The following is a 137,747-nucleotide window of genomic DNA, read 5'->3' as shown; positions in this document are numbered from 1 at the left end:
CTAAGTTGTTTGTCTGAAATAAACCGACTATTATTATTATTTTTATTATTATTATTATTACATCAGTGGTGATGAAGAGTTTTGAATGTCTGATAGTTTTGCAACTACAAGAGACAGTCCAGAACCGGCAGATTAACTCCAGTTTGCCTACATGAAGAGTAGAAGTCTAGATGATGCTGCCCTTACATTGCTGCATCATGTACACTCCCATCTGGAAAAACTGAAAGCACATGCTAGGCTTGTGTTTGTGGAATATCTAGTGCCTTTAACAGAATGTAACCACATCTGTTGGGAATACAACTACTAAACATAAGTAAATCCTTGATTCATACAGCAGATAATTGTATTACACACACACAGGGTTCTGTCTTCTCCAGTCAAAATACTTATTTATACGTATATGTACAATGTACATATTCTGTGATTCATTTCATTATTTGATTATATGCTCTATTATACATAAAGTTATCTGAGGAAATATAAGTTAAACTGTAATCTGTTATACTTAATTTTATTTCATGTCATCGCAAACGTTTTCTTTGTGTGATGTGGGATGGATGGGGCTGCGGAGGATCCACCAATTCCTTCTCTTCTGCTGCTGGTGGTGAACCTCTATGGTGGATAGATGGGCTGCATGAGGATGCTTCCTTTGGTTTGGACGGTTTTGTATTTGACATGAATTAAAACATTGACCAACATTGACATCTGATCCACTGACCATGTCATCTTTCATATACCTGTAAATACTGCACATGCCTGTGTGCATACTACATTTTGTATGTGTCTGACACCACAAAGTCCTGGAAAAGTTAAGTTATATTCTATTCTATTTGCTATGGCTTTTGCAGTCACTCAACCACAAATGTGTAATGTTAGAGAGGCAAGACACAAGGACGACTCTCAGGGCAGATTCAAGATATACATTGTTTATTTTATAATACCCCCTCAATATCGACCTCCATCACCCCTTCATATCCTCCATACAATTTCATCCTTCAATGAGAGACAGAAGCAAGAAAAACTCATATAAAAAAACTTAATGGATATTTGACTTGTCCTGATCCTTCAAACCCCAGATTGTGAAGTTGGTAACATTAAATACATACATTAAAGAGAGACAATAAATGAGCCGCATAGTGAAATGATACATCTGTTGATGTTCCTTTGATGAGAAAAAAAGAAGTGACCATTGTCAAAGTACCACCAAATGCTGCTCAGCTCCCTTGGACTGTATGATGAAGTCCACTAGTCTCTTTTCCTCTGCAGTGCGGTCAGTGACAGCTTGCATGTGTAGTGGACGATCCTCAGTGATGCCACTCGGTCTCGCCACCCTGTACACTGGGTCAAGTTGTTCAAGCTCAACACTAAAACACTAACACTAAAACTTCCTAAATTACAGATAACAATAACGCACAATTGGTGTGCGTTGCCGCACAGTCGTGGGTGAACATGGAGAACAGGAAAGGGCTGAGCACACAGCCCTGGGGGGTGCCTGTGTTGGTAATCAGTACAGATGAGGTGCGGTCACCGATTCTCACCACCTGTGGCCTCCCCGTCAGGAAGTGGAAGATCCACTTGCAGAGGGAGGTGCTTAGTCCAAGGTCCACAAGCTTGGAGACCAGCCTGGAGGGGATGATGGTGTTGAATGCAGAGCTGAAGTCAATGAACAGCATCCTCACATATGTATTCCCCTTGTCCAGGTGGGAGAGAGCGGTATGCATAGTCAGAGCGATGGCATCGTCAGTAGACCTGTTGGACCGGTATGCAAACTGCATAGGGTCCAGTGTGGGGGTGTTGTCCCTGGAGCAAACGTCTGGCCTCATCAGTCCAGAAGGCAAACCTCTGGCCATACCTTTCAAAAATTAATATGATTAATAGAAATTATTGCAACGGAAAAAGCTAAGGCACTGTTGCACAATTGACATCAGTGAATCTGCCATGTAGAGTACTTTTAGTGATAGTCTACTGGTTGTTTATCTGTAGATGGTTGACATTATGTAGTCAACAGATGTTCTGACATGCTGCTGATATTTGACTGAGATTTTAGATAATCTAAAAGTGACCTTCAAAGTGTTATTGGAATTAATAAACACAATGTTTAAGGCTGTCATGCCCATTTCAAAACGCTCCATTAGTAAAAGACACCACCACTTCCGAATCGAAGGCATGTCAATCTGAAATAAATTTGACAATGACTATGAGAATTTACATTTACATTTATGCATTTAACAGACGCTTTTATCCAAAGCGACTTCCAAGAGAGAGCTTTACAAAAGAGCATAGGTCACTGATCATAACAACGAGGTAGTCCCAAACATTGCAAGCAGCCAAACATGAAGCATACATTGTGAAAAAACTAAACAAGTGCCAAAAGGGAAGACCCATAAGAGCATGCAGTTATACAAGTTACAAATTAAAACAACATGAACCACAAAAAGTGCAGGACTGTACCTGTAGAAGAACAATCAACAGCAAAATATTTCACAGCGAGTACAAGACTTAACTTCGTTATAACTAACCTACAAGAGCAACAAGTCACTCAAAAAGAGCCATTGTGATCCTGGAGAAAACTAACGTCAGATCCAGCCAAGCATTCCTAAGTGCCGTTGTACTCCCGGAACAAGTGCGTCTTGAGCCTTTTCTTGAAGGTGGGGAGACAAGTCAGTGTCCCTGATGGAGGTGGGGAGCTGGTTCCACCATTGGGGGGCCAGGCAGGAGAAGATCTTGTGTTGGGACCGGGCAGTCTTGAGCGGTGGGACCACCAGGCGGTTGTCTGAAGAAGACCATAGGTGACGGGTGGGGGTGTAAGGTTGCAGGAGAGACTTGATGTAGTCGGGTGCAGTCCCGTTCACTGCTCGGAAGGTCAGTACCAGGGTCTTGAATATGATACGGGCGTTGATGGGTAGCCAGTGGAGAGAGATGAGGAGCGGGGTAACATGGGAGCGTCTGGGTAGATTGTAGACCAGGCGGGCCGCTGCGTTCTGAATCCTCTGAAAGAGGGCGGGTTACACATGCTGGAAGACCAGCGAGCAGCGAGTTGCAGTACTCCAACTTGGAGAGGACCAGTGCTTGGACTAGCAGCTGGGTGGAGTGCTCAGACATGTATCTCCTGATCTTCCAGATGTTGTAGAGGGTGAATCTACAAGACCGGGAGACTGCGGCAATGTGGGCCGTGAGGGAGAGCTCGTCATCCATGGTAACCCCAAGGTTCCTGGCAGAGGATGAAGGGGTCACCGTTTCTGTTTTGGCGAGGTTCAGCTGGAGGTGGTGCTCGGTCATCCAGGCGGAGATGTCTGTGAGGCAGGCCTCGATCCTAGCTGAGATCCCCGGATCAGTCGGGGGGAACGACAGGTACAGCTGTGTGTCGTCAGCGTAGCAGTGGTAGGAGAAGCCATGGGAGGTGATGATTGGTCCAAGTGAGGTGGTGTACAGAGAGAAGAGGAGGGGGCCAAGGACGAAGCCCTGTGGGACACCAGTGGAGAGCTGGCCTGACAGTTTGCCTCCCCAGGAGACCTGGTAGGATCTTCCCGACAGGTAGGATGAGATCCACTGGAGTGCAGTGCCAGTGATGCCCATCTCAGAAAGTCTGGAGAGCAGGATCTGGTGGTTAACCGTTTCAAACGCTGCAGAAAGGTCCAGCAGAATGATGACGGATGACCTGGAAGCCGCTCTGGCAGACTGGAGGGCAGTGGTGACTAAAAGAAGGGCAGTCTCTGTGGAGTGGCCAGTCTCGAAGCCTGATTGGTTGGGGTCAAGCAGGTTGTTCTGAGAGAGAAAGTAAGACAGTTGGTTAGATACAGCACATTCAATTGTTTTTGAGAAGAAGGGTAGTGATACCGGTCTGTAGTTCTGGAGGATGGCAGGGTTAAGGGAGGGTTTTTTGAGTAGAGGGGTAACTCTGGCCTGTTTGAAGGCAGAGGGAAAGGTGCCGGAGGTAAGAGAGGAGTTTAGGACATTGAGAAGAAAAGTTATGATGGAGGGGGAGATGGTTTGAAAGAGAGGGGAAGGGGATAGGATCAAGGGGACAGGAGGTGGGGCGATGAGAGAGAATGAGGTCAGAGATCTCTGCCTCGGACAGGGGAGAGAAAGAGTTTAGACATTTAGTTGGGTCAGTCGTGGAGGGTGAGAGGGTAGGAAAGGTGGGTTTAGTGACATTGTAGCTGGAGTTGCAGTGTTCTCTAGGCGGATCCATGTCTCAGTCAGCGCAAGGGCATGAAGAGAAGCATGAGATGGAAGAGAAGCATGAGATGAATTCAGTTATTAATGTATCCTTTTTCTTCAAGAGTAATTTGATAGTATCGTATGTTGCAATATGTATGCTTTTATATTTTTATTTTTTTTAATTTTGTGGGGGGGGGTTATTTTTTTAAATAAATTAACCTCCAGGAATTTAAACCCATCGTTTGTCACAATGGAAAGGGTATACTGGAACAACGAAGATGGAAAACAAAGCATTTTATTCACAATGTTAACAGAAGCCTGCATATACTTTCCAAGACAACTGTAAACTTACCATAAGCATGAATATCCTGCAGTCATTTCCACAGTCTGGTGTGGCAAGCCCTAAAATAATTAAAAAATTTGAAACATGACAGATAAGTCTAACAGCTGCTGTGTTCTCCGTCACATGATGACTTCTATATGAAGTCAAGAGTACGGGCAATAGTTATGTTTTTGTAGTTTTTGCCCAGTCTTCTCAGTCCATCTCCCAGGATCTATTTGTTGAGCAATATTCCTGTACAAAAAGAACAAATATATATAATTATAAAAGTATATTTTGGCATAAATACTCTAATTTACAGTTCATCAGTGATGGTGCACACAAGTCTGCAGTGGCTGCTACATGTACAGTAGGTGTCACGTGTACATTTAAAAGTTTGATTGTAAGACTTGAGAAGAAATAAAAAATCACTGATCAGAGCCAAGTAATAAAACAATAAACAGGTAGATGTTTACAACCACTGAGACATAAGGAAATAGGAACATAGCCAAAACATGCTTGTGTAGGCTATAGAAACATACTATTACAGGCTGTAGGAACATAGCCAAAACATGCAAGTACAGGCTATTTGAACGTTGCCTAAACAAACCAGTACAGGCTCTAGGAAAATTGCCAGTTATAGTGGTCAAGTTATGGAACAGCAGTCCTAGAAATATATATCTGTGTAAGTGTATAGATGTAAATGATAGAAAAATTACAAACATTTGAAATATGTTAATGTTTACAACTGACCAGGAAAACATAATATAAAGCATTTATAAATACCACAATTATTAAAATACACTATAACACACCTAGATAAATACCAGGACTCTAGAGTGCGACCAAAATTTGAACCAGTGCGACTAAACATTTTCCTAGGTCGCACCGGTGCACCTAACCTCCTCACATCCGCTGCCTCTCCAGGACGAAGCGTAGCCTATGTTTCTTCTTTGACGGAACTCACACTCATGGTTGGATCATATAGCCTTTGATTGGCTGTGGTCCTGATATTCCTAGGCCTACACTGCTCCATGCTGTGTGATTGAAATGACGACCTGAGCCCCAGAGAATCAGTTATGGCAGACCTGAGCACTGTCCAGCCCACACGCTGTCCCAATCCGGCCCGCGTGAGGTAAATCAAAAATGTAAAATAAATAAATGTGTTGAGCGCTAGTAAATACAGTACTGTGCAAAAGTCTTAGGCACAATAAAAATTAAAAAAAAGTAAAAAAAAAAATGCTTTAAGAAATAATGAAAAAAAAAAATTAACAAAAGGTTTAGCAAAATTGCACTTTTATACTGCTGCACAAATAAAAAAAAGTATATATTACATATATTTCTTTGATTAAATGTTGCATTCAAATCTGATACACTTAAACGAACAAATTTAGCAACATTAAATTTAGATTTAGTTTAATTCTAATGGATTTTTACTACAAATAGGTACGGTACAAAACTTTCTGCATCACTATAAGTATCCTCATCTGCCTCCTCACCGACGAGACACCAGAGATGTCGCCTACTAATTAATATACTGCTTTGCGCAATTCCTGTGTTGTTATTAATGACGAATGAAATATTAAAATAAAAGCTGCCTTCGTGTACACACCGCTCTCATCAAAACATGTAATTCAAGAAAAGCTGTAGCATTTTATTGAAGAAATACAGTATAAGACATTATTTGTGTAAAAAATCTTGGGTGCACAAGATTTATGCACAGTATTGTATGTAGTCCTGAGAGACAGTGATCAGGCGATTTACATGTGCCCTTGCGCAACCTCACCGACAGGAGAGTTAGCTGTTGGTTAGTATGGAACGCCAAGTTAGTCCAAAATAATTAAATAAATAGGTAAATAAATAGATAAATACATACATAAATAAATATGGCTCTGAAATAAACTCAGTTTTTGTAAAGACAACATTTATTTATTTAATGGGACCTTTATTTCCTGATGCCACATTAATACATTTTTTGAGACTTTTACACAACACATTTATTTCCACATACATTTGCACACCACATTTATTTCCACACCACATTTATTTCTGTGCTGTATTTATTTCCGATCTCACATGCAAACGAGAGGGAAGTGGTTATCTTCACACCAACGCAGCTGCACACAAGATCGAAGCAGATAGGGACACATAGATTCGGTAGATAATGGAAGACATTAGCCGTGTCAGAGACCGCATGCTGGCCTTATAGATCAAATTGATCAGCATGGCTTGTCAGGGTATATTGTTTGGCACACATAGTAGATTTTGTAGAGGTACTTGGGCGGACAAGTGCTCTACAGAACATAAATATTGAAGTCTTAAATAGTTTGAGACTTATCGAGCACTCTTCGTTTGCAAGATGTACAGGTAGTGGGGGGTGATTAGTGCCAGGTAATGTTAGCTAACACAGCTAGCAACCGTTGCTACGCCTAACAAAGAAGACAATCACTGCCACCGCTACGTCGTCGTCGTCGTCATCTGCCGCTTGTCCGGGGATCGGGTCGCGGGGGCAGCGACCTAAGCAGGGAGGCCCAGACTTCCCTCCCCCCGGCCACTTCCGCCAGCTCTTCCTGGGGGACCCCAAGGCGTTCCCAGGCCAGCTGAGAGACATAGTCCCTCCAGCGTGTCCTGGGTCTTCCCCGGGGCCTCTTCCCAGTGGGACGTGCCCGGAACACCTCACCAGGGAGGCGTCCAGGAGGCATCCTAATCAGATGCCCGAGCCACCTCAGCTGGCTCCTCTCGACGCGGAGGAGCAGCGGTTCTACTCTGAGCCCCTCCCGGATGACCGAGCTTCTCACCCTATCTCTAAGGGAGAGCCCGGACACCCTACGGAGAAAGTTCATTTCGGCCGCTTGTATTCGCGATCTCGTTCTTTCGGTCACTACCCATAGTTCGTGACCATAGGTGAGGGTAGGAACGTAGATCGACTGGTAAATAGAGAGCTTCGCCTTTCGACTCAGCTCCTTCTTCACCACGACGGACCGATGCAGAGCCCGCATCACTGCGGACGCCGCACCGATCCGCCTGTCGACCTCGCGCTCCATTCTTCCCTCACTCGTGAACAAGACCCCGAGATACTTGAACTCCTCCGCTTGGTTCAGGATCTCCTCCCCGACCCGGAGATGGCACTCCACCCTTTTCCGGTCGATTACCATGGCCTCAGATTTGGAGGTGCTGATTCGCATCCCAGCCGCTTCACATTCGGTTGCGAACCGCTCCAGTGAGAGCTGAAGGTCACGGCCCGATGAAGCCAACAGGACCACATCATCCGCAAAAAGCAGCGACCCGATCCTGAGGTCACCAAACCGGACCCCCTCAACACCCTGGCTGCGCCTAGAAATTCTGTCCATATAGGTAATGAACAGAATCGGTGACATAGGGCAGCCCTGGCGGAGTCCAACCCTCACCGGAAACAAGTTCGACTTACTACCGGCAATGCGGACCAAACTCTGGCACCGGTCGTACAGGGACCGGACAGCCCCGATCAGGAAATCCGGTACCCCGTACTCTCGGAGCACCCCCCACATGAGCCCCCGAGGGACACGGTCGAACGCCTTTTCCAAATCCACAAAACATGTGTAGACTGGTTGGGCGAACTCCCATGTACCCTCCAGGACTCCGCGGAGGGTATAAAGCTGGTCCACTGTTCCACGGCCAGGACGAAAACCACATTGCTCCTCCTGAATCCGAGGTTCGACAATCCGACGGACCCTCCTCTCCAGGACCCCTGAATAGACTTTCCCAGGGAGGCTGAGGAGTGTGATCCCCCTAAAGTTGGAGCACACCCTCCGGTCCCCCTTTTTAAAAAGGGGAACCACCACCCCGGTCTGCCAGTCCAGAGGCACTGTCCCCGATGTCCACGCGATGTTGCAGAGTCGTGTCAACCAAGACAGCCCTACAACATCCAGAGCCTTAAGGAACTCCGGGCGGACCTCATCCACCCCAGGGGCCCTGCCACCGCGGAGCTTTTCAACCACCTCGGCGACCTCAGCCCCAGAGATAGAAGGGCCCCCCCCGATGTCCCCAGACTCTGCCTCCACGTCGGAAAGCGTGTTGGTGGAATTAAGGAGGTCTTCGAAGTATTCCTTCCACCGATCCAGGACGTCCCCCGTCGAGGTCAGCAGCGCACCATCCCCACCGTATACAGTGTTGACAGAGCACTGCTTCCCCCTCCTGAGCCGCCGGATGGCGGTCCAGAACCTTTTTGAAGCCGTTCGGAAGTCATTCTCCATGGCCTCGCCGAACTCCTCCCATGCCCGGGTTTTTGCCTCCGCGACCGCCAAAGCCGCGTTCCGCTTGGCCTGCCGGTACACATCAGCTGCCTCTGGAGTCCTACCAGCCAATAAAGTCCGATAGGCCTCCTTCTTCAGCTTGACGGCATCCCTCACCTCCGGAGTCCACCACCGGGTCCGAGGGTTACCGCCGCGACATGCACCGACCGCCCTGCGGCCGCAGCTCCGGTCAGCCGCTTCAACAATGGAGGCCCGGAACATGGCCCATTCGGACTCAATGTCCCCGGCCCCCCCCGAGACATGATCGAAGCTCTCCCGGAGGTGGGAGTTGAAGCTCCTTCTGACAGAGGGTTCCGCCAGACGTTCCCAGCAGACCCTCACATTACGTTTGGGCCTGCCAGGCCTGACCGGCGTCCTCCCCCACCATCGAAGCCAACTCACCACGAGGTGGTGATCAGTTGACAGCTCCGCCCCTCTCCTCACCCGAGTGTCCAAGACATGCGGCCCCAAGTCCGATGACACGACTACAAAGTCGATCATCGAACTGAGACCTCGGGTGTCCTGGTGCCAGGTGCACATATGGACACCCTTATGCTTGAACATGGTGTTCGTTATGGACAAACCGTGTCTAGCACAGAAGTCCAACAACAAAACACCACTCGGGTTCAGATCGGGGGGGCCGTTCCTCCCAATCACGCCCCTCCAGGTCTCACTGTCATTGCCCACATGAGCATTGAAGTCCCCCAGGAGGACGAGGGAATCCCCAGGAGGAGCGCTTTCCAGCACCCCCCCCAGAGACTCCAAAAAGGGTGGGTACTCTGAGCTGCCGTTTGGTGCATAAGCACAAACGACAGTGAGGACCCGTCCCCCCACCCGAAGGCGGAGGGAGGCTACCCTCTCGTCCACCGGGGTGAACCCCAATGTACAGGCGCCGAACCGAGGGGAAACCAGTATTCCCACCCCAGCTCGACGCCTCTCACCAAGGGCAACTCCAGAGTGGAAGAGAGTCCAGCCCCTCTCAAGGAGACTGGTTCCGGAGCCCACGCTGTGCGTCGAGGCGAGGCCGACTATATCTAGCCGGAAACTCTCTACCTCGCGCACCAGCTCAGGCTCCTTTCCCGCCAGCGAGGCGACGTTCCACGTCCCTAAAGCTAGCTTTTGCAGCCGAGGATCGGACCGCCAAGGCCCCCGCCTTCGGCCGCCGCCCGTCTCACACTGCACCCGACCCCCATGACCCCTCCTGTGGATGGTAAGCCCACTGGAAGAGGGTCCCACGTTGTCTCTTCGGGCTGTGCCCGACCGGGCCCCATGGGAAAAGGCCCGGCCACCAGGCGCTCGCCATCGAGCCCCACCCCCGGGCCTGGCTCCAGGGGGGGGCCCCGGTGACCCGCTTCCGGGCAGGGGCAACTGAGAACCATTGTTGTATTTCTTCATGGTTGGTTTTTTGAGCCACGCTTTGTCTGGTCTTTCACCTGGAACCTGTTTGCCTTGGGTGACCCTACCAGGGGCATGAAGCCCCCGACAACATAGCTTCCAGGATCACTAGGACACGCAAACCCCTCCACCGCGGTAAGGTGGTGACTCAAGGAGGGGTCTCCGCTCCGCTCTGCTATTATGTGTATAGCTAGGTCGATAAGGCACCTAGCAGGGCTACCAACTTTTTCAAAAACCTTGGCGTGAGATTTGGTGCGAGGGGCGAGCTTGCAAGCTTCACCAGCCCCCCCCCCCCCCCCCCCATGGAGTGGAGGGAGAGACAAGGCAACTACACGTCTGTTTGCGCGTCAATGTTGCTTCACACCGTTCACCTGTGCTTCTTCTGTTAATGTTTACAACTTTACGTTGGCTACTTGTTTGGCGTTGCCTTTTCAGCGTGAGATAGGCTATACAAGGTGTGGCGTGAGAGCGTGAGAAATGGTTGAAATGCGTGTGTCACACGGCAAAACCGTGAGAGTTCGCAGCTCTGATCTAGCCTCACCATTATGCTATGCTGGTATTACTAGGGTGACCCGATTTGAGTTTGTGAAAAAGAGGACACTTCGCGTCGCGTCGGCGGGGGGGGTGGGGTGCTGGTCGTGTATTGCATGCCGCACTATCTGATCAAAATGACAGTTTTCTTTACAGTCAGAGTTCGCGCAAGAAGGTGGAACGTAAGGGAGATACCCTTTCCTGAACTTGTAAGGGCGTATTAGTTGGTGAAAGACCCACAGAATCACGAATATCCAACGAGGCAAAATCTCTGACAATTTTGGAATCCCTGCCGGACGCATTTTTAATACCTAGGGTAATATGGAGAGAGATATGCCTCAAAAGTATTCGTAAATGCAAGTACCATGATCCACAAATGTTTCACGATTTACAAATGTGTTTTGCGATCCACAATTTTTTTTTTTCACGATTTACAAATGTGTTTTGCGATCCACAAAAAAACAAAATTCTTACTCGTGATTTGTAAGTTGGCATTTACATAAATGTGCTATGATTTGTACATATAGATTTTCATTCGTAAATATATCGTTTGTAATTTCTTAAAATACTTCATACATACATGTGTGTGTGCATTTCTCATAGTTTGTCATTTGTAAATCTGCAATTCGCGTGTGAAGTGTTGAATTTGTGGATCGCCCAATACACGCGTGCAATCCTTCTTCCAATGACGTATTTTTGAGACATTCTTTTCGGTCTTTTGCGATCCACACACAAATAGCTTTTTGATCCCCCCCCCCTTTCGACAATGCCATCCATTAGGTGGCAGTGTTGTCCTCTGCCTTGATGGTTGTACGTTTACAGTTCGTTTTAAAAGATAACCCGTTATTGTGTGTAGCTAGCTAGTGCTAGTTTGTTTGACGTTGAAAACCACTCCGAAATTATTTAGACAGCAAAGTTGAAGTTAACTAATTAACGCTAGCTACTACCTTTATAGTCCAATTTAAGACACCAGAATTGTTTTATACATAACGCTAACCATATGCGATTCACAATAGCTACTTACACTCTGATTCTCGTCCATCTTGTTCTACGCCGTAACCCTACAATATTTACTACTGCAGGAAAATATAAATGATCTTGTTCCGGTCCATGTTTATCCAATTAGCTAGGTGGCACTAGTGTGAGATAAAATGAGGGTCCTAGAACTGCGGTCCTGAAACTGCGGTCCTGAAAATGTGGTCCTTAAACTGCGGTCCTGAAACTGCATCTCTCCGGGTGTCCGGCTCTGGTTCATGCTACTCGGATTTTAGCCAACACCACCATTTTGGGGCCTTACCGTGCGTGTCCACTACAGTGGAACGGAGCGGCGCGGAGCGTCAGCTTCCAATCCATTTTCAATTAAACCGGGCTTTGACGCTCGCGTACGCTCCCACAATGCCCTACACGAGCGTCAACACCTGGTTTCATTGAAAATGAATTGGAATCCGCCGCCCCCTCCGCTGTAGTGGACACGCACGGTTTGTACTTCTGCGTTTTTATGCACATGGGGAACGCCGTCTCCGTCAAGAAACGCCCTCTCTGTGGGCGTTTCTTGACGGGAGCTCTCTTCTCTGTGGGAGCTCTCCGAGCCCCTCGGAGAGCTCTGCGTGCACCTCCTGATTTTCCTGACTATCCGTCTGTCATTTTACGGATACCCCTTGACTGTGATTGGTCCGTATTTAGAACCGCTTGCGTCAGGGGTGGGGGCAGGGTTGCCGTGACCAACAAGAGAACAGAATCATTTGACCGCCATTGTTGTAAGTTTTTACAATTCATATTTCAGCTAAACAGTACATGAAATCAGCATCTGAATTAAAATGTAACGACAAATGAGAAGTGTAGTTGCTGAAAATGTGCTTATTTTATTGATGAAACGGTTCATTTGTAAATTTGCTCCGACTTTTCGATAACCTAGCTAGCATCGCAGTGCAGCGCCATCTACTGTTCTGGCGGTGAATTGCTTTCAGCACGCAGAGATGTCGGAGTAGTATAAATTCAACCAATCCGTCCGACTCCTTGCGTCTGTCCGTTAACGGAGACGCAGAAGTATAAATCAACCTTTAGCCTACATGGTGCACAAGCTTATCTGGTGGGCTACTCGGGCCCCCTTCATTTAAAATTAAAATGTATATTTGTAATGTAATTTTTGGGGCGTGGTGTGTCTATCATGTAATCTGAGGCCTTACTGCAGGGTTTAAATCCATGTCCATCTTCACTGATCTGTCCTAAATAAATCTGAAATGATCAGCTACATTTTTTTTTTCACACTTTAAAGATGTCTATAACTTCATGATTTGACAGTGTGGTCAGGGTTTTCTTATCAAGCTCGCCGGCTATGTATATATCACGTTGGTTATATAATTCTTGAAGAAAAAAAGGGATCAAAACAAGCATCTTTACAACCATTTTGAGCCATGTAGGTAGCAAAATGATCGTTAAATAAGAATCCTCAAATGTATATTGCATGCTCAGTTGACAAGTTTTTGAACATTATGGACATTTGTATGTATACATGTATGTTTTGTACGTTCCGTTTATGTAATATGTGGTAGTATGTATTTATGTTTACGTGTACCCCTCTTGTAATATATATATATATAAATTACTATATATATATATAGTAATTTTTACAGTAGATAACTTTTTTGCTTTATATATTTGCTATATATATATTTGGCTTTATATCTATATATCTATATTTAGCAAAAAAAACATAATATATATATATATAATTTTATATGAATTGAAATAGGTTTGGAGGTGATGTAGTTGAATAAACGTCCCTAGTAGAAGCAGCCACAAGCATTTACTTTTCCCAGAAATTGAACCATCTAAATTTGGAGACAAAATAACACACTTCCGGTATTGTTGGAGATTGTTTTAATCTTGTATTGAAAAATAAATTAACGAAAATAACTTTAAAATGCAACAAAAGACAAAATAAGATAAACATTCTTTGCCAGCAGGGGTGGAATTGCAGTGCTCAATGTAGATTACAAATATATATAAAAATGATTTTATTGGACATGTACACAAATCACAAAAGCATTCCTTTACATACAGTAAACTGCACAGTGGCCTACCATGAAACCATTGTTCTTCCAGCTACAAAAAAGGTATAGAAAAATTTATTTATATATGTATATTTAATACACTTGCCCCATGATGAGTTTTAGAAAACTAAACTGTACAAAACAGCACACATTGGTGGTAATGATCTGGATGGAATAATTAAAGAAAAAAAACGAACATGATAATTCTCAAATTTAACGGCAATATACACAATGATTGACCTTAAAAGCAGCTGGTTGAGTGACGAATGCCAAATTCTGAAATGGACCCCCGAGAATCGACATTACCCAATCAGACCCACGTCTGTTTGAGGTTAAGAACGGCAAGTTGCTAAACTATCCTAACCAATAAGAGGGCGAGATTGATGCCATTGCTAAAGCCAGTTCAGAGGTCTCTGATCTAGACGGTAAAGGGTCGATTTCGAATTCAGCAACATTGTGGATGGGGATGCGGTTTAAGAGTAGTGTTTACTTCTGTGGGTAGGTCTATGTAGTGGTGGAAAATATCAACAGAACAAAGCGTATAATGTGGCGCCAACTGATTCTAACATTGATTTTCATTTACTCAAGAGAAATAGAAGCAAAGAAAAAAAAAAAAAAGCTGGTCAGAGAAAAACATTCAACAGCAAAAATATTTAAATAGTTATATTAGAAAAAGTGGCCTAACCCAGACAAAACACTAAAACGACAGCAAAACCATTGAGGACACCTTTCCATAGTCTAACGGGACACACGCACACGTATCCAATCAGCAGTCCAATCAGAGAGGAAGTAGTTGGGGTCTGCTCACAATGCCTTCCCATCATTGGGCACCACTGTTTAAGAGTGGGCCAGGGGATAAGACCAATTACACAACATGGGGTAAAGCTGTAAACTTTGGTACTACGGGCGCCACACCATGGCCGCTCAGTTAAGTCTTTAACTGTGTGCTGCGGCACCTGCTCGCCCAGGCAAGCTTTCAAGGAGTTGAACACAGTCAGTCTAATGTGATCCTCCATGTACTGATAGTTTAGAGGCTTCACCTGGAGAGAAACAGCCGCGTGAGGAACACAGAGGAAGGAAAGAGAAAGGAAGGCGTCAGACAAGGAGGGGAAAGGGGAAAAAACACTTGAGTAGACAGCGGGCAACAACAAAACAAGTACAGAAAGGAGTTAAATGGGAACATTCATTCACAATCAAGTTTACTCAGCCAACAGAAATGGATGTCAAGACCACTCATTTGACGACAGACGCACCACCTGTGATAGAACAGTTTAAAGTACAACAATATTGACATCCCCTCCCCGCTCTATTCTACAACCCTAAATCCCACCCAAACCATCCCCAGAAAATGGAATTTAAACAATTTAAAAATAAAAAACAAGTGCCAACCTGTATTCTACATTTGCTGTGAACAAGTATACAATTATATATATATATATATATATATATATTTTTTTTTTTTAATCTAGACCAGCATGGCATGGGAACCATGATCTACGGGGGGGATTTGGGGAGAGAAATATTTATAATATATTATTATAGTCCTAAAAATTTGAATCTGAAATTGAGCGGGACAGTAGGCGCAGCTAGTTTTTCTTCTTGACATTGTTGTTGGAGGCCAGCCTCGTTCTCTGGGCTGGTATCAAGGCGCCCAGTGTGACTCGACTTCTTGCCACCTCAAAGAGTTTGGAAAACACCTGGAAGAAGGGAGGGGAGGGATGGGGGGGGGTGGCGTTATGTTAGGAGGGAGATTTAAACACCGTTTTGTTTACACAAATACACACACACAAATGAATAGCCAAGCTACAAGTCATCCTGTGTTTTCCCAGATGGCTGGCTCACCTTTCGGGGAGTCCTCTGCGCAAGCAGAAAGGGGAGAGAGCGTGTGGTATACATTAGAGGAGGAAAAATCACACAGAAGTTGAAAGGGGTTTGGAGTCAATGGGTAAACCTCTATGGTATGGAATGTGATCTGAAGAGCAGGTTGGTGAATCACTTATGGTCACAGAGAGGAGGAAACAAATCAAGTGAACTGAAACAAGGTGTGAATGCGAGCAAGTGCTCTAAACAGAACAGTGTACGTAGACTGGGAGAGATGCAGGAGCAGATAATCACCAGTAAAAATAAATAAAGAAAAGGGCACGGAACATCCCCATTGTGAGGAAAGGAAGATAAACCTATCATCTTATTTGGTGACATCAAATGAAAAGCAGATTCTCAAATAGACATGGAAGTGGAGATTATTATTATTTTTTTTTAAGTGACACATGTAGATGTCCTTCTCCGAACACACGCTGCATTCCAAACCGACTAGACCCACCTGCTCCCACAAGGTCTCGGCCACCTGGTCGATTATGCTGCCCACCTCGCGGAACTCCCCAGAGTACTTGGCGTAGGCCCAGACACACAGCGCCGCCAGAGCCATGCCCATCACCAGGTTGCACAGGGTCGCCACCGAGCTGACGCCCACAAAGCCGGTGACGAACGATGCCACGTACATGGCAAACATGACGGCGAACAGCGTGGCGGGCGTGCGTGCCGCATAGAAGATGTTCTTGCCGTCGTTGTGCTTGGTGAAGTTGGCATAGGCCTCATCGAGCGTGCCCTCCAGCTGCTCCTGGTAGCGTCGGCAGAACTCCTCGCCACCCATCTTCTTCACCGAACAGAAGTGCCGCACAGACCTCTGCCATAGGTCGTCGTGGCGACGCTCCAGCTCAGTTGGAGACATGTAAGGCTTGTCTCCGCCGCACACCTGCCGGAGGGTGGAGGTAGGGTTAGTTTTGAGTTAGTGTGGGGATACTAGTATACGCTCAAACACTTGATTACAAAGGCTTCCTCTAAAAAATCAAGTGAACTCTAAGCACTTGGACCCTACGCCTTATACATTTGTAAAGGTTACAAAGGGACTGATGGTTTTATGGTCTCCCACAGCAGTGAAATAACATTGTTAATCCAAAAACACTGGGCTGCATCTCTTTAGGGAGTTTTGGATGCAGCTGCATTGTCACCTTGATGCTTACCAGAGAACAGTCCAAATTGAGATATTCCAGCAACACAGTAGGTACGAAAAACATCTCTTTAACATTTTCTTTGGTCTAAAGACTATTCTTGATAAAGCAATGAACAAGTAAATTCAAACTCTTGCTGTTTATTGTGACAATATGTTTTTACAGAAATCAAATCCACTTCAATCTCAATCCCATACATAGATTTATGGTACAATGTTACAGCACTAGGGGGAGCCATTTCTGTATCCCTCCTATTAGACGAGACGGGTATGGCCGTCTCATGCCCTCCCGTCTCATGCCCTCCCGTCTCATGCCCTCCCGTCTCATGCCCTCCCGTCTCATGCCCTCCCGTCTCATGCCCTGCCGTCTCATGCCCTGCCGTCTCATGCCCAAGCTGTCCAATGGTAAATGCACAGGGTCAAAAATACCAAATCGCAAATTATTGTACGGATGGAGTTAAAAGTAAATTCGTGAGCACATTTGTTGCAATTGAAAAACTTAGAATTTTACTTTTTTTATCCATATAGTTTGCTGATTTCTGGATGTTTTCCCTGATGTTAACGTATATTTAATGAAACCTGCAATGACTGCATCAGCGTTTTATGCTGACATTTGTTAGCGAATATTAGCTAACGTTACCTAGAGCAATTTATGGTTGCAGACTTTGATGGTTTCTTTTTGTGATTTTCCTTAAGGTACACATCAGTGTCTTTAAAAAAAAGAACACACCGCAGATGCCAAAATGCACGGTGTGCTGTACCGACCATCATTGTCCCCCAACCGTCGTGGTTGTGCCTAACCTTAACCTCTGCTACGACTCCTGGCCTTAAACTAATCCTAACCTCAACCGTCGTTGTGAATGGATTTTTAGTTTGTAGTCTAGCTAAAAAAAAACACGTACACCAAAGTAGAAAGGAGAAATAGCGGACCAGACAAGCTTTTATTTTGAAAAGTTGAAGCATGAGACGGGAGGGCATGAGACGGGAGGGCATGAGGCGGGAGGCTGCAGCCATACACTCTTGTATTAGACTGTCAGTGTACAAGTTCAAGGTTTGAGGGGTTACACAAGGCTGTCACACTGCCACTTTCACATTCCCCTTGACAGTTTCACCACCGAATGACCATGAACACAATGATTAATTACTTTCTAAATGAACACTGACGATTGAATCTCTCTAATCGTGGTGAAAACATTTGAGGCCAAAAAGTGTTAAATACTTCTTTGCCTGCTTACAAATCCTAAGGTTAAAAAAAAAATATATATATATATGGTTTTAAAAAAACTGCTGAAGTAAATTGTACAATTACCTGTTCCATTCCTTTGTTGTAGATGTCCTTTGCTCCAGCTACAGCTGCTAGGTTGTTGGCTTCGGCTGTTGCCTAGTTACGGCAAGAAAATAGATGCATCATGATGGCTGTGGCCTTTTCGCCAGGTAGAATGAGTCACATTCTTTAACAATCACACTGCCAAAGGGTTCTCAGAACAGGATTTGAGTTAACGTGATAATACGCCAAATCCTGTCCGTTTTAACACCGAAATGTTAATGGTTGTTTGATTATATATTTCTTGTTCATTACCTGCAACATTGATCTGGGATGAGGCAGCTCCTCACCTTGGTATATTTTCATGTATGCCTAATCCAGAGAAACAATCCAATAGTTAATCGTAAGTTAAAAAAAAAAGTTGTACAAAAACATTTAAATGAATAAGCAACCGTCTAAAATCTTTTACAGAAAAAAAATAATGAATGGAAAATGACTACTTAATCTGTGGTTGGATCATAGCTGCAAAAAATTTTTTAGGGAAAGATTATTAAAGGGGCGATTGATTGCAGAACCGAATTTACCTGTAACAGTTGAATAACGACAGTTCAGTGAATAAAATGGACATACAGTGAATCTGAAAGTCGATTGACACCTCTTTCCTATGTAAATCTCACAATAAAAAAACGTAGCTGTGAAACAGTAGTTCTTGAAAAATGCACCCGCTGTGACGTCCCAACGGGGCTCCACCTTTTTTGGCTCTGGTCTGTACCTTTGTCACGCCGAAAATTTGCTGCGCGCTGCTCTATGTACTTCCACAGAATTACAAAGAAGAACGTTTTTCTAGCATATTGAAAATGGACTACGGGAAAAAATGCAGTGTTCCAGACTGTACAGGGAATGCTGACACTTTTCAGAGTCTTCCTAAGGAACCAAACACTCAATGGGCTTTGTCATGTTTGTTTATATGAGAAGATCTGTGCAGTTCCACCCTCAATTACACATTTGCTCAAACCATTTCAGAGGACAGTCAGCTAAGCTAACAGCTAAGCCGCTGTTGCTGAAAAGTCTGCGTGGCGTTTGCAATAGTCCATCTTGTCTAGATGATCTATTTGAAAGAACTGGAGAAAGGCAGGTGCTAGATACAGGATACGTTACCATTGCTAATAACTGTACCGACAAAATCCTCCTACAGCTTGTGATGAACATAACTAAGGTTGGAACGCCCCTCTTCTCAGCAACAGCTTCAAAGGAAATCCTGCTTTACATTGTCCCAGGTTTTCAAAACCATCCTTGGTGAAATGGTTCGAGCAAATGTGTAATTGAGGGTCGAACTGCACAGGGATCTTCTATGCTAGAGCTACGGTATGGACAAAAATCAGCCATGCCCGTCGAGTCAATGTTAGCTACACTGTAGCTCATCTGATTTTTATTAACGCTGATTTTCAAGGAATGCAAGACCAGCTAGATAGTGAAAACACCTAGGCCGCGTTTCCCAGATTCGTTAAGCGGAGCGTTGTAAGAGCGTTCTAGAGCAATCTTAGAACGCTCCTAAGAAGCGCTTAGCGTTAAGAGCTTCTTAACGAATCTGGGAAACGCGGCCCTAGACTGTAGGCATGTAAAGCTTTCTAACGAGCATGGGTGAATGTGTGATGATTTAGTTTATTGGCAATGGGGCTAACGCGTTATTTCATGTTCCTGACTTTTATTCAAATAAATAACACGTGTTACATGTAAATCTACAATTCACAATGCATGTTTGTCCACATCTTTGTCAGGTTATTTTCCAGCAAGATATCTAGAGCTGAGAGAGCTGATGGAGAACTGAAGCAGAGTTGAATCACGATAGTTTCGTTGCTAAGCTGTAACGTTCTACCCACCTAAGTCAATCCAGTTTGCTTCAACAACGTTCTGTTATCATTTCAAATGATATCTAGACAATCTGTTGAAACCAGTGTTGTGTAGACACAATAGATTTATTTGAACGTTTTTATTTTAAGTCTCCACCTTCGATGCATCAGTGAGTGCTGTTGGCCGTGTTGCGTTTTTGCTCCGCAGCTTCACTCATTGAAAACCAACCAATCAGCGCGCAGCTCATCTAAATATGAATGAGCATACCATAGAAGGAGAAAAGCTGGTGTTCTTTTCCGGGAACATTTCAGAGGATCTATCAGGGGGCATAGAACAGCACCCGGGCCATTTTCAACCCAACCAATATTGCATACCCTATTCGGAGACCTTAAGGAACAGTGTGAAATACCCCAAAACCCAGTCAACCACCCCCTTTAAAAGGGCAGAGTAATCATGTTGCAAAATCCAATATTAGAAATCCAACATGACTTACCTTAAAATACTGTACAAGGTCTCGGCAAGTGACTTTCGATCCTCCAATTTCTTTCTCCACCAAGTTATCCGGCGACAACAGAGTTGGCACAAGGTTCACAAGTTCCGTCTTGAATTCACCGTCGATATCTATGAAAGGTTTAAAAAACATGTAACAAAATGAAATCACCCGTTGATGTTCAACTTGCAATGGACCTGATCCTACCCCTTAGTCTGCCATCAAAGTGGGGGTTGGTGGCCACCTTCAGACCAGGGTGGGGCAAAAGGAAGCAGCTGATGTTGGAGAAGCAGGAGTGGATGTGCTTCCTCACGTTCTGCAGCTCCTCATGCTGGTTCTGTTTGACCTAGACACACGAGACGACAAAAAGTACCCCCCCCACACACACACACGCCATAAAAGTTATGTACATGTTAAGTAAAATAAAAAAGTGGCGACTTGTATGCAGGATAACATCAATTGATAATTAAATGAATCATCACAACAAAAAGTATTATCAACTGGCATCAGGGGCTAGTTAGGTTGCCAATTGGCTCAATGAGTCAAGATTTCCTTTTTTAAGTAGTGCTTCCTCCCCATCTCCTTTTCTGGGGTGTGAACTCTTGACTAGGGATGCACCGATCCGACTTTTTCAGTCCTGATACCGATGCCTGGGCTTTGTGTATCTGTCGATACCGATCCAATACCGTTGTTGAATTAATAATAAACTGTATACCTCCCACCTTATACCTTCCTTCCACCATTTGGAAAAGACTAAAGGCACCAGACTTTCCTAACTCATACAAAATAACAGGTGTAATCTACTGCATTCTTATTTATTTGTTATTTAAAAAACTATCGTGCATCAAAATGCGAAAATAGAATGTAATCAAACATAGGGCCTATTAAAATAAATAAAATGTAGCAGTAGAAACAAAAGTGTATTGGTCAAACATACAATAGTAATCAAACAGCAACCAAACATTGTAAACATGTACAAATATTTGAATTCTTATTTATTTGTTGTCGCTGGTGTGTAAACCATGGAAGTTTTTAGCTTGAAGCATTGCACTGTGCGGTGTACAGCTCGTGTCCAACCAGTGGACAGAAACTTAAAAGCAACATGGAGCGAGCCAAAGAGTTGGCTGCGTGGAGATATTTCACGCTTGCAACGCCAACTAGTTCGTCGGCTGTTTGCAATGTCTGTAAAGTAAATGTTTTGAGGGGTGGTGGTAGTACTGCAAAGTACAATAGTACCAATTTAATCAAGCACATCCAAAAGCACAATGCTAGGAGCACGCAGAATTCCTGCAGCTCAACGACTACTATACTGTAGAATCTACAGTGTAGAACATATCGTCGCACATATGTGATCTTCGAATGCGGGTCTCACAGCGTAACGTTGCATATGCGATTTCGAAAATTCCAACTGAATATTTTCCGATAGACAAAAACTATGCGACAAACGCTGTATGGCTTCAGTATGTACTAATGAGAAGGCTAACAGGTAACACTAGCATGCTAGTAGCATTGCTTCGAGTATTATGTTGCTGTGGGCACCGTCGGAAATATTTAGAACTCAAGCATCTAAAGGTTGCCTGGATCGGCCAGTGGATCGGCTAAATTTTCAGATCCCCGATCCTGCTATTTTGTCAATATCGGGGCCGATATCCGATCTTAGTATCGGATCGGTGCACCCCTACTCGACTCACAAATGCAACGACCAGCTCCCATAAACACTGGTTTAACCAGCTATGCCAACGAAAAGCTAGCTTGGGTGGGAGGTATTTATACTGAGAAGTGAGTTTAACCAACACTAAAATGTTACATGAGCAAAAAAAAAAAAAAAAAAAAAAAAATGGTGGAAAATGCATACTTGCAACCTCTTCTCCAAGAACGTCTTTCCTCCTTCTAAGCCATAAGGATGCTCGTAGGGGTAGCTCCAGTCTCTTATAAGAAACATGAGAGTCTGATGGGAGGAAGGACAACATTGTGATTAATGACATTTGCTTCACAGATAAAAATCTGTAAATCACAGTAATGATTTATAAAGATCCCATGACATGCTGTTTTTGGATGGTTTTATATAGGTCTTACTGGTCCCATAATACTGTATCTGAAGTCTCTTTCCGAAATTCAGCCTTGGTGCAGAATTACAGGCACTACGAGCAGTCCCACAATGAGCTTTCCTCAGGACACCCTGTTTCTGTGTCTGTAGCTTTAAATACTGTGAGGAAGAAAGCGGCGGGGCTAACTGCCATGCTTAGGTCGTTTCCAAGCCATGATGTCTCGAGGAAAAACCCATGTCGTGCTTGCACGGTCGTAGCTCGTTTTTTCCATTGGTGGGCCAAATTCTGTCATCCTTTATGTCACAATAAGTGACGTCACAATAGGGGATTTTCAAAACCAAGCGTTTGAGCTCTCATTTTCTAAAAGGCGGCGAAGAATACCCAGGGCTTGGTTTACACCTATTGACATTTCTAGCCACTGGGGGCAAAGGCAGGCAAGGGGAACTTATTAATGTTAAATGACCTTCAAAAGTGACGTTTTCATGTCATGGGACCTTTAACTGACTGCATATGACCAAGGATACTCATTCTTACTGAAGGATTAGGAAGTGCGAAAAAATACCTGAAATGGCTTCTCATAAATTTCTTCCATGGCCAGTCTTCCATACTCGGTGAAGAGCTGGGGAGAGAGAGTCACCTTGTCAGCATGGGTTGAAGACATTATCCATGGAATTAAGGCAAACTACTACTTTGCGGTATGACCAAGGTCTTGGCTTAATCATTTTGTATTCATTTTGGCTTCAAAGTTGCTGATACTTCTGAAGGTCAGGCAGTGCATTATGCATATAACTATGCCCTGGAGGGATCAAAACAACAAACAAAAGTTTAGTTCAATTGAACTGCCAGTTAATTGAATACTTTTGTATTTTTCATCTAATGCCTTTTTAATTGGTTTTGCAGCAACAGAAAATTATTAATAACACCTAATTTTAAGATTAGATGGATCCCTGAGTAGAAAAGGCATTGTTACCTAATTTTTTTTTTTTTTTTTTTTAACACCACCACCATTGAGGCTTTTCACATCTTGCCGCATGAATAGTACCTTTCCAGTGAGGTCACTGGTTCAGTGTCGTTAGTCCAAAGCTCATAGACAATGCAATTCTGAAGATAAATCTGACACTAACCTGAAGATGTTGGAGATCATCTTCTTGAACGTTCTGAGACAAGTTGTAAACCTGCAACACAACATCATGAATTAAACCAAATTACAACACAATACAAGATTAAGGCACATCCGTGTTTTTGTTTGTACCTGCACAGAGCTGGTCATGGTGCTCAGAGCAAACAGCGTAGCACAATCTTTGATGGTTGACTGGCTATCAAAAGCCCCTTGTGTATCTATTAGGAGAACAGCGACCTGTGGAAAGCAAGCACATTAACCAGGGTTCATACAGATACTGTATGATGAAATTCCAGTACTTTCAAGGACTTTTTAAGCACTATTTTGGGGGACTACAATCAGATCTCATTTATCAGACATATACTTGAAATTAATCCTTATTAAAGCTACATGTGTAATTCAATCAAGAGCAGCAAGTGATTTTCCCTTTTTCTTTTGTTCTTTGATTAACATTAATGAGACGGACAGCAGTGGGTTTTTTAGACGGCTGTCTTTTTTTTTGTCTCTCTCTAAGAAGTGTTACGCACATGTGACACAAATCCAGTTTCTTCCAGCTCTTCACCTTCATTTAAGACTTAGAAAACGTATTAAAGACCGCTTACAAGGATACTCGCCAAGATGGTCATTTTGACAATGTTCTGTTTCGTCCTCAAGTAGGCCTAATCAAAACGGTACTGGCGCGCACTGGCTGAGAAGAAGCGGCTTTCTGTTTGAGTCTGGTGTTTGTACAAAGAATCAGACAGCGCTTCTTCAGCACCGAATTGATTTCTATTTTGGCTGTTATCATGCTTGAAAAACACTTAAATTGATTGAGAACATGATCATATGCTATAACGCAAACCAAAGAATGCCAGAAAAAAATCAGATGGTGCTTTAATTAAATTAGCAGGAGGGGGATGGGCTGAGGCGTTAATTTTAAGCGAAAAGGTTTGTTTCTTATGAACACTTCAAAATGACTTTGTAAATTCATATATATTGTCTTTAAATAATTCAAGCACTTTTCAAGTACCTCGTCATTAATATGACGAGGTACTTGATGGGTTTTCCAGGACTAAAGTTTCAAAAAGTCAAATTCAAGTACTTCAAGCATTTTAAGCACCTTGTCCTGATTAAAACTCTGCAACCACATCACCTGTCAGGGCACACCATCAATGATACATCACTGACCGTATGCATCATCTGCTATATCATCAAGGATATAGCGCTCCTTCATGTGCGAAGAGATTCCTTGGTACAAGGTCTTGGTAGAAGCACCCAGAGGAACCCAGCCCAGGTCTTACCTCACTCCCATCAGGCTTCTCCACCACAAACACCTTGCTCCAGGCCAGGATGCCCGTGGTCTCCCTCTCACAGCCCCCCCTCCACGTGAAGCCCGTTAGAGGGTCCTCATGGCCTCCGATCCAAGAGTGGCTCGACTGAAACAGGGAGGAAAATGACACTGTTGTTAAGGGTGGGTCATAACCAAGGTACGTGTGCGTATCGGATGCTCTGTTTTTGGTACTGCAGGATGCGTTTTTGCTTGAAGATCCTGCAAAGCTAATTCCATGATTTGCTTCTCAGTAGTATACGTGTGAAATGAGTTCCTGAAAGCATGTGCAAAGCGCAAAAACTGTCGGACTGAAACGTCACAGCGACCCATCTACATCAGATCACAGATGGCTGCGTTCTGTTACACAACAGGTACGATGATGAGACTGCAGGTAGGTCTGTTTTGATATCTGCAATTGATTTAGCTAGTGTTGCTGTTGTTGCTAAGTTCAATAAATTCGAGGGGGCATATTCAGCTCCTTCAGCCGACACACACACCACCCCCCCCCCCCCCCCCCCCCCCCCCCCCCACACACACACCACCACCCCCCCCCCCCCCTTTTTTAGTTAATAAATTAAATATAATTTTGACAGTTTTTCAACCCTAATAGGGTTCAAGACGACATCAATCTCTAGTACCATAAACAATTTCACCTTGGTATGTCAATATATGATTGAATTCAATTGAATTGCTCCACAGTGCGCGCGCTCCAAATTCTCACAGACTCATCCTGCCCCTTGGCACTAGGGTGACCACCTGTCCCGCTTTGTGTCGCACAGCATTTTCACCCCTTGTGCCGCACATTGAAAATGCTGTGCTATACAGCGCAAAGAGGAACAGGTAGTCAACCTACTGACATGCGCGAGCTTGGCGAGACGCACACACATCCTTTCTGGAAATGGTGTGCTGACCAAGCCCCACCCTCACCCTCATTTCGCTTCCAATCGCAGCTCGTCGTGACGAATATAAATTATTTGTTGTTTTCAACTGGAATCACCTGAAAGGCGTGTTGGAGGCAGCCACGTTCGGTAAGTCCTATTTTTACACATTTTAAGCTGATTGGGTTTCTGAAAGTACACTACTCTTGAATTATGGTGAAGGTTTGAGCACCTTGAGACCTTTAGATTGTGAGTTTGACGGAAAACCGAACTTGAAAAGTAGCTAGCTTTTTCCCTCTGTGTAATTACTGAATCATGTAGCATCTCGGCGAATTCATCAAAAAGGTAGAAGAGGGCAGCTTTTAGGAGAACAAGCAATTCCCCACGGACCTGTCGGCTCAGAATTTTAATTTGGGTCGAGAAAGTCTTTGTAATAAGCCTATGCGCCAGGGAGACCGCATAGGCTTAGGCGGCAGCCATGTTTTGGACGCGTCATGTTCATAAGTTCACCATTGTACAGTTCGGTCGACACCAAAAATGTGTTTGTTACCAAACCTCGAGGAGGGAAGCCTTTAGGAGATGTAGGAATTGTGCTTGTAGCCAGATAATCCGATTATTTTTGTGATTTGTGGAAAATTTGCAAGTGGAGTGAGACTGCGTCCCGAGGGTACATTGTTTTGACTTAGCCTCAATGACAGACTCGGCTCGCTCACTCACTGGCAGTGTGTAAACGATATCGTAATTCACTAAATTTTAGTCCTAAAACGTCAGGGAGGGCTGCTTTTTGTAGACAAGAGTCTACTGAAGATAGCCAGTATATAGGATCTTTCAAAACGAGCCTATTTCATTTGTCATTTTCCTGAGAAGGCGACCTACGTTAGCCAGGCTAGTTTCACTCGGTCAGCCTATTTAAAAGGTCTCTGACAGACAGAATCAATGTTTACAGGCAAAGTTCGAGCTGGTCTTTGGTCAGATGTGTATATTGACCAGTTTAGAGCTAAATATTCTTGCCAGAGCCTGGAATCAAGCCAAATGTTTTGAGTGACTTTGCATGGCCGGGTCTCCATCAGTTCAACACATTTCAGAGCTCAAAATTAACATTTTTTGGCACTGGCCCCACCGGGCCAGTGGGTTTGAAACTTACTGGCCCCGAGACCATTTTTACTGGCCCCCCCTCCAAAAGTTGTAATTTATCATTGTTACAACAAAACCATTTATTAAACAAATCCTGGATATAAAAATAACAGCAATGAAATCACATTTCTAGAGTTAAAAAATAAAAAGGTAATAGTCATCAAAACAATTGACTTTTAACCTCAAACATGAAGTGCTCTCTCCCTGCTGACAGCCATCTCTGCACAACTCTGTCCAACAGAAACTGAAACCTCCTCTGGTCCGTCAATGCTGATATTAAAAACTTCCACAGCATTTCATCAGTATGATACTAGTAACTACCCAAGTCGACACCATTCTTCTGCTGCTGTTCAATAGCCTTAGGGAACGAGGCGAACGGCTGACCCGTCTTGATTACGTGATATGCCGTTGTTATAAGTCGTGCAATAACACAATGGGCATCTACATTTAAATTCCTGACCAGCATGGTCAACGGCCTGGAAGATGGATTGTCAACCATCCGTTTAGCTGTCACGCAAACCAGGTGCTGTCTGCTAGCTTGGCTGGTCAGGGATTGTTTTCGAAATATGGTCGGTGCCTTGGTAAAAATATCTACTTTTGTCCGCTTTAGACGGGAACATACGACACAGTGCATCTTCGTTCCATAAAAAAGGTTGCTTCTGTTTGAGCTCGTACCTCTACTTTGCTGCCATCTTCACTTTATTGTCTCGTGCCAGTTGTTAAAAAATGTATAGAGATTAGAGAATTACAATATGACCACTTGTCACTCACTTCTCAACTCTTGATTTGCCAACTGTGCGCCCCACGAGCTACAAAGTTATTTATGCATTTAGCAGATAGCAAAACATATGAAGGATGTTAACTTTTACAATGCGAAAAAAAAAATTATATCAATAATTTGCAGTGGCCCGATCGGGCCAGTGAGTTGCTAGTATAACTGTCCCGACGTTACTTTTTACTGGCCCTGGGCCATCGTTATTGTCGAGCCCTGCATTTGGATTCAAGCTCAAGTAATGCCACTGCATTTCACAGTCAAAACTGTAGTTTATGACAAGTGTAGATGTAAAAAGCTTCATTTTTCACAACTGACATGGATCCTTTCTTCACTTTTACAGGTCTGGAAGGTCATGCAGAGGCCTGCTCAACAGAGTTCAACAGAGGATGCTGAGAGAAAAACTGATCCCTTGCTAGACTACCCCCCTCTAGCTGGACAGCTTCTCTTCAGCCCGTCATCCAGCTGGCTTGCCCCTGCCTGCAGGCCCTGCTTGCCCCTGCCTGCAGGCCCTGCTTGCCCCTGCCTGCAGGCCCTGCTTGCAGGCCCTGCTTGCCCCTCCAGAGACAGACAGTCACCCCACAGACACAGTAGCTCTGCAGACTGCTTTTTTGAGGATATTGATGAAAAAGGACAAACCAGCATTTTTTACTTTGATGAAAGTCTAAATTTTTTATCCTTTCCATGTCCCAGCATGCCAAGCTGCTGACTTTTAGTGTCTTAAGTAATGAAACCAGTTCAAGTTATAGACTTTTCACCTGAATCCAATGATGAGTCATCTGAATAAAAATCACTCAAGAGAAGTACTGCTTCTTGGATGATTTGTGCTCCACATCAGTACATCTCACACATTTGCCTTTGTTTCCATGGGATTCATGGAATTGCTAGTTTCTGCTCCACCATTGTGTAATAAATATAATTTAGGACAGAAATTCAATTTTTGTGTTATCCTTTCGCATTACACACAGTCAATGTACTTAAACTCAACCGATTGTTGTACCATACTGTTAATATTGAACAGACATCAGTGTTTGGAAAGATTACTGTATATTTCCACTTTTGATCTGTATTTCCATCGTAAATTTGGTCTTTAGTTTCAATTGGAAGGGTTATTAAAAGGTCTTAAAGTCTTATATTTTACTTGTTTACACCTGTAGAAACCCTGTGAAGCCCCCACCCCCCACTCCAGAGACAGTTAGTGACAGAGAGGGGCAGACATTAAGTTAAACAGTTATGCCTTAAGAGTAGAGTAAAAAATAGAGACTAAATGTGTAAATGGATGTTGAAACTCAGTTCTCTGAGTTGGTGCATGTCAGTTTAGGCAAAGGTTGTCTTTTAAACCTCTAGGTTTAAAAATAATTCAGATTTGATTGGAACTCTCTTTTATAAATGTATAGTTGGATTTGACATTTAACAGCGATTAAATTCATTAAGCAAGTTGTTTAACTCAAACAACCATAACACAGTAGGCTACATATGGTATACAAAGCTGCAGTCAGATTTGGCAAAATTGTTAGCTTGGATGTTATCTTGACATATACATGGGGTCTTGATGATGATGCGCACGCAGCTTCAAGGCAGAAAGACGCGTTACATTTCAGGAGACGCCGGGACCTTTGCACGTCACTAGCTCGTAATATCAAGCAGTCGGAGCACAGCTAGATCATCAGCGTCAGCGCTCTTGGGTACCCAGCATGCAGTGCTGCATGTCAAAAAACGCCAAGACTTGTGGTAAATAGTTTGGTTACAACAGCTATGCAAGGGATTTCAGTTGTTGCGTTCGTTCAGTTAGATGTTTGTAATATTGTTGTTTGTTAGTTAAAATAATCTTGTTGGTCACCCTGAGAGTGTGTGTTGTGTGGTTTAATGGGAAGTGAGAGTCGGCCTTCGTACATTTATGTTGGCGAGGAGATCATCATGGACTGGGCCATAGACCTTTTGCCAATGGGGCTATTCTTCATTGTAAGATGACTGTGGTTCTGGAAAGTGGTGAAAGCCATCTTTGAGAAATTCTGGAAACAGTGTTGCGAGCAATGTGTTTTGATTGTGGGAGGCAAATTTTGGTTGACATCTAAATTCATGCGTCCGCTACAGCATTTCTGCTTTGGCTTGACTTGTGCTGGGAGGGAGGTTAACGGCATGGATTGGGGGATAGTGTGTGGGCAGGTGTGTTTTTATATAGGGTGAAATGGAATGAGAAATGTAATACAAAATGTCTGAAAGGGGTGTATTTATGTAAATGTCCACATTGCCTCAATATCTTTGTGTCAATAAATCAAATATCATTTTGACTGATGGTTTTCAAACCTTATTGGGTTCAAGATGACATCACTCTGAAGTAGCATGAACAATTAAAAATATGATTGAATTTGAGTAGTTTAAACTTGGCTGAATCTAACAACTCTTACCACAGAAGAAACAGCTTACTTTTTTATACAGTAACTGAACATGACAATATTCAACACTGAGAATAGCTCAATGTCCTGGGACAGTGACCTGCAAAGTATAAGGTTGTAGGTTTGAATCCAGCCGCAGTCTTTAAGCCCGTCTTAAATTTTAATATCTGTTTAGTTAAACAGGATGACATCATTATGAAATACCATGCGCAATTTCATGCAATTCCACTTTGAAATGTCAACCGTTTCTTAACCTTTGTCCCAAAGCTGAACAAAGCTAATACTATGCCGTTTCTACTCATCCATTCTCAACAGTTGGTGTGTAGCAGAGAGGATAGAGGCTGCCTTGTAACCTTATGCTCATGAGTTCAAATCCCCATTCAGCGACTTTTAGTTGGCCCAACATAAAGTCGTTTTGCTCTCCTGTTGTCAAATTCTTGACCTTCTACAACGTAAATTTGGATAATATTTTGCCATTTTGAAGAGGAACCCGCATCGCTGCTTGCAGCTATATTTCTTCTTTTCAATTTGGATGGGTAGTTAACACATTTTTCTGTGGTGTGTTGAAAATAAAACTCATTTTCAATTCCACTTTACAGGATCTATAGGGTGACCTAGTTTTTTTTTTTTTTTTTCTCAAGTTCTCATGTAGTATGGGTGCCATCTTGCTCTTGCATGCTAAAGTGCTGTGTTGCCCACAAGGCAGTTTTTACACTATGCTAAACAAGTTCTAAGTAGCCAAGAAAAAAAGCCAAGTGTATTCCCACACACATTTGCGAGAGAGAGCGAGAGACAGAGACAGAGAGACACAGAGAGACAGAGAGACAGAGAGACTGAGAGACCGAGAGACAGAGAGAGAGACAGAGAGAGACAGAGAGAGACAGAGAGAGACAGAGACAGACAGACAGACAGACAGACAGAGAGAGACAGAGACAGACAGACAGACAGAGAGACAGACAGAGAGAGAGAGAGAGACAGAGAGAGAGAGAGAGAGAGAGACAGAGACAGAGACAGAGAGAGAGAGAGAGAGAGAGAGAGAGAGACAGAGAGAGACACAGAGAGAGAGACAGAGAGAGACACAGAGAGAGAGAGAGAGAGAGAGACAGAGAGAGAGAGAGAGAGAGACAGAGACAAAGAGTAATTCAGTTACGTTATGTTTTCAGAGATGGCGAAATGGATGCCAAAAAAATTCTGAATGGAAGATTTACTTTAAAAATGTTGCCAAATGGTTCCATGGACAAGACCAAAGTGAACGGTGTGTTTTGTTGTTGTGAACTGAGCTTATCATCGCAGCATATCTGAAATACCACCAAGCACACAGCTGATGAGAATTATCCGCCCCCTCGTCAAAGCCAAGCAATGGCAATGTTTAAAAAAACAAAATAAAAACATTTGCACTAAGGAACAGATCCACTTTTCCTTGTTGATAAGAGCATCAAAATGAGAAAAAAAAATTATGGGACAAAAAGAAATCAACGGACATTTTGAATAGATAAAGTGCGATTAATTGCGAGTTAACTATGACATTAATGCGATTGAATATTTTAATCTTTTGACAGCACTACTTAATAGGCATTGTTCCCGTGTCCTGCATAGTCCGCACTGCTTCAAGGGTTCGAATCCCGCTCGGACCAAGGAAGTCAAGTTCCATCCTGCAATGCTGCCATGATCTATGTTTCGAGTCCCGACTCAATCCCCCCAACCCAGGCCCTCGTGTTGGCTAGCATACTTCAGGGGCATTTTGAATGGTTATTCCAAGATAACGCCGCTGAGACCTCTTTAGGGGAAACACAAAAGCGCCCTTTATGATGGGGAATAAAAGGCAGTGTGTTCTTGCGAAGGATGGTCACAGCCAAACCATGGTGACCAAAACAAAATCCGCATTTAAAGCAAAGCTCTAATGGATTACAGTCATAGCACAGAAAAGTAATAAAGCAGTTGGCAGTAGAGACGTTTAGAGGACAGTTTTGTAAAAACAGGTTGGCAGAGGGAAACTCATTAGTTCCTGGTAAAGAAAAAGGTATCCGTTAACTTTAAGTGATGCAGGTCTATTAGTTTCACTTTAGGTGAATGGGGAACACAATGAAAACCTTCACAGATAATATATTTGGAGAAGAATTCCATAAAACCTGTAAGTACATGCACACGGCCAATTTGGCTTTGAAGATCCTTTCGAACACGACAGTCATTGGGAGGGTTTGTTGCATGTCAGACGGGGGGGTGGGGTTGGGGTTGTTTCATGTCAGACGGGGGGGGGGGGGGGGGGGGGGGGGTTCAAAATAATTCCTTCGTTAATAATTAGTTACACAGAACTTTATTATATTAAATATTGATCCAAAATTATTCACACCTTCACAAAATCAACAACAACAAATACATAATTTCTGCATATGCAGGTAACAATGCTAGATGTCACCAAAAGAACGAAGGGGAACCTTCGATTAAGATATGCTCGTAGGTACCTAGCGAAAAGTAGCCTCAACCTTCCTAGACCTTTAACAACGGCACTAATGCTGAGGGTAGTGCTGAATGATGATATAGCTGTCTGTCTTACTAGAACGGCATATGTATGCATTGTTGCTAAAGTGTGCTGACTTCAAGACTGTATGTGAGATAGACGAGTGAGAGCAGGTAAAAAAGGAAATGCAGCAGAACAAATACGCTACGTGTTTTAACCTAAATAGTGTAAAAGAATTAAAATGAAACGCAATATGTGGTGGCCGGTGTTGATTCTGTGGCACACCGCCACAAATTTGTCTGTGTGGGAAACACTGCATTGACTGTGAACATGTTTTTAACAAGTAGATTTAAATAAATGTATCTGGCTTTCTTGTATAGACATGAACCCACATTTGCCCCTGGTTTTCTGGGGGAGTCATCTGGTGGTGCATGAAGGCTCCCACCCTACTCCCCTCCCCAAGAATGGCTTCAGTGTGAAGGGCAAGGGAGTAAGCAGGTGTAGTTGCTCACCTTGCTCTGGCTGTACATATAGCGCAGCATGAAGTCCAACAGGAAAGACTTGCCCTTGCGGAAGGCTCCGGCCACCGACACCACAACCACGTTGAGGTCTCGGACGTGCTCCTGCAGCAGGATGCGCTCCAGCGCCACCTCGTCCAGCTCAAAATCATGGTCATCCTCGTGAGCCACGACAATCTGGACCGGCCTGGCCACACCCGTGTCCTCTTCTTCCAGAAGCAACCCTTTCTCCTCCGCATCCTCTTCCTCCCTCCGAGGTATCATCTTGGGGCCAACATTTTCAATCCTGGGCCCGCCTAGCAGATGGAAGGAGAGAAAGGTGTTGGAATGGACACAGAGCCCCCAGAGACGATGTGAAAAGACCACCATGCCTGTTGGCCAATCACCTAACCAGAAGACGTTTACCAAAATTAGCGGATTATTAAATTATTATGTTATGTTCAGAGAAAGTCAAATCTAATTGCATTTTGTTTGTGTGGCCCTTTTTATAAGCAATGTTAGAGGGCTTCACAAGAAAGTGTATACCACATGGGCTGAGGCCTAAAGGCAACAGCCTGGGTTTGAATCCAACCCAGGCTGTCCAGGGTTGTTTTTTTTTGGCCTTTCTTGTGTACATTGAACTGAACTATCTAATAAAGCACACACAAACAACACATTTGAAACACTATAGATAACACATTTGAAATATGAAATGTATATTTGAAGAAACCTACTGGTAGGAACAATTCAGTGAGCAGTTCCCTCCTCAAGAGACGGTTAGGGACACAGAGGTGCAGACCACAGTCTTGGACCATTAAAGTCACAATATGAGTTGTCAAAAGGTCCCCATGGCCCATATAACAGAACAACCACCAACTGGGAATGATCGTCATCTTATGATGCTCACCTTGCACACATACACACAGCCTATTCACTACAGTGAATAGGCTGATCTATAGGCCAAGACTACGATATGAGAGAAACTACTTGCCTGGTGCAATAAAATGTCTGTTTCCTGTTAAAATGTGGTCAGAACAAAGCTGACAAGTTTGCTGCTTCTGAGTCGGCAAAAGCAACGCTAATGTTGGTTTGAGTGGGTAGAGAAGATGAAAAAATTAATAAAAAATAGTCTAGGCCTAATCTCTCACACACAGACACAAGTCACACAGCGTTGCATGGCACAACATCTAAATCCCTCCCTATCCAAATTCCTTCATAATAGTCTGCAGGCTTCAGTTAAATGTCCTGCCAAAGACAGCTTGCTGGGATGACCATAATGAGGGGTGTGTAGCCACCCTCATCACATTACAGCTGGTGATGACACTGCAGTTACCATCAGACGGCAGGAACCCAAATAGGCATCCCTTCGTTTCCTGAGGGACTAATACTACTATGAGACTTGGACCCGTTTGATCAAATCAAAACTTGACAGACATTGAGCAACTGTTCACCTGGCCCACCACTCTGAATGGAGGACAGGCTTGACTGTTGAACCATTTGCATGCAAAAAAGGGCTAAATGCTTGGATTTTCTGATGCAAAAAAACAGCTGCAGGATCTAAGCAGGGTTCTAAGGCCTTGTAAGGGCTTAATCGTACCACAGCTATCAAAGGTCTTTGCTTGGTTATGGGTACAACTCCAAGACTCCCCTATAAATAGCCAACCTTGACAGCGCCTAAGTCCGCTGAGACATCGTCCCAGTCACACCCAGACACCTCGTCCCAACACTGGCCTGTACACATGAGCCTGAAAACAAGTGCGCAAAGATGCTTATTGGCAGACTAGCTTACTTTCCGGTCTTAAAACTTGCTTAAAGTGTCCTCCATATACACCAGGCATTCAGGGTCAGAATGGACTGAAGATACCGGACAGATGAAGGTCAAGTTAGAACATTCTCACCTCAAAAGACCTGCAGGTTTATGATCTGGTATAATGATGAGCTTTTTATGACTGTGGGAAAATTCCTATCAGACGCTAACAGAAATATGCCCTAAAAAAAAAAATCCCATAGTAGCCTACATCAGTTCTGACAGAGGCACCTAAGAATTGGCTGTGGAGGCCAATGTTGCCTGTTTGCAACTATTTAATGAGACAACAGGACACACAGAATAGGAGCTCTTTGGAGTGAGGCCCACTTGCATTATTTAGAATGCCTTGCTTGTACGTGAAAAGCAAGCGCTGCAGTCCAAAACAACTGAACGATTTGCACGTGTATGTTCCCTGACGAAAGTCAAATTCCAGTTCAGTGGCAGTGGACATTTTTCACCTATAAGCATTCAATTTTGAAGGCCTAAACCACACAACCTTCCCTTTCGCTGAAGTGCCATTACAACAGCAGTCCAACTCATAGGTCTAAGCCAACTAGGTCATAAAGCACGCTATGTAGAAAGCTAGCAAAGCAGGAAGTCCCATTTAACGGTCTACTGTAGTTCCGAAGCAGCAGAAAATAAAGGCACACAAATCCCATCAATCTCCTCTATTGAACATGGAGCAGAGCGGAGGTAGAGGAAAGATCATCGGAGAGACGTTGTTGAGTAACGTTGTTCTGAAACACATGGTGGAGGCAGCGAAATCAGTCATCCAAGGTGTGGGAGCATTTCACACGAAATAAATTGAAAAAGTGTGTTAATTGACCAAGATTAAGTTACATTCGACATTAGTCTCACATTCGGAAGACGGTACCGTCGCGTTAGGGAGCGGGTGAAAACTACCCATACAAATTTTGAAAAAGGATGACTTATAATATTTTTATGAATATAAAACCTCAAACGGACACCAGAATATTCTAACAATGACTGGTATACATCTACAACCTTTACTTTTTAAATTAAGTTTTTAAATAGAATGATAGAAAATCATTAATCTCTGAAAATAGCTAAATCCTCGCAAATCTTAATCACTTTTAAAGATTGTGTCAGAAAATCTCAAATATACACCAGATTATTCTAATAATGTCTGGCCTACTTCCACACCCTTTACTTTTTCAATTAAGTTTCAAACAAATGATAAGAAATCTCTAATAATGTTTTTGGCATGAAATCCTCTCTAATAACTTTTTCAAAATTGTACTGAAAATCTTCAAATATACACCTAATTATTCTAATAAAGTCTGGCCTACTTCCACAACCTTTCAATTTTCAATTAAGTTTACAAAATTCAAATAAATTGCTCATCTCTGAAAATGGCATTAAATTCACGTTAATCTTAATGGCCGGGTTTCACAGATTCGTTAGAACGTTCCCAAGAAGCTTTTAGCGTTAAGAGCTTCTTAACGAATCTGGGAAACCCGGCCAATAACATTTTCAAAATTGTGTACCTGTTTGTGCACTTTCAGAAGATTTTTTGCACGGTCAGTTCTGTTTTTGAATAAAGGGTTGGAAATAAACGCTTTTTTTGATTAATCCGATTCATCGAAAAAAGTATTGACATATTAATCAATTTAAATAATCGTTAGTTGCAGCCCTAATTAAAACCTAAGTAATGTATTAATTTATGAGTGAGGAAAAATTAAACAGCTATAGATGAATAGTTCACTTTACAACCAATATTGATATATTCATGCTTTCATTTTCTGTATTTATTCATCTAAATATGTTAATGAGATGTGTCAATCAAATCTAAGCGGTATCTGACAACATTGGCTAATCATTAAACACGTATTCTATTATGTTAGCCTTACATACATCCATGAAAAGAAATGTATTTTCGTCATGGACGGAATAAAGAGAACAATGCCCGAGTCTCCAAGAGACCGCAGACCTCATGCAGGTGTTTGAAATGAATGAATAAATATATAAATATAGAATGCATTTTACATTAAATTTGCACCAAAAACTATATGGATTCATTTATTTATGTAATGCATGGATGTGGAGATGTATTTATTAATTCATATCTAAACATGGCAGGTTTGGTCCTCCATAGAAGAAGGCCCTGGTTTGCTTTTCCATCCAGATTCTTAAAATGTCATTAAAATCAGGAGGCTTCTTCAAAAGGGTTGAGGAAAAAACCTGTGGATACAGCTAGTGCTGGAACACACCTTAGTGCTGCAAAAACAGCAAAAGCAGTGGCACGATACTTCCCTGGCTGAAATCGATATGCATCCATATGCCATTAATACTGTGGCAAGATGAGGCAGAGGACATGACCATCTTGATTTCGCAAGAACTGGAAGATAAGTACTGTTGCATGCAGTACACAATTGGGACACTTATTTGTCACAATATTTCACCGTGAACTTTAACCCCCCTTGCTCATACAGTTGTCAACAGCTAGTAGCTCAAAATCTTTATATTCTTGAGCATACCTGCAAACTCCCCCCCCCCCCCTTCTCTGTACTATTTACACCACTGAACATAAACTCCTCAAAAAAGGTTTGGAAACGTTATTTTGGTCGGAAACATTATTACGTTATCTCCCCTTCAATAATATCAATTGGTATTGTATGATATCGTTAGAAAGCCTGATAAGTCACCTTTACAACGAGGTACAACTTGTAAGGATCGTGCATTCGTGGAATGAGCAACAGAGCTAACTGTGTGGGTAGCAGCCCAAAGAAATGTGCCAATCCCCTTTCACATGGGTCTTGACCTCGATCTTTAGCCAGGCCCAGCTGCATTTGCACCTCAGCCCTGAGTCAAGCTGTGCTATATAAATTTAATCCTTCTCTTTAAGCTCGCTCATTGTAGAAAAAAATTGTCAATATTTTACGTGCTGGACCAGAGGCCTGTTCCATAAAGCTTGCTCAACGTAGTTTGAACTCTGTTTCTATGGCAACTTAGTCAGGGTCAGACTAACTGTCAGACTTAGCGTGACTTGGTGCTTAACCAGACGTTCCTTTAACACTGACCCAACGGGAAAACGATGATTTACCACGTATATTCTCATTTTCTTATTCTCATCAGTTCAATATGTTCAACATTGATAGAAAATCTACTTAAATAGCCTACATAGGCTAGAACATTTAGCCTCAAGTCCCTTGCACACAGAGTACATTTTCGTATGCATTTTTTCGCAATCGTCAGCCTCAACATTCAGTGGCTCTGAATTTCCAAAACACCATCAAAATGCTGGCTATGGATGCGAAAACGCAGAAAATCAAACCCGATCCGAACTTTATTTTGACGGACGAAAGTTTCTGACGCAGTGTGTAAGCGCGATTGACATAACGTGAGGTTGTCTATTTTTTTACGTGCAAACATTTCGGATACGAATTTCTGACTCAGTGTGCAATGGCCTTAATGCATTAAACAACGATGAACAATGCTTTGATAGGCTACACACCATAGCCATTAAATGTTTGGATGTTAGTTTGTGATTTCAAATTTTTTGCATCAGGCATAGGCCTATATCTCAATCTAAATTATCCGAGTATAATTATCAATTATCATAGCAATATAATTGTTAGCAGTAGCCTACAATTGCAAAACAAACCTAAATTCAGCCTCCATTTCCCTGACACAAAAAACATTTTAAAAAGTTAGGCTACTGGATAATGTATTGATTAATAGTAGGCTATTTATTTTAAACAATGTCAAAAAAGTCAATTTAGATGAGTTTAGAGGGTGTTTTTTAATCAACAAAGTAAAGGTCTAAAAAGTTCCTCGATCTTCTTAGCCTATCGTTAACAATGTCAATCATTGGGTGTCATTTTATTTTGATTGAAGCGGTGGATGAGGGAGCTTTCATTGTACACGATTTAAAGGGAACGTTCTTTCTGGAAGAAGTCACGTGGCCGTGTGCATTGCTTTAGCCGTGGTGGATTGTATGATCCATGTCTTACTTCTCGGGCTGCTTTAGAATAGGGTGCACGCGCAATCAGCTTGACTTCTTAAATCTGACTTGAATTAGTAGGACTGCGTGAGCTGAAATCGGCCTTTATGGAACCGCTTTAGCCCCGCTTGACTAATTCAACTTAATCAAGTCTGGTTTAGGACTTTAAGTCTAGCTTTTTTGAGCGGCGTTTATGGAACAGGCCCCAGGGCTACTTTTTCATGACCATAAACATTTGTTAAGGCTAACTCTGACTGCATTAAATCAACAACAAATGATCTGCCAGAGCAGGCGTTTCGATCACTCATTAAACCAGACGCCAATTGGTCTAGTTTTAGGGCTGCACCACAGTAGCCACCACAAGTAGTCCAACAATAAGCTTTCCTCAGAACGCGCTGTTTCTGTGTCTGTAGCTTTAAGGCCGAATCCCAATACTTCCCCCTTCCCCCTTAATTTACCCCTAGCCCTTGGCCCTCGAAAGTAAGGGGTAAGGGCTACATAGCCCTAGGAAATGGGACGCCACTTGGTTACAGGTACATCGTCTTGCACGTATCGATATCTCCAAAGCAAGTAGTGTGATGCACTGATATTAAACGAAATTCGCTGCTAACGGAGTTTACTTAAAACTGTAGACATGCTATTCAGAGAAATGAGGGACTGTTGTGCAATTCAACACTGTCGCATTAGCGTACCAAACTAGCGATTTTTAGAAACATTTCGATTTGGAAAATATACATTTTCAGGACTGTGTATAAGACAAAACAAGACAGTCCATTTTTTAATCAATTAATTCAGCCAAAAATATTACATTTATCGGTCTCTCTGGATGATCTGGCCGCCATTGTTGCCGGTCGCGCAGGATTCACATAGCCCTAGGTTTCAAGTAAGCTCCCGATCTTACTTGGTTTTAAGGGGTAATACCCCTTAGTCTTAGCCCTTCCCCTAGCTCCAAAAGAGTATTGGGACACCACTAGCTCTCACGGGAACGCGCAAAACTAAGGGGAAGGAGTATTGGGATTCGGCCTAAATGAATTTGCCCATTCTCATCTGATAACCATGGTTTGCAGAGCTGTACACTCAGTCATTTCAATGTGGGGAAAGGCGGATATCGCGCGCGCCATAACACCAACAGGGGGGGGCGGTGGGCCGGTGTGTGTTTCAAAGTCCCGGGCTGTTTTTCAGTCCCAGTCCAACCCTGATTCCAGTGTTTCCCCCCCATGTAGATTTTTCCGTGGCGGCCCGCCACGGTAAAATTTCTGCCGCCATGGTATTAGAATTAGAGCTGTACAAATTTTTAGGCCGTCTATCAGCCGTGATTGTTAGAGCGCATGTCAGAGAATAGCACAGCGCAGTTGAGATAGCGCGTGTGCGTCCTTGAGAACTGTAAGTTGTATAACTTATGTTGTCAGTTCATTTAAGCCTGTTATTGTATTAGTCTATAGTTCTTGCAAATTTAAATTAAGTTAACTGGTGATTTTCATTGTTTGTATTCTTCCCCTGTTAGAGAAATTGCACGTCTGTTGATTCGATAGCAATTGCTGCCCTTGCTCACGTTTGTATTTTAGGTGCATTATTATGCTTAAGTAGCCTAGTCTTAATGAATAAATAGTGGGTATATTGTTATTATTTGCTACAGAATGCTTAGCCTATCAAGATCAAATGAAGCAAACAGTGTACATGATTCCGAGTGGCCTACCCTAATCTATAGGCTAGGCCACTGCATTTACAATAAGTTGTTACGTCAATTATTAATTGGCAGCATTTATGCCATTTAGAACATACTGTAAGGTGTCTAAGTATGCTCATTTTATTTATTTAGGGAAAAATATGTGCAAATATGTGCAATATTCAATATTACATTAGCTATTAGACTATTACAATAAGCTGCTCCGAAATATAGGGTTAGGAATTTGTTTTGGCCGGGGGGGCGGGGGGGGGGGGGGTAGACCTGACCTGCCCCCACTGCTAAAAAAAAATCCTAGGGGAAACACTGAAATACAGATATCGTCAGTGCTTACGAATTTTACCGTGATACACATTTTAGGCCATACCGCCCAGCCCTAAGAACCGGCTGCATTGAAGTGCTGTCATTCAAACAATGCTCGCCTTAACTCACAGTTCAGGGGAGGATCTAGAAAAATATTCATGGGGTGGCATGAGATTGAGGTGTGGCACCCCGTGGCAGAAGTGTGTGAGATAATGAAAAAACTAGGGCTGTCAAGCAATTAAAATATGCATTATATTCGCATTATTTCATATGATTAATTGCGGAGTTTCATGTTCGACTATTAATAACGTTATAGAACAATTAATCGATTATTTGCTAAGGCATGACGTCACCCCCCCCCCCCCCCCCCCCCCGCCGGTGCAAGTTGCAAGTTGACTGGTCATCAGACACAAATACACAAGAATAATAATGTCTTAATGCCATGTTAAATCATTGTTTTAAATTGACAGTCGTGGCAACTTATTAGCAAGATGTAGGCTATAGCTAAGTACCTTACAGGCTATCCTACTGTAGGTTAGCTCGCTTGTCATCCGTCCTCCTAGCAAGTGTAGCCTGAATGGTTTGCTGCTGGAGACCTCCGCTGGTGCTGGCTTCGCTGGAATTTACGTTTGGATGTATATTTGTTAAATGATATATCAGGGCTCCAGACTAACTTTTTTTACTAGGAGCACAGTAGCCCCTGACTGAAAATTTTAGGAGCGCAAGCAGAAAATTTAGGGGCACACCTTATATTGACCTGCAATGCATTTATTAATGTAACTAGAGAGGGTACAATTCAGTGGCAATTTAAGACCCTTTTTAGGAGTGCTCAAGCACCCCTAAATGTATTCTCAGCACCCCTAAAAATAATATATTTAAATATATTGTTTATTATCATTTGATGCTGGTAGTTTTTATTATTATTATTTTTATTATTATTTTTTTCATTCAATATTTTGCATAATAATACATAAATGTATTAATTGTTATCCAGTGAAATTAGGGATTTATATTAGCAAGGGGGTTTACGTTTAGCACTTTTGCAAGGCACTGTATTCATGTCACATTCTCATTGGGGGCTGAGCACCCCTAAAGGTCTGATCCTAGAATCGCCCCTGGGACAATTTCAGGGGAAATTGTGGGGTGTGTCTGTGTCGGTTGCAGATGGGTCAGTTTTTTTTACTGTAATTTTTACAACTGATATACAGCGATGCACCATATAAGCTTGAGTTTAAATACATTATTTAATGTGACATTACGTACGTACTGTACATGCAAGTCTTAGCTAAATGACTTAAATGTATGATGCACTTTTCGATCAGTCCTCCGACACTACAACACAATACTTACTGAGTATAACAGCGCAACAGCTCAAACACAGGCAGGGATGGAGTAGCAACGCTAGTGCTAAATAAGTATTTAGCTGCTAGGCTCCATGACGCCGGGTAAGAAGGGCTCGTGAAACTGCTCATCAAAAGAACGAAGGGGCACCTATTTGTCTGGCAGATTAAGACGTTCATAGGAACCTAGCGAAAAATAGCCTCAACTTTCCTAGACTTTTAGCTACGGTACTAATGCAGAAGGAACACTGATATCGTTGTCATACTAGAACGTCGTATCTGTGTAGTTGCTAACATGTGCTGACATTGTGCACACTCAATGAATTCAAAATTTGTCGGTCGCACACGCGCGAGTGTTTGTAAATTTTTTTCGCATCGTCTAAAAAACTGGTCGCAAAATCCGACCATTTGGTCGCAGTCTGGAGCCCTGTATTAGAAGAGACGTTGTACTATAGTAAGTAAATACAGCGTCACAGGAACTGCAGTTGACTATCTTTTATTAAGAAATGGTCCCACACTGCACTTCTCCTAGCCCGCTTCATCTTTACTCGACTGCTGTAGGAAGTCGCGCTCGCACAAAATACCGGAATATGTTGTTCTCATAATGCGCGGCAAAACAACGATTATTCATTAGGCTTGGATTTTTATTCGAATTAATTCTTAATGACAATGAATCGATCGATTATTCATTACCAACCCTACCAAGAACACAACGTAATTTGGCACAGCGGGGAATCGATCCGGCAACCTTCTGATTACTAGCCCGATTCCCTAACCCCTCAGCCACCTGACTCCGTTGCTGCTCCTGTTACCACTAACGCTGCTGCTAGCTGTGTGCTTTGCTTGCATGATGTGATAGTTTAGGATGGAAGTACTCCGGTGATAACAAAACTCAGCCTGACAATCAGTACACAGCCTCAGTTGTCAACCGAGCCGTCTCGCAACTTCTTGAAATGGAACTTCCCATCTAAAATCCCTCTCTCCATTAATCAACTACCGTCAGGTGATTCCCAGGGTCAAAAAGAAACCCGAGTTAACGGCACAATTTTTGTAGCGTTAACGTGAGATTGCGTCTACGTGTTAACTTTGACAGCCCTAGAAAAAACTAAAGGCTGTGCAACATGTATGAATAGTCAGTGAACACCGAAATGAATTTCGGGATTATAGGTCACATGACCAAAAAGCTATGGAAGTTTGAAGATGTATTTTTAATCAACATTTTATTTTTAATAACCCGAGATGAAAATGAACAAAATAAAGACTGTGCAGCATGAATGCATACATCTTCAACAGTTTAACATTATTTTGACGCTCCCAGCTATAGATTTTTTTTTTTTGTAATTTGTTGACGGTCCCTAAACATACGCGTTTTAGGCAGCCAAAAGCATTGGCTAAGCGGCTGGTTGTAGCGGTGCAAAACACCGGTTAAAAATAACACAATGCTGGGTGTCCGAATATCTGTTATAAATCAATCTTCAAACTAACTTTACCAAGGTCATCTGTTGTTGCTTTCCCATAGCATTCACGAGTAAATATAATTAACCTCAAGTCCACAGGAAAACTAACGTTGCAACTCCGTTAGCCCTGCACTTTTCAAAATATTCTTATTCATTAATAGATAATTGCTTAACACTTCATCTGCTGTCCGTACTGACGATTGCATCCTTACATTGGAGCCTTCTATGGTCAATTCACGCCTTCCTTGTGTTCAAATGAAAGCAACTTCGGTCGGCGGAGTCTTTTCGTGCTGCATTCACTTGCATTCGGATATTAGAAATTCGCTCTCGCAAATGTCAAATGAGCCTAGGGATGGATATCGTTAATTTTTATCGATATCGTTTTTGAGACTGCTTAACGATCCAAGTCTCTATCGATACTTTTCTATTTTTTAAGTAAAACAGATGTAAAATAGAACAAGGGGAACGTGTTGCTCTCACGAGGAGGCTGGCTAAAAGGAGTATATATTGGCAAAATGGATCCTGACTGGCTAAATATAAATCTGTCCACTACAGATGTACTATCCACAACCTGGATAAGTAACTAGACTGGTTGGTTGACGAAAAGTGACATTGTCAAGCTCATCGACTTTATGAAAAGTTGAACACGTTTCAACAAAAGGCACCTGATATAGCTAAATGACCAGCTAACCAAACCTTCCTTATCTTATCCCTATTTTCTTCTGTCTCTGTTTTGTTTAACACAATGCTTAAGCATCCCACAAAGCCATGCTCGCGGTGACTATGTTTTGAACGATCAGCAGCAAGGGGGGGAGGCTGGTCTTTACTCACACACTGTGCTCGTAAATTTTGTTTGCAGTTCGCGCACACATCAAATTTTAGGGGCATATGCGAGTGAAATAGTTGCACTCTTGAGCCCTGAATTGGCTTATTATTGTCAACAATGGAGACTTGCTACGGAGTTGGGGTGCGTTCACCACAGGATTGTCCTGCAGAGGCAGCTGGAGTTGGCACTGTTGCGATTCGAAGACAGTTGAAGTACTGCATTTTATCTTTATCTGATGCACAACGTTGAGGTGCTTGTTCATCGTAGTTGTGTTCCCCCCCTTACAAGAAATTACTTTAGAACATATATTGCACTTTGCGTCGTCGTCTTTATCTTTGGCTTTAATAAAATGTGGCCAGCCTTTGACCGTTTTGTGCGTTCTGCCATCGTAGCTAGCAACAAAATTATAAATGAAGCGAAGTAGCGCGTGAGGCAATTAAATTCGTCTTCGTTTAATTTAAAGGCGGTTGGCAGGCCATTCAATTGAATTTAGTCATTGTATTAGTCAAACGTTGTATGTTTGTGCACCAGTGATTTGATTTAAATAACATGACTTATTTCTCAAGACATAAGTCATCGTTACATTATATTACTTAGTCTCGATAGCGGTATCAATAAGCTTTGGACCTTATTGATATTCGGGTTTTGAGAAATTTGGAACCGGGTCCTTACAGAACCGGTTCTCGATACCCATCCCTAAATGAGCCACAACTTTTTCAAAGTTGCCAACTGGGGTGGCAAGGCTATTTTTAGGGTGGCGGTTGCCACCCCGTGCCACCCTGGTAGATCAGACCCTGCCACAGTTAAACTTGGAACTTTGCGTGAAACACTGATGCGTATATACACTGATTTCTAGAGGCGGGATGTAATCACTTTGCCGTAACATAATCAAAATGCATTGTGAGAGATGTAGTTTATGGTAAATGCACGCTGTAAAGTAGCATAAACTTACTTCAATACACCATTTAAGCTCCCGCAGGCCACATAAAATGATGTGGTGGGTTTGACACGTGCTTGTAGAATCCTAGGTGTGTTACAGTGACATACCTAGCACAACTGGAACACTAGTGTGCTGGATTTATTGATAGGCACTCAATCAATGACACTGCCATTACTGGGAAGCTATGACAGTTGACAGTACAGCTCAATCCTGTTGACAGTCGACAGTACAAGCTTAAAAGCCTCCAGCATTCACATTAGCTGAGAGGGTTAAAGTGCAAGAATGCTTAGGCCTGTTGTACCGGAGGATAAGGAGATTAGTTAATTTGCAGTTTTCAGCCAATAGAGGCTTGAAAGAGGCCAAAGGTCATCATGCAAACATGTTAATGTTCCATTTAACTCTGTCTCCGTTTAATCTCACAAAACTGGCCTGGATCGGTCTCCCCAGCCAATTAAGATGTCCAAAGGATGTAACTGAAGGTCAATGTTCAAAACATTCCCCACATGATAGCCAGTCAAGGAATACCGGACTCGGTTACACAGCTGTTGCAAGTAAGCAACAACAGGAGGGGGGGGGGGGGTTAGTGAACATTAGCATTGAATTTCTTATCACTTGATTGACAGCTGACTAGGTCAAGAACATTTATTTGAATTTTGTCATTTATGGCAAACTATTCCAAATGAGAAAAATAAATTGCCAACAGGCAAATAATCAAACATGTGCTTAGTGATAATAATTCATCTACCACAACGGTAGCTAGCGCCAAGTTGTCGCTGAGCTGCGGTGCAGAGGGTCCAGTCATGATGATTGAAGACGTGAAGCATTTCAAGAATGCAAAGCATTCTACGATATTGTTGATTAGCTTTACTGGCACAATATACAACTAGATATCTAGCTAGCTGGCAATCCGTCTAAGGCGTTGTGTACATTTGAATGTCGACTGGCCTAGCTTTTTGGCTATCCTTCGGATGTTGCTGCTCAAATCAAATCCTTCATTTTCCATGCTCATTTTGACCAAGAATGAACATTAAACTTTAGAATAATTGTGCAAAGAACATTAACCTAACTCAAGCTAAAATTGGCACCAAAAACGACTATCGAAACCTGGATGTATTGTTAACTAGCAGCACATATGATAAGCAATTATCTAGCTAGCCTAGATGGTTTGGAAGAGAGATTGCAAGCCAATCTGCCGACAATAGCTAGGCTAGCTAGACAGAGACGAATGGCATTAATCGTTGACCGCTACTTGATTAACGAGCTGGCAGATGCCTTCAGTCAAGGTATCATTAACATACAGTAGCTAGTTGATACATTCCCCAAAACGCTATTGTTTGTGGTAGTAGTGTTCCTTGTACCAAATGTGAAACATTAGCTATGTTGCTACAGTATCACTAAACAGGCGGAGTTAGGCATCAAACATTCAGAAGAAAATTATAAGAAAGCACGACGTTGGCTTCCTTGCTTAGTGAGTGTAATATTCTTTATATGGTTAGAGCTACTATACCGTTGGCTTGTGTCTGGTGTGTAACGTTTTAGTGGATTGACATGGCGATGCCAGTGAGGATATAAATATTAGAGGAAACTCTTCCACACAATCAACATAGTATCACACCCAGTGTGCTAACATAATTCATGTTTTGACCCTCACTTTTGCGAGTCCGAGGGATGCGGCGGGCAGGATAGTCTGCACTTGCAATTCGGTGGTACGCTATTGCTCAGCCAGTGGTATAAAACAAATGTTTCTAGCGTCGCCCATATAACAACCACATTTTGTCAACATCATCGTTACACACCCTCAATAATAAAGAATGGGTTACCTTCGTCGAAGATGCTGTTTTTGCAAATTTGCTGAGAGTGATTCCGATGCTTCAACCTGCTCTCCTCCGCCATCTTCTTGACCCGTTCAAAATTATAAAATTCAGCTGACGTCAAAAACCCAGATTCCCGACTTGCCTCTTTATCAAGTTCAAACGACCGTGGGTATCCGCCGGGTCCTAAATTTGTCTTACGGATTCAGCAATTAGTGAAACATTCCAAACAATAGGCCTAAAGCATATTTTGAAAATAATATTTCCTGAAATAAGGCCAAACACATTGTTGCTCATAAAAGTCTAGCTTATCATTTTACAATACCTTCAACTTTTACCAGAAACTGTGCCCAATTGGAATTTCACTGTTTGCACTGAATGTTTTTTTTAAACTATGCTATTATATGACTTTAAATTAGAAGCCTTGTACATTATTAAAAATATTTATTTATTAAAAGTATTTAATATTAAGGTGTATAGGTTATTTGGGAATACTTTCAGTTTGCTAGGGTTAGGGTCCTAACACAATCCTAAATATTACTTGGCCTGGTGTTAAGGATTTGATTCCCTCAGTTACTTACAAAGTCCTGTACACCAACAGATATCTTAAACATAAATACATACTCTCAATTCTTAATTTGTGAAGCATAGATGTGGGAACCCATGTGACGTCAAGCAATATTTCATTTGTCACAGCAATTTATGAACCATGAAGGGAACATTTAATATTGACCAGAGAACAGAGGGGTCACTGTCATTTGGAATATCCAGAGAGCGAACTGACACAGTAAGGTTGACATTTTAACCTACCGTACAAATACTTTCTAAATACAGCTGGGGGTAAAAAAAAAACATTCGCCTTTCAACAACAAAAATGTATTCTCACAAAGTGGTATTTGCCCTCTGTAATGGGCTAATGGAGTGAGCATGTGATGCAAAAAGTGCTTTATTAAAAAGTAACACCATGCATTCGTTTTTCAAATATACTGTGAGATGGCAATTGATGAAGCAACTGAATTTGAACTGACAGTACCTATAAAGCTTTATAGGTACTGAAAGTCTCATTTGACTACCTTTGTATTGAGAAGTGGATTGAGAAAACCTAGAACCTATCTAGATACCTTGCTGAATCTAACATGAGAGGTGCATGATGACACCACAGCTCACCAGAGTTTGTCCAATGAAATGATCCCACATCCAGCATCCCACCAATAAATAATCAGCGTTAAGTCTAATCAATAAACACATTACTCTATCCCTGGAGCACATGGCCATTATATATTTCACATAACATGTTTTTGATACCTTTAGCGCCCTCTGGTTGACCTTTGCAGATGTCAGTTCCCTGGTTGGGAAAAAACACAACACCCTGCTTAGAGAGAATCGGGGTGTTTTCACAGCCCTTTCTGTGCGGAGAATACATAATGGCTGCCATTTGACCTGGTGCTGACTCAGCTCTCGTGTTTTCCTGTCCTGGCCTGGGGGTTCGGGATGGCCTGCACCATGTGTGCTATACAAGACATAGGCAAGTGTGAGATTCAATCAAAGTGAGAAATGTCAAAAGGCCCCAAGCGGAAACACGCAAAGACATGCCCACCAAATAGACTCTTTCCCAAACACACACAAAAAATACACACACAAGCGAGGCTCCATCAGTGAGGCATTAGACAGCATTAAGAGTTGAATTGAAAGTATACACACAGGACAGCACAACTACACCTGAGGGATCCTTTGAAAAGGGCAGCACTGAAAATTGGCCATAACAAAAAATTGTAAGCTTGAGAGAACAAGCCATGAATAGAGGTAAACGTTCAAATTGTCCAAGGGGGAGGAGTGCAGTATCACTTATGAGAATATATATTTATGATGTTGATATTTTAATTCCATTGGTATGTTTTATGGTGAAAATTGTTTGAGTATAAAAATTGGGGTAAAAATACGTGGCTCTACTTTGTGTTAGCTACACTCTGGGATTTTGCTAAACAGTTCCCCATCGAGGTTGGAAGTATTGCTTAATGAGCTCAGACCAGAGACTCACCCTGCCTTTAGGTCATTCATTAGTTAAGGAAAATCAATAGAATTGCCGCCAAAAGACGACTTGGCGGGGTATTGTGCCACATGGCGTTGGCCTCATCACTTCAGTACAGTTGGTATCGATCTGCCTACCGGTGAAGTGGGTCTCGTTGTTCTATCACTCACCTAATGAACTTCCCAGCACACCAAAACTCATAAAAAATTGATAAATACTCAAGCAAAGACTCAAGTTTGAATCCCCACAGTCATTTGACAATACCAGCACCGCGGAAGAAGGTTTTTGTGATGGTTAGGGTTGTCCCCACTCAGTCGACTAGTCGATTTTCTGGTCGATATGCTTTTGGTAGACTAAGATTTTTTTAGTTGAGCTGCCGTATGGCAGTGTGAGATCTGATTCCCGCTTGTGTCATCATTGCTGAATTAACGGAATGTTCTACAGAAATTGTAGATTATATGATTTAAGACAAATCATAAGACAAATCATCCGCCCCCGCCCACCCCCCCGCGCCCGTCAATGTTGCTTCACTCCGTTAAGCTACGCGTCGTCCGTTACTGTTTACAACATTAGCTTGGCTACTTGTTTGGCGTTGTCTTTTCAGCGTGAGATAGCCTACACAAGGTGTGGCCTGAGAGCGTGAGAAATTGTTGAAATGCGTGTGTCACACGGCGAAACCGTGAGAGTTGGCAGCTCTGTACTAATACCATCGGCATTCGGTTACAACAGGACTGGTGATACGAGTCTTATTATTAGTAGGCTATTATTGGCTGAATCTGCAATGTCCAGCAGCCATTGAGTCAGATCGGGAAAATGTTTGTACATTTATTTTCTGATTTTTTTTTTTTTTAAATTTCGATTTCGATTAGTTGAGTCTTGGTCGACCAAAGAAAATCTTAGTCGGGGACAGTCCGAGTCATGGTGTTTGCTTTTAGTGGTTCAGAGCATCTTTTACCCTGTACGATGTTCTGCCTTTGAACCCATACCATGATGTTAGATAATAAAAGTAGATACAAACTACGAAGTTCATTATTACGATTCCATTGATGTTTCTTTAACGACTGTTGTTTAACAAACAACATACTACGTCGCTCTGATTGGGTGTAGGTATATCCAATTGAGAGAAAAGGCATTTTTACAGTTTGGTTGAAACACGCCCCATACTCACAGCCCAACGGAGCGGTTTCAGACTCATATTCTGACTAAAATCAATTAGCCAGCATCTCGGATTTCTTTAACCAAACCTGTTTCATTCATCATTTGCCTGAGAAAGTGACCTCCGTTAGCCAGGCTAGTTTTGCCCGAGCCAGCCTAGTTTTGCCCGTTCACTCCATTCTACCCCAAAAACGTCAGGGAGGACTGCCTGTTGTAGATACTTGCCATCTTTTTATTTATTTAAGGGTTTATTTCATAGCCATATTTACGCAACACCTTGTATTTCTCACGCTGAGAAGTTATTTCTCACGCTGAGAAGTATGGGATAACTTGTCCCGCTATAATTAATGGAGGAGGCGCAGTCATTCAGAGGTAAGTTTTCTTAGATTTTAGTACCCAAACGTTCACAGGTAGTCTTACGCCTAACTTATGATAAAACTTGAGAGCCCCGTTCATACATAATGTATCTTGCTCTAGCGTCAAAATCATTGTTTTAAAGGGGTTTGTGTATAATGTCAGTTGTGTAGTTGAATGCCCTATCCATGAGTAACACTGTGCTTAAAACAAGATAATCCTAGTGAACATGCCGTAGTATGACTATTTCCTACAGGTAAACTATTTCCACGGTCCACTTACTACTGTGTTTGCGTAAAAACTAATCTTGAAAGTTCCATGTATAAGACCTTATGAAACCTTTTTGAAATATAATAGGGCTATTTGATACAAAAAAAATAAAATCTATCTAAAAACAATTTCACCAATGAAACGTATACCAGGAAACCAAAAGCATACTATTTTAACCTCCTGGAGTTGAAGTAAAAAATGATCTAATTACAAAACGAGGGTGGACCTACGTCAAGTAGGTCAGAGGAGTGTATTTTGGCCTTGGTCAATTTTAATGGCCTCGCTACATGAACATTGCTTGAGGGATGAGGAGAAAGGTCGGTGCTAAACGTGTACAGTAGGCAAAAAACACAAGTTTAATTACATGCACAGTCAACATGTGAAAAGGGATGTGAGAGCTTAGTGGAAACAATCAATTGGTGAGATGTGCTTCTTACAAATAAATATGTAGAGTGAAGATGCCTCTGGTAATTGTTGCTACATAGAATGTACTCTATTTTAAAAGAAAGACCTAAAGCAACAGCTCTTAAAATCTGTTATGACAACAATAAAAAAAGTACGATTCAATTGTTATTTAAAATGTGAAAAAGCATTGTTTTTATCTGTTGTTAGTTAGGAGCCACAAGTAAGAGAGAAATAGAGAGTACATGTTTTGTCTTTTTCACCAGTCTCTGTAGTCAGCCTCCTGTCTCTGCTTTGATTACCCAAGAATGTCCCTCAGGAGAAAATCAACTTTGACAAAACTAGGGCACAGAGTTCCACAGCTGAGAGTTTTTGTGACACGGGTGACTAAGAGCCAAAATCCCTCTTTTCTGTCTCTCATTCTCTCTTTCTTTCCTAGCTACAGTACACATAAATTCTACTCAGATTCATCCCCTCTTCAATTAACGTTTTTACATTTGAAATGATTGCTGCAAACGCGTGAATTTTTAATAGCTCTGCTTTGCTGCAGAATACCAAACCAATACTTTTGCATTTATCTTCTTTGAGGTCCACCCTGAAACAAAAAAACTGTAATTAAAATACTCAGCCATCATCCATGCTACACACAATCAGCGGTATACAGCAGATGATGAGTTGTCAAAATACAATTATCCAAAGTGACATGGCCGTTTTAAAATATCAGAGAAATGTACACACGTGAATCCAATCTTCTTTCAGATGCAGGGTCTTTGAGGAAGGTGCAAGGCATACACTTGGGACGTGACACTCTTCCGCTGCGAAGGGATCTCAACGGCAACAACGGAATGTAAACACCAAAGACAAGTCATGTCACTGGATCATACACAAACATTGTCTGGCTCGTGGCCCACATGTAAAACAATCTGTAGGAGTTTTACCTCCCATGACCCCTGTAGGCTTACTTTGGAATCTCTGTTGGAAGGGGTTAGTTCCAGGGAGATAAGGCATAATGTAAATAATTCTAAACTATAAATAAATAAATAAATAGGTTTTTGCCACCACTTCTAATTTTAAGAATTGTAATGTGAAGCATCTGTAATGATGGTGAATAGATATGAGTGGTAAAAAAATATGGGTCAACTAAGTTCATGGTATCACAGCAATTGAAAAATGTTGAGCCCCCTGGTAATATAGGAATGGAGGGTAAAAGTCTGTCTAGAAACAGAGACACACAGGGTTGTTTTTGTGGATATTTGTCTTCAATATGTAGAAAAACCTGAATCAAGATTAGTTGAGTTAAGTCACAAGAATACAGAGAATTAAAATAATGACAAATAAAAGATTGTCAAATGTCATTCATTGATGGCATTTTTTGAGTATATTTCAATTATGCAGTACTGTACAACTAGAGAGGGTACAATTGCTTTGGAAATTGTAGGGTGTGCTTGCTTGCGTCGATTGCACAGGGGTCCTTTTTTAATGACATTTTTACAACAGATATTTCTGCAGGCTATATTTTATATCAAAAATGCATAGCCTACTTATTATTTATAAAGATGATATAGATTTGAAAGCATATTTTTTTTCTGCTCATTTACAACTCAAAATACTAAAAGTTGGGGAGTAGAATGAAATAGTTGTCTTCTCATTTCCCCTGCAAGAGGGAGCAGCCTCATATTCGAATCAAAACGTATACATTTGGCAGACCAGTGTCAAACTGGACCCAATCTGTATGACTTAAACATAATTTTAAGTTTTTCCCTTCTCGTGATATTTTCAGGCATTTAGCCTACTCATATTGCATTAATTAATTAATAAAGAACCCCCTTTGAAGCTTATTCTAACAACGACGTTACTGGGCATATAGCTATCTCAGATGGGATCGCGATTCAAATTGTACCATCTGCTAACTGAAAAATATGCCCCCATAAACGTAAATAAGCTTGACATTTATTTAGGGGGAAATCCCTCATTCATAAAAAGCTCAGTGGTAGCGATCATTGGCCGGGTTTCCCAGATTTGTTAAGAGCTTCTTACGAATCTGGGAAACCCGGCCATTGTCAGTAACAATGCAAAATGCCCTGTGTGGAGAAACTGCCCCGGTAAATTGTGCTAGTACAGTACAAGTCTGTGTTCGTCTCGGTAGCGATTGCGTTGGTTGAATTCGATTTAACGTTCCGTTGTACGGTTTAGGCTGAAATTAATTATTTTCATGAACAGATTGACAAGTTGTGGCAATGGAGTTTAGGTTAGAAGTCACTAGTCAGATAGTTTCACCTATTGAAATACTTTTGATTTAAGTAAGGGTAGTGTCGATTATGTGCCGCCGTTGAGGCTGAAATTAATTATTTTCATGAACAGATTGACAAGTTGTGGCAATGGAGTTTAGGTTAGAAGTCACTAGTCAGATAGTTTCACCTATTGAAATACTTTTGATTTAAGTAAGGGTAGTGTCGATTATGTGCCGCCGTTTGACTTCCTGTAAACAGCTGTGCCTGTACAGTAGAGATGTTTTTGTTAGCTAGCTACTAGACTAGGCTACAGCATTGCAGTGTAGTGATGGGGGAAACAAAGCTTTCCGAAGCAACGAGCTATTTGACACAATTGTCTCGAAAAAAGTATCGCTTTTTCGAAGCGTTCGATACATCTTCTCCATAGGGACATCTGCTGGTCAGTTTATGGTATGGCGACTGTATCGAGTGATGAAAGGAATCAAGTGACGTCAAGTCCTCGAGACGTCAGTCTCACAATCGTCATTCGTCAGTGACAACTTGATAAATAAAGGTTATGTGACAAATGTTTAGATTTGCAAGTGTCAAAAATATGTTATCATATATATTGTTGTATTATAAACAACGTAACGTCTTTGCTACTTTACGTTTATAAAATTTATTTTTAGGTTCTTATAAAATTAATTACAAGATGAAGACTAATTGAGGCTATGGCCTCGTGGTAAGAGCGCAGACCTTCACTCAGACACAGTGAGATCGCACATATGCACACGTTTTAGTGGAAGTATATGCTAAATGAATACATTATTATATGATAATGTAAGCCAGAGGTTAAGGTTTTGGAACATGCTTTTGCAACCGGGAAAGGGATGGGCACATTTGAAGGATGGTAAAACTAGAGAAAGATGTAGGATATGTGCTTGTGTACACCTACCAGGGCCAACCCAAGCCTTTAGGGGGCCTTAAGCAGAATTGATTTGGGGGCCCCTTGGCGTTGTTCACATAAATATATATTTTTTAAACATTAAACTGTCATTTAATGTGCTCTTGGGGCCCTGTGGTGGCCACGGGGGCCCTAAGCAGCCGCTTAGTTCGCTTATGCCTTGGGCCGGCCCTGACACCTACTATCTCATATCTGTATCTATCTCTGTCTATCTAGCTATGGCAATCTATCTGTATCTCTGGCTCTGACAATGAATTTATTCTATAGTGTCTGTAAATAGGCCTATGTCTCCTCTCTATAACCTACAAACATTAATGATTTCTGATGTCTTTTTAAGCGTTTGAATATAGTGCCATGTGTCTCAGCTGCTCATATCTCTGGCTCTGATAATGAATATTTTCTATAGCGTCTGTAAATAGGCCTATGTGAACCAGGAACCTCTAGAACTACTCTTGATCTCAAGTATCAGCAGCCACATGGGTAGGGGTTTCCTTTTAGTGTCAAGGAAGTGTGGAAAATTGTTAAAGCAAGTAATAGCCAATTGTGCTATTTGGATAATACTGTGTTTTTTCAGTAGAGGCATTTCAATATCCTTGAATACCCTTGCATTCTTAGTTTGGTCAAATAATAGTAACTCTATGATAACCATGGAGGATATACCTGTCCCAATATGTTTTGTAGTAACTTTCTTAGGTGAGAAAGCAAGGTCAAGCTACTTCCACCCTCCACATTTTAGAGTATACCAACATGCCTTTCACGCCGGTTGTTGTCCCAGTGACTGGCCCACTTAGGTGATGAAAAGATTGTTCACAATGTATGGAGAAAAGCATGTGCCATTTAAACAATTCATGGTCGCCAACAGTCAAAATATCATTGACAGAAAGCTAGACTGATCTTGGAAAGAGACAGAATGAGAACCTGCAAAATAAGGTTACCAAGCTAAACCATACCAGACAGTACGGGCCAAAGACTCATGTTGGTTGACAGAGCTAAAGAGTTAAAGAGCAGGCGTATTCTAAGTGGCTGACAAAAAGATGTGGGTCTGTTGCTTGGCCCCCTGTGCTTCACTGAACCGAGCCATGCTGAGGGAGTTCCGTCCTCTAATGACACAGCTGTGTTTACCCCCACAGACTCCTCAACCAGACCCTCAAGACCAGAGAGGCGTGAGTCGGAGGCCTGGGTCCTCAAAGTGACGTTGTGCCAAGTGGTGGAGAGCAGCAGATTTACGCATGGTTGACATGTATATACCCTATTCTTAAAGCCATAAATGGAGAATGTTTTTCAACCAAAAGCACTTAAGATGTCTGCTTTTCACGAATGTGTCTATTCGTTGTGCTATAAACCATAAAACAACTGTGAATTACATACTAATACATCTGTATTAGTATGTAATTAGTATGTATTAGTACTAATACTAATACAGCTGTATATATATTATTTTCTTCAATTTAACAACAGCAAAGAAACATCCTAAACCTTTCATAGAAAGAATGAAGACTGTAGATAGATTAGATAGATGGTCTATTGACTGTCAAATGTTTTAATGACTGAACATGCTCATAGTGGACTTTCAGACGTGGTTTGGTCATGTGCCTAGTACAAACATAGGAACACGGTGGGAACACACAACACACAACCCTCGTAAGAAATGGCTTGTTACGGAGCCCAGTGTGAGACTTAGCACGCACACTCTTGTTTGATAAGAGTTCACTTATGTTGACATGGTGCACTTCTGCTGACAGAGCAAAACTCTGTTGAAAACCTTCTATTTTCCATTCAGTCCTTAACACAGTTCCATACAGGCCTGTGGATCAGACTTAAGCAGCACAGCTCACCGTAGATACATATAGAGATTATGGATGCACCATTCAAGCAACACTAGACTGTTATGTATCTGTAATCTCTATTTGTGTCTACGGTGAGGCCTTAGATGTTCTGCTCGTTCACAGCTCGTGTTTCAACTGCAAATGAGCTTTTGAATTCTGTTTAAGTGCACCTTAAAAAGTCAAGTTGCTATACATATATATGCACAATATACTGTGATCTAAAACACAGGTTTGTCTTTAACAAGCACTGAGTAATCTCTTCTATTGCAGAGTTAGGCACACGCATCTTCATAATGTACCAGTGTTTTCCCGAAGTGATATTTCCACCACTTGAAAATACATTTGGCCTGTTTTGGATCTAGCTGACCGAACTAAACTAAGCAAATGTGGAGGCTGCTTTGTAGATAGTATCACACCACCACCACTGGAGGAAAACTATCCAGAAAAAACACTGGTCGCTCATCACAAGATTCAACTTTGAGAATGCTCTGAAAGTTGCACAACTGGCCATTGACATCATCTTAGGAATGAAAAATGAAATGAAGGTAAATCACTTTGTCTTTTATCAGTGGAGTAAGGCACAAAAAAGATGGAGGTCTTTATTCAGTTCTTGTCAGGTCAGCACAACAAAACAAAAACAACATCAGATCCACTGTAGTGTCCAACGGCGCCGCCTTATGGGGCTTTTTTTGTTCTCTTTTTAGTTTCTCCTCTTGAACACAACCATCAGTTCAACCACTATTCAGAGTAGTCCATGTAAACAAGGTGGGAAAAACCTAAACAAAAAACGATAATCCATTGACATTGTTCAGATGTAGGAACCAAAAAATGATCTTACATCTTTTTTTTTTTTTGCCTTTGCCTTCTTGGATCAATGAAATTCTATCCTGACTTGCTTCCTATCCCCTTTTTTGATTCTCCCGTTCACGTGTTTCTGGCAAACAGCAGGTGGCTGTTTAGGATGTGTGGCCTCAAAGATGTGAAGAGGTGGAGAAGCAGAGCTTGAGGGTGTATGGATTTGAGCCATCTGAGGGTGATCAAGGGTACATGAAAAGGAAAGGGAGCAAAAGAGATGATGAAACCAGTGAGATACAGTGTAAACACCACAGCTTGAACAAATTACATTTCCATGAAACTCAAACAAAAATCCTTTTCCCTCAAGGAATAACCTATGCACTCAAATGAAATGGAAAAATAGCAATAGAAAAAAGCTATGAGTCTATATTTCAATCTAGTCTTATCTTTTTTAATACTGTATTTGAAGACATTTGTTATTTCACACAGCCTACTTAGCCTATACCCAAATAGGAGTGGGCATAAGTAAGGCGTTTGTGCTAATAAAAAATACATATTTTCACCCTGAAAATCACAACTTCTTCTTCTTTTAAGTTGACCTCATGTCTACCACCATGGAGCTTGGTACAAACGTAATGTAGAAGGCATTATTATTTGAGAAAACAAACTCTAAACAAAAAACCCTAATTTCCACCCGTCAGCAAATAAATACACTGAAAACACTGAATAGTTTGTTAGAAATCCTTTTAAAGGCTTTGTCTTTTTGTGCTAAAGAAACACTATCTTTTGAGAAATAGTAGTTTTACAGTAGGGGTATTTTAAAGCAGTGCTGTGTTTCATTCCAATGTTTCTTTCATGGTTATGGCTTTTGTTCACCATCCAAACTTGCTAGGTTAGTCTGCTGACATGAATTCTCTACACTTTACACTTTATTTCAACAATCCATCTAATATCATTACTTATCAACACCACAAACTATTTCTTTCTTTAGCAAAGAACTTAAAAATAACTTTATGCAAAACTAACATTGTGGCATTATTAAAGTGTGAATTTCTGTAGAATGTCCTGCCTTTATAACCTCTTAAGAGACTAAAAGACACAAAAAAACAGACAGAGACAGCAAAATAAGTAAATAAGTAATAATTTTTATAAAATATTTTTTTTAATAAAAATTATTAATAAACAATGTGTTTATTCACAGACAATTCTACTTACTTGGTATTCTGATCTGGTGGTGGTTTAGGACTGTTAGAACTTCCACTGCATGCGTCTTGTTGTCAAATTCTAATAGTCCTGAGATGGTTTTGGAGCTGGCTACAAGGAAAGACCAAATCTGTCACACATTTCTTGAACATAAGGATTTTTTTTCACAACAGGACCTCAAAATATACCAATGACACATTATTACAGGCACAAGCACAATAATACTTTGATTCAATAACATTTGACATAAATAAGATTAAAGTTTGCTCTTACGTTTTGCGTCAAACACTTTGAATTTGATGAATGCTGGTACATCATGTTCTGTACATAACTGGGGGAGGGGGATACATACATTGTTTTATCAGTATTACAGATATATAACAATGGTACAAGATGGCAACATTTATTATAAATGTCAAACAAAAGGGGTAGTGTGGATTTCAGAATTGGGTTTGTAGAACACGCACATGCATACACACCATTCCCCATAATGCCAAATATGTTTGTAGTCAACCCTCAACTTATGAAACTGGTTTGGAAAGCCGCAGAGCCACACCTCAACAGCTGTGGTTCCAAACTCACACACACTCACACACACACAGCTGTCTTACCCTCTGCAGCTGGTCCTGTGTGACGCAGGGTGGGACGTTGTAGAAGTGTAACACGGCAGCAGGGGGCTGGATGATGTTCTTGGATGCCTGGCCGGCACTGCTGAAGCGGTTGTTGCGCGTCATGGCGAAGTCCTTGTAGCTACTGCTGCCATCCTCCAGCTCAAACACCTGGCTAGGGATGACCGCATGCTGCTTGGACACACTGCGGGGGAGAGGGAGGGATGGAGGGAGAGAAGGAAGGAAGGATGTCAGGGTTGTGACCCTTTGTTGGCCACCAGAGGCCCTCGCTTTTTTTATTGGTATTGGTTCTGTTAATTTGTTCTCCTTAGGCCTTGTTTGTTGTCTGTGCTTTTTCAGTGGCACTTGGTTTCTTAGTTCTGTGCATAGTTTTTCTCACATGCCACAGTGTACATTAGAGTTCCTCGGTTATACTTTTGCATTCTACTTTTTGTATATTTTCTACTGCCAGTAAAAGAATGAAAGTCACATATTTTGAGCATCAGAGGGGTCTGCTTTTGGGTCCACACTTGGTTTCCTGACAAAGGAAGGATGGAAGGAAGGAAGGAAGGAAGAAAGGAGGGATTAAAAAGGAAGGAAGGAAGGAGGGAGAGCAAAGGAAGGAAGGAAGGAAGGAAGGAAGCAAGGAAAGGAAGAGAAGGAAGGAAGGAAGGAAGGAAGGAAGGAAGGAAGGAAGGAAGGAAGGAAGGAAGGAAGGAAGGAAGGAAGGAAGGAGAGAAGAAGAACGTAAGGAAGGAAGGGAAAATAACAGGGTGGTGGACATGGATGAATGAGCAGGTTAAGAGTGATAGAAAGGAGATACAAAAAGAGGGAAGGGTGTAGGTATACTTAGGTAGCTTCATATAACAAATTGTCTCACGAGGGAAAGATAGAAAGAGAGAGAAAGAGAGACAGAGAGAGAGGGAGAAAGATGCCCTGTGTAATAGTGAGAGTGTGTGTTCACACTGAGACACTGAGCTAACACCCCTTAGGACAGGAGATTTAAGAAACATCCTTCTGGCTTTTTCATTCACACCAAAACAAGACATGGATTACAGCAGGGCCCTGAAGAAAATGTGTGTATAAAATACTCTTGGACTAAGGTCGGGAGGGGTCATGTGTTATATGTGTGTGCTTTCACATGTTTGTGGGATTGTGGGATTGAATGTGTGTGCAAGTATTTTAATGTATTTTCAAGTCTGCGTATGTGTATGCCTATGCAAGCCTATCACAGCCGTAATGAAATGCTGTTTGAAATCCTTGAGGCAGGGTTTTTTCAGTTGGGGATGTACCCCGACTCAACCAAATGCGCGGCTGAAACCAATGATTTATTCTGATGGATGGAGCTTTCTATTTCCAAAGGACGGCGCACTCGACGAGCCTTTGAAAAGCCCAGTCTGGGGAGGCCAGTGGGATTTTGCGTTATTGTTGTCTCATCTGTATTTCTAGCTTCAAAAGTCCCTCTCTGTGTAGGGAGGAGTGTGCGTATTTGTGTGTATGTTTTTCGTGTGTGTACGTTTGCATGTGTGTGTATGGAGGCATGGGGAGAAGACGTAAAGTTGCACGGCTCCACCCACCAGACGTTCAGCCTCTTGGTAAACACCTTGATGCTGTTGAGGTGTGTGATGGCTCGGTCCACTGCATACTCATCTCCCATCTCCACCAGCGCCGTGCCGGGCACGCTCTTCATGAACTTCACCTGTTGAGAAGCGTAACCCCCAAACCAAGGCATCAGATCAAATCTGTCAAATCTGTCAACACTTGTGCTTAGGGCCTCGTTCACAGTGGCGTCCCCAGAAATCTTTCATAGGGGTAGGCAGGAGGGGGCCACTGAAAATCTTGGGGTGGCACACCAAAATCAAAAGCCATAACTGAATTTCAAAAATTATATTCTGCTGTTGAGAGTTAAGGAATTGCATACGAATATACTTTGGTTTCTTATTTTACAATTAACGGTACAAATTATCTGATATGCATAAACTGATACCGGTACAGTTAACATTTTGAGTAGTAAAAAAATAAATAAAAAGAATCCTGACAAAATGTGACTCTGGAAAAGGGGGGGGGGGGGAGGGGGCAGTGGAGGGGCCAGCGATTGTATCAAGGTGTCCCTTGGTGGTGCCACTGCATCCTCAATCAAAACTTTATAACTATTTGTGTGACGCACTATTTGTGCACTAATTGTACTATTTGTATGTTGCTTTGGATAAAAGTGTCTGCTAAATGAAGAAAATGTCAAATGTAACCCCCATATCCTTATTTAAATAAATATATAAATAAAAACTTCACATCTTTAGTTTTGTTCTCTGACATGTTCAAACAGTTCCAAAAACCGTTCATCCAAAAACAACACAATCAAATTTTGATTTCAATTGGGCGTTTGTAAACAAAGCTTACTGAGACAGATTTTTAAATTCAACGTAATACTCTCAAAGGTTATTTAATTAATTCCTTGCCATCTTTATTCCGCATTTGTGTGGTTGTGTGTGTTTATGAGCGTAAAACACAAACTCACTGACCTTTTCGATGTTCCCATACAAGCAGAAGAGGTTGAAGATGCGCGTGCAGTTCATCTTGGCAGCGTGCAGGCCGCTCACCATGGCGACAGAGCTGGAGGCATGGCTCATGTAAGACGAGGTCTGGGGCAGCGGGTAGGCCACCACTTCGGGCATGTCGTGGGAGCTCCTCTTGTACCTGTTGTTGCTTGGCAAGGGCAGTAGGGGGCAGTGTGATCCTGGGTCAAGACGAGGAGAGCGAGGCAGAGTGTGAGCTAGGGACTTATATACATACATATATGTAAAGAGAGAAAAACACATGAGAAAGATAGACAGAGTCAAGGAAACAGAGAGAAGAGACAGGGAGAGAGGGACAGGAGACAGAAAGAGAAAAACAGAGACAGAGAAAGACAGGGACACAGAGAAAGAGAGAGACAGGGAGACAGAGAAAGATGGAGAGACAGGGAGAGAAAGGCAGGGAGACAGCAAGAGAGCGAGGAAAGACTGTAAGACTGAGGGAGACAGCAGAAGAAATAGTGGGGGAAGATCTGACAAAGCAGGGATGTGATGAGAGGGCGGGCGTGAAAAGGTGGAGGAGACTGAATAGTGAGACACAGAAAGGCAAGTCAAGAGATTGTGGAAGAGAGAAATGGAAGAAGAGGGAGAGGCAAACACAGGTAGGATGCAGATGACAATGCCAACCAACTCAAATAAACCCACAGAAAAAGAGAAACACATTTCCACATCTGTAGGTCAATGTCAAATCACAGGGCTGTTTTCTCTTTCAGTTCTTTATTTTGCTATCGCACAACTCTTAACTTGCAGGTTTTGCAAATTTTAACAAGACCAGGCGGTGAGCATTACATTGTGCCTTCTCCTCCCCTCGCTACTATCTAATCCACTCTATTTATTCCCCACTGTCTCCCTCCAGACTTTAACCCTCCCCCTCTCTTTGTCTCTCCTTCTGTTTTATCCTCTGTCCAACCTCTTCCTCCAGATGCAAGTGTCTCTGTGTGATGGAGTTTAATTACAGCGCTACCCCACCGCCCAGCTGCAAAACGGCATGCATGGTCCGGGGGGTGGGGGGGGGGGGGAGATGATGCGTGTGTGTGAGAGAAATGGTGACAAGGGCAGGCGACCGAGAAGAACGGTCAGAGAAACTGAGACAGAGTGAGAAAACAGGGTAGAGAAATACGGTGAGATAGACAGAGGGAGCGATAGAAGCGGACAGAGATGAGAGAAAGACAGAGGGCAAGGTAGAAAGATAGAGAAAAATCTACAACAACAAAAAGAGGAGGAGGTGGGTAGGATAGGATGGGAGGGGGCGGGGGGACATAAAAAATAGGAAAAGAGACACTGACCATAGCCGTTGTCATTGTAGGAGGAAGGGTGTTCCCCTAGTATGGCCTGTCGCTGCCTGCCTTTTCCTCGCTCTGCAACACAAAGTACCCAGCACAGCACCATCAGGCAAATGAGAGCTGACTGCTGCTGGTGCCATTGGCACAACTACCTCCATCCATCCATAAACACAGACACACACACACACACAACGGCTGCACAAGGCCTTTTATTAGCACACAATAGGTTATGTCAGAAAATCTAACACACACACATATGCACACATACAAGAATCATAAAACAAACAACAGACACACGACCCCATTCCAAACTTTATTTTCAAGCTATTGGTGACACTAATGACATTCAGTTCAAGACTGAATGTCATTTGTGCCACACAAATCACTACAAAAACACAAATGACTCCCTCAGTTGAGTGATTTAGGAGCAAACAGCAAAGGTTTCAAGAAGGCTATGTGAGGCTGTTAAAATGTCACTGTTGCAGTTCAATGGCCAGGGGAAGAAAACTTGACCCAGACGAGGGGGGGTGGGGGGTGAGGGTGATTGGAAAAAAGGTATATTAAGCACTCCTTTCAATGTACAGTAATCCACTAAGGGTGACCGAAAAAAATAAAAATGAAAAAAAATACATGCTATCTAACTATGATGTAGTCATCCAGAGTGAAGTGATTGCTTTTATGTCAGGCTCCCCAATGTTGCTCTATAGGCTATGGTTTCAGAAATGTGGAGGTCCCGTTTTGTACACAGTAAAATCTCTTACCACATTGGCATTGCTTATTCATCAAATAAACATAATCTAAAGTGAAGGAGCTTATCAATATTTTTAAAAGGGGTGGGTGGTGTTGGAGGTGGATTGAAGCACAGTAGGCTATTCATAGTGTTCCATTTTGCTGCTTTTCTATCATATTCATAACTGCAGTAAGATACAAAAGGAAGATTCCGCTGTTAGCTCATTCAATTGGTCTTGAAATAGGGACTTTAGATATGGAACAAGCCTCCTTGTGAATTGTGTGTGTGTGTGTGTGTGTATAATGTGTCCATGCATGCGTCTGTGTGTGTGTGGCATTAAGCCCGCGAGCACAACGCCTCAAACCGTCGGCTCTACATCATTTCGAAGTTGTCTGACGGAAAGGAACAATGCAGAGAACAAGTGCACCGGCAGGCCGACACGAACTGAAGATACACCGCTGAGTTAAAAGAACAGACTCTTCCTCTTTTCACTGGCTACGACAGCCCACGGGGGAGGGAGCTCATGCAGAGACATGCTAATTGCTACAAAACGAGCAGCTAGGCAGGCTGGAACTGTGGGCCTTGGTGGGTTGCCGTATTTGTACAAAAAATTATGTATTGGTGGAGGGAGGAGAAGGGAAGGGATTAAACGCATGAACCTTGAAGCTCGAACAGAGCCGGTGCTGTGCCAAAATCTCACTCCCCTCCAGAATTCTACTCCTCCTACGCGTGAACGCGCGCACTGCCTTCCTAGTTTATTGCTGTGTAGACGTAATGTTGAGCTGCACTTGAGAAACGATGTTGATGTGCTATACTGTCCTATTATCGGAATCATGGGCGGCGATAGGGAAGGGCTAGCAGGTGCTTCAGCACCCCCAAGAAAGACCAAAGCACCCCGATAGCTACACTATTTTACAAATGTATAGGGGAGAGTGGGGTAAGTTGTGCCAGCGGGGAAGTTGTGCCACCCCCTGTTTCTAGGGAACCATAGATGAAATTGGTCATGGGACCACACATTTTGGAAGAGTCAGTCATTTTACTCATCCTGTAAAGAAGAGAGCCTCATTGCATGAGAGGTGAACACTTAAGTAAGTAAAAAAAACTGGTTTTTGCCTTCCAAAGTAAAATTTCTATGATCAAGGTTTTTTGATTGTTGTGTCTGAACAGTTATCGACAAGTTTGAAAACATTTCACCAGGGCCAGCCCAAGGCATAAGCGAACTAAGCGGCTGCTTAGGGCCCCAAAGAGCACATTAAATTACAGTTTAATGTACCGTGTTTCTTCGATTAAACCCTGCTCTATTAAACGCTGCACCAAAAATGAACATTGTGTAATAAACGCCGCCCCAGAAATACGGTAGGAGCAGCATTTCCTGAAATACCTAGTAGCAGCATGTCATTTTAATAAACATTCTGTTGTGTTGCACTCGGGGTACACTGATAGCTATGCGTTTCAAATATCTAAACGTACCTACCTTACTTAGCAAATGACTCTAGCTAGAAGGGAATAGACATTAGAAGGGAAGCTTACGAAAAAAAAGCCAGAAAACGAATAGCAGTCTAGCCTATTGCTAACGCCTGTCTAGATCTATTGAAAGAACTGGAGAGAAGCAGGTGCTCTTGCGTTTGCAAGCTAAACTAGTTCACATGGCTACAGTAGGTAGTGTAGGTGTTTTCGCTATCTAGCTGTTCTTGCATTCCTTGCAAATCAGCGTTAACAAAAAGCAGATGATATAGAGCTATCTAGTCTAACTAACATTGACATTTGATTGTTGCTTAATCGGTGATTTAGAAGACCGTACTGTTACCATCTTTACAAAACATTTATGTAGCAAACTAACACGTTAGCATGCTAGCGCAGACAGCCTAGAATACCATATTTCTTAGATTAAACGTCGACCTCAAATAAACGCCGCCCCTAGAATAAACGGTGCACCAAAAAAACAATGTGTAATACATCAAAGTTTAATGGAATAAATACGGTAATTAAGAACAAATAATAATAATTGGTGAAGCCGAGGGGCCCCCAAATCAATTCTGCTTAAGGCCCCATAAAGTCTTGGGCCGGCCCTGCATTTCACACATGTTTTAGTGCTTTGGTAACCTACACAATGAGTCTATAGCTAGCATGATTTTTGCTCAAAACTGCTGGATGATGCATTTTCTCCAAAAACGAGGGATTGGGGTAAATTGTGCCAGATCTGTGAAGAGAATTGCAGTCAATTTGGTCTTCATTTGAATTTCATTTTGTTCTGAACATGTGTTAATGTAAATTACCTTTAAATAGAATTGCCATTTTTTTCTTCATTTGAACTAAACTTTGTTCTCATGTTTTCATGAAGCCCTAGGCCTTGTTTAAGTAAATTGACCTTTGATGTCAGACATCCCAAGTCTCCCGGAAGTTCGGGGAGTCTCCTGCATTTCAATACAATCTCACGGAATTCGGGCATTTTGTATTTAGAGCGAGCGAGAGACTGTCCAATGGTCATTTCTGGTCGAGACAGGTGCATATCGCACGTCCTGATTGAGTACCGGGAGGGGGGGGGGGGGCTGTTCTGGTTGAGGGGGGAGATTTTGGTTGAGGGGGTGGGGGGGTGGGGGAGAAGCCTGCAAGTCGGGATGTCTGTGATGTGCTCATGTGGCGCAATTGGCTTGTAGAAAATCGGCCTTAGATGTTGTAAAATAACTTCAAATAAACTTTACATTTGTTATTTTGTATTGAATTTGTCTAGCTTTTATATAGCATCACAGTTGATGCTATATAAAAGAAAATATAGAGATGAGATGAAAATATACAGTTTTACTTCTATAATCAACGGCACAATTTACTCCAATGTATTTTCTCTAAAGGCACAATTTACCCCACACCGCTGGCACGTTGTGCCCAAAGACTACTTTTTTTCAGAAAGCTATATTTCTTAAATACTATATTTCAGATCCAAAGTGATTGTTCCCAGGGATGCACCACATCCTGAAATATATGTACATATTTCAGTTGGAAGCATTACTGTCATGGCCTCGCTTTAGTCACTTCAAAACATTTAAGTCACTCTCCCCTATAAAGAAGGCCACAGATAGAGGTCCGTCCTACCAGAATTCAACATGTATTTCCCTCTCAGTAAACTACTTGCCACACAACTGTTTTGTGTTTACAATCATATCCATTTTATAGATCCTGATTCCCACAGCCTAGTTAGTATCTTCCCACTTGCAATGTACAGTGCTTGGTTCTAGTACCTGATAAGCCCAGCCTGGACTTCTGAGGCTAATGAAAAACATCTAATAATTTATGACATTTTGATTGGTTCCATCAAATTTATTTTAAACAAAAAACTATAATTATATATTTAACAAAAGGTAGAAATAAAAGAAAGAAATTGTGATAATTTAAATAAGAGTTAAGAACAACAATAAGAACAAGTTTGAGGCTCGATCATGAAAACAGGTCAGGGCTGTCTACGGCAGGCAGCAGAGACATATTCCTCCCAGTTGTATTTGAGCACAACACTGATGGAACCATCTGAGGCAGCTGTCCCAGCCAACCTGAGATTTTGGATAAACATTAAGACAAATTTGTGGAATGATAATGAATGAACAAACATTAGGAATGGCAAAAACTGTCACAAGCTATTACCCAGTTAGAGTCGCCATGCAGATTGTCCACATCCCCAAATAGTTGGGGTGTGTCAGATCTTATAGTCCCAAGATAGGAGGGGGGGGGGGGGGGAATTTCAGCAGGATTTTTGCCAAAATCCTACTCCCCTTTTAACTTTTACATTTTTGTAACTAGTATCAAAAGCTTTTTATGGCACACTTTACAGGACATGAGGAGCAACCAAAAATGTTTTGCATGTGTGTCAAATCTTATAGTCCCATGATATGAGGCGGGGAGGATTTCGGCAGGTATGAAAAACAGTGTTGCCAAAATCCTATTCCCCTTCTAACTTTTACATTTTTGCAACTATTATCAAAAGCTTTTTATGGCACACTTTACAGGGCATGAGGAGCCACCACAAATAACAATGAGAACCCCCAAGTTGATTTCTAAAATCAGCAAGACATTGAAGGAGATGGACGACATCAATTTAATTCTCTATGTTGAAAAGCACAGGGAGTTGTATGACCCCCAGCAAAAAAAAATCAAGGACAACGTAGAAAAGTATCAATGCTGGGATATAGCCAATGCCATGTTTATGTACCATGTCAGTGAAAAAGGAAAGCTCTGAGTAGCTGAAAGGCTTGGTGACCGGCACGGAGGAATGCGCGTCTGGTGTGAACAGCTTTTGCTCAGTCATAGCCGATCGCAGCCGATTGCGGCACGTCCAGGTGCTTCGCAGCCAGTGTCCCAGCCCTAAAGGCAGATTTAGGGTTGTCCGTTTTCCAAAACACGGACACATGGGAACGCCCTCGTCTACATGGAACGCCCTCTCCGAGCTCGCCCCGGAGAGCTTGACGTGCACCTTGTGATTTTCTAAAGGCCGAAATATGCTTCTGCGTCTCCGTTTACGGATAGGCGGGCGCACGGATACGCACGGATAGACTGCGTTTATGGTTCTCCGTAGGCTGTGGGTGCTGAAAACAATTCACCGCCAGAAGAGTAGGTGGCGCAATGGTTTTTTGTTTAGACGTCGTTGAGTGGTTATCTACCTAGGTTACCGAAAAGTCGGAGCAAATTTACAAATTAGCCATTTCATCAATAAAATACACACATTTTCAGCAACCACACTGCCCATTTCTCGTCACATTTTAATTCAGATGCTGATTTACATGTACCGTTTAGCTGAAATATGAATTGTAAAAACTTTACAAGCAATGGCGGTCAAAGGATTCTGTTCGTCCTGCAACTCGGCAACCCCGCCCCTGACGCAAGCAGTACTTAATACTCACCAATCATAGCCAAGGGGGTCTCCGTAGCTCTCCGTAGCTACGACGGATAGTTAGAAAATTCAGGAGGTGCACATCAAGCTCTCCGAGGCTCTCCGAGGGCTGACGGAGAGCTCGTAGAGGGCGTTCCACGGAGACGAGGGCGTTCCCATGTGTCCGTAAAAAAAAAACGCAGAAGCATATATCGGCCTTAACTATCCGTCCTAATTTTTGATAGTTATGGACACCCCCTGGCTGTGATTGGTCAGTATTAAGAACCGTTTGCGTCAGGGTTGCCGTGATAAACAGAACGAACAGAATCCTTTGACCGCCATTGCTGTAAGTTTTTACAATTCCTATTTCAGCTAAACAGTACATGTAAATCAGCATCTGAATTAAAATGTGACGAGAAATGGGCAGTGTAGTTGCTGAAAATGTGCGTATTTTATTGATGAAACGGCTAATTTGTAAATTTGCTCCGACTTCTCGGTAAATAAACACTCAACGACGATTCCACACAAGACGGTTTCTCTAATGTCGTCTTTGACAAAAAAACATTGTGCCACCTACTATTCTGGCGGTGAATTGTTTTCGGCACCCACAGCCTGCGGAGAACCTTAAACCAGGGATTTTCAAAGTGTGTGGCGCATAAGAGTTTTAGGGGAGGCGCGCCAAAGAGTTTCAGGAGAGGCGGCAAATATATATATTTTAATTATTGAAAAAAAAAATTGCTTTCTGGAAAATAGTAATTTGGTAGATGTATGGAATATACATATATAAATAGTCATTTAATCACTCTCTCAGTCCGGACAGCATGTGAAGTATACTTGACACAAAATATCTTTAGCTAGCAGTGACAGCAACTTTTCAGATGGAAAATGTCTGAACCCAGCAGAAAGCGCAGAAAATATGACTAGGTATATATAAAGTTGGGACTTTCTTGGATAAGGCCATCCGATGTTCAAAAGCCACAATGTGTGGTCTTCAAAGAGGCTAACCCTTACTGAGGCATCATATCTCGTTGCCTATTGCAAAGGTGTAGGCCTATTGCAAAGGCGGGTAAGCCCCACAGCATCGGCGAAACGGGCAGCGCTAGGGAGGGGCTAGCAGGTGCTTCAGCACCCCGATAGCACCCCCCAAAATATTGCTCGTTTATTAATAGTTTTCCAGGCCAGCGGGAGAATCGGGAGAATTCAGTGGGCCGCTCTGCCCGCTTATAAAATCGCCTGCTTTCTCTTTGTTTTTTTCACACACCAAATGAAAGGATATGTGTTAAATTTGTTAAGGTACTGTGTGACTGATAAGTAAGCTAATGGACTACACTAGTTTTAATCTAAATAAGCACATTATCACACCGTGCATTAAAAAGTGCCGTTTTCAGTTGTCGCGCTTGCTCTCTTTCTCAAACACAAGTGCCTGTAACCTACCAAGTGTTTGCCATGGAGACAATAAACCATCATTTATTGTTGTGGAGGGAGTTAGCTAGATTAAGCTGATAAGAGAAGAAAAAAATAGAAGGGAAAAAGATACGAGGAGGAAGATCTGTCACTTCATAAATCTAGGTTCCTGCAAGGCTGGGAAAAATATTATTTCTCAAAAGCCCTGAATCTTTCAGGTAAACATTTGGGTGTTATTTCCAGAAAATATAAGAATATGAGTCCAACTAAATGTTCATATTAGGCTAGGCTACATAAAGCAAAAAAACCTATTTAGCACTGAAATTAGTTCAGATTTCACCTCACATCAAAACCTTGACTAGGTCTTAGATTCGGGTGCGCCCTTCTCATCGCCTCTGAAGTCCGCTGGTTGTCCCGGGGCAAGGTCCTCACCCGCCTGTGTGACTTGCGTGAGGAAGTCCTCCTGTTTCTCGCCTAAATCAACTCTCCGTTGGTGAAACACATGGAGGACATGAACTGGGTGGCAAGGTTAGCCTATTTTTCTGATATATTTGAAAAGATAAATGTGCTCAACACTTCTCTGCAGGGAAAGGAGTGCCATGTATTTTTGGTACATGATAAAGTTGAGCGTTTTTTTTTGGAACACCATCGTTACTTTCTTGAGCAATTAAATATATCTCTTGTTCTGGCTGTTTTGTGACCCCAACCCAGGGGACAGTTGCAACACAAGTCAGGGACAGTTGCAACATGTTTAAAATACCTTAAATTTCACTAATTAACTTTAGCTTTTTGTCTTATTTACTTTAATATTAAAGTATTATTTATACAATACAATTATTGTATTTTATTTAGTAATATTGATCAAATAACAGTTATTGAGTTTTGTTTGTTTATGTGTAGAACATAGGCCTACATAGATTCAGTGTGCAGGTGTTACAGATGCTATTCAATCTCTCCAAATTTCAGTGTCAGACGGGAAGAATTGAACAATTTGCATCTGATGCTCGTTTCAAAATATTGACTTGTTCATGTTGAAAGATACTGTTGTGTGGTCTTTTTTGATATGGATGCTTAGATCAGCCATGACAGAACATCATACGAGTGCTAGCTAGACACACTGACCTTGACACATGCTAACCATTTCACTTAGAAGTCAACAAAACAATAATTCAAACTAAGTAAGTTTTGATTAATTCATACAAAAGGTCAGGACAGTATGACAAAAATACAGCTCATGAAAAAATGTACTTTCATACCTCCAAAACATGTTTTGTTCAATGAATGCGGCAGCAGATGTTGAATATGTGTCTTCTTGGTGGGGGGAGGGGTCTAACTGTGTTTTTACATTTACATTTATGCATTTAGCAGACGCTTTTATCCAAAGCGACTTCCAAGAGAGAGCTTTACAAAAGAGCATAGGTCACTGATCATAACAACGAGGTAGTCCCAAACATTGCAAGCAGCCAAAACATGAAGCATACATTGTGAAAAAACTAAACAAGTGCCAAAGGGAAGACCCATAAGACTATGCAGTTAAACAAGTTACAAATTAAACCAACATGAACCACAAAAAGTGCAGGACTGTACCTGTAGAAGAACAATCAACAGTAAAATATTTCACAGCGAGTACAAGACTGTGCATGTGCAGTATGAGTGTCATCACTCTAGCTCTGTTTCTAATTGGAGGAATAAGACTTGTTGCAACTGTCCCTTGTTGCAACTGTCCCCAGTCTCCCCTACTTCACAGCAGCTCGTATCACAAACTTCATATTTGATTGTTTGCTACTGGGAATTTATTAAAAACTGTCAATTTATGATGAAAGCAAAGAGAAGTGATACTAATACTAGTTAGATAATGTGTGGTTGTAGCTAGGACTGAAACGTGGCAAGCAAATAATGAATCTAAATTTGATAGCTGAACAGCTAAAGTAGTCTCTGCCAAGATACAGCATACCTTTCACCACAATTAATATTTTCCTTACTTGACAATGTTTCAAATTAGTTAGCCAACTAATCGGTTTAATAAGGGGCTAGCAGCTGACTATCCATCTAGCTAACCCTATTTAACTTGTGTTTGCTAATTGTGGAGGACGGCAACTTTTAGGTAACCAGTACACGTAGGGCCACAGCAGGGGTAGGCAACCCTGACCCTCAGGTGCCACTGTCCTGCATGTTTTAGATGTTTTTTTGAATGAGCCATTTTCCCCTAAATAAATGTCAAGCTTATTTACGTTTTTGGGGGCATATTTTCATTCAGCAGATGGTACTGTTTGAATCGCGATTCCATCTCACATACTGCCGATGATAACGTTGTTAGAATAAGCTTGTTTCAAAGGGGGTTCTTTATCAATGAATTAAGGCAATGAGTAGGCTAAATGCTTGAAAAAATCACTAGAAGGGAAAAACTTAAGGGACTGCTTTAGCCTATCACCATTCCCTCTTGCAGGGGAATGAGAAGACAACTGTTTCATTCTACACTTCTACACAGTGTTGGGCAGAGTTCTTTAATGTAGGCCCACAAATGGTATGCCTACTGATGTGATAATTTTCCAGAAGCACACAAGTCATTAAGACTAAACAAGACTAAACAGGAATACAAGCCATATCTGTCTGTCTGTTCATCCATCCATCAAACGCTCCCGTATGTTGTTTTTTGTATTTTCTGTGTGTAAAGCACTGCACTACTCTTCATATTCTTTATTTTGTACTTCCATTCTGTACCTCCTGGCTGGGCTAATCACAAGGCTCCAAGTTAAGAATACTTAACAAATTATTTTGAAGAACAGTGGATACATAAGTATGAGTAACCATCCATATTTGAGCAACCATTTTAACTTTCCTAGAATGCAAGCTTAGTGGACCCTCAAACTAATGTGGCTCTACTGTAGATTGAGAGGCCTGGGTAGTGGTGTGTTCTTGTTTCACACCGGCACACACCCACAAGTTGGATCAACACTCAGTAGTGTTGTATCAACACTTAGTATTTTTTTTTGCATTTGGCGTGCTACATTGGTCTTCCTCAACAACTGTCAATAAAAGAAAAACACGTACAACGGTCAAGCCACTTTGCCGATCTTCCACCTGGACTTGAGCAATCCTTAATGCTGTCAAAGTCAAACAGACCTTCATATCCAGTGCGAGGTGGAAGGCAATCGATTGGAAAGCAGTCCTGGCATGCGGGTGATAAGACTCTGTTTACCCTCCGTTTGTGGGGGGAGAGAATGGGAATTTGGGCTGCCTTGTCAATCACACAGTTTGAGCACTGTTTAATCAAGGTGAAGCCTCATGCGGTTTTATGCTCGGTTAAGACCCCCACACTACCCATTCATATGAATATTATTATAGCCAGAGAGTTGATTTATTTATTTCTGTGATTAAAGCGCCTCAGACCACTTTGAAAAGCTCCTGTTGTCCATTCAAAATGGTCGAAATGCAAACCATTTGCAAAACCGTTGCAATGCAGCCATCTGGAGGAAAATTGGTTTTGGATATTGGGTCTTTCAACATAGTCTTTTCACAGCACTTAAAAGGTAGCCTTGAAATCAGGAGATCAAAAGGACCAATTGTAAGGATGCGATTGGATTGCATGTTCGTTCATTGGTGCACTCAGAGGGACTTCCTTAGACATGTCTAAAAGAATTCATGTTTTTTTAACAGTTTGTCTGACTGAATAAAATACAAATATATGACCTTTATTCAACCAGGTAAAATCAATTGAGAACCAATTCTCATTTACAATGATGACCTGTCAAAATATATATAATAGTTTTCATATGACAGTGCTGTATGTCGAGTATAGTATTGCGGTTGAATGACCGGGAGAACTGAGTGCTGCAAAAACAAAGTTACTAACATCAAAATCAGCTTTCACATGGACAAAGTATTTTAAATGAAGACTAAAATGCTAAGGCATTGTCTGAAGAGGAAGGTTAAGGTCAGGTTGAATTTGTTAATCGAGAGCCCTTCAAAGAGACAATTGTCCTTCACACTGTTGCTGGTGAAGTTCCCTCAATATATAGTGAATGACAGAGAATATAAAGAGAATGTACAGAGACCATTGTCGAATTACAGTGTTGTCAAGCACAGGAAGTGGTAAACTAAATAGAAGGTCATGTGTGAGTATGAATAGAAACCACAAAATACACTGTCTATATATTTATATCCACTCTCCTCCAATTTATTTAATATAAGTTGATGACACCCCAAGTGTTTATTTGTAACGTTTCATTTAAAAGAGTAAAAAAAAATTGAAAGGTAGATGTGAATTGAACTCAACAGACGGTCTGCTAAATTGTGATTCATTGCAGCTCTTTAAGCAACGTGTAAAACCATGGTGGCGTAACTTATTTCTTGTCACAGCCCATTTCAACTGATTATGCCTCTAGAAGTGTGAAGGTTGGAGGGGTTTAGGAATGGTTTTGACTGCGATTCAACAACCAAACCAGGGTATGAGGGGGTCGGCTGGGTTTTTCTTTCCATCCTAGTTCCTCACAATAGATACACTAAGACAAACTTAGGGTAGGATTTGATCAAACCTGTCATGCAATCTTGACCCCTGGGCTAAATAGCACATTATGTAGAAATTCACACTACAATGTACTCATGTTGAGATGAATTTCTGAAAATGAGCATATATGGCTGTATCAACACACTATTTGACACTATTTTTATGACACTCCCTGAGAGGGTTATCTCATTTAGAATTTTTATGGAATCCTTGCATTCTGACACTCTGGTAAGAGAGGGAGAAGTCCTACCTCGTCTGACAAGAAAGGGTTTGGTGTAGTCCCAGCTATCGTTGTCGTTACGTATGACGTTGAGTCGCGTGGGCTGGGTGGGGAGGAGAGAGAGCACAGCAACAGTGCATGTGTGTTAGGGACCTGGTGGAGTGTGTGTGTATGTGTGCACTTCTTGTGTATGTGTGTATGAGCAGCATGTGTGTATGGGTGTGTATGTTTACCCGAGCGTATTCAATCTTGAGGGTGCAGCAGCCGGCGTATATGTCGGCTCCATTGAGAGCAGCTTTGGCCTTTTGGGCATTTTGAACCGTTTCAAACGTTGCGACACCATTAAGGAAGAGCAAGTGGTAGATTCTCAATGGAATTCAAATACAGTGAACAAAGTAGGGCAAGCATGTAATCACAATGACAAAGTAAATATGAAGGGAGAAATAGGACAGCGCAGGGCACCACAAAGGCACACAACTATAACCTGTTCACAGTGACTGAGCTGATTAGCTTGTGGCTACTCAAAATAATCGCAGGGAGATTAAAACGCTATGCATATGAGGTAATACAATACAACTATGACATCTGTGAAGGATAAGAATTACAAAATTGCAGCACTAGACTAAATTAAGTAATAGTCTAACGAATACTACTTAAAGTGCCCTATTCATTTCATGGTAGGGAGCTGGAATACAACCCAAATTCCAGAAAGGTTGGGACGTGTAAAATAAAATAAAAAACATAACACAATGATTTACAAATGTCATAAAGCCATGATGTTATTCACAATAGAACACATAAAACATGTCAAATGTAAAAAATGATGAAATGTAAAATTTTAAGGAAAAAATACGTTTTTGAATTTGATGGCAACAACACGTCTCAAAAAAGTTGGGACAAGGCCATGTTCAGTGTTGGGGTAATTACTCCAAACAATAATGGATTACACATTACTTTAAAAAAAGTAACTAGTAATGCTTTACTTTACTAGATTACTACCTGCTGAAAGTAACTAGTTACACTACTAGTTACATTACTTTTAGATTACTCCATAACATCACCTGAGATGCACTTGAGATCCACTAAATGGTTTTAACTAGTGAAAGGTCTGGACTGCAGGCAGGCCAGTTCAGCGCCTGGACTCTTCTATGACAAAGTCGTGCAATTGTAAAAGATGCAGGATGTGGTTTAACATTGTCTTCCGAAAATATGCAAGGCCTTCCCTGAAAAAGATGGTGCCTGGATGCAATGTAGCAATGCAAATGCAATGTTGCTCTAAAACCTGTGTACACCTTTCAGCATTGATGTTGCCTTTCCAGATGTGCAAGCTGACCACTAGGCACTAATGCACCCCCATACCCTCAGAAAAGCATGCATGCAGCACGGTCTCCATTGGTAACCTAGATTGCCATGGTGAACACATCCAAAGGGCACGAACTATGGGATTCATTCATCATTTATTTTGTTTACCCCCCCTTCCTCGCATCTTATTGGCAGATTCTGGCACTTGGGGGTTGAAATTGTCCCATTAGTGAGATGAACAGTGTGTGTTTGGAGGTGTACAACCATAGTGTTGTTAATTAACTGCCTCGGGGCTGAAGTGAAACATCTAAAAAGATCCTGTCAATAAAGACCGCTCTAATACTCTTTGCTAAACGTCTATAAAACATGAAAATGATCCATCGTCGAACATTATTTTAATGTCGGAAGACTGTGGAACGCAAAGACTTTACAAGATATTACACACTATATGGTGCGCTCACTATCTCACACTATATGGTATGCTCACTAACTTGCCGTGTCTGAACTAGAACATTAGTTGCTATAGCTAATCTGATCAAATGCATATTTTTTACTCAAGTACACCCCAACATTACAGTACTATTAAGAGTCACATATACACTTCTCACAATGAGTCAGACACAGGGTGAACTGTTTAGCTGTTCAAACACACAACCGAGAATTGTCATAGGGGTTAGTGTGTACTAAATCATCTGTAAGTGTGACACAGTGTTCAGATTCAGGTACCGTAAAGGACTGAGCACCTCCTCCAGGGGCCAGGAGATATGAGCTAGTGTTTTTACCCCTTGAAGAGCGTCCTCCGAATCATCAGCCCATTTTGTCAGTGTCATGTGCCCCCCACCCCCCGAAAGTGTGTGTGTTGCTGAGGCACATCCATATTTGATGAGGGAGTTCTGAGATGAGAGGGCCGGAGTATGTTGTTACTCCTGATCCAGCTCTCTCGAGGGCCGGGCCGAGTGGGAGTGAGGAACTCTAACCCATCTCCTCTCAACAGCCTTGTACTGCCTGAGAGAATGTGTTAGTGTGAGTATGTGTGTGTGTGCGTGTGGACTGACACCCTGCCCCTCAAACTCACCGGTGACAAATACCACATGCTGACATATTTAGGATGTACTCAGACATACAAGAATATACACAAAGACATCTGCTCATTCACACACACACTTTCATACAAAGACGAGCAGACTAACTCAAAGAAGCACAGACACTTAAAATTCTGTGCCTGTACACCTTTGAATCACACACAAACACCCCCACAAACACCCACTTCCCCTCCCTGATGCAACCCAGCTTGACTCCAGTAAAGGATATTCCACCATGGCCTGGATTCCGTTGCGTTTGAAAATGACGATGCGTAGCACGTTGCCTATGGGATTGCAGACTGTGTACAGAACGTCCTGGAAGACACACACAAACATGCACACAAAGTGAGTGACAGCTGTACAAGCACAATGAAAAGTATGCCATGCTTAAAGGACAACAACAACATCAGAAAAGATTTTGTCGGCGAAAACAAGCATGACGGAATGACAAGTTGCACAAAAAACTTAAAAGTGATTTATTTATTTTTTACAGCAAGAGGGCTCGCTCCAATTGAAATATGCTTAAAAACCCATTGTTCTGTGAACATTGCTCATTTGAGGAAAGGTTGCTTCACATTCATCATGAGAACCACCGAGCGTAACGCTCCATGAAATAATCAGCTGCTATATTTTCTCATCTACACATTTCCCTACTTTGTAAGTACTCCGAATGCAAACCAGGAAGACATATTCAACTTACAGTACTGATTGGGTAGAGTGGGTTCTGGATTGACAGGAGCAAGACTTTGTTGCCACTGTTGGGGTCATCTGAGTTGGTAGGCCTGGTGATTCTCTTGCTGGTGGAGTAGTTGAAAAAGGCCTGCTGTCCGGCAATGTAGACAGCCTCGTTAGCGCCACACGCTACGCACTTGTCAGCACTTTCCATACCCTCAAACTCAACCAGGGCCTGGCGTTTGAAGGGCATCATCATAACGTAGCTGCCGGAAAGAAATGTGGAAATCAAGACAGCGAAAGTGAATAAAGAGTGAACACAATGAGTGGGCTGGTTGGCCTACTGTGCCATTGTAATATAAAAGCTCCAAACTGTGTTTGATTTCACAGCATGCAGAGGAATGTTGAGCTTGCTCTATGTACACTGTTTCCATGCCTCCATATCAGTTAGATTGAATTTCAGACCTGCAACTGAAGCATTGGATAAATTATACTAAACAAGCCTGCGTCAAATTGTATCCTACAATATCTATTCACTGTGGAATTACAGGCATTTTGCAATGTACATTTGGAAGAGCAGAAAAAAAATCCAAAATCTGTATTCAGATTCAATCGGTGGCTTTCAATACAGCAAACAGAGAGAGCATTCACACACAGCGAGCAATTATCTGCACACTGGTTTGCAGATAGTATCTCACAGTGGCCCATTTCCAATTTCAGATCCCTGATTCCCTCATTGAATTGCTTAATGTTTTTCTTATAGACAAGCAGGGGTGGAAAATTAAAAGTGTTTGCTTGTATGAGAATTAGTTTCACCCAACCGAACTCCAAACCCCATCGATTTAGGGGGAAAGATTAGAGAAAGCAGAATCCAATATTTATTTCTGTACTCTAGTCTCTGGCAAGATGCCTGCGCTTCATCAACTGTATTTGTTTAACAGTGAAGTACAGCGTACCATCTAATTGCTGGAAAGTAATTAGATGGTACAAGACTCTATTTGAACATACAATCCGATGTCTACAATGCCTCGTGTTGGCATAAACAACAGACTATAAGATCTCAGTCTTATTGTTCAAATGTAGTTTTTAAAACATTCAAAAACTCTGTTACTCATTGGCCAAGAGTGCAATCTTTTCTGTATGGTTAACAAAATAGTATGCATTTCATTAACTCTTTCACTTACTCACTGGTAACACTCTCTCCTAATCTGCTCAAGTTGAACTGACAGCTCACGTACAGTGTGTCAAACTATGTCACCCCCCAGCGCACTCAAAAGGACCTTCATCGATATTGCACCAGGCCTAAAAATACACTCGCCTGATCTCCATTTCCGACTACAGCAACGGGAAACAACTGGTATTTAAGCACCACACTGTCAAGTCCCCCTGCAATCAAACTGCCATTCTATCCTCAAAGCCGTGACCTCCGAGTTATGGAAATATCAGGTGATGTTGGACAAACAAAGAAGGGAGATGTAGTTGTATATTTGTGCGCATATTGTTTTTGCACATTCCATTCTCTTACATTAGCCTATTCAATAAATGAAGAATAAGTTTAAAGGTGCTAAAGGCAGGGTATGTAATGTTGTTGAGAAGCACTTTTTGTCATATTTGCTGAAATAAACTACACATCCTGATAGCAACCAATAAATCTAAACGTTTGACAGTAAAATGTAATAAATCTGATATCTGTGGGCGTGGGCACAAGGACATGGGCATAGGACTGTAATGAACACAACCAATCATTTAATTTGGACTGAACAAAGTGATTGGACAGCATGCAATGATAGAGTGGGCTACTTGTCTGTCTGTCTACCTCCCAGCAGTAGACAGGCAGCGGATTCATGTGTTTTGGGGGGGGGGGGGGGGGGGGGGGGGGGTATATCCTTTCAAACTTAGGCCAAAAAAGTTAGGTTTGCAAAACATACATACCCTACCTTGACCAGTTTACCCTTTGGTAAATGGGTAGTCTGATGTTCAAAGCAATACAATTAGTGAGCGGACATGGGCTGAAAATAAAATGCTATCGTTTTAAGTGAAGTTCCTCTCTACATGATATACAGGCTACTGATTTAGCCCTTAATTGTCGTTGATGGCCGAGGGTTGTTTTTCGACAAGTATTTGGGACATTTATAGCACTGAAATGGATTCCCAACATTCTCAGAAGATAAATAAACATTCGCTGATGGGAGACAAAAAGACACCTGAGATATTTGTAATTCTAGTAGACCAAACACTCTTATCCCATTTTGTAGTCCAACATTGATCAAACCCATAAAAGGGTGATGAGACTGCGTAGAATAACATTTCTTATCAGTACATTGAGTTGTTGGTTACAGTTTGTATCTGGTTACTAAAGCAGAAATGATAAAATAAGAAGTGAATTTAAAGTCATGGAGTAGTTCTCATATTCTATCTTTAATGTTCAAATGTGTATACCATATGTATGTTGGCATAAACAGTGCGAAAATTCCATAAGACACACAATATAGACCCTTCAAAAACACTCATACATACATACATACAAACACGAATCCCAGCAGAGGCTGGTTGTATGTTTGATTTTTGAGTCTGAATATTAAAAAAAAGAGGCAATTATTTTTTTACCAGATGTTGCCGAATTTCTCCAGAGCCTCAACCAGGTCCGCCTCCACAACAGACTCACAGAGGCCCCGGACGTGGACCACTGAAGAGGGGGCAATCCTGTGAGCATCCTCCCCATTGTCCTAGAGGACAGAGGGCACTTAGGTCATTGCAGTCATAGGACAAACGCAAATAATAAATAAATAAAAATGAACAGACAGTGCACCGTTCCCGTGATGCAGTCGGTGATTAACATATCAGTGAAACAACTACACAACACAACTACGGCTTCCTTGAACTATAGATAGTGCATAGTGTCTGTGAAAAAATTGGTGGCACACACACAGTCCTAGAATTATAGACAGGGCACAGCGTCCGCGATGATGTCAGTGTCACACACAGATTTCTGAAATTATAGATAGATAGTGCAGTGCCTGTGATGCCACTGGTGATGACAGTTCTTCTCAGTTGTTTTGGTACCTATATATCTCAGATCACAATTTAAATGCTCTGTCAACTCTCAAGTACTTGTTCAACCTCCACATCTATTCTAGTCAAATTGCCAATGCTGTGGTAGCCTACATTCATGCAAATGACTATGTAACCTTCATTTGTCTGCTGTTTTGTACTTTATAAATGTCTTATGTTATGTTGATCACACTGTACTATATTGGTTCTCTGTTACATTGTCTTACCACCACAAACATCCAAACATTTGGTTTATAACACAAGTTATTACATGCATAATGTTTGAGCCAGTTGTCATAATCGTAGGCCTAATTTACCATACAGCGCTTGTACATTTGCAATGTGCTGGCAGTTTTGACATCAGTAAACACATTAATCAACGTAACAAAATTTACAGATCTCAAAGACTGACCCCCCTACATTTAGGATTTATTTGTCCTCCCCAGGGGAGTAGTTAAAGTAAATTGTGTACTTAAAATAAGCTATATAATTATATGAACCATTTATTCATATAATCATATAAGCCTTCAGTTCCTTTAACTCATACTTGGTGTTTGACTGCCTCATTTCCTCAAAGCCTGGCTAGGGACCTTCAGCAAGCAATTACTTGGCCTGGTTTTTTTCAGCAGCATTAGCTTGAGGCCCCTTTACCCCCCTGATCAGTCCATTACAAGAGCTGTCTGTAGTGACTAAACCTTTCTTCCGTCTTTCCGCTATCAATCCTTCCCCCCCTCTTCTCCTCCCTCTCTGGTCAGAAAACAATGCCAGTGTGCATTGCTCCACTTTTGACACAGAGACAAATGGAATCCCTGCTGACAGCAACTGTGCTTGAAGCGAGATGTATTTTTTTCCCTTTCGTTTTTTAAGGTGCCAGTATGGTACTCCGAATCCGTTACGGAAGGGCGGGCCGCCGGATAGGACGGATTAATTAGCATTTCTGTTGCCTTTATGGTTCTCCGAAGGCTGGGGGTGCTGAAAACAATTCACCGCCAGAACAGTAGGTGGAGAAGCGTTTTTTTGTCGAAAACACGTTGCTTTGTTGCGTCTTTGTAAGTTAGAAATCGTCGTTGTTTATCTCCCACCTCTCATCATACGTGTGACACTCTTACCAGCCGTCACTAGTCAGACGATGAGTGCAGCAGGTGCAGTCACATAATATTATATTAAAGACAAACTCAAGGCCCGCGGGCCAAATGTGGCCCGCCACGTAATTTTATGTGGCCCGCGGAAGCTTAATGGGCTATTGAAATAAGTATACGCTGCTTTACAGCGTGCATTGACCATAAAAGACATCTGTCACCATGCATTTCGATTGTGTTACGGCAAAGTGACGACATCCCGCCTCTAGAAAGCAGTGTATGCACATCAGTGTTAAACGCAAAGTTTAACTGGGTGAAGGCGAGCATGGTTTGAATGACAGCACTCCAATGCAGCCGATTCTGCGAACGTACCCCATGTGCATTTTCAGCCAAGGTCCTCGGGCATTCAACCCAAGTTGGTATCGCTCTCGAACTTGGTTAGAGCACTCAGCCAAGCTAGCATGTTTCTGTTTCCCTTGTCGACAATTTGGAGCCAAAAATGATGAAGACATCACCTTCATTAGACAAGGTTTTACCAATTGGAAAACGGCAATGTTTATTTTACATAAAGCTCAAAAAGCTATTCTGCGTTCAGATGAAGGGCAAAACAAGTTTTGCTCTTGCGCTATGCGCGCTTGCATTTTGTCACCAAACATTGAGAAAAATTTGCAAATTTATCCTCCAAGAAAAACAGCAGATTGTCCAATAATTAAAAGGCGGACTTAAATTGCAGCATAATAGGCCCTATGTTCACAAAAGCTACAACAAAAACACCATGTTTTTACATAGTTACTGACGTTACATCGTAGTTACAACTGGCCCTTTGACGGCAATGCTGATGTGGCCCTCGGTGAAAATGAGTTTGACACCCCTGCTATATAAACAAGGCTCTGGTTTTGTGAATTCATTTCTCTACCACCAAGTGTATAATCCAATGTGAAAAATGATAAACAAAAAGACTGATATAATTGGAAACAAAAAGATCCATACAAACTGTATGTACAGTCAAAACTACAATGTACTACTCTAGGTCACTAAACTGTGGCATTCAGTGCACAGACAACAAACTCACGTTTCTGAATTCGCTAGAGTAGAGCATAAACTAGCTCACAATAAACTTTCTCTCCAAGAAGTTCTCATCACAGACGTCTTTCAAGAAGACGACCTTAGAGAAAACGCCTTTCTGTCGAAGTCGGAAATTATGTCGTTTGGAAATGATGTCGTAGCGGACCAATCACGGCCAAGGGGTATCCGTCGCTGTACAGCACGGCATGACGGATCGACAGGAATTTCAACGGTGCACGGGAGAGCTCTCCGACGGCCCCGCAGACGACGGAGAGGGCGTTCCGGGGCGTTCCATCTATGCGTAGGCCCTTCCCATGTGTCCGTAATCGTGAAGTACGGAGTACCATATAACGGCCTTTACAAGCAACCGCATTCTTTCTCATGGCCCAGGTTTCAGAGGCACTCCTTGAATCCCAAAGCTGCTTTCCACTAAATATCTGAGCTGTTTCCATTAGATCCCTGGCCTAGAACAATGTCTAACATTCTCTGACCACACAGAACTTTCATCTACTATGCTTTCCATTCTCTACATCTAAACTTCTAACTTCCCATTTTCTTTGCACTTCCTCTCTCTGGACTGTTGTTTTCTTTTGTTATAATTGTCTAACACTCTTTAACGCCCCATCCTCTTCATTTGGCTCACTTTCTCTTGTATCTCTCTTTTTATCCCCTTTTAAATATGCCAACTGCAATTTGAAGAAATCTCTACTCTTCCAGGACTTGGTGTTCCTATGTGGGGCATTGTGTGGGAGTCCCTTCTTCAAAACATTACTAAGGCCTGGCCTCAGCCTTAAAAACGGCACCAGTCAACTCAAGGGTGAAGTTGACTGGTGCCACCCTTGACAGGCAATGCACCAAAGCCAGCTTGAGGGAACGGCGGCCATCAGCCCTCACAAAGCAAATTGTTGCCATTGACACTTGAATGGTGCGTTCAAACTGCAGCGACACGTATCGCTTGCCATCGCTTGCCTTCCCACAGTGCACCACGCTCGGGGAATGTCAGACAGATTAATGCAAAGTTATAGTTCTCTAAAGCACGGTTTCCCAAAGTTAGGGTAGCAACCCAAAATGGGTCACATACACGTTTGTATTGGGTCGCCAAATACCAAATAAAAAATGCATAACAATTCTAGGATATGTGAAATAATTTTCCTAATTAAAATAGTAGATGAGCGTTCTTTTTGCTACACTAGTCTAGTCAGCACAGATGCTGCGTGCGAGGCGGTTTACCCCTCCCCCCTTCTTCTCACGATCTTGGGGTCTCATTTATAAAACTGTGCATAGGATTCTTACTAAAAGTGTAGGTACGCCCAAAAGCCTAAAATAGCGTACACCCCCCAAAAAATCAGATGTATAAAACCGTGCGTAAGCACACGTGTAAGCAATGGGCCTCATTCCTCAAATGTTCGTACGAAAAAAATTGTTCTCAAACCCCACTTACGCAGTTTTCACGTGCAAGATTCTGGCATTCACCAATGTTTTCTTTTTTGGGATTTGTTCTTAGGTAAGAACAGAATTTACACACACCAAAGAGCACTCTTACGCACAATTGAGAGCTGACATGTTTGCGCAAAATAAGTAGTTATACCTTTTTCGTCTGTTCTAATTTAAAATTTAATATTATACCTTTATAATTTTCCAACTAATAATTTTCATAATTGTACACATATTTTTTGTTTTAATAAATACACACTACACTTACACTTTTGCTCATTTGTAAAGCACTTGAAATTTCCATTGTGTATGAATTGTGCTAGGCCTATATAAATACAGTATTTTACAATCGCTATGACAATGTTTGCAATACTTTTAACTAGTTTTCTAAACTCTTGACACAGTTAGCACTACATCCGTCTGTGTTGGCTATACAATTAACACATGTCTTGTTGCTTTGACACAAAATGCATTTAATAAACACAAATCGTAAACAGTTGAACTTCTTTTACACACAAGCTCAACCATTATTGCCCAATATACCAATGCTTTCACACTGTATGTCGGAACAGGTAACATCATGTTCAAAACCTAACTTATTGGCTAAAGCCAAAGTGAACAGCTATTTATATTGTAAGTTGAAACACAAACATATCCCCTGTATTTTATTCCATTGCTACTGAAACAGAGCTGGTTGAAGTTATGCAAATACTATAAAGCACAGCTGATTCCCAACTAGGAAACACTCAGGTGTTGAGGTTCTTTCAATCGCATGAGCATAAGGTATAGGTAGAGGTAAGAGGACCTCTTTGGGCTAATCTTATGTGGAAAAAGAACAATACAGAGAAACACGAAGAAAGAAAGAATATGTAATGCAGGATAGTCAGATGGCTGAGCGGTGAGGGAGTGGGGCTAGTAATCAGAAGGTTGCCGGATCGATTCCCCGCCATGCGGCATGTCGTGTCCTTGGGCAAGGCACTTCACCCTACTTGCCTCGGGGGGACTGTCCCTGTACTTACTGTAAGTCGCTCTGGATAAGAGCGTCTGCTAAATGACTAAATGTAAATGTAATGCCTGCACGAGGGAGATCAGGACAAGGGAGAGGAGTGGGGCAAGGGAGAGGGAAAGGAGTTGAAATGGGTGGTGTTGCTCAGAGAAGGGCCAGAGCTAGCGTAACTTATGAAATATTGTAAATGGCAGCTATATTGCATATTTCTTGCAGTAATGTCCTGTTGCAATTGAAGCCTTTACTGCAGCAATTATGTTTCTATAAGTAGATTTTTCTTAGGAACTTTCTTAAGAACAAATTTAAGAAATAACTTTGGAAGATATTGGTGAATGAGGCCCATTGAGAGTGACTTCTGTGATTCCCTTGGCATGCAAGATGTCCAAACGAAAATACAAGGAAGAGTTTATAAACGTTGGCTTCACCAAAGCCATTTGAAATGCAGAGGAGAGGCCTCAGGCCCCGTTTACACGGAGGAAAAACGCCTATATATTTGCATGCGGTTTGGCCTTTCATTTACACAAAAACTGAGGTTTTATCACGGAAAATGATCATTTCTAAATACTCAGGCAAAAGTGATTTCTGAAAACTACATTTTTGTTTTTGCATGTGCACTAGGTTAAACTGAGTTTTAGGTTTTCAAACGTCACAGTATGCGACAAAAAATGCATCACGTCATGTGAGCATCCTGTTTGTAGTAATGTACTGTAATGGGGTCATTTATTTGTGAATTGCGTTACATTTGTGAATCACGAAATACATTTGTGCATCGCGTTACATTTATTTGTGAATCATTCAAACAAATGAACCTCGCGCCTGAAAGGTAAAGGAAGTCGATCGTCCTATCCGTAGTTGTTGTTCCTTTTGAGGAACAGCACCCTTTTTTTTAACACCCGTCGACCTATTTCTGATGCTGGTTCACGGATGTCTTTTGTTTTGAAGTGTCGACTACACACCCGGGTATGAGGCGTTACCGTGAATTTGTCCCTGCGGATAGCGACGATCCACTTACGCCTCAGCTCCTCATCGACAGGAAAAGTAAAACATATAAAAACTACTTTCCAGATGCCTGGCACTGTGGCACACAGCATTGTTCGAGAGTTGTACCAGACACTCTCTGGTATTTAAACTTTGACTTGTTCATGTCAACTAGCGTAGCAGCTAACGCTACCTACCATAACAAGTGGACGCGTAGCCTATAACGGAAGTTTTCGCGGTGGCTGAGCTTTCAGCGGAGGTACGTCACAACAGCCTTTGGCATTTAGCCTATTCTGATTGGTTTGCATGGCTTTATCCTTCACATCACACTGCCGCCTACAGGTTTGGCATAATTATGATAGCGCTGGGGGCGTATTTATGCGGGTTCATGTAAACAGAAACATTTTTGAAAACAATCTTGTGTGTACGACTTTATTTTTAAAAACGGAGGGGAAGAAATATTTGTTTCTGTAAACACCCGGTTATGTGTAAACGTGGCCTCAGTGTGTTTTATGTGGGGACGTGCTCAGTAATGAAAGCTTAAAAATAAACAAATTGGACAGACATCTCCAAACGAGGCATTCTCAGAAATGTAAGTCAGTAGCATTTCAAATGTTTTGTGTGTCTGTTAGTTGCAATGCCAATGGCTATTTTGTGACTAAAATGTATGTTGATAGCTAGGTAGCTAACATTGCTACTAGCTAACTTTACATAAAGTGGTGTTAGCTAATGCCGCGCGACATTCCGCCCCTGTTGTCCCTAATGTGGATTAGGCCGCAAAGTGCATGTATTCAATTTTGTGTTGACAGCGGAAGAGTCATTAATGTGTGTGTCAAGTTACAGTAGGTTAAAGGCCATTTCGGCAACCCTGCGTCAGACCTCATTCTTTTTATTAATGTCTCTGTTCAAACACAGGCGATTAGTTTCTCCTCCATCTTGAAACTGAAAGCTAGAAATGTTTACCATAGTTGCTACGTTACGAGAAACAAGAAAACACTCCAATTGGCCATCGCTAGCGAAAATCGTTCCTCATTTGCATTAAGTTGAGAAAGTCTCAACCCGAATTGCTTGAATCGCGTTGTGTCGCTACTCACAATGCACCACGCAAGCAATTCGTCTGGCTCCATTGAAAATCAATGGAAAACATGTTGTCGCTTGCATTGCGTCACTGCAGTGTGAATGCCCCATAAACGTCTGCACTTTCTCTCCTTAAAAAAAAAATTAGCCCAAGAAAGCAAGCACTGTAATGAACAGTGGTGACTGGTCATTAGCGGCAGGTGGGGCAGTGCCCTAATCGTGAAGGTGGGGCTCTGGTGGGGCTAGCCCCTCTCTCACAATGCAATGTACATTGGTCGTGGGTAAGTAGTAATACGCATACTCAGAATGTAATGTAATGTGGATCACACTAATTTGATGCCAAGTGGGGCTGAGAGCCGGTAGCCCCACTACAGCATAACTTTGTATTTCAGACTTGATTGTCTGTCTGGCGCCAACATTAGTCGGCAAGAAGAGCGAGGAGGGTAGATTGTCTCAGATAGCTTGTTAGCTTCACAAACACCAGATAACTTGAGAAAATGAATAAAGTGGATTTCATACTCGAGCACTGGTTATATACCCTTATATATACCCTATAAACCCTTAATTTGGCGCCCAGGCGCCTGCCTAGTTTGCTTATAGCAAACGCAGGCCCTGGCTAACGGTTGGCATTCAAAAGAAGGCACGTTTCTCTTCAAGTGAACTCTCAGTCTTGGTGAGTGAAATATATTTTATCATCCTGCCTTTGTGGTGCTGGTCCGTGCATTGGTCATATTTTTGGTCTGGATTGATAGATATAGATGGTGATGAGTGTCAGTGTGTCCATGCTTATCTATTAAGGTTGTTGTCATAGAATGGATCTGTATCCATAAAAAGTTGTCTTTCTGCTTCGTTGTGCTCTTCAGTGGTGTTGAGCTCATTGCTGTTTGTGTATGGCCCTCTAGGCACATTGGTTCTGAGCTTAGTTGCATTTCTAATTTAGGTTTGTAAATATGACAGTGGTAATTTGACATGTGTGTGAGAGAGAAGGAGAGCAATTACACAAGAAGGTCTCTCTCCAGTTTGTGTACTACAACACCTGGTAGAAGCAAGCCGCTCTGTCGATAAAAGTGTTTTGTGGAGCCACGCTGATTGTTGATGTGTTAAATAAACACATCAGTAGCAAGAGGGTGTTTTGTAGCTTTACTGGTATGTATCATATATTTGGTGGCGAAGCCGCGAAGCGGCGAAGCCACCTTAAGTGTTTCTACGTATTCTTATTATTATTATTACACATCTTCTTCTGCCATGGGAGTCTATGGCAGCCCCTAGAACCAATTGGTCAGAAGTTGTGAATTTTGGCACACTATTTGGGACCAGTCCCCTCATCAATTTCACCAAGTTTCATGTCTCCCATTCCAACCATCTAGCACCACCAATGGGTCAAAGTTGAAGGTGTGTTTACACATGTTACTTTTGAACCATATGCCCCATTGTCCAAAATGAGGTATCGTTGGATTCCCTGGATCAAGACGAGTTCAACGCACTCTATGACATCATACCCAGTTCTATAGATTCTCCGCCATTTTGAATGTAAAGGAAAAGCGTTTTTTCGCTACTCCTCCTACAATTCTTGTCGAATCTTCTTCAAAATTGCCACAGATGATCTTCAGACCAAGCCTCACAAAAATTATCCCCTGGAGCTTTGATTTTCGCAACCGTTTGTTATATACAGCCACATCAAATTGATGTGGCTGAATTGATGTGGCCGCCATTTTGAATATAACGTTTTTTCGCTACCTCTCCTATAAGGTTTGTCCAATCTTCACCAAATTTGGCACAGATCATCTTCAGACCAAGCCACACAAAAGACATCACATGTTTTTTTGATTATCTAAACCTTTTGACTGGAACAGCCAAACAAAGTCGTCAACCAAGCCACCATAAAAGAAGTGAGGTCATATCTCAGCACCTCTTTACTGCATTGACACTAAATTTGGTATAGGGACTAGGGACACTGTTCTAAAGAGGTCCAAAATAGGTCATGCCATTTCACCTCTAGGTGGCGCTGCAATCAGCAACATTTGGCACCATTTATCTTCAGATCAAGCCTCACAAAAGACATCACATGTTTTTTTGATTTTCTACACTTTTTGACTGGAACAGCCAATCAAAGTCATCAGCCAATCAAAGTCGTCAACCAAGCCACCATAAAAGAAGTGAGGTCATATCTCAGCACCTCTTTACTGCATTGACAACACATTTGGTATAGGGACTAGGGACCCTGTTCTAAAGAAGTCCAAAATAGGCCATGCCATTTCACCCCTAGGTGGCGCTGCAATAGGCAAAAATTTGGCACCATTTATCTTCAGACCAAGCCTCACAAAAGACATCACATGGCGTTTTGATTTTTGCAACCGTTTGTTAGTTACAGCCAATCAAATTGAGCAACTGATCCGGAAAAAGGGAAGTGAGGTAATATCTTACCCAATCTTTGATGCATTGACTCCAAACTTGGTGTATGGACTCAAGGCCCTCTTATTAAAAGGTTTGAGACAGGTAGTGTCATTTGACCTCTAGGGGGCACTACAATAGGTAGGATTGTGTGTTGACCAATAACTTTTGATTTGTTTGTCTTATTTAAGTGATTCCTTTGTCTTATGATATCTTAGTAGATCCCGTTTCTGACACATGTTAACTTGTGATACCAGCCGAATTGATGTGGCCGCCATTTTGAATGAATGTAACGTTTTTTCGCTACCTCTCCTATATAGTTGTCCAATCTTCACCAAATTTGGCACAGATCATCTTCAGACCAAGCCTCACAAAAGACATCACGTTTTTTTGATTTTCTAAACCTTTTGACTGGAACAGTCAATCAAAGTCGTCAACCAAGCCACCATAAAAGAAGTGAAGTCATATCTCAGCACCTCCTTACTCCATTGACACCAAATTTGGTAAAAAGACTAGGGACCCTGTTCTAAAGAGGTCCAATAGGTCATGCCATTTCACCTCTAGGTGGCACTGCAATAAGCAAAAAAGTATCTTCAGATCAAGCCTCACAAACGTTTTCAGATGGTTTTTGATTTTCAAAACTGTTTTTCCGGTAAAGCTGATCAAAGTCGGCGATGAAACCGCCAAAACAGGAACTGAGATCATATCTCAGGTAATTTTTGCTGAATTGACATCAAACTTGGTACAGGTGCTCGGGACCCTGTTCCAAAGAGGTCCACAGAAGGTTGTGTCATCTAACCGCTAGAGGGCGATCCCGTGTCTGACACATTGTGATACCAGCTGATTGATGCGGCCGCCATTTTATGTTTTTATAAAAGTTTTTTTCCCTATTCCTCCAACAAAATGTATCCAATATTCACAAAATTTGGCACAGATCATCTTCACACCACAATCACCTTGACATGTCAAAATAATACTGAATCACAGTTGTTTAAACTTGGGCCAAATCTGACAGTTGATATAAGCAGTTGAAAAACTAAATCCAACCAAAGCCAACGAGCCTGCCATCTCACTGGTTTTCTGTTTATCGAGACAGTAAGCCACTGCAAAGGAAGCCAGGTACAACGCAGTCGCTAACTACATGTATTCTTGCTGGATATAGTCAAAGCAATCCTCACACAAATTATCAAAGTCATTTTAGATTTTCAAAACCATTTATCAGGTACAGCCAAAAAAACTTGTGAACGAAGCTGCCATAAAAGTGAGGTAATATCTCATGTTTGCTGCGTTGACATCAAACTTGGTACAGGGACTCAGGACCCTGTTCTAATCTTATTATTATTATTATACATCTTCTTCTGCCATGGGAGTCTATGGCAGCCCCTAGAACCAAATGGTCAGAAGTTGTGAATTTTGGCACACTATTTGGGACCAGTCCCCTCATCAATTTCACCAAGTTTCATGTCTCCCATTCCAGCCATCTAGCGCCACCAATGGGTCAAAGTTGAAGGTGTGTTTACACATGTTACTTTTGAACCATATGCCCCATTGTCCAAAATGAGGTATCGTTGGATTCCCTGGATCAAGACGAGTTCAACGCACTCTATGACATCATACCCAGCTCTATAGATTCTCCGCCATTTTGAATGTAAAGGAAAAGCGTTTTTTCGCTACTCCTCCTACAATTCTTGTCGAATCTTCTTCATAATTGCCACATATGATCTTCAGACCAAGCCTCACAGAAATCATCCCCTGGAGCTTTAATTTTCGCAACCGTTGCCGTTGTTAGTTACAGCCACATCAAATTTATGTGGCTGAATTGATGTGGCCGCCATTTTGAATATAACGTTTTTTCGCTACCTCTCCTATAAGGTTTGTCCAATCTTCACCAAATTTGGCACAGATCATCTTCAGACCAAGCCACACAAAAGAAATCACATGTTTTTTAGACTTTCTACACTCAACTGGAACAGCCAATCAAAGTCATCAGCCAATCAAAATCGTCAACCAAGCCACCATAAAAGAAGTGAGGTCATATCTCAGCACCTCTTTACTGCATTGACAACAAATTTGGTATAGGGACGAGGGACCCTGTTCTAAAGAAGTCCAAAATAGGTCATGCCATTTCACCTCTAGGTGGCGCTGCAATAGGCAAACATTTTCAGACCAAGCCTCACAAAAGACATCACATGGCGTTTTGATTTCTGCAACCGTTTGTTAGTTACAGCCAATCAAATTGAGCAACTGATCCGGAAAAAGGAAGTGAGGTAATATCTTAGCCAAGGTTTGATGCATTGACTCCAAACTTGGTGTATGGACTCAAGGCCCTCTTATTAAGAGGTTTGAGACAGGTAGTGTCATTTGACCTCTAGGGGGCATTACAATAGGTAGGATTGTGTTTTGACCAATAACTGTTGATTTGTTTGGCGTATTTAAGCAATTCTTATGTCTCGTGATATCTTAGGAGATCCCGCGTCTGATGCATGTTAACGCGTGATACCAGACGAATTGATGAGGCCGCCATTTTGAATGAATGAATAAAACTTTTTTCCTTACTCCTACACAATGTATCCAATATTCACCAGATTTGGCACAGATTATCTTCAGACCACAATCACCTTGCCATGTAAAAATATGACTGAATTACAGCTGTTTAAACTCGGGCCAAATCTGACCATGCGTGCCACAGGAGAAACGGCTTCCTTTTTGTATTCAGTAACTGTACACAGCAATTCCCAGTGCTGATAATGGCTCACTGGGATAGACTGGCTCCGTTGAAGTGCAAGGTCGTAGGTTCGAATCCAGGCAAAGTCTCAGGCATGTCATGATACTGCTTTATCTGTTTAGTGAAGCCAGGTATGTGACAGTAGCTGTCGAGCAGTATAATCATAATGGCCACGATAATGTTTAATTCTCAGGGGATTTATACTCATGAAGAATCCGATTTATTGTGCTTTGTAGATATAGTGAATCTACATCTAGCCAGTGCATCGGATTTCTTGCATCATAACTTCTGAACAGATTTGTCATAAATCACAAGATTGGTCTCTTCTGATTCTACGTGGCATACCAAGTCGAAATATATCACATTGTCCCGTGTCCACCATTTTGGGCGTCGGCCATTTGGAATTTTCATAAAAACATACTTTTTTGAACTCCTCGTTTGCCGTTGCTCCTATTTTCATGGACATGTAATCAAATCATTTTCAGACTACAATCACCTCGATTTGTCAAAATATGACTGAATTACAACTTTTTATACTTGGTTCAAATCTGACAACGCTTCCCACAGGAAAAACGGCGTACTTTTTTTTACATAGTAACTGAACACAGTAATTCCTTGCACTGAGAATAGCTCACTGGGATAAGACGGGTTCCTCTGAAGTGTAAGGTCATAGGTTCGAATCCAGCCAAAGTCATCACGCATGTCATGATACTTGTTTATCTGTTTAGTGAAGCCAGGTATGCCACAGTAGCTGTCTAACAGTATAATCATAATGGTAATGATAATGTTTCAATCTCAGGGGATCTATACTCAAGAAGAGTCAGATTTATTGTGCTTTACAGATATGTGTCCTCTAACCTCTAGGGGGGCGATCCCATGTCTGACACATGTTAACTTGTGATACCAGCCAAATTGATGCCGCCATTTTCATTAATTAATAAAACGTTTTTGTCCTACTCAAAATGTATCAAATATTCACCAACTTTTACACAGATTATCTTCAGACCACAATCACATTGACATATCAAAATAGGACTGAATTACAGCTGTTTAAACTTGGGACAAATCTGACAACTGCTTACCACAGGAAAAATTATTTATATTTTTACGCAGTCACTGAAATCTGATTTCCAGCACTGAGAATAGCTCACTAGGATAAATTGGTGTCCTGGCAACGTCAGAGGTTCAAATCCAGCCAAAGCTGACAAGCTTGTCATGTCTCTGATTCTCTGTTTAGCGAGACTATAAGCCACTGCAAAGAAAGCCAGGTAAACCGCAGTCACTAGATGTCGAAAGTTTCTTCTGGGTCATCTGACCTGCTTGGCCACCACATTGCTGCTTGCAGCTATATTTTGAAATGGTTTTTGCCCCACACATTTTTTACATATAAAAACTAGGGCTGTGAAATGATAACAAATGTTAATCAAATTAATCACAGGTTTCTGTGGATTAATCATGATTAATTACATATCACAGATTTGAAATTTTTTTGTCATTAGTGTGCGTCTTTGATTTTGCGGTACCTTGATGCTCGAGTCACCCGTTGCCACTCGCAAAACTTTGGTGAACCCCTCGTCCTCAACAATATCAATTGGTCTACAGCTTTTTGCAATACAACTCCCCTCGCCGACCAACGCATGCTTCGCGTTGAGGTGGTATAGGTTACTTTAGGCTGGTATTTCTTCGGTGAAACGATAACATTCAGTCATTTAGTATTCAGTCATTTAGCCTAGTCGCTCTTATCCAGAACGATAACGTCTTTCCGCAGAGTGTGCATATCACTTTGGTTTTATTGGATGTTCCATCTTAGATTTTTGGAACACAAACTTCTCACCCAGAAGTTGCAGATTGGGTGGAATTGTGGGTATATTACGTTAAATGCGTTAAACAAAAATAACGAATGAATCCTGTAATTTAATCATAACGCGTAGGGGTGGGTGATATGGCCAAAATCTTCTATCACGGTATGAGTAATTTTATATCACGGTTACGGTATATATCACGGTATAGTAATTGTTCTATAAATTCAATTAAGAAATGGTACAAAATAACCATACCGTACATAATCACACTCTATTATTTATTTATTACAAACAAAAACAACTGCCTCACATGAGAAAACACTAGTTAAAAACAAAAGACTCAAAAAAAGTTAAAAGTACGAGCGTTCCGATTGGCTGATGCGCAGTCATGCCATCGGCGTGGTGACCTACTAACGGTTCAATACGGATCCGTAATGCCCTCCGATGAGGGAAAAGCGATCAGTCTGACTTTTACTATCCATATAACTTTGGTTTCGGCGTACCTCGTTAAAGCTCAGTCGATACGTTTCAGTTTGATATTTCCCGGTATGACCTCACTCTCAGTAAGTAGTTAGCCTTCACTAGTCATCCTAGATCAAGAATGCTAGCAACGCCACCAGTGTAATTTTACAACAATAATTTTGCGCGAGACATAAAACTTGAACAACAAATCGAATTGGTTACCTGCAGAATGGGACATCAAATATATAAGTAATTAGCATCGGCATGAATGTGGTCCGCTTAGACAAAATACACTCCACATCGAAAATTCTGTCAGACCAACGCAAATGTGCTTCAGGTCAAACAAAAATAGCAAATCAAATAGAAGTTAAACTACAATTCTAAATATCGCAAGAATGCGATTTATATGATGGCTTATATACAATACAACAACCAGACATTTAATTGACACGTGTAATACAAAAATATAGTATACCGCGGTTGAAACGGTATAGCCAAATCTTTCCCGGTAGACACATTTCTACCGTCGCACGGTATATACCGTCATATCGCCCAGCCCTAATAACGCGTTAACTCGTTATTTTTCACAGCCCTAATAAAAACGCCACTGGTAATGAAGGCAGAAAGGGAGCATGTGTCTCATACCCTGGTTTGATGACCCCTCCCCATTAATCTACCCAGACGCTCCCTTGTTACCCCGCTCCTCATCTCCCTCCACTGGCTTCCCATCACGCCCGTATCAGATTCAAGACTCTGGTACTGACCTTCCGACCTTCCCCGCCACCTACGGTCTTCTTCTGACAACCGTCTGGTGGTCCCACCGCTCAAGAGCGCCCGGTCCCAACACAAGCTCTTCTCCTGTCTGGCCCCCCAATGGTGGAATCAACGCCCCACCTCCATCAGGGACACTGACTGTCTCCCCTCCTTCAAGAAAAGGCTCAAGACGCATTTGTTCTGGGAGTACAGCGGCACTTACGAATGCTTGGCTGGACCTGATGTTAGTTTCCTCCAGGATCACAATGACTCTTATTGAGAGACTTGTTGCTCTTGTTTGTTAGTTGTAACAGTTTTAAATTATTGTACTCGCTGTGATCTATTTTACTGTTGATTGTTTTTCTACAGGTACACTCTTGCTCTTTCTAAGTTTCATGTTGTTTAATTGTAACTTGTTTAACTGCATGCTCTTATGGTTCTTCCCTTTGGCACTTATTTTGTTTTTCACAATGTATGCTTCATGTTTTGGCTGCTCGCAATGTTTGGGGCTATCTCGTTGTTATGATCAGTGACATATGCTCTTTTGTAAAGCTTTCTCTTGGAAGTTGCTTTGGATAAAAGCGTCTGCTAAATGCATAAATGTAATGTAAATCCAGCCAATGATCCAGTGTGGTGGAGACTATAAAAACATCAGAATTCTCTGACTGGGATTCACAAGCATTCACACACACACAGGAAATCCTACTACAAGGCCCTAGAGCAAGTTGAGCTGAGTTTAGTGAGAGTTTGGAACTTCTATATGTGTGTGCAGTTCCCATGTGTAAGTGTGAGAATGTGTGCACCCTCTCTCTCTCTGCGTCCTCTAGCCCCAGTACCAGATGACACCCAACCATTGATCTAAATGCAACCACTGTTTGATGCTTTGCAACAGTCGCCTTGGGTATTTGCAGGTTCCGCAGTCACAGACAGCATACTGTTTGATCTGAAACCTAGCTACATCAAAGACGTCACACCCAGCCACCGAAATGGCCAGGAAAGAAACCTTACTCCCCCTGCTACAGCAACTGTTTGAACTGCTACTGTTTGACTAGCATAGTTTTGCCTTTAGCAAATGTACAATGGTGCACAGGCAGTCCCGAGAGGTCTCTTAGATCGCTTCCGGATTGTTTTAGACTGAGGAAAGCTAAGTGTCAAATGTGTTGTTTGTGGGACGTTCTGAGGACACAGTATGAGGTCCTGTCCCATGATGAGGAGAATGGAGAGTTGTGCCTCATCAGACAGCTTTCTTATACCCTTGCTCAATTTGAATTTAGCTTTTATTGTGTCATCTGTTTACATTATACATTACTTCAGATTTTTTATAATGATGTACTTGAACACCATGAATGTTAGGTTGAATAGAATCACTTTTCAGTTTCTAAACTGACTCACGTAATAGCCACTGTAGCACAGGCCAAGCTCTATTCCCTACAGGTTTAAAGTAGAACATCAAGTTGACAGGGTAATGTTTTTTTGGAACCACAACGCTACTTAATTTCATGGAAAAATGGTGCAAGTTTGAAGCCGAATAAAATAAAATAAAACGTTTAAATGAAAATAACAACCTTTAGGTCCTTTGTCACAAACACCTCAAACAGGAGCAAAGAACTACAAGTACTTGCTGTTTTGCTCGACACAGAGCACAACCTTATTTCCGGCAGCTGAGCTGAAGGCTTTGCGAGGCCGCACCAAGTCACTTTACATTACAATTACATGGAAATAAGAGTATGTCACAAGCCTCTGCAATAAGACCTTGGTTTGTTGCTTGGAGCTGGCGGATGGAAAATGTCTGGTGGGGAAGAACAGATTCAAAAGGATTTGCTGTCAGGTATTATTTCCATGTAAAACAGTTATTTTAATCAGATGTATTTGTGCTGGGCTAAAGCAAAAGTTGACATCAAAAATAATTATACAAAATAGACAGCTGACAGGGTACTACACAATATCATTAACAACCATGCAAACCTCTCACATCATACAGCCAGTGTTGGGAACGTTACCAACAATTAGTTTTAACAATTAGAACGTTAAAACAATTAGCTCAGAAGTAACTGCATTACTTTCCTAATTACTGCATAGAAAAGTAATTAGTTACAAGGGAAAGTAACGTTTGCGTTACTTTAAATTCCCTGCTTCTATTATCAAATTAACGCACACAGATAGTTACACTATTTTTGTGTTGCAGTGGCAGTTTGTGACACGACAACTGTCAAATGTTATATCGTTGTATGTTGCTCATTAGTTGCCTGAAGGCAACGGACTCAACTGTTGACATAGGTGGCATGTCTTGACAACATACCTGGCAATCAGTCTGTTTAGTTCTGCCTGGCTTAGAGACTGGAAATACTTCTGTTTAAAATCAAGCCCGGGCTATTTTGATGAAGTGGCTCCGACTGCTTGATCAGCGGAGCTAGCACTGGGTTCTTTCACGATTAGCTTTGTAGAAGCGTGTTGTTTTACTAGGTGCTTGTGAAGATTATAATTACTATTCTTCGCAGTGGAAAAAGTTATCGCACCTGCACACAAACTACAACTAACCAGTATATTTTTATCCTTGATCTGGACAAGGGAAAAATAATGTAGATATTTCCATGACACAAAGCTTGCACGGTCCGAACTGTCGGCCATTGTGTGTGCTGGTCTAAAATTCTGAGTGATTCATTCATACACTGTGTCACCGTAAACTTGTTTAAGTTAGATTAAAAATAAGAAATTGGGGAATTCATGCAAGAAAAAAGTTAAGACTAACGAACTCATATACATTTCAGTAATGTAACTGCGTTCTTTAATTGAAAAAGTAATGAGTTACATAGTTACTGCCAAAAGTAGTGGAGTTACAGTTATTACCAACACTGCACACAGCAAACCAACTTCTCTGCCCTTGTTTTCAGGGGCGGTTTAAGCTAATTGGAGACCGTGGGCAAAGAACAATTTTGAGGCCACCCATAAGCCGCAAACCCCCAGGAAGAATCCTGTGTGTATGTGAAGTGGAATTTAACTGAATTTTTAAGCTAAGAACGTTACCGTTACGCCTGCCCAAGCGCGATAAAGTAGCGGACAGCTTGGATACCGATCTAACTAGACAACATTTGCAATCTAGGTGAACACTCAAATTATTTAAACTATAGAGCTCCGGACCCCACGTGACTTTACTGTTTACAACGCCATTTTGGCAGGATAGCAGTGGCAAAAATGAACTGCTCTGACAGCTCCAGCACGGATTCCAACATGTCCGAGTTCACTGCCCACTTTAATTCAAAAGACATAGGCAGCTATAGAGCAAAACTTGATCGATTAAACATCAGTGATCCATATAATGCTCCCGGAGTTATTTTTACGACCTTACGAGTGAAACGGAAAGCTTCCCTGACTTTCTGTATCCAGACCAGATATTTCGGCTGCAACTTTCTAATCAACTTTCCTTCGTCCTACTCTGGAGAGTCTTTGAAAGCCTACAAAACCCTGGAGGGATATAAATGGATGCAATCAGATGGATTAGTGATGAATAATCCGCTTTGAAGTCTACCGGCTACAAATTGCTATGTGTAACGTTAATGCAGTCAGTTTTATAACTTGTATAGCTAGCTAGCGTACTGTAACGTTCATCAACGGTTAACTACTAACGTTGGAGAGGCAGCTAAATCTTTTTTTGCGTTTTGGACGTCCATATGGACGTCCATTATGGAAGCAAATCGTGACCAAAATTCAAATGAAAATGCATTTCCAGAAATGCATTTTCATTTTAAGAATGTGGCTGCATTATTTGACTCATAAATCAAAATAGTTACAAATTGCTTCCATAGTCCATAGACTGACGGCGATGGCTGCTGATCTTTGCATGGATGGACGGACGGCGATGCTGTTCAGAGTGCCGTCCATAGAGGGAGCATATATTTTGGACGGCGTCATAGCCGTCCATATGGACGGCGATGCTGTTCAGAGTGCCGTCCATAGAGGAAGCAGATATTTTGGACGGCGATGGATTAGCAGGGACGTCCCTCGTGCCGTCCATAGAGGGAGCAGATATTTTGGACGGCATCATAGCCGTCCATATGGACGGCGATGCTGTTCAGAGTGCCGTCCATAGAGGGAGCATATATTTTGGACGGCGATGGATTGAATGTTTAGCAGGCTGTTGAGCTAACAGAACTGCCGAAGGCTACCATAGCATGTAGCTAGCTACATTAACTTTGGATGACTCAATCTTTTGTCAAGTTAATTTGTATGAATTGCATGTTAGTGCAATATTTACGCCTTTATTCTGTTTTTTTTACATAATCAGCAGTATGATCTCATGACAATATAGACTTGAAAAACAATATGTTATGGTTTGGGTTTGCCTATAGGCTACATATATTTTAATTATTTCGAGAATTGTTAATAAAGACTCATTTAAAATTTTAAAATTTGGAGTGTTAGGCCCATAGGCTATTACGTTTTGCATTTGTCTCCGCTCAAAGTGGTTCGTGCGCAACATTGGAGCTACTGACTGGTGGCTCCAAATCCACCCATAAAACACTTTAAACTGACGGCTTCAAAGACCTAAAGGGCAATGTATTTCATAGGGTCATAACACAATGTTAAAATCTTAATTGAGTCTTTATTAACAATTCTCGAAATATTTAAAATATATGTAGCCTATATCTAGGCAAACCCTAACCATAACATATTGTTTTTCAAGTCTGTATTGTCATGAGATTATATTGTTGATTGGCCTACTTTTGTATGTTAAAAATAAAATAAAGGCGTAAATATATAGCCTTCACTTAAATGCAATTAATACAAAATAACGTGACAAAACTTATTGAGTCATCCACGGTTGCTGTAGCTACATTCATGGTAGCCTTTGACGGCTTTGGTTTGGCTCAACACATCGTATTGTGTTTTGCATTGGTCTCCGCTCCAAGCGAGTGTTTGTTGTTTTGCGTTTGTCTCCGTGCGCAAAGTTCGTGCGCAAGATTGGAGCTACTGACTGGTGGCTTCAAATCCACCCATAAAACACTTTAAACTGACGGTTTAAAAGACCTAAATGGCAATGTATTTCATAGGGTCATAACACAATGTTAACATTTTAAATGAGTCTTTATTAACAATTCTCGAAATAATTAAAATAAATGTAGCCTATAGGCAAACCCAAACCATAACATATTGTTTTTCAAGTCTATATTGTCATGAGATCATACTGCTGATTATGTAAAAAAAACAGAATAAAGGCGTAAATATTGCACTAACATGCAATTCATACAAATTAACTTGACAAAAGATTGAGTCATCCAAAGTTAATGTAGCTAGCTACATGCTATGGTAGCCTTCGGCAGTTCTGTTAGCTCAACAGCCTGCTAAACATTCAATCCATCGCCGTCCAAAATATATGCTCCCTCTATGGACAGCACTCTGAACAGCATCGCCGTCCATATGGACGGCTATGACGCCGTCCAAAATATATGCTCCCTCTATGGACGGCACTCTGAACAGCATCGCCGTCCATATGGACGGCTATGACGCCGTCCAAAATATATGCTCCCTCTATGGTAATGTAGCTAGCTACATGCTATGGTAGCCTTCGGCAGTTCTGTTAGCTCAACAGCCTGCTAAACATTCAATCCATCGCCGTCCAAAATATATGCTCCCTCTATGGACAGCACTCTGAACAGCATCGCCGTCCATATGGACGGCTATGATGCCGTGCAAAATATCTGCTCCCTCTATGGACGGCACGAGGGACGTCCCTGCTAATCCATCGCCGTCCAAAATATCTGCTCCCTCTATGGACGGCACTCTGAACAGCATCGCCGTCCATATGGACGGCTATGACGCCGTCCAAAATATATGCTCCCTCTATGGACGGCACTCTGAACAGCATCGCCGTCCGTCCATCCATGCAAAGATCAGCAGCCATCGCCGTCAGTCTATGGACGTCCATATGGACGTCCAAAACGCAAAAAAAGATTTAGCTCCTACTGTAACGTTGGCAAACGTACATTATATGAGTGTAATTTTTCATCACAAAAATGCCATAACATATTTATTACAATTAAGTCATTCCAAGAGACTGAATGATCCTCAGTTGAAGCCATAGATGGTTGTCAGGAATTATGGGGTTCTCTCTGGATTTTAGGAATCCTAAAATGCTCTCCCTTTATCTTTTCCCGATGGTTCAGAGGCATCCCGGCGCACAGCAGCTATCTACCATGTTGAATCAACGTTCATTGAAATAGGCAGCAAATTAAACTATGTATAATATGTATGTAAGTATATATGTATGTGCACTGGCGCTCCACTTGGCTCTCCAATTTACTGCAAAAATGGCGATGACCGGTGCATCCTGGGATTGCGTTACGTCAACTCCTGGAGCTCTATACCATAGCATTACACATATCAAAACCGAACAAACACAACAATAGAACTCCAAACAATGCTTATTTAACTAAACTAATGGCCTTAACTTAGTAGCTTTTCAGCTTGCCGCAAGGCATTCTGGGTACCAAGAGCAATGCACGAGTATAGGCGATCTTACAGCATTGTGTAACACACTTCGGTTGTGGATAGTATGTCAAGAAATAAAGCCAAGTCACTGATTTAGTGGTAGAATCCATTGTTATGTCTACAATTTTTTTAGAAACAGTATAAGTTTAGTTAGCTTGCAAATCCTGAGGATAGCCTATTGTAGCAGACCTTTCTATGTGACAACGGACATAGTGTTTTGTCCCTTGGGAGTTGCCGTAGGCTTGATGCTGAAAACATTACCAAAGCCTGTTTAAAGGGGCGATTGATTGCAAAACTGATTTTACCTTGTCATAGTTGAATAACGACAGTTCGGTGGGTAAAATGAACATACAGTGAATCTCAAAGTCCATTGACACCTCTTTCCTATACAAATCTCAAAAAGTTTTTTTTGTTGTAAAACGCTAGCTTTTCAACAAAGCCACCGGTGTGATGTAGGACGGGGGACAGACCTTTTTGGCTCTGGTCTGTATCTTTGTCACGCCCCAAAATTTACATCCAGACCAGCCCGAGGTAGCCTCTATCTCCGATACTAGTTTAGCTGCGTGCTGCTCTGTGTAGGCTACTTATAAGGAATTATTTTGAATTATAACAAGGATATTGAAAATGGACCACGGTGGTAAATGCTGTGTTCCAGGCTGTACAGGGAAGGCTAACACTCACAGTCTTCCCAAGGAGCCAAACATTCGACAGGCATGGCTGCTGTTGTCTAGGAGAAGATCCCGGCGAAGTTTGACCCTCAATCATTCATTTGCTCTGAACATTTGACCCAAGACAGTTTTGTCAACCTTGGACAATTTCAAGCAGGATTTGCTAGGAAGCTGAACCTTGAAAGAGGTGCTGTTCCGACCGTATGCTCATTGCAACCGCAAGCTGTAAGGACAGTATGCTGTTGTGCTAACAGTTATTAGCAATGCTAACGTGTCCTGTATATGGCATAGGTAGAATGCTAAATACAGTGGTATGAAAAAGTATCTGAACCTTTTGGAATTTCTGACATTTCAGCATAAAATCACCATCAAATGTGATCTGATCTTTGTCAAAATCACACAGATGAAAAAACAGTGTCGGCTTTAACTAAAACCACCCAAACATTTATAGGTTTTCATATTTTAATGAGGATAGCATGCAAACAATGACAGAAGGGGGAGGAATAAGTAACTGAACCCTCTGCCTAAGGAGACTTAAAGAGCAGTAGAAACACATTTTTACTAAACAATTTAAGTCAGGTGTGTGCCCAATCACTGATGAGTGGCTTAAAGCTGCCCTGCCCACTATAAAACACACACCTGGTAAGAATTGTCTTGATGAGAAGCATTGCCTGATGTGCACCATGGTTCGCTCAAAGGAGCTGTCTGAAGACCTGCGATCAAGAATTGTTGATCTGTATAAGGCTGGGAAAGGATACAAAACCATCTCTAAAAGTCTGGATGTTCATCAATCGACAGTCAGAGAAGTTGTCGACAAATGGAGAGAGTTTGGCACTGTTGCTTCTCTCCCAAGGAGTGGCCGTCCACCAAAGATGACGCCAAGAGTTCAGCGCAGAATACTCAGAGGTAAAAAAGAACCCTACAGTGTCTGCTAAAGACTTACAGAAATCACTGGCAGTCCAATATCTCTGTGCACACATCAACTATAGGTAAAACAATGGCCAAGAATGGTGTTCATGGGAGGACTCCACAGAGGAAGCCACTGCTGTCTAAAAAAAACATTGTTGCTCGTTTAATGTTCGCAAAAAGGCACTTGGACACTCCTCAGAAGTTTTGGCAAAATATGTTGTGGACTGATGAAACCAAAGTTGAATTGTTTGGGAGGAACACACAACGTCATGTGTGGAGGAAAAATGGAACAGCTCACCAACATCAACACCTCATCCCCACCGTGAAGCATGGTGGAGGGTGCATCATGGTTTGGGGCTGTTTTGCTGCCTCAGGGCCTGAACAACTTGCAATCATTAATGGAAAAATTAATTCAAAAGTGTATCAGGATGTTTTGCAGGAAAACCACTGACAGTTGAAGCTAAAAAGAGGATGGATGCTGCAACAAGACAATGATCCAAAACACACAAGTAAATCAACTTCAGAATGGTTTCATAAGAACAAAATACACGTTCTGGAGTGGCCAAGTCAAAGTCCAGACTTGAACCCCATTGAGATGCTGTGGCATGACCTCAAGACAGCGATTCATGCCAGATATCCCAGGAATCTGACTGAACTACAGCAGTTTTGTAAAGAAGAATGGGCCAAGATTAGATTAGAAAATATGAAAACCTATAAATGTTTGGGTGGTTTTAGTTGAAGCAGACAGTTTTTTCATCTGTGTGATTTTGACAACGATCAGATCATATTTGATAGTGATTTTATGCAGAAATGTGAGAAATTCCAAAAGGTTCAGATACTTTTTCATACCACTGTACGTTTCTACACACATCAAATGACTCTAGCTAGACTAGCTGTAGTCGGCATTAGAAGGGAAGCTTCCAAAAAAATAGCCAGAAAACGAACAGCAGTCTGGCTTATTGCTAACGCCTGTCTAGATAATCTATTTGAAAGAACTGGAGAAAGGCAGGTGCTAGATACAGGATACGTTAGCATTGCTAGTAACTGTTACTAGTAACACCGTAGGCATGTAGACTAAACTAGTTTAGCTTGCTAACGCAAGAGCATAGGTATAATGTGTGATAATTTAGCCTGTTCCTGACTTTCATTCAAATAAATAACCCGTGTTATGTAAATCTACAATTCAGGATGCATGTTTGTCCAGATCTTTGTCATGTTATTTTTCAGCAAGATATTTAGAGATACCCAACTGAAGCCGAGTAGAATCACGATATGGTTTGGTTGATAAGCTGTAGCCTAACGTTCTACCCACCTAAGTCAATCCAGTTTGCGTTAACAACAGAAGTGGAAACAAGTAATGTTATGATTTCAAATGATATGTAGTCAATCTGTTAAAAACAGTGTTGTGTGAACACAATAGATTTATTTGCGCGTTTTTATTTCAAGTCTCCAACTTCGGTGGTTCAGCGAGTGCTGCTGTTGGCCGTGTTGCGTTTTTGCTCCCCAGCTTCACTCGTTGAAAACCAACCAATCAGCGCGCAGCTTATCTAAATATTAATGAGCATACCATAAAAGTAGAAAAGCTAGTGTTTTTTCCCGGGAACATTTCAGAGGATCTATCAGAGGGCATAGAATAGCACCCGGGCCATTTTCAACCCAACCAATGTTACATACCTTATTCGGAGACCTTAAGGAACAGTGTGAAATACCCCAAAAACCCAGTCAATCACCCCTTTAAGGTGAGCCTGCCCACTCCCTATTAAGCCCCATCGTACCGAATTTTGTTGCAGTTCCACCAGAGTTCCACTGGGAGTTATCGCGGTCGAGTGCAAAATGAATGGGAGTCTATGGAGCTAATTGGCTAAATTAGTCTCTTTCGCCTGATTGTTGTTGAGAAATCTCAGATTTGATTGTAGTTTTTGCATGTTCAACATAGATTACAGGTCAAAAGTTGAATGAACAAGTACTTATGTCCTTTCGATTTCTTACATGGTAAGTCGTTGTGGCCCATAACACGCTAGCATTCTGCTAACGAATGCTGATTGGTTAGTGAAGGACTGACTACGACCATTAGCAACAACATTAGCAAGCCAAAACTCTTTCTAGCATGTGGGAGAGCCTAACCTACGGTGGCCCTGAAGTGCAAACCACACCCCCTAATATGAGTACATCCCCCAAATGAAAATACTCCCCCCCAATACGAGTCAACTCCCCCCAAATCGGATGACTTGTTCACCTCCCCCAATACAAAAACGCGCTCCCCCCCCAATACGAGTCAACTCCCCCCAAATCGGATGACTTGTTCACCTCCCCCCAATACAAAAACGCGCTCCCCCAAATGGAAAACGACATTACATTAACTCAAAAACATATTACATTAACTCTGAACGGAAAGGGTAGGTACTACACTTTAGCGCTGATTGGATGCAGTAGGCTAACTAACAAGAAATAAGAAATTGATCGACAGAAGTACAAAACGCAATAGCCTGGCAGAGTTAAGTGCACAAGAACATTTGTTTGGCTATCGAAGAATGTAGCAAATAGTAGGCCACTTAGGCAAAAGTATTTCGTGTTAAATGTATACATCGATAGCCAAACAACTATCCTGGTCCACGTTACTCTGTCGTTGTGGCATTTCATTCTTCTGTAGTGGACTAGTCTCTTCTGAAAAGTCCTGCTTCCTTCAACTGCGTTTTTAGCGTGCGCATAGGCTAGCCTACTTATATTGTGAAATGTTAACAGCAGATCTAGGATTATTTCATAGGAATGACCCTGATTAAAATAAAGAGTAGGCTAGTGTAATGACTCTGAATTGTCAACATTAATGTTTCCTCTTTCCTTCCAATCAAAACGATTAATTTCATGATAATGACAGAGTTACGTGGACTAGTTGTTTGGCTATCGATGTTTACGTTTAACACTGCAATTTATGCTTTTGCATACGTAGCCTATGCTACATGCTTCGATACCCAAATAAATGTCCTGGTGCACGTAACTCTATCAGGCTATTGCATTTTGTACTTCTGTCAATCAATTTCTTATTTCTTGTCAGTTAGCCTACTGCATCCAATCAGCGCTAAAGTGTAGTACCTACCCTTTCCGTTCAGAGTTAATGTACTGTCGTTTTCCATTTGGGGGAGCGCGTTTTTGTATTGGGGGGAGGTGAACAAGTCATCCGATTTGGGGGGAAGCGCGTTTTTGTATTGGGGGGAGGTGAACAAGTCATCCGATTTGGGGGGAGTTGACTCGTATTAGGGGGGAGTATTTTCATTTGGGGGAAGTACTCATATTAGGGGGTTTCATTTGCACTTCAGGGCCACCGTACTAACCTGTCAGCTGTGTTGTCGATGCCTCGAGAGAACAGTCGAAGTAACCAGAGCTTGCCGTCAAGCAGTAACTCTGGTCTGGTCAAAGGTTTTTTAGAACAGAAAGGCGACTAAAAAAAAATCCAACAACCCGCGGTGTGTATTTTTTTTTGCCTCCCCTTTCGATTTCAGAATTCAAATTACTAGACAAAAAATCATATCCTGAGAAAAGTGGATTTTGAGGGGTATAGCTCCATAGACCTCCATTCATTCTGCAGACGACGGTTAGCGCCCTCATATGGAACTTGAGTCGAACTGCAACCAGTTCAGAACCCGGAAGTTTCACGAGAGTGGGAGTTCTCCCTTTATTTGCTAGCTAGCCTATAACATTTCACTGGGTCTTACAGCTGTTTGATTAACTGAAATTATAATGAAATGATACGTTCTACTAGCCATTTGCCTACTTTAGCAAGTCATTGTATTTCCAAGCCCGGATAATGTAACCAAGACGACACGGTAAATAATTTATCTTTCAAGTAATAAGCCCCCGTTCAATCATAGATCCGCTCAATCACACACACTCCACCAAACAACAAATTCTCCTGACAGAAACATCATGACCTGAATCATATGTTCCATGCAGGATTTAAGATAAAAGTTAGCTACAAAGAATAGAATTAAAGAATTGTGTTTTCATGCTTGATTTGAATTGTCATTCGTTTGCAATGACAAGTGATTTATTTAAATTATAAAAATAAAAAAATACTACACGACGAGGCCCCCCTGGTGGCCGAGGCCCCGGGCAACTGCCCGACTTGCCCGCACCGCCCCTGCTTGTTTTATTACAGAGAGCTCTGACCTACTGGCATTTATCAGGAACTGACATCACCTACTTTAAAATGATGCACATAACCCCCCCAAAAAACCTCCTCCACCTCACACTCAAATGGTATCGCCCCATATGACCACATAAAGCGGCCCGTAAGCGCCTCTTCTTCCTGAGGAGACTGAAGAAGTTTGGTATGGACTCAGTCATCCTCACGAACTTTTACAGATGCACTATCGAGAGCATTCTGACTGGCTGTATTACAGTGTGGTATGGGAGCTGCACAGACAGGGACCGCAAGGCCCTACAAAGTGTGGTCCGTTCTGCTGAGTTCATCATCGGCAGGAAGCTCCCAGCCCTACAGGACACCTACCACACACGTTGCCAAAGGAAAGCCGGCAGGATTCTAAGAGACTGTTCCCACCCAGCCTTCAGTCTCTTTACCCCGTATCCTTCTGGCAGGCGTTACCGCAGCATCCGGTCGCGCACACGCAGACTGGACAACAGTTTCTACCCAAGGGCCATCAGGCTTCTGAATGGACACTGATATGGACATTGATTTACTGCACACTAGTCACTTATACTCTGTCACTTTCAGCTACTGGTTGCACTATCAGTAACATTGCACTACTGTACCTCACTGTACCTCGCCACCAGGCTCCTGTATGGTCATTGACTTAGTCACTGATCTACAAATTTGCACTATTGTACTGTACTCCACTTAGGTTAGAATAGGTTATTGGGTTGAAACAGGTTTTATGTGCATTTAGGGTTAGTATAGTGTACTATTTATTGTTATCTGTAATTTAGGAAGTTTTTGTATTAGGGTTAGTTTAGTCGAATATTTATTGCTATCTGTATATTTAGGTAGTTTCACTTATTTAAGCTCAGCATAGATGTAAATTATGTTCCGTGTACTTATGTTATGTTATGCCAGGTGCATACGTTGTCTTGTCTTAAGAATTTCAGTGCCCAGTCTAACCTTGTGTTGTTCTGTGTACCTGACAAATAAAAGACTTGAACTTGAACATATCCACTTACTGTATATGTTCAATAGGATTTACCCACTAAAAGATTGATTTTGTCAATCCCAGTCAATCTACCCCTCCCCCCAAAAACTGCACTCTCATTACAGGTGCAGGCATTTGGAGGGGGGGGGGGAGTTAAATTTAGACTCCTGCTGACACTCAAGGAGCAGCTTAGGTCAAGCACTGCTCTTGTCTGAGACAGTAATCTGTTAAGTGTGGTGACAGCAGGTCACAGACAGAGGTTGGGAGAATGTATGAGCGTGCAGAAAAGAGAGAGAGTGGTTGTGAGCTTACCACGTGTCTACAGGTGTGTGGAAGTGTGTATTTATACATGGATGGGTAAACAGAAAGTCAAGTGGGTGTCTGGACCATCAGGCCTTTCACCGGTGGTGCCCTACATTGGTTGGCCGACACGATAGTGCGTACAAATCAGCAAAACAAATTGAGGGAAATGCATTGCACACAGATTGCCTCGAGCTCATCTCTGACTGTGCTCGTCATGTCTCCCCCCCCCCCCCCCCCCCCCCCTGCAAGGCTGTCATATTTTCAAGTCAAGGTTTGCTAGCTTGCAAAGCCAGGTCTTGGGTTTCGTCGTGAAGTTGGGAGAAAGCGTAAGAAGAGTTCTAAGGTAGGTCAACTCCCCCCCCCCCCCATCTCCCCTTGCTGATAGAGAGTTGATGCATTGTTTACAGTGGTAGCTTTTCCTGCGTGAAGTAAGAGAGGTTGGGGGGGCGTCACCATTGGCAACAGGGGAGGGAAAAGCGTGTTTCCGCTGAGCACGGAACATTCGCCTCTCTTTTCAGGGTCGAGCCCCGGGGGTTGTCTCCATCCCCATCAGTTAGAAGAGAGGATGTGACAAGGAGCCCCGACAGCGAGGCTTACACTCGGGTCGGGAGACAAGGGCGCTCAAGGACAGTGCACTCTGCGGGCTACCCTTACTTTATTTTTTGAGTCTCCATGGTGATTGAACCTTAGCTTTTTGGGGGGGGTGGCTGGGTGTGGGGTTATGGGGGCTGACAGGCAGGAACATGTCCCTTTCCTTCCTGCTACATTCAACGATTAAGATGTAATAAGGGTTCTTTGCACATACGCATTCTTTCAACATCTCATCATCAGACGGCTCGTTGCAAAGATGCGTTTGTCTCCCTGAAGTAGTGCAGTGTCATAAAACCTGCTCTTTCTTGAAAACAATGGCAACAACCATTTCCAAGATCAAACGTTGGCATAATTGATCTTGTCCACAGACCAACCTTTGACAAATAAGTAAATTTCACTCAATCTTTGCTAATAGCTCATTCTTTAGTTCTCTTTGTAACAAAGATAACTAGATGTTTATGGCATCTTAAAAGTCCTAATACACTTCAATATAGAATCTTTGACAACTGAAATTGACTGTTGTAGCGTATATAAAGGAAAATTATATTTGGCTTCTGTACATAGGTACAGATGACAATGCAACCCTAGCAACAGTAGGGACAACAATAGCCTGTATCTAGGAAGAAACAGAGTAATGACAAGAACATGAAGTTTTAGGGGATCCCATTCATAGTGCTGTCATGTCACAACGAGATGCCGCCACTCTCTTGCCACAACATCTCCTATCTTCTGTCCTATTGGCGAGATATTAGAAGCTACGATCTGGACCTGAGCCCGACAATTTGTTCCCAGAAATATGGAGTGGTGTATACAAGCATCCTGCACACTAACGGCCAGTAAATAGGACACAGATACCACAAATCTATAATCAAGAAGCATTTACAACTAAGAATCTCAGACTTGGAATAATCAGTCAGAGATTCACCCCTTAACGTGTGTCAGACATTGATACAATAAGCTCCCAACCAGGAAGAAAAAAGAAGGGAGTGTTCCCTGTATAAGCATCAAAGCAGCAAATTAAACAGCTACAGTTTATCACAGTTTTTTTCTTCTGTCACTCAAGGTAGAAAGAGCCCCCCCTTTCCGCCTTGAACCATCCTACTAAATTTTTTATGGTGTTTCCTTGCCTCCTGTCATGCAACAAATCCACTCACCCTTCCCTCCTCTTACTGATACCTACCCTGTGCCACATTAGTTCAGCTGCGGTGCTCAGACGAGGCAGCAAAAGAAAGCAAGGTCTCTGGTACCTTGCTCATATCGCTCTGGTACTGTATCACTTTTCTGCATTGTTGCCACGTGTTTTGTTGTGCGCCGCCTGCGATGGGAGAGTTGCGCTGTCTTGTTGCTGAGGTGTAATCTGTGCTGTGTCTCCAGTATTTCCAGTGTTATTATATTGTGTAAGTGAAAGTCCCCCCTTGAGAAACAGAGTATTTGGTTTTATTAATGTATACACAGGAAGACCAGGTAACTCCTTGCTTATCAAAACTGATTATTTTGTGCAGTGTTTGAAGGCTAAAGGTGAGAGAATAAAATGAAATGTGAGTTTTTTTGCTCATCTGGGTTTGCACAGGAGTTTTTCAAGAGGGAAAGGTCAGACACAAAACACTTATAAATTCTGGGAGTGTTCCTGTAGCGCCAGTGGCGATGTTATTTAGATAGTCCCAATCTCCACAAACAAGGTGGCCCTGTTCTGTATTATGGGATTATATCATTATTGGCTTCCTCAATAAAAAGAATGTTGCAAAAACATTAAACGAAACGAGTGAATCAAACAAGTTAAATTATAATGCTGTGAGTTCTTAAGCATTTGTCTGCATTTGATGGTATTTTGCAGTGGGCAAGAGGTAGTTACTGTATACTGTATATTTAAAGGTAATTCAGTTGTAGACAGATTAATCAGTCAAACAAGACTTCTCAAAGGTAAATTATCCTTTATAGACACTTTAAATTAGGCATGCTTGTGTGTGGATGTTCAACCAAAGGTTGTTCTTGCATTCCACATTCATTGCTGAGCAGTGAAGTCAACCATGTGACGAATGTAGATATATTTCTTTACATGTGGATGTATGGTATCTTTACACAGCAGAGTGTAACAACTTTTTTTGTCACAAATTGAAAAGGTTCTTCCAGGGAGGAGAGGCGAGAAGGCTAGTTAACTGTTTTATAAGCGTGGCCCAGTCCCTTTCAACTGCTCAACCCTCAATGCAGACTCTCTGCAGTGTGGACATCACAATATCCTATACAATGCATCACATAAAGACACCTTCAAAGCTGGCTGTCTGACAAAATACTGCGGTACATTAACCAACGTCAGCTTCCGTTTAAGGACACTGCCATGTTCAAACATTGTGATAGCCATGGCTTGAGAACACGTGTAAGAAAATTAGCTTTTTAAAATTCCCCTAGCTCTAAGAGTGTTGTCATTTTCATGAATTGAATGGATGCCTGCTTTTCTCATTAATAATTTGAAGGGGAATTCAGCTTGAGGACCAACAAGGGCACCTTTCCGTGAAGGAATGCACGCGAGTGCATATGCACAATGATGTCCAATGGCAAAAATATACGTAAACAATTGTATCTGTATGGAACCGCCTCCCCTTAAAGTGTTGTACAAAGGAGGGTCAATATCACTATAAAGTGCCTTTGAGACTTCATAATTTGAAAATCGGAGATTTTCCATTTAACTTCATATGTGTTGTATTAAGGAGACCGTAGGCTGTTAAAAATGCATATTGGTCAAGCTCCAGCACTTAATACATTAATTGTATTAACATTAATTAACTGCAATACGAGCAAAGCATAAAATATGTAAATCTTTTACATTTTTGGCTAAGTTTAGCAATTAATGAACACATAGTGTACCTGCAGTCTGCATTTTCTTTAAGACGCACCCCACCGGAATGGGAGCTTTGTGTTTGTAAATTAGAGTACATAGTCAGGTTCACTATATATTTTTGTGGGATTTTGGGGGGGATTTACTAAACCATACATTTTTGGAAAGGTTATTGTATAAGGAGTTAGAAAATCAATGTTTGCATTTGCCCAGATGTGTATGTGGCGGCCATATTGAATCTTTTTTAAATGACCGCCGTAAAACTTTCATTTGTAATATCTCAGCTTCTGAATAAGATGGAATGTTGATTTTAACTGCTAAACCCTTTTCAGGGTCAGGGAATCGAATGGTGCTAGTTACAAAGCTACAAGACTTTACCACATTAACCCATAGATGCATAAGTGGGTCAAAAATGACCCGGTGTGGTTGATTTCTTGCAATATCATTCTAATGAAAAGTTATTCGCATTTAATATTCCATGTTCCTCAAAAAACAACGTATTTTTTTATCATCCCATTGAAATACATCCACAATATGGGTAAAAAACTTAACATCACAAGCAGTTGGTCAGATAACTCGGAGTTCCTTTTATTGAAGAATTTAAAATTAGCTAATGTAAAATGTAGAGCTGTCAAACGATTAAAATATTTAATCGCATTAATGTCATAGTTAACTCGCGATTAATCTCAATTAATCGCACATTTTTATCTATTCTAAATGTCCCTTGATTTATTTTTCATCCATTCTTTTTTCAAATTTTAATGCTCTTATCGACATGGAAAAGTGATTCGGATTGCTTCGTGCAAATGTTTTTTTTAAATTACGAGCAGGCGGAGAATTCGCATCAGCTGTGTGCTTGGCCATCAAAATTGTATTTTAGACTCCACGACGTGCTGCGATGATAGCTCAGTTCACAACGACAGAACACACTGATCACTTTGGTCTTAGCAATGGAATCATTTGGCAACCTTTTAAAAGTAAACTTTCCATTCAGAATCTTATTGGCATCCATTTCAGCATCTGGCGCTGGCAATCAACTCAAAACGTAACGTAAGCCTACTACCAGAGAATGTCTAATATCCGTAAACGGGCTCTTCAACGACTCTTTAGCCGGCTCGCAAGCCCAAACAAGTGTGTGTGGCGTGCCTGTTGTTTTGTTTCCGGTCTAGCTAGATCTCGGTGTGATATTGTAGTTTTTCTAACGTCAGTGGTTGTTGCAACAGAATGTGAAAAAAACTACAAAGTTTGCTAGGTCAAAAAGAGGGTTAATCGTGCGATTAAAAAATTGACACCGTTAATTTGGGTTTGCGTTAACGCCGTTAATAACGCGTTTAACTGACAGCACTAATAAAAAGTATGGTACTTAAAGTATACTAGCAGTGTACTTATTTATATACTATTTTTGTACAAAGTAAACTAAGTGGCCCACTTTTTAGGTCATTTAGTACACTTTAAAGTAAACTTAGTGTATTTGAAGTTTACTTTTGAATACTGTACAGTGACCTGTGTAGTGCACTTCTAGTTTATGAAGTATACTTCCTAAAGTACTTCAAAGTATACTTTGCAATACTTTCATGTGTACTTTCAATTAATATAAGTACTTCAAGAAATAATGAGAAATGTTCATTTACTGTGATTTACTAATAAATTTAAATGTTTAGGGGCCCCTCAAACGCCGCTGATCTAAAGTCACTTGACGAGAATGGGGCCCCTTGCCAGGTAACACTGCAGATTCTTAACTAAACTAAGCTCTTTTCAGCGTGTGCAGTAATGTTGCAGGAATCCAGCTCTTCTTATCAAATGTAAGAGTGATTTAACTCATAGTTACAATGGTAAACCAGCACAACAATGACAATTACCACGCAACAAAACACTACATTCTAAGCAAACACATTTAAAAAACGAAATTGATGAAGTTACATTAGTATTTCGAACAAACGGCAAACTTATCAGCAAATTTTAATACAATTTACCGGCTTGCATCATGAGAATTGACCAGCAATGAGCAATGAGCAATGAGCCACGCTATCTTAATTTTTTCACTTCTTTATTTTGTTCTTCAGTCAGTTTGACAGTATAACCTTCAAATGCATAATGCAACCCTTCTGTTGACTTCTTTCTCAAGTAGCTTTTTCGTTTTTTCCATTAATACTCCAATTTATAATTATTAGTATAAGTATACGGCTTCAAAATGTTTTGGCAGTAATTAAGGTTACAGCTTCAAAAAAGATTCTATGTGCAATGCATTAAAGATTTTCCTGGACATGAATAATTAGAATATACAAGATGGATCTAAGAAATTTAACCTGTAACGTACTTTAAAAGTATTTTGACTGGTTTTGCTGTATAATAATAGAAAACGTACATCCTACTCCAGACGAAATGTATACCATTTTCTGGTACCATTTCTGCCCCTGACTCCTGTTGTCTTTTTGAGGCAATTTTCAAAAAGTTGACCTAGCCTACTGTCAAAGTTTGTCAGGCCACTGAGATAGGAAAGGGCACCCACGGCGAGCTTGGGAAGTTGTGTGTATTTGTTTTGGGGGAGGGGGCACCATCTTAACTTTTTTTGAGCAATTAAATATATCTATTGTTCTGCCTGTTTTGTGATATACATGCCTAAAAAGTGCCTAATATTTCTATACTGAAATAATATCGGCAGTATAATTATTATAACTATGATGATTTTTCAGTTGGCAATTCCCCCCCCCCCTCTTAAATATTGTGCTCTACTAGAAATGGTCCACATGCAAATAAGGTGAACTGACATACACACACACATTGAGACAGACAACTCTACAGTGTTTTCTTTACATTCCTAGAATCAGCCCTGACGCGCGAGTTCTAAATATTTCCGACGCTTCCACCAGAGTGAGTTATTTTTGCTACCTAGCTACCGGAAGCTACCGGAAGCTACCTAGCTTTAGCAAAGAACGTATATATAATAAATGTATATGAGATGTAAGTGGAAAGAATACCAGATATAACCCTTTGCCTCCACAGCCTCAAAACAATTACTATGAACGGAATGTAACTATGAACAGCAAAGCAACAGAATACCCTTTATTCACAGTTCAACTGCAAGCTGGTAATCGCTTTTAGCTTTATCAACCAAAAGGTACAGCATCTGCATCAGTGCAGAACACCATGTTTTACTTAGGCAAAATCACAACATCAGTAGTGGAAGAAGTATTCAGATCCTTAAGTACTAATACCACACACTAGTACCACTAGCTTATCATTAACTCTCCCAAATTCGCTGAAATATTACCGATGGTCGATGCTAGCTGGTAGTCCTCCTGCTGTGGATCTTGTCTTCGACTGGATGAAAATTCAGCAACCTTGAAGTATCCATTCAATTTCTGAATATGTTTCAGGATATCTTGGTCACGTTGTTCTTTTAACTTTTGTATTTTGCGTTTTTGTGCTCCACTTTAATACTTTCTTTCGGTCATTCTGCCACTATGCCATCTAGCAATAGCAGTGAGTAATGAATATGATTGACATGATTTGACCAGCAGCAGCTGATTGGACAGATGTGACCCAAGTCACATATACCGAATCACTTGCTTATTAAAAAATAAAACGTTTCTTATGGGCCAATTAGGGTCTTTATTTTGTTCCCGCTGAAGTACATTCAAAATATTAAAAAACAATCCGGCCAATCCGGGGCCCCCTGCACACGTGTGGCCCCTAGGCTGCAGCCTAGGCAAGTCTGTGCATTAATCCACGCCTGCCCGTAATGACGCCACATATTGCAAAGTAAGATCGCTGACAATATCAGCTTAAATGCGAACACTGTATGTGTAGTGCTTCACATAATAAATGAAATTTGATGGCAATACATGTTGTGTGTGTGTTAGAAACAAAATACAAATATATGTATCATAGAAACCTCACAAAGTTAGCCTACCTGGATGCTCAAATACCATCAATTGTTTATGGTCCACACGAACATATACAATTATATCTAAAACGAACCTATTGAGAGCTTGGTTACACCACGGAAGTTGAATAAGCCAATGTCCTTAGTGATACTAGCGTTAGATTTCACTGGGTCTTGCAGCTGTTTGATTTACTGAAATCATTATGAAATTTGATGTTCTACTAGCTATTTGCAAGTCACTGTAGCTGACACAATAGAAATAATTCCTCTTTCAAGCATTCAATTATTGTTTTCATGGAGACAACCCTAAACCATCATTTATTGTTGTGGAGGAAGTTACCAAGATTAAGCTGATTCGAAAATAATAAAATGAATGGGAAAAAAGATGCCATTATATATATATTATAATTATATATATATATATATATATATATAATTGCATCTCCCCGTGTCAATTATCTAGCACCCCCTCAGCACCTGCATAAAAAATGTTCTGGCGCCGCCCCTGTGACCCAGGAACGCGACAACGAGCCACTTTGACGAAAGAACGTGTCAACACCACACAACCGACCTTTATGAGTTCAATCATGACTTTGTTATCCCTCCACACATTGCCGAACCTCTACTTGAAATTTGCATTGCCGCATTGCCTTGCATTGCCACCCTACTACTTGAAAAGAGCCCCGGCAAAGAATAAATTACAGTAGAGCGGTGATTACAGTCATCAAGCAGCTTGGAGGAAACTCTAAAACCACCCATATGTCAGCTGCCCATGCCCTTTGTGTCCTGCCCACAGTCAGAAGAACATCAAAAACGGTTCTTTAAGAGCATGCAGCTGATTAAAAATGTTTGCCCACGAGTGTTCTCTCCTCACCAAGCAAGCCGAGTAGTTATTACGCCTGTGATTGGAGTCAATGCCCTACTTCTTTTGACGTTGACATTTGCCGGGATATTAGCCTTTTGATGTTCTTCTTGCCCCTCATCTTCACTTTCCAAGTTGTTTTTAATGGCTCGCCGGTGTTACGTCCCAACTGGTTCCCAATTCAACTGGTTCCCCAGCTGTGCGTGCACCTATCATTCTGCTTCTATCACCAGATTCGTCACAAATTCACAAACATATTACTGGCGATTTTCAAGTCGGATCTCATATTTGCTACGGCAAACATGAAAAGTAGGCCCTTTTCTGGCTTTGAACGCGTTCTCAGAACAGGCAAGAGAGCATTTATCTCTGTGTGACATTTACCGCCATCAGGAACATTCAAATGAGTGTAAAGGACATGTAGAAAACCTTAGACAGTAGACTGGTTAATCCACCTGTTGGTAGCTTTGTAGATGGTGGTCGGGCCTAAACCAGTCTACACCACTAAGCTTTATTTCCATATTTGGAATGGATGGGGAAAAAAATTCAGAAAATTAAGAAATCTTTTTTTTAAGTCAAGGTCAGCATAAGTTATTCTCTGATTACATAAGATGTCAAATAATTAAAGTTGCAGGAACAGGAAGGAACGGCCCTCCGTCAAGATCTCAGATGTCGGAGCAGGTTGGAGTAGAATTAACACCCTGCAGCGCTACGGCGGCTAAGTAGGGCATCCTGGGAGCCCTGCCTGCCACGCAGCCTGCCTCCCGTCTTCTTAAGAACTGCCGTCGGGGGAGGGGGGAGCAGCCTTTCAAGCTTTGCTCGACTCCCTCTGAAGATGATGGCGAGACCACAGTGGTGTAGTTAAAGCCCCCCCACCCACACCCCTCCTGCTCGACCCAATGCTATCTTTAACTTTGCCACACACCTCCTTACACCCCTATCCCTCCTCCTCTTCTTCTTGTCAGCTGCAGTCTCAACATCAAATTTGTATGCACAGACGGGTCAACGGAGCTCATATGAAGACTGCTGCCTGGCCTTGCTCAGTTGGGGATGTAGGCAGAAGTGTGTGATTTAAGAAAGTCTACCAGTCTGTTGACTTTTATACATTTGGAGATTCATTAAATATTGTAACAGACATCCCACAATGCCAAAACATTCGCATGTGCTACAACTCTTGCCTCTTTTTTCTGAGGGAACTGTTCAACTAGACTTCCTTGGTTCTGTACATGTAAGGACTTTATTTTTTATTAGATTAGATTATTTCATGGGTTGTCATTCACAAGGAACGCATCAGAATCTGAATAAAGTTCAAAGAATCTGAATAACTTTGAACCATTCTATAGAATGTTTGCACCTGGTTGTTACACACGTCTCTGACACTTCTCTGACTACCGGTCCATCAGCACCGGATCTCCTCAGGGCTGCGTCCTTTCCCCACTGCTCTTCTCCCTGTGTTGTAACTTTTGTCATGACCCCGGCCTAGGCCAGACCGGGTTCTAATCTGTTTCTTCCAGGTCCAGTCATCCATTCCACTTCTTCACTCCCTCCCGGTAACTCAACTCACCTGCGGCTCATTCCCTTATCAACACCACAGCTCTTAAACCCCGGATTGTCACCCACTACTCGCCAGTTTGTTGAATCACCGACCCCACGTCTGTATTCCTGGCTTTCTGTGTTTTTGTGACAAGACTACGCCTGTTTTTGTGCTGACCTTGTTTCTGTCTCAACCAGATCACCGCTTCCAGTCCTCCTACCGGTACCCCACTCCACCATCCACCAGTTACCCTCAACCGTCCTCCCCATCCCTCTCTCAAATAAAATCTGCGCACACCCAGAACCTTGTGTGTCGTGCGTTTGGGTCCTCAGTACAGTCGTGACAACTTTAATGGATTACAAAGTTAATGTTTTAGTTAATTTATTGAGCTGTATCTAAAGTTATTTACATATGTAATGATATTACAATTTGTATGTTGATGATTGAGAGAACTACATCCATATTGTTGTATTGGTTAATATTGAATTACGCCTTTGACTGCAAGTTCCGAATGCCTTGCGACAGGAAGTGGCTAGAACGCGCCAGTTATGTTCAGATGACAAGTGAATAACCTGACTTTTCCGTTAAATGTAACGTGAACAAGTATTGTTACTAAAAGAAGCTTCATTTGAAACCTAACGTCCCGAGTCATTACTTTTGAAGATAGTTAATCTATATTTTGGTGCCGAAAAACGGGAAAAGTATGAGCCGCAACGAAGATCGTAGGGATGAAGCGGCTGAAATGGCTGAGGAAAACATCGGCATGAAGCAGAAAGAATGATATGAAAGCGGGGTACCATTCGAGGTGCCACAACACGGATTTTGAATCAGATTGACGTGGAAATAACCCAGTCAAATGCAGATACCGACCACTTGAGTACATTGTTGGAATTGCTATCAGCTAAGGAAGACAGCTTGCTTGAACTTGATCGTGGAATTGAACAGTTAACGCCATTGGACAGATTGGAGGTGGAGATTGCAAACACGGAGGATTACAAAGAGCGCGTTATCCTACTGAAGAGCCGTGCACAAAGAATGATAAAGAAAACACAGGACCTCAATACACTACAAGCACGGGTGAGTGACGCTAACTCAAACAGATCACAGACACAATCAGTAAGGCTACCAAAGCTGATTATTGACCAATTCTATGGAGATGTCAGTATGTGGCAGGAGTTTTGGAGCCAGTATGAGACCGCTATTCACAACAATGATTCACTGTGTAAGCAAGAGAAGTTTACCTATCTGAAAACATATCTCGCTGGACCAGCTGCAGAAGCAGTAGCAGGACTGATAACAGACAGCAACTACGATGATGCAATCGCTCTGCTCAAGAGAAGATTTGGAAGGAAAGATCTTGTGGTTAGTGCTCAGCTGCTGAATCTCACTCCTGTGAATAAATCCTCTGACCTAAATGCATTGAGGCAGCTATATGATGAATGTGAAAGTATAGTGTAGTATCAGAAATCTATGGAAGCCTATAATGCCCAATCTTACTGCAGATGATTCCACAGGACATAGCTCTTGACTATAGTTGTCAAATGGGAGTAGGCCTAGTTGAGGAATGGGAAGTAGCTGAGATCGTCAGTTTCCTACAGAAGGAGATTCAGAGCAGGGAGAGAGAGGCACAAATGACAAGATCATGCAACCAATAGAAAGAGAGCAAACCATGGAATGAGTCATGCTCCTCAGATGAAATGAAATCAAAAAGACCCAACATGCCATCTGCTGCGGCACTGCATACAGCCAGCCAGAAGGAACAAAACTGTCTATTCTGTGACAGTGCAGCCCAAAAATCTGAAAACTGCCCTGACCACAATGTTGTTACACGCAAGGAAAAACTGAAGAAAATGGGAAGATGCTTTGTATGTCAGGAACAGAAACACATAGCAAAATTCTGTAAAGTCAAAGATGTATCATGTGCAACATGTAGAAGCAGACATCATCAGAGATGCCAACTCTCACGGTTTCACCGTGTGACACTCATTTCAACCATTTCTCACGCTCTCACGTCATACCTTGTGTATTTCACGCTGAAAAGGCAACGCCAAACAAGTAGCCAAGCTAACATTGTAAACAGTAACGGACGACGCGCAGGTTAACGGAGTGAAGCAACAGAAAGGGATTTATTTGCCATGAAAGTTTGCACAGACAAGGAATTTGCTTTGGCAGGAAGGTGCATACAATAAACATATAGGAATCCTTAATTTAGATATGGTCTAACTATACTAAGGATACATAAACTAGCAATACTAAGTGGAATACAATGTAAATAAAATATTAGTGCTGTCAAACGATTAAAATGTTTAATCGCATTAATGTCATAGTTAACTCGCGATTAATCACAATTAATCGCACATTTTTATCTATTCTAAATGTCCCTTGATTTCTTTTTGTCCCATTCTTTTTTCAAATTGTAATGCTCTTATCAACATGGAAAAGTGGTTCGGATTGCTTCGTGCAAATATTTTTTGTTATTGAAAACAACATTGCAATCGCCTGGCTTTGACGAGGGGGCGGAGAATTCGCATCATCTGTGTGCTTGGCCATCAAGTGGTATTTCAGACTGGACGTGCTGCGATGATAGCTCAGTTTACAACGACAAAACACACAGATCACTTTGGTCTTGTCAATGGAACCATTTGGCAACTTTTTAAAAGTAAACTTTCCATTCAGAATCTTATTGGCATCCATTTCGGCGTCTCGCGCTCGCCATCAACTCAAAACGTAACGTTAACCTACTACCAGAGAATGTCTCATATCCGTAAACGGGCTCTGCTACTACGCTTTAGCCGGATCGCAAGCCAAACAAGTGTGTGGCGTGCCTGTTGTTTTGTTTCCGGTCTAGCTAGATCCGGTGTGGTGCTGTAGTTTTTCTAACTTCGGTAGTTGTTGCAACAGCATGTGAAAAAAAACTACAAAGTTTGCTAGGCCAAAAAGAGCGTTAATCGTGCGATAAAAAAATTGACGCCGTTAATTTGGGTTTGCGTTAACGCCGTTAATAACGCGTTAAACTGACAGCACTATAAAATATACAATAAAATAAAATATAAGTTGCCATAAAATATAAGTTGCCAATTTACAGTATAAAATACAATATAAAATACAAAAAAGCACCTAGCTACCGCGGCTGCCTTCGTCGGCACCATCTTGATGACCAACATTGACGCGCAAACAGCCGTGTAAACTCGTCTTGGGGGGGTGAAGCTCGCGAATCCTCGCCTCGGGGGGGGTGGGGGGTGGGGGGGGGGGGGGGGACAAATATCTCATGCCAAGGTTTTTTTAAATGTTGGCAGCCCTGCATCATATTGCTGTGTGTACCGGTAAGAGGAGTGAGGTGCAGCCCACTACTGTTTATACAGATGCTGTTGTTTCCTCAGTAACTCCCCATTCAGTGGAGATGAAACCAAATGGACAGAACAGTGTGTTGCTACAAACGGCAAAGGCATGAGTTGAAGGCCCGTTGGGCAGGAAGATAGCTCGTTGCTTACTAGATGGAGTTTGTCAGAGAAGCTTCATACATGAAAACCTTGTGAAGGGCTTGAAGCTGCTTTAGAGAGCACCTTTGGATGGTCTGTGCAGGGACCCATGTCCATGTCAAGTGTCGCCGAGGCAACCTGCATGTTCATCCCACTTGATGAAGACACACTAGTCTCCAAAAAACTGCATGCATTCTGGGAGTTTGAGTCTCTGGGTATTGTAAGCGAGAAAACACAGAACCCAGAGGGAAACGAGGCTCTACAGAGGTTAGAGGAAACAACCACCTTCAAAGATGGGCGATACCACGTGGAGTTGCCATGGAAATGAGAAATTTCAGAACTCCAAGACAACTATAGAATCACCAAGAAACGGTTTGAAGGTCTGAAGAGAAGACTGAAGAACGATGTGACGTTGTACAGCAGATACAATGAAGTAGTAAAGGACTACTTACAACAGGATATGGCAGAGGAAGTACCCAAGGACAACACATCAAGCGCAGACAACCTAAAATACTTCTTACCTCACCATGCAGTACTCTGAGAAGATAAGGTGACGACAAAACTGAGAGTAGTGTTTGATGCCTCGTCCAATGAAGATGGCTGTCCATCCCTCAATGACTACTCACAGGACCGAACCTGAATCCGGATCTGCTCAGCATTTTGATAAAGTTCAGACTACATGAGATCGCATTAATGGCAGACATCTTTCCTGCAGATATCCCTAGCAGAGAGAGACAAAGACGCTGTGAGATTTCTGTGGCTCACAGGCCCACCAAGGGTATAAATTGAAGAAGAGCTGCGTGTGCTGAGGATGAAAAGAGTGGTATTTGGAGCTTCCCCAAGTTATCCGTTTTTATCTTTAGCAAAAACAAATCGCACAGAATTTTCCTGGTGGTAATAAAGTACAGTGGGAGCTTTAAACATTGTCATATTGACTCAATGTCTATGTTTATCTTGGACACACAAGATACTCTATTATATTGTGTTTTGGTACATTTGAGACTTGGTGCATCTCTGAGGTTTGGCTAGTTCTATTTGTTTTTTGAGACAAAATAGTTTTTTTTTGACAGTGGTCAATGTTGAGGCTTTCACTAGGAACAGTCACTCAATGAAAAACAAGAAGAAAACCAGACAGGTTTTAGACAGCAAGAAGGAGAGAGCAAGAGATGAGGAGAGTAGTGAAAGAAGAGTGATATAAGAGAGGGATGAGGGGAAGGTGGAGACATTTTTTATGTTCAGGGCCCTGACTGGGTGTAATTTATAAGCTCTTTAGTGACTCCTGATAAAATCAACACAGTGGAAATCTGCCCAATAGCTTGTCAGCAGGAGAAAGAAAGAATAAGAAACAAATATGGAATAACGGAGGAGGATGGAAACATAGGGAGGAGACAATAATGAAACACTACTCAGATTTGCTTCAAACACCACGAACGGAGGCTTCAGGGCCTCAAAATACAAGCTCAATGAGGGCACAAACAACGACAACAGAAAGATAGCATCAGCTGAAGGCTTCCTTTGCTGCATGAGAGTAACAGCCTAAGAAAAAGAACAAACAAAAAAAGCCACAGCAACTTAAGACCTCTTCAGCATCTGTCATAGGTAGCAGTATTTCCTGCGAGGTCAGCAGATGGCATGTCTGACGTGTGCGTAAGGAGGAATTGAAGAGAGTGCCTTTGACATGGGGAAAGGGACATTTTGAGAAAGGATCGAAAACAGCGATTTCAACTCTGGACATGTCTTGAGGCCGGTCTCATACTGAATCTGTCTGGTGCTGGTAAAATGCCAGTCTGCACACTGACCTTCAGTAAGCTATTTTCAAAGTCTAGAAGCATGTAAAGAATATGTTTTTCACCAGGTTCTTGGTTAGACACATACTTCAGATTCTACAGCCTACTTTTAATGGGTTATGATCATTACTTCAGTGTGACTCAGAGCATGTTTTGAGTTTGTTCACATGCTCAGAATTTTGATTTAAGAGAGGTTTGTGGATTATTATCTGTGTCAGATATACAGTATTGTGCTAAAGTCTTAGGTACAAGAAAAGTTTTAAGAAAAGTAAAAAAAAATTGAAAAAAAGAAATAATTAAATGAAAAGACTAAAAAAAATAGTAAATAAATTGCTCTTTTTAACTGCCGCAGAAATACAGAAGACTAAAAATATTATATAAGGCAACATTTGTGTAAAGAATTCTGCACAGCACTGTACATATATACATACATTACATATTTTTGCTCTCAAAGACAATCCCAGCTTTTCAAACAAGACTAGAGAAGTTGGCACCCTTGGATCCACACTACATCTCATTTCTCAGACGCACACATTAGCAATTCAAAATCAATAGCTCATTTCTTAGTGCGGTTGCCGTGGAGTTATCTCCAAGCGAACGGCTGGGCTCTGCAGCCTGTGGCACCATCGAGGGACCTCCACATCTAGTGACTCACTCTCCACCCCATCTGCCTCGGATCTTGGAGTAGGCCTACATTCCAAACCGGGCACAGATGTTTGTCAGCATTGTTACGGGGCAGCACGATGCCGACCAGGCATTACCGGGTGACATGGCGGGACTAACGCTCTTTTGCATGCAAACCCCTTCCCTCCCCCCAGGGCCGCCCATAGAAATGGCTGGGCCCCTGAAAAGGTCCAGTAAAAGGTCTTTACTTATATTAACGCATGCACATGTGTGCTCTCTCTCTCCTACATAAAACATATGTAAACTGAGAGAGACTTACTCAGTGATGGGAGCTACATTATAGCAAAATAAATAAATCTTTAAAACGTAAACATAAAGTTTAATCAATATAACTGAGAGGCCTTAACAACTTGTGTGGTGCCGGGCCAGACACAAACATAAAAATAACAATTTGACACACTGAGATCTGCTACACTCACACCACATTTTCTACTATAAAATACAATTTACCTGCCTTCATCTTTGCCTATTATTCAGCCATCTTCCTTGTCTTTCTGGATGCAAAGTATTTTATAATGTATTTGAATGTCATTTTTATGATTTTGATTTTACTTAAGGACCTTTCTCCTCCTGCCACAGTTAAGTGGTTAATGTAAAGTGCAGAATATCCTCAGAGCAATGCAGAACATGCACTTTCTCAATGTCAGCTTTGCTTAAATTAGCTTCCTCTTGGCTAGCATCGTGGCTCTGCTCATCTCTGCAGCCTGGCTGGGAGCATCTTTCGAAATTGACTGGAATTTTTTTTAAATTACTTTTATTTGGGGTTAATAGCCTTGCTAGCTCTCTCCTTTTTTGCTCTTTTCTTTTCTGATATGCCAATTTCTGAACAGGTCCTGTCATAGCAACGAAATGCAGTCTACTCTGACATTAGTATTAGCTTAACCTTAGATCAATAAATGACATTGCTAAACAAAAAACGACTCATACCATTTTTAGGAGAATTGGGGGTGAGGGGGTTCATTATGAAACAGGCTAAATTTTATTAAAGCAACAATACAATGTTTGCTTTTTTTAAGTAATGGTGAGTATTTTAGTTCAAAATAAAATTGGTTATAATTTCTTAAAATGTTTAGGACGAACATGATTATTGCTGGCATCATGGCTGGGGCCCCACCACCGCTGGGCCCCAAAAAGCTTTCCCCCTTTTGGGCGGCCCTGCCTCCCCCAGGCATTCCCGGCCTCCCCGAACTATCTCACTATATCAAACATACCCACCCACTGCGAGGGGAACGGTGTGGTTAGATGTGATTATTTTGCCAGGATCCTGACACCTAGGTTTGTTCTACATGCTTGCTTAAGGTGCTGAAGACCCCTTCCGAGAGGACAATGTCACACAAGTCTGTGGAGATACTGTTTTAAAGAGAACTGCAAAACCTAAACAATGATCATTTCCTCTTCCTCTTGGCAAGAAAAAGGTATGAGTGTACAACTGAAGGCTGGTACCTTACACTGGGGGTATCATAAGTCTGTGCTAAAGGTTGTTAACTGGTTGCATGTGGGTGATTAATTCAAATATGGTCCAGGTTGTCCAAGTCATTTCGCCTCAATTTCACTAAGTTATCAAAGTGAGGCAGAAGGGATCTGGGTTGCTCCGAAGCAATATCCATGCAGGCTTGACAACATCCAACGGTTTTGCCCGTTGGTCAGCGTTGAGGCTGCAATGCAACAATCCACAGCAATATAGGCTACGTGTGTGGCTGTTTTTTTTCCCAACGTGCCTCTAAGGACGGCAAACTTAAGACGAGTTGTTACATGGATGGTGTTTTTCTTTTTCATCTAATGAGACAGATAAGCAGACAGTACACTACCGAGTTCCTTTGCCACTCTGTATTCAAACGATTACATTTCTCTGGCAGCTTTCTGCGGGAATGCACCTAATGCAAACCATTGTGCGCGCTGTGCGATTTGGAATCCTGAACAGGCACAACCGCATTTCTCATTTCTGGACTCTACTGGAGATCTACATATAGAAGGGTTTCTGAATCTACTCTCAGCATGTTTAAAACAACACGGTGTGTTCATGCTTTGTAAATGTCAATGCAAACACCCATAAATATTTATGAACAACGCGCTATGGGAGAAATCCTATTCGTTACCGTGGTGTGGGGACATTACAGAAGCCTATTTTTTTCCTTTCATTTATGATTGTGTATAAGAAAAAGGCAAGAGTCCGCTAGTACCATTTTAAAACATAACAAACATTCAAATACGTATTTTAAGGCCTTCACCACACAGTCTAAATTTAGACACCGTTCTTCAAGGGACGAGTGATTCATCAAACGATGAATGATGGTTGTATGGGCAGCATAGATTCAGACAAAATAGATTTCAAGCCGCCAGACTGTCGGGGACACTAATGTGAAATCTAATTATGTATAACAAAGTTAAATATCAGTCTTCAGTCTGTTTCGAACTCCAAGTCCTGTGTTTTGGGAAACACTACACTGTAGCCAATACAAAACGGAGGAAGCATATGTGCCTATACACTTTTTTTTTTTAACAATATGGCAAATTGAAAAGGCTGTCAACCGTTTCTTGAAAGTACGAAATGGCAGTTTAATTTGTCAAAGCAATGAAGAAGGGACGATTCTGATGCAAGACGTAATGCGTTGCATGAAAGTTCTCGCTGTTCACTTTTAAATAGCAGTGTAGCTCAAATTGCCAAATAAGTTATACAATCATCTTCTTATAAACATGTTTGCATTTACAACAAACAACATCCATTGGCGGGCTATTTATGTGTGTAATTAAGGCACATGCATTTGTCAATCTTAGTTTTATAGGGTACGCACTTCAGTGATTTAATTGTAGACTAATTGATGCAAAAATGTAAAAACTATGCCACCCCCCCTCCAACCCCGAAAAATAAAACTAACACTAGAAAACTGATTTCTGAAAAACTACCCACCTTTCTTCCAGATACATAATTGGATGCCGACCACCGGGCCCGGTTTTCTCCGCCAGACCCGGTTGCATCCTCTTCGTCTCCTAGCAGCCCGGCGGAAGCTGAATCCGAGTCTTCCCCCTCCTCCAAATCCTCTCCTTCCTCAACATCCATCGTCTTGAGACGCTTAGGTGCCCTTTCGTATTCTCCTTCCTCATATTCCTCAATGAGAGACATCGTCGATCGGTTTTAGTTCAAGACGTTAAATAAACGGCTGCGCTGCAAAATGTAATCATCAAAATGCTCGGAAAAAGTTGCATGTGGTCTCCGAGAGGATGTCGAACCAGCTAACCAGAATACTGAAAGCTGTGCGCATTGACGGTATAATGTCACCCACCAATACGCCCCCTTGTGCGCGCACCTTTTCGCTCATTTGTTCACACTGCATCTTTAAAAGGATTCACGTCAGGATTGTTTTTAATTGGACAATCTTTTGCTCTTCTTTTCGATACAGTTGTTGATTGGCTATAGATATGCATGTGAAGCGCTAAACAAGGTTAGGCTACTGCACATCTGCACTTCAATTGTTAAGATTGGCTGTTGTTTGACCTATTGATATGTTTTACAATCTTTTTTTAGGCTATCTTTAAGATATAGCCCAAGAAAGCTAACAGAAGGGTTTAAAAGCTAGTCTACAAAAAAAGCTACATGAGCAGCTTGCCACAGGAGTCTGCGGTGTAATTGATAGGCTTCTGTTAAACTGCATTTTTACAACACGCATGCTGTATAGACCAATTATCACCCTACATCACACAACTGTCAAGCAGGCTCAACTGCGCATGTGGGTTGCAAAAGACAAACTTCTCCCCGTTCTATTACTCTTGGAGTGTCGTTCAGGTCATCATATATCTCTGGCCACTGGATTGCAGGGCTTGATATTAACTTTTTGAGGCTCTTGGCCTTTGGACAAATACATTTACGTTCACTTGTCTATGCACAAAAGTCACTTGACCCCGATACCCTTAAATAGCCTGTCCAAGTGATCGGGCAAAACTAACCTGGCTGACGGAGGTCTTTTTCTCAGGCAAATGACGAATGAAACAGACAGGTTAAAGAAATCCGAGAAATCTTCACCAGACTCGTATCTACATTAGGCAGTCCTCCCTGACGTTTCTGGTGTAGAATGGAGTGAAATACAACATTGTGCACACTGCCAGTGAGCGAGTCTGACTGAGGCTAACTTCAAAACAGTGTAAATGGGATGTAGTCTCACTCAGATTGCCAGTTTAAACAAATCAGAAAAATAATCGGACCAGCTGACTAAAAGCAGAATTCCCATATCTCTTGAAAGCTGCCCTGCTCGACTTTTAAAATGTAGAATTGACTGTAAAAGTGTAAAATTATGAACTTTGTGACATGACGTGAAGACATGGTTGCCGCTCGACTATGCGGTCTGTACCGGGCGAAATTCTCACTCAAATTTCAAGACTTTCGTGACCCAAATCAAAATTCTGATGCGACAGATCATTGGGTAATCGCTTTCTCTCCTAAAGGCATGTCCTCCTCGACGCTTTTGGTCTTTTTAAATCTAACTATTTGTATTATCCGTGTGGTCCTTTTGCCATTTAAAATGCTATCCTTTCCCGGTTTTCTGCAGCCACAGTGCGCGCGCATCCCGATTGTTTACAAACAAATAATTGGTCTATACACACGCAACCTACATAGGCTAAACTAAGCTACAGGGATGATATCATCTCGAGCAGCACATTCAGGTTACAGCACTGCAACGTCCTGAAAATTAAGGTTTGTTTAGGTCTGATTTTATAAAAAATAAACAACAAAACTATCTTTTAGCCTTTTAGCTGTCTCCAAAACATCGTCAATTCCTGCAAGAATTGAGAGATTTGGTGTATTTATTTTCAGATAGCTTCTGTTATCCTACTGTTTTATTTTAAATAGTGTACAGGGGTCGGCAACAGGCGGCCCGCGGGCCAATTGTGGCCCGCCAGCGATTTTATTTGGCCCGTCAAAATATTTCCAATGATATATTTTTTATAACGTTTTTTTCCCCGTCGACTTTTATTTTGAAACCGGAAACTGGGTATGGTGTCATTAGATGTTGTCGACTTCATGCAGCGCCGGCGTCGCCTGCAGCCCGGTTGACTTGAAGTAACCAATGGCATTCTCAGCTTCAAGGCAGCCGGCTGTCGGCGCTGCCGTCGCTGCATGAAGTCGAATACACTTATTGACTTTTCTGAAGTATTTTTTCGCCATGTCATCGCTACCATATGATCGCTACACCTCACGGCTGACAGATCGCCTGATGTGAAAGCACAGTTATGGTTAGTAATCATGGGCAGCGCTCTCTATGGCAGCGCTAGGAAGGGGCTAGCAGGTGCTTCAGCACCCCCAAGAAAGACCAAAGCACCCCGATAGCACCCCCCACGACATTGCTTATTAATTTATAGTTTCAGGCCCGGAATGGCCATCGGGAGAATAGGGAGAATTCACGGTGGGCCGCTTTGCCCGCTTATAAATTGGGCCAGAAGATCGCCTGCTTTCTCTTTGTTTTTTTCACACACCGAATAACAGGATATGCCTTAAGTTTGTTAAGTTACTGTGTGACTGAAAAGTAAGCTAATAGGCTACATTGTGTTTTAATCTAATTAAGCGCATGATCAGACCGTGCATTAAAAAGTGCAGTTCAGTTGTCGCGCATGTTTCTCAAACACAAACCATAATTTATTGTTGTGGAGGGAGTTAGCTAGATTAAGCTGAAGCGAAAAAAATAAAATGGAAGGGATAAGATCCCAGGAGGAACTGAAAAAGCCAGGTAAAAAATTAAATTTTTGCTCGCATTAATGTGAAGTTCCGATTTCACCTCACATTAAAACCTTGACTAGGTCCTAGTAATCCTATTCTCACTTGATGACAGTATTTATGTGCACCAACGATGACGACCCACCACGTTGGGATGACAGTGACGACCATGTTGATACAGTTCGTTAACAGACCACCAATGGGCTCATGCACATGGTTTATTATCGTTAGCTATTTGTAGTAGACCTACCCATTCTCCATATAGGCCTAGTTGTTGCGAGTGCACGTATCGCAAGGGCACCTATCGCAGCGTCTAAATAGGCAGTAACCCAGACTCTGGCCCGCCGTCTAGTGGCGAGGAAAAATACTGGCCCGTGGCCCAAGTTACTTGCCGACCCCTGGTGTACAGTATTATGCTTATATGGCCAAGAGCGTATACTGTACCGTACCTGTACTTGCATGTGTAAATGTATTTGCAAATCAACAAAGTACGTACCCAGACAATTGTTGCTTGGATTTCATGTTCATACTGTGCGTAGTGGAAACTGGAAAAGTCAATTTCCATGACCATTTAAAATGCTAAAAGAAAAGAATGTGATGTGTCAGAATAAAAGTTCAAACTCCTCACTAACAACACATGCCACAATAAAATGGTTAAATTTTCGGTGAACATTCTGAGAAAAACTAAATCTTTGAAGGGTAAGTGATTCACTTGTTCTCATACTGTTCATTGCATTTCAATTTGGCATTATTTATTTTGACTATTTCTGCAAATTTGTTGTCGTTGCCGTTTTTCTAGGTGCGAAGAGCTGTACCTAAAAGTTAGTCAAAGAACATAGATTTTTTTTACATTATGAAAATAATTGGTTTGAAACATAAGTTGGCCTTCAGCTGTGTAAAGTTCTGTGACAAATAATCAAGGAGGAGAAAAAAAAGAATTGACAAGGAAATATTCAGATACCAGTTGATTTTTGATTAATACAACCTTATTTGCTGACTCTTTACTCCCTACCTTGCAATACGGCAGCTTTCTCCCAGAATGAGAACTGTCAGAGAAAGCGGAGCTCTGAAAGAGAGGGAGCTGTGAAATCCTGCTTGTGTAGCGCCGGTCGGGCATAAATCATTTCATCTGAGATAAAAAGACGAGGCAGGATAGATTGAATAATCTGCAAGTTAGAGACTGCTCATCTAACAACTCCCTTCTCATAATGGACCCGGGCAGAAATGTGTCTGGATGGCCTCCAAACATGGTTACTACAAGGCCTTTGTTTCAATGTAGACTTTTTCATCCATGTCACTATGGCTGACAAGAGGTCACTTTTGTTCAAAGGCAGGTCTACTTTCTTCCCTAGCATCACCAGAATTGTTTTATTCAATTTAACAGACTATGCATTCCTGCTCCCTCAACAGAGATACTGTACATTGCGTCAAATAACCTAGTCAACATGCAACAGCATGTGCGATGGATTCTGAGGTAAACAAAACAAGATTTTGTCTGGCTTGTACACTATTAATAATGTTTACCATTTCACACATTCTTTATTTAGCGGACACTTTTATCCCTAGCTACATTCAGAGTGCAATTTAGTAAATACAGCAAATAATCTGACCAGAAGTGTACAGTTCTAGTTAATCCTGGACCAGAAGCGCACAGCTCTATACTTTTTGTTTGCCATGACACAGTGCCGCAGATGTTTAGTAGCATAAAAATGGTTAGTTCTAGTTTCTATACAAACAGCTACTAATGCCATCATCTCTAGTCATGGCTATGCTTTTTCACCAATTCTGGTGAAAAAACATTTTTCAACCATTCTGAATTCAAAGTTGATGGCAGGAGGTGAATTGCAAATACGTGGTTTTAAGTTGCCCTTCATAGAAATGTTTCTGAAACTTTGTCAGTTTATACCAATATGGGTTGCCTTTTGTGTATCATCTTATAAGATTTGACTTAAACTTCTCTTGAATGTCTGTATTGGAATGTTTCAGATGGTATTCAGCTGCGCTTCAAGCTGCTGATTTTGAATAATACTATAAAGCTCAAAGGTTTGCTTTGCTTGATTGAACATAAGTTTCCCTGACAAAGTGTAACTGATTATTTTGAAAGTTTAACGTATATATATATTAGAAATTATCTCAACATATTTCACCATGTTTCATAGTTCAGCAAAGTACTGTGCACTAAATGGAAAGTTAGTGTCTGATTATTTAAAAACATACTGCAAAAATTAAAGCTTTATTCCATCCAAATTATTCACAATTGCTACTAGCTTCTGATTTAAGATGACAAAACAATCTAATTTTCCTAATCCAATCAAATCTAACATTCCACTCTTTCACTTAAGATATCTCTCTCACATACACCTCATGATTTATACATTTTTCAAGAAACATAAAATTGGTTTCTACTGTAACTGCTGTGAGCTGGAAAATATTTTGCAGCAGCGCAAAGTTCAGGACACATGTTCCATTGTGAGCATTAATCATAGCGCATGACTGACATAATCAAATAAGAAGAAATGTAAGCCAATGACGTGACAATGTCTAAGGTAAGGTGTCTCATCATCGTGTGTTGGGATTGTCAACACCTTTTTGTCAAGACTTCTTGTCAAGAAAGCCGAAATACTGTGTGATTTGGGGGTAAAGTTGATCTAGTTCAGGTTTATTAAGATAACTACAGTATTGTTGTGTACATGAAATTTACATGTATTCATTCGTGCATTTAGGTAATTTCATCCACAGCTCATACAAGTACTGTATCTAGGATGTGCAGGAGATAATCAAGGACCAAAAGTGCATAGTTCTAACATTATTTGGGTGCAAATAAGCACGAGGGGTTCATATCAAACTGCACTGTCATGAAAAATGCAAGTCAAATCAATTCAAAATCTTAGAATCACTGAAAAAATATATAAAAGGCCCATTCAGAGAGAGTGAAAGAGCAAGAAACAGAAAAGATTCATCGAAATTACTTTAACTAATGGTCAAAGCTTGCGGAGAGTTCAGGTAAATCAAATTTCTACGTTTTTACTATTGTTTATGGCAATTTTATGGTTTATGGTTTTCTTGATTTGGGGATGTTTGTTTACTGTTGTTTTTTAGGCTCTTCAGATTCAAGGTCTCATTTGATGCAGGAATATAATAGAATTGGTATGTTATGCATGCGCGCAGATCGCACTGGGGACGGGGGGGAGATTCCTAGTGACCCCGATCCGTCCCCACCACTCTCCCTACGTAAGGCGACAAGCATGAGTTCATAACTGCACAGCTGATAAGGCGATGTTAACGTGTATTAGCGTGTGTAACGTTGGCCACACAAAAGTACTACAACACTTTTGAAACAAAAAAAAGTGTTTTATGCTTATTTAAAGTATTTTTGGACCCGGTGGTTGTGCTTTTAGGCTTGGCGTCTTCCTGGTTGTCATGGAGATGACGTTAGTAGCCCCAATCGTTTGGCTGCTTAAAATTGAAATGTTTGGCTCGCTCCCTTTCATTAACCTATTGGTTGCGACCAACCATGAAACAAAAAAAGCTCAATGGCATTGCTGTGATTCATATTCACCAAGACAAACTTGACAAACTGGACTGACAGCTTAGCAATATCTTCAGGGAAATGAAAGGAGGAGAGATGTTTTGGGGACCTATTGAGTCTGCTTCTAGAGGGTAAATTTTTTTTTTTTTTTTAAGATCAATTTTGTTTATCATTGGGGAAAAAAACACAAAGACAAAACATACTTGCATAGGGAATTCCGAATATTTAATTTAAAGTGTAAATTCAATTTCACATTTCATGCTATGTAGGCTATACATATTTTTTTAAATGTAAATCTATTGTTTAAGTGTTTATACTTTATACCGTTTACATACACATTGTTATATTTGTAATAATTTAATACTATCCGTCCACTGCAAACACGTATCATATTCTCATGTAGGTTAGTGCATGAGCAGATACTATTTGAAAAGAAATGCCTGCTTTAAAATAATGTATTGTGACAGTTTGTATGATTTGGTCATTTATTATCACACTAGCATTTAATTATCACGGTAAACAATTACACTGCACTAAACTGCAAGTGTAAATGTAAAGTGAAAATAACAAAACCAGTCAGTATGATGACTTGAGCGAATTTCATTCACGTCTTACTAAAACAGCGGCCACGCAAAAGGGAATGAGGAAACAGTTTCCTCTACCTCAAAATACAATACGGGTCACGTGAAAAAAGGATCCAAAGACTCGTAGAACAACCGAGTCGGGAAAAGAACGAATCGTTCCTCTAGCTACCAGCACAGTAGCCTGGCTCTAACCTCCTACGTATTTTCGCCTGTGATAGTCCTTTTGAAGTTAAAGCCGGAGCAAGAACATTCCTTGCTGAGTTTTGTTGGTGGCCATGATGTTGTGGCCCTCCTCCCCACGGGGTTCGGGAAAAGTTAGATTTTCCAGCTACGGCAGCTAGCTCAGTTACAGTAGTGGTGAAGGAGTTGGCTAAGGCGAACGCTTGCGATGGGTTATGGCAAATCAGAGTGGCTCTGGGCAGATCCAATAGTTTTAAACTTCAACAGAGGACCCGCCTTCAAGGAAGTTAACGTTTGTCAATGGAGCGATCCCAGACCCTCTGTACAAATGAAATGTACGAGGGTCTGGTTAGGACCAGGCTACCAGCACAGAGCCTATGCAGGTAACGTGAAAAATGATCCAAAGAATCGTAAAAAGACCGAGTCGGGAAATGAACGAATCGTTCCTCTAGCTACCAGTACAGAGCCTATGCAGGTCACGTGAAAAATGATCCAAAGACTCGTAGAAAGACTGAGTCGGGAAATGAACGAATCGTTCCTCTAGCTACTAGTACTGAGCCAATGCAGGTCACGTGAAAAATTATCCAAAGACTTGTACCCGAAGACTGAGTCGGGAAATGAACAAATCATTTCTGTTTACTTGGACGAGCCTATGCAACAGTCCCGATGCGCGGTGGTGAAGAAAGTGTTTTGTCCGCCTCTTCATAAACGGAGTGACTAAGTTCAGTTGAGTTCAGGATTTTAATAAGTATTATCAATCTGTAGATTGGGAAAGAAAACCAAACCTCTGACAATAAATGACAACACATCACCAGGCTTAGGTCTCAATCATGTCTCTCTCTGCTCTGAAGGCCGGAGGCTTTTGACATTTTTGTTCAGTGTTTCCTCAATATCTTTGATTTAAGGCTTTAATAATTACATTTACATTTAGTCATTTAGCAGACGCTCTTATCCAGAGCGACTTACAGTAACTACTACAGGGACAATCCCCCCGAGGCAAGTAGGGTGAAGTGCCTTGCCCAAGGACACAACGTCATTTTTGGCTCGGCCGGGAATCGAACTGGCGTGTTCAGATTACCAGCCCGATTCCCTCACCGTTCAGCCACCTGACTCCCAGTAAACTCCCGATAATGTGTCATAATAATGTAGCCTTATGTTTTTGAGTTAAAATGTCTTAATTTGGGGGCATTCCAAATAAACATTAATTCCAAATAAACATTGATTAATATGACTGTGATTAAATCAGCATATATACTTCTGCCACGGGGGTGCCACCCCTCAAAATCTCCTCCCTTACGGAAAGAAAATATATTTACCAATATATGATTTGAAATACATTTTAATATATTATAATGTATTATTTTCCATTACATTGACCAATATATTATATATGGAAATACATGGGATAATATGTTGATGATTAAAATATTATATGTAATATATTGCAATATATTGCAGAATACAGCAATGATTGCCGTTTTCCATATATTGCAATATATGGAGCATGAATATATAATATATGTGGTTATATATCCCAAAATGTATGCAATTATGTATTCAGAAATAACCCCCAGAATATATGTATTTTTATATGGGAAAATGTATGGGTAATATATGTAAAGATATAGTGTCACATGTTTGCTTCATATATGGTAGAATATATTTTAAATATATGTAAAATTATATGGAAAGAGGTATTGTACAATGCATGTGTACATATATGAGAACATGCCCATACAATGTACAGACATATGGTGATATTTACATTTAGTCATTTAGCAGACGATTTCCAGAGTGACTTACAGTAAGTTACAGTAAGTACAAGGACATACCCGAAGGCAAGTAGGGTGAATTGTGTTGCCCAAGGACACGGCTTAATTTTTGCGCCTGGGAATCGAACCGGCAACCTTCTGATTAATAGCCTGATTCCCTAACTGCTCAGCCATCTAGAAGGTATTCTAATAAGGTTGTCAATGGCAGTATTTCAAATGGAATCCCGATTCAAACAGTACCACCTGCTAACTTTTGGGGACTAAATGTGCCCCCAAAAACATAAATACCGTAAGATTTACATTTATTTAGGGGGAAATGGCTTATTCAAAAGAAGTTTGCTGGAAGCAATCATTGTCAGTATATATTTAAAATATTTTTCCATATAATTTCACCTATATTTAAAATATATTCCACAATATATTGAACACATATCTGTACATATATTTTATGTATATCTTTCCATATAATTAGGATTCTCCCGTCAGGAATAGGCTTTAAGGTGACTTCCCCCTGAAGTACCCTGCAAAGTTTCACCTTAATATGAGAAAATATGACTGAATTAGAGCTGTTTGAGCTTGGACCAAATGTGACTATGATTGCCATAGGAGAAACGTCTTATTTTATTATTCAGTAACTGAACATTGCAAAGTCCAGATCTTGGAATGGCTCAATTGGATGACAGGTTGTGCTGGTAAACGAAGGGTTCCAGGTTCAACCTCAGACATAGGTATTATTTATTTTACAAAAAAGTTTCTAGTTTTCTGGGTAATCCCGGTGTAACTATCAATTATGTCAATTTTACTTAATATTTTGCCATTGCTGCTTGCACCTATATTTATTTTTACATATAATTAAAATATATTCTACCATATATTAAACATACATGTGACACTATATCTTTACATATATTACCAATACATTTTCCCATATAAATCGGAATACATTATGGTGGTAGATATAAAATTGCATATATTTTGGGATTTATAAACATATATTATATATTCATGTTGAATATGTTGCAATGTATTGTACAATATAAATATTAAATCCCAAATATGGACATATATTGCCTAATATATCACATGATATTTTCCAATTACTGCAATATATTTTCCTTCCGTAAGGGTCCATCCCACAAAGGAATGCTCATCTCATTATTATACACAGCCACGTTGGGGAAATAGAATAAAGAAAAACCTTGCTGTTTCCCATCCTATTTCTGCTCTACTGTACTACCTCAACTCTAGATCACGTCAACCAACTCCATGTAATGGTTCACTTTAGCTCCCTATACCATTACATTACATTTACATTTAGTCATTTAGCAGACGCTCTTATCCATTGGAATTTTTTTTTCTTCTGGTAACAGGTTAACAGGTCATGTCTCCATACTTCAGGTTACATTTTCAATAGAACAATGTTCTGGTAAATGTACTAGGTCACACACACGTCCTGGTATGAATGAAG

General features: G+C 41.6%; 2 protein-coding genes across 4 annotated transcripts; both read right to left on the bottom strand.

Moving 5' to 3' along the window:
* Positions 1-13,540: 13,540 nt before the first annotated feature.
* Positions 13,541-47,215, bottom strand: LOC124483503 (atlastin-2-like). Of its 3 annotated transcripts, XM_047043990.1 has the most exons (14): positions 47,096-47,215; positions 32,970-33,271; positions 24,791-24,925; positions 23,643-23,747; positions 23,515-23,565; positions 22,953-23,009; positions 22,198-22,290; positions 20,550-20,688; positions 20,346-20,473; positions 18,317-18,373; positions 18,047-18,118; positions 16,051-16,482; positions 15,573-15,587; positions 13,541-15,427 (listed from the first exon to the last, which is right to left on the bottom strand). In XM_047043990.1, the coding sequence occupies exons 1-14, from the start codon at positions 47,166-47,168 to the stop codon at positions 15,317-15,319; spliced, it is 1,770 nt and encodes a 589-aa protein (XP_046899946.1). In that variant the 5' UTR covers positions 47,169-47,215; the 3' UTR covers positions 13,541-15,316. The 3 variants fall into 3 exon arrangements, with proteins under 3 accessions (XP_046899946.1, XP_046899947.1, XP_046899945.1); XM_047043991.1 differs by lacking the exon at positions 15,573-15,587 and having other exon boundaries at positions 47,096-47,214; XM_047043989.1 differs by lacking the exons at positions 13,541-15,427; positions 15,573-15,587 and having other exon boundaries at positions 15,594-16,482.
* Positions 47,216-56,023: 8,808 nt separating this feature from the next.
* Positions 56,024-128,146, bottom strand: LOC124483375 (heterogeneous nuclear ribonucleoprotein L-like). The gene is made up of 13 exons (XM_047043796.1): positions 127,419-128,146; positions 80,135-80,253; positions 77,556-77,793; positions 77,085-77,170; positions 74,705-74,801; positions 74,502-74,574; positions 62,759-62,830; positions 61,422-61,636; positions 60,480-60,601; positions 58,906-59,107; positions 58,568-58,625; positions 58,307-58,405; positions 56,024-57,323 (listed from the first exon to the last, which is right to left on the bottom strand). Exons 1-13 carry the CDS (start codon positions 127,629-127,631, stop codon positions 57,268-57,270), a joined length of 1,650 nt encoding a protein of 549 aa, XP_046899752.1. The 5' UTR covers positions 127,632-128,146; the 3' UTR covers positions 56,024-57,267.
* Between the last annotated feature and the right edge of the window lie 9,601 nt (positions 128,147-137,747).

This window comes from Hypomesus transpacificus, chromosome 21 (assembly GCF_021917145.1).
Source record: "Hypomesus transpacificus isolate Combined female chromosome 21, fHypTra1, whole genome shotgun sequence".
Taxonomy (NCBI): domain Eukaryota; kingdom Metazoa; phylum Chordata; class Actinopteri; order Osmeriformes; family Osmeridae; genus Hypomesus; species Hypomesus transpacificus.
This window is presented reverse-complemented; position numbering and strand designations above follow the sequence as displayed.

What these genes read in the sequence shown, in the direction of transcription:
- LOC124483503 (XM_047043989.1), bottom strand. Translation starts at nt 47,168, where the DNA reads ATGGCGGAGGAGAGCAGGTTGAAGCATCGGAATCACTCTCAGCAAATT. An exon ending in AAACAGCATCTTCGACGAAG is followed by an intron (nt 33,272 to 47,095) that starts GTAACCCATTCT and finishes TCCATCTGCTAG; the next exon opens with GCGGGCCCAGGATTGAAAAT. An exon ending in CCATGACCAGCTCTGTGCAG is followed by an intron (nt 23,566 to 23,642) that starts GTACAAACAAAA and finishes GTTGTGTTGCAG; the next exon opens with GTTTACAACTTGTCTCAGAA.
- LOC124483375 (XM_047043796.1), bottom strand. Translation starts at nt 127,631, where the DNA reads ATGTCTCTCATTGAGGAATATGAGGAAGGAGAATACGAAAGGGCACCT. An exon ending in CACTCTACCCAATCAGTACT is followed by an intron (nt 77,171 to 77,555) that starts GTAAGTTGAATA and finishes TGTGTCTTCCAG; the next exon opens with GACGTTCTGTACACAGTCTG. An exon ending in TGTATGGGAACATCGAAAAG is followed by an intron (nt 60,602 to 61,421) that starts GTCAGTGAGTTT and finishes GCTTCTCAACAG; the next exon opens with GTGAAGTTCATGAAGAGCGT.